Source organism: Vitis vinifera, chromosome 12, assembly GCF_030704535.1.
Source record: "Vitis vinifera cultivar Pinot Noir 40024 chromosome 12, ASM3070453v1".
Classification (NCBI taxonomy): domain Eukaryota; kingdom Viridiplantae; phylum Streptophyta; class Magnoliopsida; order Vitales; family Vitaceae; genus Vitis; species Vitis vinifera.
Window position 1 is genome coordinate 10,329,649 of NC_081816.1, and position 144,179 is coordinate 10,473,827.

The 144,179-nt window shown below is 39.3% G+C and overlaps 1 non-coding gene and 2 pseudogenes across 1 annotated transcript; 2 read left to right on the plus strand and 1 right to left on the minus strand.

Annotated features, from left to right (window-relative positions):
* The first annotated feature begins 1,115 nt into the window (after positions 1 to 1,115).
* LOC132254722 (uncharacterized) lies at positions 1,116 to 95,338 on the plus strand (annotated as a pseudogene).
* On the minus strand, positions 87,663 to 87,769 carry LOC132254832 (small nucleolar RNA R71). The gene has a single exon (XR_009467213.1). It is a non-coding gene; the product is annotated as a small nucleolar RNA R71 (small nucleolar RNA).
* Positions 95,339 to 116,968: 21,630 nt separating the features above from the next.
* Positions 116,969 to 120,961, plus strand: LOC132254819 (uncharacterized; annotated as a pseudogene).
* Positions 120,962 to 144,179: the final 23,218 nt, after the last annotated feature.

A 144,179-nucleotide genomic window follows, 5' to 3' on the forward strand; every position in this document is an offset into this window, starting at 1 on the left:
CACATATTGTTCCATTTCTACCAACTTTCCATAGGATGGAAAGTGAGAATCCCTATGCACATATCAAGGATTTTGAAGATGTTTGTAATACATTCCAAGAAGGAGGAGCTTCAATTGACTTGATGAGGCTTAAGCTATTTCCTTTTACTTTAAAGGATAAGGCCAAAATTTGGCTTAATTCTTTAAGGCCAAGGAATATCTCTGTACTTGGACTGATTTACAAACTGAATTCCTCAAGAAGTTTTTTCCTACTCACAGAACAAATGGCTTGAAAAGGCAAATTTCAAACTTCTCAACTAAAAAGAATGAGAAATTCTGAGTGTTGGGAAAGATACATGGAAGTCATCAATGCTTGTCCTCACCATGGTTTTGATACATGGCTATTGGTGAGTTATTTCTATGATGGGATGTCTTCCTCAATGAAGCAACTCCTTCAGACAATGTGTGGAGGAGATTTTATGAGTAAGAATCTGGAGGAAGCAATGGTTTTCTTGAGTTATGTGGCTAAAGTTTCAAGGGAATGGGATGAGCCGAACAAAGGAAAAGGGGGGAAGATGAAGTCTCAATCGAATGCTTTCAATGCTAAGGCTGGGATGTATACCTTGAATGAAGATGTTGATATGAAAGCAAAGTTTGCAGCTATGACAAGAAGATTGGAGGAGCTAGAACTGAAGAAGATGCATGAAGTGCAAGCTGTTGCTGAAACACCAGTGCAAGTAAAGCCATATCCTATTTGTCAATCTTATGAACTCTTGGTGGAGGAGTGCCCTACAATTCAACCTGCTAGAGAAATGTTTGGAGATCAAGCAAATGTCACTGGACAATTCAAGCCCAACAACAATGCTTCGTATGGAAATACTTACAACTCAAGTTGGAAAAATCATCCAAATTTTTCTTGGAAGCCAAGAGCACCTCAGTACCAACAGCCGACTCAACAATCTCAACAAGCTTCAAGTCTTGAACAAGCAATAGTGAATCTCAGCAAGGTTGTGAGAGATTTTGTTGGAGACCAAAAATCCATCAATGCTCGACTCAATCAAAGAATTGACAGTGTAGAGAATACATTGAATAAAATGATGGATGGAATGCAAAATGACTTATCTCAGAAGATAGATAATCTCCAATACTCAATCTCAAGGCTCACTAACTTGAACACAGTGCGAGAGAAAGGTAGATTTCCTTCTCAACCTCACCAAAACCCCAAGGGTATCCATGAGAGATGTTAAGGCCTTGGTCACTCTAAGCAGTGGTAAAAAGGTTGAGTTGCCAACACCCAAGCCACATGTTGAAGAGGAAGAAGAAGAAGAGGAAGGAAATCAAAGGAAATAAGAAAGATAACAGTGAAGGGAAAGAGGACCATGATTCAACAGTGAAGGCAAATCCGGCGAAAGAGATTATTAAGGAAGAAATGCTGAAGAAACACACTTCTCCACCTTTTCCTCAAGCTTTGCATGGGAAAAAGGGGATCAGAAATGCATCTGAAATTCTTGAAGTATTGAGACAAGTGAAAGTCAATATTCCATTGCTATATATGATTAAACAAGTTCCAACATATGCAAAATTCCTAAAAGACTTGTGTACTATCAAAAGAGGGTTGAATGTGAACAAGAAAGCCTTCTTGACTGAGCAAGTAAGTACTATCATACAATGCAAGTCTCCTTTGAAGTACAAAGACCCGGGATGTCCTACCATTTCAGTCATGATTGGAGGAAAGGTAGTGGAGAAAGCTTTGTTAGACTTGGGAGCTAATGTGAATTTGCTACCATACTATGTCTACAAGCAATTGGGACTTGGTGAATTGAAGCCAACAGCAATCACTCTATCTCTAGCTGATAGATCGGTGAAAATTCCAAGGGGGATAATTGAAGATGTCCTAGTTCAAGTTGACAACTTCTACTATCCAGTAGATTTTGTTGTTCTTGATACGGACCCCCTCAAAGAGGCTAATTATGTTCCTATCATCCTTGGAAGGCCATTTCTTGCTACCTCAAATGCAATTATAAATTGTAGGAATGGATTTATGCAACTCACTTTTGGCAACATGACACTTGAGCTCAATATCTTTTATATGTCCAAAAAGCTAATCACTCCGGACGAAGAAGAAGGTCCAGAAGAGGTATGCATTATTGACACTCTAGTGGAGGAGCACTGTAATTAGAATATGCAAGACAAGTTGAATGAAAGTCTTGGGGATCTTTAAGAAGGGTTGCCTAAACCCTCTTATGTGCTTGCTACTCTACAAGGTTGGAGGAGGAGAGAAGATATTCTACCTTTGTTCAATAAAGAGGAGGCACAAGAAGCTGCTAAAGAAGAGACCCCAAAGCTCAATTTGAAGCCTCTGCCCATGGAGTTGAAATACACATACTTGGAAGAGAATAAACAATGCTCTGTTGTTATATCTTCATCTCTTACTACTTCTCGAGAGATTTCTCTACTTGAAGTTCTCAAGAGGTGTAAGAAAGCAATAGGATGGCAAATATCTAACTTGAAAGGCATTAGTCCTTTGGTTTGTACACATCATATATACATGGAGGAAGAAGCTGAACCAATTCGTCAACCTCAAAGAATATTGAATCCTCATTTGCAAGAGGTGGTGCGAGCTGAGGTGCTGAAGCTACTTCAAGCAGGTATTATTTACCCCATATCTGACAGCCCTTGGGTGAGCCCTACTCAAGTGGTACCAAAGAAGTCAAGGATTACTGTGGTTCAAAATGAAAAAGGAGAAGAAATCACTACACGCCTCACTTCAGGTTGGAGAGTGTGTATTGATTATAGAAAATTGAATGTTGTGACAAGGAAAGATCATTTTCCATTGCCATTTATTGATCAAGTGTTGGAGAGAGTCTCTGGCCATCCTTTTTATTGTTTCTTGGACGGGCACTCCGAGTATTTTCAAATTGAAATTGATGTTGATGATCAGGAGAAGACCACTTTCACATGTCCATTTGGAACATTTGCCTACAGAAGAATGCCTTTTGGTTTATGCAATGCACCTGCAACATTCCAAAGATGCATGCTAAGTATCTTCAGTGATATGGTGGAGTGAATTATGGAGGTTTTCTTGGACGACATCACCATATATGGAGGTACATTTGAAGAATGCCTAATCAACTTGGAAGCGGTTCTTAACAGATGCATTGAAAAGGACTTGGTGCTCAATTGGGAGAAATGCCATTTTATGGTACATCAAGGAATTGTCCTTGGCCATATCATCTCTGAGAAATGCATTGAAGTTGATAAAGCAAAGGTGGAACTTATTGTCAAATTGCCATTCCCAACAACTGTGAAAGGAGTAAGGCAATTTCTTGGCCATGCAGGGTTCTATAGGAGGTTTATAAAAGATTTCTCTAAGCTTTCAAAGCCTCTTTGTGAAATTTTGGCTAAGGATGCTAAGTTTATATGGGATGAAAGATGTCAAAAGAGTTTTGATCAATTGAAGCAATTTTTGACAACTGCTCCAATAGTGAGGGCTCCTAACTGGCAACTACCCTTTGAAGTGATGTGTGATGCCAGTGACTTTGCTATAGGAGTTGTGCTTGGCCAAAAAGAAAATGGAAAGCCCTATGTGATCTACTATGCAAGCAAGACATTGAACGAAGCTCAAAGGAACTACACAACTACAAAGAAAGAATTATTAGCTGTGGTGTTTGCCTTAGACAAGTTTCGTGCTTATCTAGTAGGGTCTTTCATCATTGTTTTCACTGACCATTCAGCCTTGAAGTATTTATTGACAAATCAAGATGCAAAAGCAAGGTTGATTAGATGGATTCTTTTACTACAAGAGTTTGATCTCCAAATTAGAGACAAGAAAGGAGTGGAGAATGTGGTAGCTGACCACCTTTCAAGGTTGGTTATAGCACACAATTCCCATGTCTTACCTATTAATGACGACTTTCTTGAGGAATCACTTATGTTGCTAGAGAAAACTCCTTGGTATGCTCATATTCTAACTATTTGGTTACTGGTGAAGTTCCAAGTGAGTGGAAAGCACAAGATAGGAAGCACTTATTTGCAAAGATTCATGCTTATTATTGGGAAGAGCCTTTTCTTTTCAATTTTTGTGCAGATCAAATAATAAGGAAGTGTGTTCCTGAAGAAGAGCAACAAGGAATCCTCAGCCACTGCCATGAGAATGCATGTGGAGGCCACTTTGCCTCTCAAAAAACAGCCATGAAGGTGTTGCAATCAGGGTTTTGTTGGCCATCACTTTTGAAAGATGCCCACATCATGTGTAGGAGCTATGATAGATGCCAGAGGCTCGGGAAGCTAACAAAAAGAAATCAAATGCCCATGAACCCCATTCTAATAGTTGATCTCTTTGATGTTTGGGGCATTGACTTCATGGGACCTTTCCCAATGTCTTTTGGTAACTCTTATATCTTGGTGGGGGTGGATTATGTTTCTAAATAGGTTGAGACAATCCCCTGTAAACACAATGATCATAGGGTGGTTCTCAAGTTTCTCAAAGAGAACATTTTCTCAAGATTTGGGGTGCCCAAGGCCATCATCTGTGATGGAGGTACTCATTTTTGCAACAGACCTTTTGAAACCCTATTAGTCAAGTATGGAGTGAAGCATAAGGTAGCCACACCTTATCACCCTCAGACTTTCGGGCAAGTTGAGCTAGCAAACAAGGAAATCAAGAACATATTGATGAAGGTGGTGATCACGAGTAGAAGAGATTGGTCTATTAAGCTTCATGATTCACTATGGGCATATAGAACAGCTTATAAGACTATTCTTGGCATGTCTCCCTATCGCCTAGTCTATGGCAAAGCATGCCATCTCCCTGTGGAAGTTGAATATAAGGCTTGGTGGGAAATCAAAAAGTTAAACATGGATTTGATCAGAGTCGGGGCAAAGATGTGCTTAGACCTTAATGAGATGGAGGAATTAAGAAATGATGCTTACATCAATTCCAAAGTTGCAAAACAGAGGATGAAGAGATGGCATGATCAATTAATCTCCAACAAGGAATTCCGGAAAAGACAAAGAGTCTTACTCTATCATTCAAGGCTCCATATCTTTCTTGGGAAGCTCAAGTCAAGGTGGATAGGTCCTTTCATTATTCACCAAGTGCATCCCAATGGAGTGGTGGAATTATTGAATTCCAATAGCACAAACACTTTTAAAGTCAATGGCCATCGTCTCAAGCCATTCATTGAGTCATTCAAGCAAGAAAATGAAGAAATCAACCTTCTTGAGCCACAGAGAGCCTAATCAGAAAAGGGTTAGATGGACTTGGTTTCACCAAAGTCCATATTTTTGTTTAATTTTGTTAATTTAAAAGCTTTTATGATTATTTTGATTTTAATTTTGGTCTTAAATTATGTTATTTATTTGTAACTCAATCTTTTTGAATGATCTAATTTAGGAGGAATTGCAAAGAAATTGAAGGAAGGTCTCTAGGAATCAAAAGGAGCTCAAAAGCAAGGAAACATTCATGGTCTACTAGATTTCGCAGCCCAAAAAGGGCCCCTGCGAAAATGGCCCTTGGCTGTGAAATAATTTCGCAACCCCAAGAAGTAATTGCGAAACACCCTCTTCCCCCCCCCCCCTGCGTTAATTTCGCAGTTGCGAAATCCTCAAAGCGTAAAAACTCCCATTTTCGTAGCCACACCCTCATTTCGCAGGTGGTTTCACAGCTGCGAAACCACCCCTTGGCACACGAGTGTTATTTCGCAGCCCTCCAACCTCATTTCACAGCTACGAAATGGGCTGGAAAATGGGCTGCGAAAATGCCCCTCTACTGCGAAATCAACCCCTTGCTGTGAAATCGACCATCTACTGCGAAAATAAAAACCATCCCTTGGCATCCTATTTAAATGTTATAAATTCCATATATTTTTTTTAACCGGTCATTTGAACTTCAAATAGGTGACAAAGAGGAGCCAAACCAGAGCAACCTTCCGTCTGACTCCTCCACCTGATCCAAGCCGCGCGCACCTCCGGCTACCTTCTCTGAGATAGCCATGGCCAAAACCCGAGGAGCTAAGTCCTCGTTCCCATCAACTCACCTGAGAATCCCAAGAGAGAGCCCTGTCCAAGCTGCCATACCCGAGCCTCCACGGCCACTAGTCGTCCCACCTCCGGTTGAGGACGCACCCATGAGTCCTCCTTCGAGGCGCTATCAGACAAGGTCACTCACCATAGCCGGGGCGAGCTCTTCGAAAGCCAAAAAGACAAGTAGCGCTCCCCCAAAGAAGAAAGCCAAGGTATCAGAGCCAATTGATTTAACAGAGCCATATTCAGAGCCTGAATAAGAGCCTCATCCATCTCAACCACCTGTCAAAAAGCCTTAGCCATATCAGCCACCAGCTAAAGAGTCTCAGATTCCCTCAGGCATGACTCCTGAGGTAGTTATCAAACGTCCAATGGTCACTCAACCACCCATTGAGGGTAATTTGGATTGCAGGGCAAGGCCATTCCACTCTAAGCTCTACTTTGACATAGCTACGTTCAGACTTCAACCTAAGCTCAGAGATTCCTTCCATATTCTACAAAGGTACCATATGGAGCACCTCCTGACTCCCAGGGATTTTTTCTATCCCCGTATAGCATTGGACTTTTATTAGTCCATGACCACACACCAGGTTCGGGATCCTACTGTCATCCATTTTACCATAGATGGACGCCATGGTATTTTGGGAGCCAGGCACATAGAAGAGGCACTCCGCATTCCCTATAAGCCAGCACGTCCAGAGGATTATCGATTCTGGACTCATCCTGCACAGAGCGACATAGTTCATATTCTGTTCAGAGGGGCATCCTCGCACTAGTATCTGTTGAGGAAGGAGCTCCCTCCTAGCATGTTCTTTATTGATACACTCCTACGCCATAACATCTTTCCACTTCAGCATTGGGTGCAGAGGAGAGGAGTTTTGCTGGAGGCATTGTTCAGGATATCTAAGGGATTCTTCTTTGGCCCTCATCATCTCATTATGGCCGCTCTTCTATACTTTGAAGAGAAGGTCCATAGGAAGGAGCTGCTGAGAGCGGATGCTATTCCACTACTCTTCCCGAGATTGCTATGCCAGATTTTGGAGCATTTGGGATACCCATCAGACCCTCAGCTGGACCAAAGCATCTAGAGATTCCACATCCATAACAGCTAGAGGAGCCACAACCGATTGAGATACCAACTGACATAAGAGCACCTGCCCTTGCAGTGCCCTCTACAGAGCCTATACCTGAGGTTGCACCCTCTGCTCCTCATGCCACACCATGGACTCCCCTTGTTATTCCACCCATATTAGAGCCATCTCCTTCATCTGAGCCCAGGATTACCATATCCATTTCCGACTATAGAGGCCTATGTCACACTTTGCAGGCATTGGCCACTTCTTAGAGCATCCTCACTCAGTAGATGACAGCTATTTGTGCTCATCAAGAGTAGATTATCGCCACTCAGACCCAGCATACTGCCATCTTGAGGCAGATTCAGCACCATCTGGGTATTCCACCGACTCATGAGCACCCCATTCCTATCATGTCAGAGCCATCACAGGCCCCTCCTCTAGTAGAGCAAACTATGCCTCCTGAGGAGCCGACTATAGGAGAGACAAAGGCATCCACCCCCAGCATTCAAACCTCTACAGCTGAGCCATCATCCTCACATCATCCTCTCGCCACTATTTGATCATTTGCATAGTTTCCTTTATCGATTTCCTTTATGTATTTCCTTGCTATAATAGAACTTGTAATCCCATGCTTTTGATATTTTATATATTGGGATTGGTTGTATTACTTTTTTTCCTTTATATTGTACTTTCATGAAGTAATACAAATCTATCACTTTTTGATCACTTTTAACATTATTTTTATTTCAATTCCTCTACTCATTTCTTTTATTGTTTTTGAAACATGTGGTTTCTCCTATTCTACTCGAACTTCATATCATTCAGGAGGCACCACTTCCTCCCTATAATTTCAATTGCTCATGCCACATTGAGGACAATGTTCAACTTGGTTGGGGGGAGAGTTGAGGAAGGAAGTTTTTGTTGTTAATGCTAAGTTATTTTGGTAATTTAGTTGATTTTTGTTTAATTTTAAACTTTTTTAAACTTTTTATTTTACTCTCCATGGTTATTAAGGAAAAATTCTCAAAATGAAGTAAGAGAAATCGAATTTTTGTTTTTCACTTGACTTAGAGTTTGTATTATGCTTACTAAAGTTGATGAATTGTTGAAACTTCTATTGAATTCAAGCTTAGTTCTTCCACTTTAAGCTATTCACACACTATGCACAATAGGTTCCGATTATAAGATGAAAAACTATTTCCCTCCTGACTTAGGAAAATTTAGACTTGGTACCTTTGACCTCATTTAATAGTGTTGGGACACCTTATAAAAGGCCAATGAGCCTTTGAAAAAAAAAAAAAAAAATTGTTTGCTTGCCTTAAAATCTGAGCAAGGACTGAGGGTATATGGTGAAAATCTTTAAAGCCTGGTGCCCTAAGCCTTCATTGGTTGGGAGTCACCAACCTCAATGCTCGTTACAAGGGTGAATAGGTGGAGTTTAACATACTGTAGGTGCTTGGATATTAAAATTCATTCTCAAAAGTCTGGGGTAAAATCCGAGGAGTTAGTGGTTGAAAGATTCTTAAAGCCTGATGCCCTAAACCTTGAGTGGTTGGGAGTCATTGATGGACCCCCATTACATGGACAATTTAGAAAAGAATACCTTTAAGCCTTGTACTCCTACAAGAAAAAAAATTGTGAAATAAAAGGGTGTGTTCTTAGCCTATTAAATTTTGTCAAGTTTGCTAAGTGTTGAAAAAGAACTAGGTTGGGGGGAGAGATTAGTTCATCATACTATATTCGGAAACTATCAAGTAAAACTTAGATTTTAGTGGAAGAGTAAGGTTTGGTCTTTTGGAAGTAGAAATGATTTTAAAGCTTCAATTTGCATAATGCCTTCTCTTTATGAATTGTGATTAGGTAAAGTATTTGATAACTCTTACTGAAATTTGAGTTTTATATCTTTAATATCCCATGTGAAAGCTTGACCATCATGCCACTTAAAATTTTTTGAAGTGATCAGCATGATTTTGTAAAGTATATTACTATTTATTTCACTTTTTTCTCTCCTTTATTGCTAAGGGACTAGCAATATGTCGGTTGGGGGGAGTGATTGCTACTCAAAAAGTGTTATTTTGTAGCTTGTAATTAACTCTTTTAAACACTTTTGAGTAGTAGTTATGACCTTTTAACTCAATTAGCCTATTAACCACCTTTGCAATCATTTCTAATCAAATTGTGTAAGTTTTGGTATTTTTGATAGTATTTTGATCACCGAAGCAATCCAAGATTGAGGAGAGTTCTATGGAATCCATGGCAAAGAAATTGGAAGCTCATTAATATGAAGAACCAAAGCTTTGAAGCTTTATAATCCTTTGCCATAAGCAAATCATGAATGCAAGGAGGGAAAGCAAAGAGAGAAATCTAACATGAAGAATTCAAGAGGACATCAATTGTTGAACACTTTTGGAGCACTTTCTGGAGCTCATTTCATGCATACTATATGTCATTTCAAAGCTTGGGAAGTCAGAAATCCAATGCTTTAAACGGTCCATGAATCGGAGTTGAAATGAAGAAGTTAGAGCCATTGAAAGCCGATCACACCAAGCTGAAGGCAAATTTCGCAGGTTGCGAAGTCAGCCTTTGGCTGCCAAATGGTGTCCTTCAGCTTGTGAAATTTCGCAGCCATCTTGCATGCTTGTGAAATCCTCCTGAGTGCTTCCAGATATTTGTGATCGACATTTTTAGATCTTTTTCTTCAGATATTTGATGTCTAAATCCCGATTTTCTCCTTGTAACCCACCAATCATAGGATTCCTTAGTTATTAAGCAAGAACAAAGGGTGAATAACCTTATATATATTGTTTTGTAATTTTCATTACACATATCATCTCGGGAGCTTGTTCTCAGAGACATCTTTTGTATAGTTTTCAAGGAAGTAAAATACAGAGCTTTGCTCTGCCTTACCTACTCAATTTGATTGTATTTTTCTTACTAGCCAAACAAGCTCTGAGGATGTTTCCTCATAGAATGGTTGGCTAGACTTTTTGTTTCTTGGAGCTAAGGTAGCCGGGTAAGGTCCCGAGTGCAAGAATAAGTAGTTTTGTTGTTTCAGCTGTTAATGAAGACAAAGTGTGACCAGTTTATGGTTTCTATGTTTTTAGTTAACTTAAAATGCCTTCAATTCACCTGGGCCAACACTTGGTAAGGCAAGTGATCTTCGTCCATGGAGATGCACTAGTTTATCTCTTACGAGCCTTTGGGAGGTGACTTGAAGGTAGGATTTTCTAGAATTGCCAACACTTGGTAAGCTTTTAGACTCTTAGGAGACATCCATTAGTTATCTCTTACGAGCTTGAGAAAGGAAGTCCAAGGTTAATGATCACCTTGAATGGCAAATGCTAGGTGAGAGGCACGAGCCATTGCAAGATGCATCAGTGAGAAGGAATTACTGCTGAAATCCATAAAAGGGAAGCATCTGTACAACACCGGTTAGAGAATTAACTATATGTTAATTCTCTAATGTGAGGAAAAGATTCAAGTAACCGGAGCTCTGTTTTTGTATGAGGAGCCTGACCTCAGTGATCCTAAAACTCCGAGAAACGTTTTTCTTCATAAGTAATTTCCATTACTTTATTTTTAGTTAGCTTAAAACAAATCCTTTTTCAACCAAAGTTTATGTTTTCTTTTGAAGCTAACCTTGAAATGAAAAAACACCAATTCGACTTTGAATTGGTATCAGTTGTAAGTTGAAAACCCTTCCCAGTGAACAATCCTAGAGCCACTATGCTGCATTAGCTAAGGCTATCCTAGTGCATGGTGATATAGGTTATAAATTTTGTTGGTTACTCCTGTCTGAGGACCAAACTCAAGGTACACCAGCTAGGCATGCAATCATTAAGATATCTAAATGAGGGGTTAAAAATATATCTCTCTATGTCTTAAAATATCTCTTTTGTAATATCTCGAAAAAAAATTCTAGATCACACTTGTAAAAAATCATCTCAGAAGAAATTCCTGAGAAGACTTGTTAACTCTTTTAGTAAGAAATACACAGGGCCTTGCTCTGCCTTACCTACTCATTTTGTTTTTATTTTCTTTCTAGCCAAACAACCTCAGAGGATGTTTTCTCATAGGATGAGTGGCTAGGTTTTTCGTTTCTTGGATTAAAGGAAGCTAGGTAAGGGATCCAAATACAAAAGTGGGAGTTTTCCTTGATTTAAATGAGGAGAGTTGTTACCCGTTAATGGTTTTTATTTTTAAGGTTTAACTTAAAATCCCTTAAAATCACCTGGGCCAATACTTGCTAAGCTTTTTGGACTCCCTGAAGATCCATTAGTTATCTCTTACGAGCCTTTGAAGGGTAATCCAAGGTTAGGATCACCTTGAATGGTCAATACTTGGTTAGCTTTTCGGGCTCCATGGATGCCTGTTAGTTATCTCTTACGAGCCATTAGAAGATGATTCACAGAGTTCTTTAGTGTTTGAAACCATTAATGGGAAGCAACTCAAGTTTTTAATGGACCAATGGGATCAAATCTTGGTTGCTAAATACACACCGATTCGAGAGATAACCATTCTTTATGTTATTATCCCCAACGTGAGGAAAAGATCCGGAATCTCCCCCTTTTGTCTAAGGAACCTGAACCTAGTGACTTAAAAACTCCAAGAAACCTTTTCTTTGTAATTAATCTCAGTTACTATTTTTGGTTAACTTAAAACCAACACTTTTCAACCAAAAATTATGTTTTCTTTTAAAGCTAACTTATAAAATAAAAAGCACCATTTCAGTACTTTAACTAATATCATGTGTGATATGAAAACCCATCCCTGTGGACAATCATAGAACCACTATACTATGGTAGCTATGCTACCTTAGTGTATGGTGAATTAGGCTTATAAATTTTGTTGATAACTCCCGTCTGAGGACTAAATCAAGTAAATCACTAATTGGGGATGAATCAAATGGTGTCGTTGCCGGGGATGGTGCCACTTCATAGTGATATAACTTTTACAGAACACTTGTGATCTTCATCACAACTTTGGTGATTTTTCTTTTCTTTTACTAATTTTTTATTTTTTGTTTTTATTTTAGTTTATCTTTTATTTAGTTTTTAGTTACCTTTTTTTTTTTCCTAGAATTGTTTTTTTTTTTTTATTTGTTTTTGTTTTAAGTTATTGCTAGTTGTGCATGCCCTATTGGATACAAGACAATGAGGGAAGACTTGTGAAAATCAAAACTCCTCACGAAATAGAGTTGGAATTGTGCATGAACGTCGTGGAAGCTACTGCTGAAGATCAGCATAGTCAACATGCTCAGGAGGAGAATTTCAATGCATACCGATCCATGAGGGACCGCATGCATCCACCTCGTATGAGTGCACCATCATGTATAGTGCCACCTATAGAGCAACTAGTGATCCGACCACATATTGTGCCACTTCTACCTACTTTCCATGGGATGGAAAGTGAGAATCCCTACACGCATATCAAGGAATTTGAGGAGGTTTGTAATACTTTCCAAGAAGGAGGAGCTTCAATCAACTTGATGAGACTCAAGCTATTTCCTTTCACCTTGAAGGATAAGGCCAAGGTTTGGCTTAATTCTTTAAGGCCAAGGAGTATCCGAACTTGGACTAATTTGCAAGCTGAATTTCTCAAGAAAATTTTCCCGACTCATAGGACCAATGGCTTGAAAAGGCAAATTTCAAACTTCTCAACTAAAGAAAATGAGAAATTCTATGAGTGTTATGAGGGATACATGGAAGCTATTAATGCTTGTCCTCACCATGGCTTTGATACATGGCTATTGGTGAGCTATTTTAATGACGGTATGTCTTCCTCAATGAAGCAACTCTTAGAAACGATGTGTGGAGGAGACTTCATGAATAAGAATCCGGAGGAAGCCATGGATTTCTTGAGTTATGTGGTTGAAGTTTCAAGAGGATGGGATGAGTCGAATGCTAGAGAAGTGGGAAGAATGAAGTCTCAACCTAATGCTCCTAATGCTAAGGCTGGGATGTATACTTTGAAGGAAGACATCGATATGAAAGCAAAAGTTGCAGCTATGGCAAGAAGATTGGAAGAGCTAGAAATGAAGAAGATACGAGAAGTGCAGGCCATTTCTGAAACACCAGTGCAAGCTATACCGTGTTCCATTTGTCAATATTTTAAACACTTGGTGGAGGAGTGTTCTACGATTCCAACTGTGAGAGAAATGTTTGGGGATCAAGCAAATGCTATTGGATAATTTAAGCCCAATAACAATGCTTCATATGGCAATACCTATAATGCAAATTGGAGGAATCATCCGAATTTCTCTTGGAAGCCAAGGACACCTCAGTACACGCAACTTGGCCAAGTACCTCTGCGATCCTCGAATCTTGAACAAGCCATTGTAAATCTTAGCAAGGTCGTGGGAGACTTTGTTGGAGGCCAGAAATCCATCAATGCTCAGCTTAGTCAAATAATTGATAGTATAGAGAGTACATTAAACAAAAGGATGGATGGGATGCAAAATGATCTATCTCAAAAGATAGATAATCTCCAGTACTCAATCTCAAGGCTCACCTACCTTAACACAATGCAAGAGAAAGGAAAGTTTCATTCTCAACCTCATCAGAATCCCAAGGATATCCATGAAGTGGAGGCTCAGGAGGAAGAATCTTCATAGGTGAGGGAAGTCAAAGAAGTGATTACTCTAAGGAGTGGTAAAGAGGTTGATTTGCCTACATCCAAGCCAGAGCATGAACCAGTGAATGAAGCAGAGAAAGAGAAGAGAGAGGGAATCAAAGGAAAGAGAAAATGGAACAGTGGAAAGAATGAGGACCTTGAATCTACTGTGAATGAAGAACCAGAGAGGACCATCAACCAAGAAGACATGATGAAGAAACACACGCCTCCACCTTTCCCCCAAGCTTTGCATGGAAAAAAGGGAATCTATAATGCATCAGAAATTCTTGAAGTGTTGAGGCACGTGAAAGTTAACATCTCTTTGCTAGACATGATCAAACAAGTTCCAACTTATGCAAAATTCCTAAAGGACTTATGCACTATAAAAAGAGGGTTGAATGTAAATAAGAAAGCCTTCTTGACTGAGCAAGTAAGTGCCATTATACAGTGCAAGTCTCTAGTAAAATAAAAAAATTCGGTTTGTCCTACCATCTCAGTGATGATTGGAGAGACGTGTGTGGAGAAAGCTTTGTTAGACTTGGGGGCAAGTGTGAATTCACTACCCTACTCTGTCTACAAGCAATTGGGACTAAGAGAGTTGAAGCCAACATCAATCACTCTATCTCTATTAGATAGATCTGTGAAGATTCCAAGAGGCATGATTGAAGATGTACTAGTTCAAGTTGACAAATTCTACTATCCAGTGGATTTTGTTGTTCTTGATACGGACCCAGTTGCCAAAGGAACTAACTGTGTTCCTATCATACTTGGAAGACAATTACTAGCTACACCAAATGCTATCATCAATTGTAGGAATGGAGTCATACAACTTACATTTGGCAACATGACGTTAGAGCTCAACATCTTCTATTTGTGCAAGAAACAATTCCATCCGGAAGAAGAAGAAGGACCAGAAGAGGTGTGCATGATTGAAAACTTAGTGGAGGAGCATTGTGATCAGAAAATGCTCGAAGATTTGAATGAGAGTCTTGGGGATCTTAATGAAGGGTTACTTGAACCCTCAAATTTTCTTGCTACTATGCCCCCTTGGAAGAGGAGGGAAGAAATTCTGCCTTTATTCAATGGGGAAGAGACACAAGAAGCTGTTGAGGAGCCCCCAAAGCTTATTTTGAAGCCATTACCCACGGAGTTGAAGTATGCATACCTGGAAGAAAACAAGCAAAGCCCTATTGTTATTTAATCTCTTACCACTCCTCAGGAGGATTGTCTACTTGAAGTCCTCAGGAGATGTAAGAAGGCGATAAGGTGGCAAATGTTTTATCTGAAAGGGATCAACCCTTTAGTCTATACCCATCATATATACATGGAAGAAGAAGCTAAGCCAGTTCATCAACCTTAGAGAAGGTTGAACCCTCACATGCAAGAGGTGGTGCGAGCTAAAGTGCTTAAGCTACTTCAAGCCTTTATTATATACCTCATATCAGATAGCCCATGGGTGAGTCCTACGCAAGTCGTGCAAAAGAAATCAGGGATCACGGTGGTGTAAAATGATAAGAGAGAAGAAGTTTCTACATGCCTCACTTCAGGTTGGAAGGAGTGCATTAATTATAAAAAGTTGAATGTTGTAACAAGGAAGGACCACTTCCCGTTGCCGTTTATTGATCAAGTGCTTGAGAGGGTCTCTGGCCATCCATTCTACTGTTTCTTGGATGGCTACTCCGGGTATTTTCAAATAGAAATTGATGTTGAAGACCAAGAGAAGACCACTTTCACATGTCTATTCAGAACCTACGCATACAAAAGAATGTCTCTCGGCTTATGCAATGCACCCGTAACGTTCCAAAGATGCATGTTATGCATTTTTAGTGATATGGTGGAGTGTATTATGGAAGTTTTTATGGACGATATCACCATATATGGAAGTACATTTGACGAATGCTTAGTCAACTTGGAAGCTGTTCTGAACCAATGCATTGAGAAAGACTTGGTGCTTAACTGAGAGAAATGCCATTTCATAGTACACCAAGGGATTGTACTTGGGCATATTATCTCAAAGCAAGGCATTGAAGTGGACAAAGCAAAGGTTGAACTTATTTTCAAGTTGCCATCGCCAACAACTGTCAAAGGAGTAAGGCAATTCCTTGGTCATGTTGGGTTCTATAGGAGGTTTATCAAAGATTTCTCTAAACTTGCAAGACCTCTTTGTGAACTATTGGTAAAGGATGCTAAATTCATATGGGATGATTGATGTCAATGGAGTTTTGAAGAACTAAAGTTATTTCTGATGGCCGCTCCAATAGTGAGAGCTCCCAATTGGCAATTGCCCTTTGAAGTGATGTGCGATGCCAATGACTTTGCTATAGGAGTTGTTCTTGGGCAAAGAGAAGATGGAAAGCCCTATGTGATCTACTTTGCAAGCAAAATGTTGAATGAAGTGCAAAGGAACTACACAACCACAGAGAAAGAATTGTTGGTTGTAGTTTTTGCCTTAGACAATTGGTGGGGTCTTTCATTGTGGTTTTCGCTTATCACTTTGCCTTGAAATATTTGCTGACTAAGTAGGATGCAAAAGTGAGGCTGATTAGATGGATTCTCTTGCTTCAAGAGTTCAATCTTCATATCAAAGACAAGAAAGGAATAGAGAATGTGGTAGCCGACCATTTGTCAAGGCTAGCCATCACACATAATTCCCATAGTTTGCCCATTAATGATGATTTTCTAGAGGAGTCACTCATGTTGATGGAAGTCGCTCCTTGGTATGCTCATATTGCTAACTATCTAGTTATCAGAGAAGTTCCAAGGGAGTGCAAAGCACAAGATAAGAAGCACTTCTTTGCAAAAATTCATGCCTACTACTAGGAAGAGCCATTTCTATTCAAATATTGTGCGGATCAAATAATATGGAAGTGCATCCCTGAACAAGAGCAACAGGGGATCCTCAGTCATTGCCACAAAAGTGCATGTGGAGGCCATTATGCTTCTCAGAAGACATCTATGAAGGTATTGCAATCGGGTTTCTGCTAGCCATCACTTTTTAAAGATGCCCACACCATGTGCAAGAGCTGTGATAGATGCCAGAGGCTTAGGAAGTTAACACATAGGAACCTGATGCCTTTGAACCCTATTTTAATAGTTGATCTATTTGATGTCTGGGGCATTGACTTCATGGGACCTTTTCGTATGTCCTTTGGCTACTCCTACGTCTTGGTGGGAGTAGATTATGTTTCAAAATGGGTTGAAGTGATCCCGTGTAAACGCAATGATCACAGAGTTGTTCTCAAATTTCTCAAAGAGAACGTCTTCTCTAGATTTGGAGTACCCAAGGCCATAATAAGTGACGGGGGTACTCATTTTTGTAACAATCCATTTGAAACTCTCTTAGCCAAGTACGGAGTGAAGCATAAGTTAGCTACACCTTACCACCCTTAGACTTCTGGGCAAGTTGAGTTAGCAAATCGGGAGATAAAAAACAGACTGATGAAGGTGGTGAATACGAGTAGAAGAGATTGGTCTGTTAAGCTTCATGATTCACAGTGGGCGTCCAGAACAGCTTACAAAACCATTCTTGCAATGTCTCCTTATCGCCTAGTCTATGACAAAGCGTGCCATCTCCTCGTGGAAGTGGAATACAAAGCTTGGTGGGCAATCAAGAAGCTCAACATGGATTTGAGTTGAGCCGGCATGAAGAGGTTCTTAGACCTTAATGAGATGGAGGAACTGAGAAATGATGCTTACAATAATTCAAACATTGCAAAACAAAGATTGAAGAGGTGGCATGATTAGTTAGTCTCCGGTAAAGAATTTCAGAAAGGACAAAAAGTCTGGCTGTGTGACTCTAAGCTCCACATCTTCCCGGGAAAGCTGAAATCAAGGTGGATAGGTCCATTTACTATCCATCAAGTGCATTCAAATGGAGTAGTGGAGCTACTCAATTCTAACAACACCGAGAGTTTCAAAGTCAATGGCCATCGACCCAAGCCATTCGTGGAGCCATTTTCTCGAGACAATGAGGAAATCATCCTCCTTGAGCCACATCAAGCTTAACAAGACAAATGGTTAGATGGATTTAGTTTGTCGGAAGACATTAAGTCTATATTTTTTGTTTTAATATTGATTTAAAGTTTTATTGATTTAGTTCTTGTTTTAATTGTAATTTCTTGCTTTAATTTTATTTTTTGTGATTTTATTTAATTTTTGATGATCAAATTGCAGGTGGATTTCAAAATAGATGGGGAAAAGCCTTAAAAATTTTCTAGATGATGGAAAGGTCAGAAAATAGAGCATTTCGCAGAGCTTGCGAAAAATCCAAAATCCCATTTCGCAAGGGATGCGAAAAAATTCGCACACCCTACGAAAAATTCGCAAACCCAACTTTGATTTGCAAAACTCTATGCGAAATTAAAAAGGGTGTGCGAACCCATTTCGCAACCCTGTGCAAAGTCCAACAACCCTTGCGAATTCTAATAGTCACTTAAAAGTCTATTTAAAGCCCTTCAGGCCCTGAATCCATTTCGCACACCCCATCTGCTCCTTGCGAAAGCCTTCATTCCCTTGCGATGTCTAAGCTTCCATCGGTTTTCTCTCCATTGGATGCCCCGCGACCACCCATTTGAAGACGGGACCCACACCACCCAAGCCTCTCACTCCATTTCTCACATGGCGTGCATTAGAGGAGGCCATACTGACCCTTCATTGTCTCGCAAGCCGAGGCCAAGAGCCTTCTCTCCATGGGATTCGACATCTCAAGCCCTCGAGGCCCCGACCATTCCAACTTCTGAGGGTGGAGTGCCCTCTAATCCTCCTCAGCGCTGATACCTAACACAAAGACCACCAGCTTCTCCACCCCCTGAACCATCAGTACATCGCACTCCAACTAAGAAGGTCAGGACTTCAGGCCCTAGAGAGTCGTCTAGACATTCACAGCCTGATCCTCGGGCCCCTTTTGATTCTCACTATCCTTCTGGAATGCCACAAGAAGCCATCATCAAACGACCTATGGTCACCGTGCCGCCCATTGAGAGCAATTCACATTGTAGAGCTAGACCATTCCATTTCAAGCTATATTTTGACCTCGAGGTCATGCGACAGCAGCCGAAGCTTCGAGATTCATTTAGACTACTCTAGAGGTACCATCTCGAGCACCTTATGACTCCCAGGAGTTCTTTTACCCCCGAGTGGCATCGGATTTCTATCAATCCATGACTACTCAAGGCGCTCGGAGTCCTACCGCCATTCACTTTAGCATTGATAGGCGCTAGGGTATCCTTGAGGCTAGACATGTGGCAAAGGCTTTACATATTCCATACGAGCCAATGGATCCAGTAGATTTCCGGGAGTGGTCCCCTACGAAGTGTGTACCACCTACCCTTGCAACACCTATGCCTGAGGCCACTTATACTGCTCCTCCTACCACTCCTGTTGTTCCACCAGATGCACCGTCTACATCTAATGCCTCCACCACCATTTCTGCCACAGAGTTTTGTGCCATGGTACATTTATTCCAAACACTGACTACTACACACAATGCTTTATTCCGACATATAGCCGACATACGTGCTCAGCAGGACCAATATACTACTATCATTCATCAGATTCAACAGCATCTGGGACTTCTGCCACCACCTCAGCCCGACATTCTTGAACCATCAGAGCTCATACCTCCAACTGAGGAGACTATTCTAGCCGAGGGGACCACCAAAGTCGATGTCTCGATCCAGCCCACTTACGAGGCCACCACAGATCCATCATCTTCATATGATCCTTGATCATCTCTTTATCTTATTATATTTACTTATTATATTAGTAGACATAATTACTTATTTTGATGTTTTATATTATGGGATTGGATGTATTACATGATCATATCTCACATTGTACTTTCTCAGAGTAATATATAAACATCAATTTTTTGTTTATACTTGCCATTTTTTCTATTTCTTTTACTCATTAATCTTTTTTTTTTTTTAATCATATGGCTTCTCCTATACGACTCAGACTCCATGTCACTAAGGAGGTACCACTTCCTCTCTTTATTTGCAATCGCTCTTGCCACATTGAAGGCAATGTTGATCTTGGTTGGGGGGAGAGTTAAGGAAGGAAGTTTTGTTAATAATGCTAGGTTATTTTGTTAATTTATTTGTTTTTGCTTAAATTTTAAAAAGTTTCTCAAAATGAAAAATTCTCAAAATGAAATAGGAGAAATTCTCAAAATGAAATAGGAGAAATTGAATTCTTACCTTTTTACTTGAATCTTAGAGTTTGTATTATGCATATTGAGGTTAATGAATTGTTGAAACTCTTACTGAATTAAACTTTATTTCTTCCACTTTAATCTTACCACACACTGTGCACATTAAGTTCCATTTATAAGATGAAAAACTATCTCACCCCCTTAACTTAGGAAAATTTCAACTTGGTACTTTGACCTCATTTTAATAGTGTTTGGACACCTTATAAAAGGCCAATGAGCCTTTGAAAAAAATAAGAAAGAACAAAGTGTTGCACTTGCTTTGAAACCCGAGCAAGTTTCGAGGGGTATATGGCAAAAGTCTTTGTAACCCTATGCCCTAAGCTTTTATTGGTTAGGAGTCACCGATCTCACTGCTCATTACAAGGGTGAATAGGTGGAGTTTAACATATTGTAGTTGCTTGGGTATTAAATTTCATTCTCAAAAATCTAGGAAAAAATCCAAGGAGTTAGTGGTTGAAAGATCCTTAAATCTTGATGCCCTAAACCTTGATTGGTTGGGAGTCATTGATGGATCCCCGTTACATGGACACTTTAGAAAACAATACCTTTAGCATTGCATACCTACAATGAAAAAAAATTGTTGAAATAAAAGAGGTGCGTTCTTAGCCTATTAGAGGTTGGTCAGTTTGCTAAGGTTTGAGAAAGAACTAGGTTGGGGGCAGAGACTAGTTCAACATACTATAATCGAAAACTAATAAGCTTAACACATAGATTTTTGTGGAAGAGTATTGATTGAGCCTATGAGAGTGGAAATCCTTTTAATACTTAAATATGCATAATGCCTACTCTTTATGAATTGTGATCAGGCAAAATATTTGATAAACTCTTGTTGAAGGTTGAGTTTTGCTTCTTTAATGTCCCATGAGAGAGTATGCTCTACATCATGCCACTTATAATTTTTTGGAGTGATCAACATGATTTTGTAAATTATTTTACTGTCTATTTTCTTTTTCTCTCGCCTTCATTGCTAAAAGACAAGAAATATGTCGTTTGGGGGAGTGATTACTACTCAAAAAGTGCTCTTTTATAGCTTGTTATAAACTCTTTTAAACACTTTTGAGTAGTATTTATTACTTTTAACTCAATTGGGACATTAAAGACCCTTGTAAATGTTTCTAATAAGTTTTTGGCAAGTTTTGGTGTATTTGATAGCTTTTTGACCATTAAATCGAGGCAAGAATTAGGGAGAATTTTGTGTAGTCCATGGCAAAGCAAGTTGAAGCTGAAACACATGAAGAATCCAAGTTTTGGAGAGCTTCGTAGCCTTTACCAAATCAATCAAGTATGCAAGGAAGAGATTCAGAGAAGAAATCTAACATCAAGCAATTTCGCATGGCTATGCAAAATTTTCGCATAGTATGTGAAAATGCCAAAAGGAGTACAAGCTGCATAACAGAGAGCAAGATTGTGAAGAATGAATTTTGCACCCTGTGCGAAATTTTGCAAGCCTTGCGAAATGGAGGAAAATGAATTTCACACCCTTTGCGAAATTTCGCAAGCCTTGCGAAAATCCTCCTGTGTAATTTTCAGATATTTTTGCACCGACTCCGTTAGATTTTTATCTCAAGATATTTTATGTAATTACATATTTTCTTCTTGTAATCAGCTAAAAATATTTTTAGATATTTAGGATATCTAAATGGGGGGTTAAATATATATCTCTCTATATGTCTTAAAATATCTCTTTTGTAATATCTCGAAAAAAAATTCTAGATCACACTTGTAAAAAATCATCTCAGAAGAAATTCCTGAGAAGACTTGTAAATTCTTTTAGTAAGAAATACACAGTGCCTTGCTCTGCCTTACCTACTCATTTTGTTTTTATTTTATTTCTAGCTAAACAACCTCAGAGGATGTTTTCTCACAGGATGAGTGGCTAGGTTTTTCGTTTCTTGGATTGAAGGAAGCTAGGTAAGGGATCCAAATACAAAAGTGGGAGTTTTCCTTGATTTAAATGAGGAGAGTTGTTACCCGTTAATGGTTTTTATTTTTAAGGTTTAACTTAAAATCCCTTAAAATCACCTGGGCCAATACTTGGTAAGTTTTTCGGACTCCCTGGAGATCCATTAGTTATCTCTTACGAGCCTTTGAAGGGTAATCCAAGGTTAGGATCACCTTGAATGGCCAATACTTGGTTAGCTTTTCGAGCTCCATGGATTCCATGGATGCCTATTAGTTATCTCTTACAAGCCATTGGAAGATGATTCACAGTGAGAGTTCTTTAGTGTTTGAAACCATTAATGGGAAGCAACTTAAGTTTTTAATGGACCAGTGGGATCAAATCTTGGTTGCTAAATACACACTGGTTTGGGAGATAACCATTCTTTATGTTATTATCCTCAACGCGAGAAAAAGATCTGGAATCTCCCCCTTTTTGTCTAAGGAACCTGAACCTAGTGACTTAAAAACTCTAAGAAACCTTTTCTTTGTAATTAATCTCAGTTACTATTTTTGGTTAACTTAAAACCAACACTTTTCAACCAAAAATTATGTTTTCTTTTAAAGCTAACTCATAAAAGAAAAAGCACCATTTCAGTACTTTAACTAATATCATGTGTGATATGAAAACCCATCCCTGTGGAAGATCCTAGAACCACTATACTATGGTAGCTATGCTACCCTAGTGTATGGTGAATTAGGTTTATAAATTTTGTTGATAATTCCCGTTTGAGGACTAAATCAAGTAGATCACTAATTGGGGACGAGTCAACGACTAGGAATTGTTCATGTCAATCACACCCCAAAACTGTTCATAGCATCTAGAGCCTTGAGCTCATGACCTAGAGGTGCTCATGTCATCCATAGCCTTGAGCTGCTCATAGCATTTAGAGCCCTGAGATCACCACCTAGAGTAGCTCATGTCATCCACGACCTTCAGCTATTCAAAGCATTAAGAGCCCTGAGCTCACGACTCAAAGTCTTTCATGTCATCGACAACCCTGAGTTGTTTATAGCATCAACAACCTTGAGCTCATGACTTAGAGTTGTTCATGTCTACCAACACCCAAAGTTATTCATAACATCTAGTGCCCTGAGTTCATGAAATAAAGTAGCGCATGACCTAGAGTAGTTCATATCAACCACAGACTTGAGTTGTTCATATAATCTAGAGCCTTGATCTCACGACCATGAGTCGTTCTTGTCATCCATAGCCTTGAGGTGTTCATAACGTTTAGAGCCTGGTGCTCATGACTAAGAATCGTTCATATCTTCCAAAGCCCTGAGCCGTTCATAGCATCTAGAGGCCTGAGCTCACGGGATCATGAGTTATTCATATCATCCATCACTTTGAGTTGTTCATAGCATCTAGAGTGTTGAGCTCATGACATAGAGTCGTTCATGTCATCCACATCCCTAAACTATTCATATCATCTAGAGCTCTTAGCTCATGACCCAAAGTAGTTCATGTCAACCATAATCCTGAGTTGTTCATAGCATCTAAAGCCTTGAGCTCACGACTCGGAGTTGTTCATGTCATCCACAACCCTGAACTATTCCTAACATCTATAACTCTAAGCTTACAACCTTGATTCATTCATGTCCTCCACAGCCTAGAGCGGTTCATAGCATCTGGAGCCCTGACCTCATGACTTAGAGTCATTCATGTCATCCACAATCCTTAGCTATTTGATTACTACTCAAAAAGGGCTATTTGATAGCTTGTAATTAACTCTTTTAAACACTTTTGAGTAGTAGTTATTGCCTTTTAGCCCAATTAACATATTGAGGACCTTTGCAATCACTTATAATCATTTTGTGTAAGTTTTGGTGTTTTTGTTAGTAATTTGATCACCAAAGCAATCCAAGGTGGAGGAGAGTTATTTGGAATCCATGGTAAAGCAATGGAAAGCTCAGGAACATGAAGAATCAGAGCTTTGAAGCCTTAAAGTCCTTTGCCATAACCAATCCGGAATGCAAGGAGGAGAAGTAAAGAGAGAATCTACCTTGAAGCATTCTTGATAACAGTCATTTCAGCCACTTTTGGAGTATTTCCTGAAGTCTAATTTATGCATGCTTTATGTTGTTTCGAAGATCGGGAAGTTAAAAATCCAATGCTTCAAACGGTTAGCAAATCAGAGTTGAAATGAATAAGTTAGAGCCAATGGAAGCAGATCACTCCAAGCTGAAGGCCAATTTCGCAGGGCTGCGAAATCAGCCTTCGGCTGCGAAATGATTTCGCAGCCATCTTGTTCGTCTGCGAAATTTCGCAGCCATTTTGTGCGCCTGCGAAATTCTCCTGAGTGCTTCCAGATATTTGCGACCAACGTTTTTTGATATTTTGCTTCAGATATTTGTTGTCTAAATCCCAATTCTCTCCTTGTAATCCACCAATTAGATGATTCCTTAGTTGTTAAGCAAGAATATAGGGGTAAACAACCTGTTATATATTGTTTTGTAATTTTCATTTTTGGGGCTGTCGGGGAACTTTCTCCAGGGGACCAACTTATGTAAATTTTACACTTAGTGAAATACAGAGTATCTTTTGCTTTCTTTTTCTCTCTACTATTTTCTATTTTCTTAGTAGCCAAACATCCTTGGAGGATGAAATCCCCAAGGATGAGAGGCTAAAACCTTTTAGTTTCTTGAAATAATGGATGCCATGTGAAGCTCCCGTGTCAGGATGGAGATTTCCAAGCCATGAATGTAAGTAGTTGAGCGTCATAAATGTTTTCATTCAAAGTAAAGCTTTTAATCCCTTTGACTTGATTTGAATGGCCAATACTTGATAACCTTTTGGTCTCAGTGGATTCTTATTGTTAGATCCACTGACGTTCATTAGTTATCTCCTACGAGCCATTGTATTGCAAGTCGAGGAGATGACCTATATCATTAAAAGAGCATTTATGAGGTTCAGCTACCCTTTTTGTAAGTTTTGAAGGACTAAAACTCAGTTGTTAAACACATACCGGTTCGGGAAGTAAGCATCACCTTAGTTGCTTCCCCAACTCGAGGTGAAAAGTTCCAAAATCTCCATTTTTACACAGTGAGTTAAGCATGGCTACCCAAAGCTTTGAGAAACTTCTTTTTCCATATTTTAACCTATTTTCATGTTAGTTTAGTTTACAACACCTTCATCTTTTTATGTTTTCATCTTAACCTAATTTTTATTAAGAAAAGTTCACTCCATCCTCCGAACTTCACCAGTTAAAGTAAAAACCCTTCCTAGTGTTCGATCCTAGAGCCACTATGCTATAGTAGCTTTGCTACTTTAGTGTAAGGACCTTAGGTATAAATTTTGTTGATACCCTTACATGCCAAGCTATCAAGAGTCGGGTTATCACTATTCATAGCAGCTAGAGGCCTAAGCTCATGGGATCCCAAGTTGTTCATATCATCCACAACTTTGAGTTGTTCATAGAATCTAGAGCCCTGAGCTCACAACCATTAATCATTCATGTCATCCAAAGCCCTGAGTTACTCATAACCAAGAATTGTTCATATCATTCATAGCCTTAAGCGGTTGATAGCACCTAAAGGTTTGAACTCATAGGATCCCGATTCATTCTTATCATTCACAACCTTAAGCAGTTCATAGCATCCAAAGCTATGAGCTCACAATGTGGAGCAACTCATGTCATCCATAGGCCTACGTTGCTCATAGCATCTAGGGCTCTAAGCACACAACTCGGAGTCATTCATGTCAACCATATACCTGATCTGTTTATATCATCTAGAGCCCTAAGATCACAAGATTGAGTAGTTCATGCCTCTACAACCTTGAGTTGTTCATAACATTTATTGTCTTGTGTTCAAAACCAAGAATTGTTCATATCATCTAAAGCGTTGAGTTGTTCATCGCATCTAGAGGCTTGAGCTCACAACCTTGAGTAGTTCATGTCCTCTACAGCCCTGAGTTGTTCATGACATTTACTGCGAATTTCGTGCCCAACTGGTGTATGTCCTGTTGATTAGTGTTCAATCAACTGGTGTGCCTTGATTTTGGTCCTCGGACTAGTATGCCTTGAGATGGTTGAGCTGGCTGTGCATACTGAGGTGCTCTTGGCTTCCAGGAGAAATTTGGATGGTTCCTCCAATTTGAGTTGTAAGTATTTCCATATGAAGCATTGTTGTTGGCCTTGAATTGTCCAATAGCATTTGCTTGATCACCAAACATTTCCCTGACAGCTGGAATTGTAGGGCACTCCTCCACCAAGTGCTCATAAGATTGACAAATAGGACATGGCTTGACTTGCAATGGTGCTTCAGCAACAGCTTGCACTTCATGTATCTTTTTCAGTTCTAGCTCCTCCAATCTTCTTGTCATAGCTGCAATCTTTGCTTTCATATCAATATCTTCATTCAAAGTGTACATCCCAGCCTTAGCATTAAAGACATTTGGTTGAGACTTCGTCTTCCCCATTTCTCCTTTGTTCGGTTCATCCCATCCCCTTGAAACTTCAGCCACATAACTCAAGAAATCCATGACTTTCTCCCGATTCTTACTCATGAAATCTCCTCCACACATTGTCTCGAGGAGTTGCTTCATTGAGGAAGACATCCCATCATGAAAGTAACTCACCAATAGCCATGCATCAAAACCATGGTGAGGACAAGCATTGATGTCTTCCATGTATTTTTCCTAACACTCATAGAATTTATCATTCTCTTTAGCTGAGAAGTTTGAAATTTGCCTTTTCAAGAATCTATAAGTAGGGAAAAAATTCTTGAGGAATTCAACTTGTAAATCAGTCCAAGTTCGAATACTCCTTGCCCTTAAAGAATTAAGCTAAATCTTAGTCTTATCTTTCAAAGTAAAAGGAAATAGTTTTAGCCTCATCAAGTCGATTGAAGCTCCTCCTTCTTGAAATGTATTACAAACATCTTCAAATTCTTTGATATGTGCATAGGGATTCTCACTTTCCATCCCATGGAAAGTAGGTAGAAGTGGAACAATATGCGGTCTAATTACTAGCTGCTCTGTAGGGGGCACTATACATGATGTTGCACTCATACGAGGTGCATGCTTGCGGTCCCTCATTGATCTGAATGCATTGGGATTGTGCTGGTGACCATGGTGACTATGATGATCTTCAGGTGTAGCTTCCATGATGTTCAAGTTCAATTCCAATTCCTTGTTATGAGGTGTTTCGAGTTTCACAAACCTTCTTCCACTATCTCGTATCCAATTTGGCATACACAACTAGTATCAACTGTAACAAAAATGAAAACAAAAGAAAACAAGACTACAAAAAGACTAAGATTAACTAAAACTACATTAAAAGATATGCTAAAATATGAACAAGTGGAAGAAACAATTAAAAGAGTTAGTAAAATGAAAGAAAAATCACCAAAATTGTGATGAAAATCATAAGTACTCTGATAATATCACTCTGTAGTTGACACCTTCCCCGACAATGGCGCCATTTGATTTCGTGCCCAACTGGTGTATGTCCTGTTGATTGGTGTTCAATCAACTGGTGTACCTTGATTTTGGTCCTCAGACGGGAGTAATAAACAAAATTTATAACCTATATCACCATGTACTAGGATAGCCTCAGTGATTCGTGCCCAGTTGGTGTACCTTGATTTCGGTCCTCATACAGGAATAATCAACAAAATTTATAACCTATATCACCATGTACTAGGATAGCCACAACTAGCATAGCATAGTGGCTTTAGGATCGTGCACTAGGAAGGGTTTTCAACTTGAAACTGATAATAATTCAAAGTTGAATTGATGTTTTTTTTTTTTTTTCAAGGTTAGCTTCAAAAGAAAACATAAACTTTGGTTTAAAAAGCATTGGTTTTAAGCTAACTAAAAATAAAGTAACAAAAATTACTTATAAAGAAAAGTGTTTCTTGGAGTTTTAGGATCACTGGGTCAGGCTCCTAAGACAAAAACAAAGTTCTGGTCACTTGAATCTTTTCCTCGCATTAGGGAATTAACATATAGTTATTTCTCTAACCGGTGTGGTATAGATGCTTCCCTTTTATGGATTCAAACACTAAATCTCTCTCACTGATTCATCTTGCAATGGCTCGTGCCTCTCACCTAGCATTTACCTTTCAAGGTGATCCTTAACCTTGGATTTCCCTTCACAAGCTCACAAGAGATAACCAATGGATGTTTCCTTGGAGTCCAAAAGCTTACCAAGTGTTGGCTATTCTAGAAAATCCTACCTTCCAACCACCTCCCAAAGACTCACAAGAGATAAACTAGTGCATCTCAATGGATGGAGATCACTTGCCTTACCAAGTGTTGGCCCAGGTGATTTAAAGGCATTTTAAGTTAACTAAAAACATAGAAACCATTAACGGGTCACACTTTCTCTTCATTAAAAGTTGAAACAACAAAACTTTCAATTCTTGCATTCGGCACCTTACCCAGCTTCCTTAACTCCAAGAGGCAAAAAGTCTAGCCACTCATTCTCTGAGGAAACATCCTCAAAGCTTGTTTGGCTAGTAAGAAAAATACAATCAAAGTGAGTAGGTAAGGCAGAGCAACGCTCTGTGTATTACTTCCTTCAAAACTATACAAAAAGTTGTCTTTGAGAACAAGCTCCCGAGATGTCTCTGTAAAGAAAATTACAAACTATATATATATGAGGTTATTCACCCTTTGTTCTTACTTATTGACTAAGGAATCCTATGATTGGTGGATTACAAAGAGAGAATGGGGATTTAAACAACAAATATCTGGAAGCACTCAGGTGGATTTAGCAAGCATGCAAGATGGGCTATGAAATTTCGCAAGCTGAAAGTCTCCATTTTTGCAGCCAAAGGCTAATTTCGCAACTAGCACCTTGTAATTTTGCAGCTGCGAAATTGGCCTTTAGCTTGGTGTGATTGGCTTCCAATGGCTATAACTTCTACATTTCAACTCCGATTCACGCACCGTTTGAAGCGTTTGATTCACGCACCATTTGGCTTCCAGGAAGTGCTCTAAATGTGTCCAACATTTGTTGTCCTCTTGAATTCTTCATGTTAGATTTCTCTCTTTGATTTCCCTCCTTGCATTCATGATTTGCTTTTGGCAAAGGACTACAGAGCTTCAAAGCTTGGGTTCTTCATATGAATGAGCTTCCAATTGCTTTACCATGGATTCTATAGAACTCTCCTCAATTTTGGATTACTTTGGTGATCAAAAAGCTATCAAAAACACCAAAACTTAACACAATTTGATTAGAAACGATTGCAAAGGTCCTTAACATGCCAATTGAGTTAAAAGGTAATAACTACTACTCAAAAGTGTTTAAAAGAGTTAATTACAAGCTACAAAATAACACTTTTTGAGTAGTAATCACTCCCCCCAACTGACATATTGCTAGTCCCTTAGCAATGAATGAAAGAAAAAGAAAAATAAACAGTAATATAATTTACAAAATCATGCTGATCACTTCAAAAAAATTTAAGTGGCATGATGATCTTACTCTCACATGGAACATTAAAGATATAAAACTCAAACTTCAACAAGAGTTATCAAATACCTTTCCTAATCACAATTCATAAAGAGAAGGCATTATGCAAATTGAAGCTTTAAAATCGTTTCCACTTCCAAAGGGCCAAACCTTACTCTTCCACAAAAATCTAAGTGTTACTTGATAGTTTTCGAATATAGTATGTCGAACTAATCTCTCCCCCAACCTAGTTATTTTTTAACACTTAGCAAACTGAAAAAATTTAATAGGCTAAGAACGCACCCTTTTGTTTCACAATTTTATCATTGTAGGAGTACAAGGCTTAAAGGTATTCTTTTCTAGATTGTCCATGTAACGGGGGTCCATCGATGACTCCCAACCAATTAAGGTTTAGGGCATAAAGCTTTAAGGATCTTTCAACCACTAACTCCTCGGATTTTACCCCAGACTTTTGAGAATGAATTTTAATACCCAAGCACCTACAGTATGTTAAAGTTCACCTATTGATTACTACCCAAAAAGTGCTATTTTACACCTTTAATGCATTATGTTTTAAGCACTTTTGTGTAGTAGTTCTCCATCTTTAGTCCAATTGGCATGTTAAGGACCTAGCAATGTCTTCTAATCATATTTGTGGCTAGTTTTAATGTTTTGACAGCTTTTTGGATCATTAAGACAAGTCAAGCAAAGGAGAGAAGCAAAGAGAAGCAAAGTGAAAAAATCAGAGGACAGAAGCTGCAGTCTTCTTTCACACTTTCGGAGCACTTCCCGAAGTCCATTTTTTACATACTATATACCATTTCAAAGCTCTGGAAGTCAAGAATCCAACGCTTCAAACCGTCTATGATTTGGAGCTGAAATGAGGAAGATATAGCATTCGGAAGCCAACTGCTCCAGGTTATGCGAAAATTTCGCATTCCACAAGGTGTTATGCGAAATTCGCATAACCCATGCGTGTTGCGAATTTTCCTCTGCCTTTGCCGACTCCACTTTAGATATTTTCCTTTGTATTTTGTGATGTAATTTCCTTTCTTATCCTTGTAACTAACCAATCACAAGCTTTTGCTTTTGTAAAGACTTTATAAGGGGTGGAAATCACCTCTTGGAAAATATAGAACATATATTACGTTTGACACTTAAAATATACAGAGCTCTCCCGTTTCTATTTTCTTAGTAGCCAAACAGCCTCTAAGGGCTTTTCCTCAGAGGATGATTGGCTAAAACTTTTAGTTTCTCAAAGTATGGATGTTATGTGATGGCTTGGATGCAATCCCATGGAAATTTCTCGCACCCGGAAGGTAAGGTAGATGTTTTTCATTAATGGTTCATTAATGCAAAGTTTGGTTTTTATTTCCTTTGGACAACTTCCAACGGCCAATACTTGATAAGCTTTTGGATTCCTATCCATTAGTTATCTCCTACGAGCTATTGGAAGGTGAGGTTTTCAATTCCAAGTTTTGGATTAATCCGTTAGAACCAATTTCAATGGCCATTGAAAGGTGAGTTTATCACCTGGAATGACTTTGAGTTGCCAATATTTGGTAAGCTTTTGGCTTTAGACCATTAGTTATCTCTTACGAGCCATTCAAAGGAAGTCTAAGGTGAATAACCATTGATGAAATTCACTACCATCTGTTTTGTCATTTTAAAGGATTAAAACTTGATTTGCTAAATCCATACCGGTTCGGGAAGCAAACATCACCATAGTTGCAACCCCAACGCGAGGAGCCTATCCTAAGATTTCCAATTTGCATAAGAGCCAGAGCATAGCTATCCTATCTTTGAGAAACTTCTTTTTACACCCTTTCATTTTAGTCTTTAATGTTAGCTTAGATTAGTTTAAATCTTTCTAAAAAATTTATATCTTCTTTTAAAGTTAACATCCATAAGAAAATCACCTATTTTCCTAATTTGAATATCACTAGTGTTTGCGAAAACCCTTCCGAGTGAACGATCCTAGAACCACTATGCTATAGTAGCTTGGCTACTTTAGTAATAGTATTTAAGGTATAAATTTTGTTGATACGCCTTTAAAGCTAAGCTACCATGAGTCGCATCACCTATTCACCCTTGTAACGAGCATTGAGGTCGGTAACTCCCAACCAATGAAGGCTTAGGGCACCGGGTTTTAAAGATTTTCACCATATACCCCTCAGACCTTGCTCGGGTTTCAAGGCAAGTAAAACATTTTTTTTTCAAAGGCTCATTGGCCTTTTATAAGGTGTCCCAACACTATTAAATGAGGTCAAAGGTACCAAGTCTAAAATTTTCCTAAGTCAAGAGGGAAATAGTTTTTCATCTTATAATCGGAACCTAGTGTGGATAGTGTGTGGATAGCTTAAAGCGGAAGAACTAAGGTTGAATTCAATAGAAGTTTCAACAATTCATCAACTTTAATAAGCATAATACAAACTCTAAGTCAATTAAAAAGACAAAAATTCAATTTATCCCATTTCATTTTGAGAATTTTTCCTTAATAACCATGGAGAGTAGAATAAAAACTTTAAAAAAAATTTTAAAATATTAAGCAAAAAGCAACTAAATTACCAAAATAACTTAGCATTTAAACTAAAAACTTCCTTCCTCAATGATTGCGTGCCTAGCTCGTGTACCTTGAGTTTGGTCCTCAGATAGGAGTAATCAACAAAATTTATAACCTATATCACCATGCACTAGGATAGCCTTAGCTAATATAGCATAGTGGCTCTAGGATCGTTCACTATGAAGGGTTTTAAACTTGCTATTGACATTAATTCAAAGTTGAATGGGTGCTTTTTCATTTCAAGGTTAGCTTCAAAAGAAAACATAAGCTTTGGTTTAAAAAGGATTTGTTTTAAGCTAACTAAAAAGAAAGTAATGGGAATTCTTATGAAGAAAAACGTTCCTTGGAGTTTTAGGATCACTAGGATCAGGTTCCTCATGCAAAAATAGAGCTCTGGTCACTTGAATCTTTTCCTCACATTAGAGAATTAACATATAATTAATTCTCTAACCGGTGTTGTACAGATGCTTCCCTTTTATGGATTTCAACACTAATTCCCTCTGACTGATGCATCTTGCAATGGCTCGTGCCTTTCACCTAGCATTTGCCATTCAAGGTGATCATTAACCTTGGACTTCCCTTCTCAAGCTCGCAAGAGATAACTAATGGATGTCTCCTTAGAGTCCAAAAGCTTACCAAGTATTGGCAATTCTAGAAAATCCTACCTTCAAGTCACCTCCCAAAGGGTCGCAAGAGGTAAACTAGTGCATCTCCATGGACGTAGATCACTTGCCTTACCAAGTGTTGACCTAGGTGAATTGAAGGCATTTTAAGTTAACTAAAAACATAGAAACCATAAACGGGTTGCACTTTCTCTTCATTAACAGCTTAAACAACAAAACTACCAATTCTTGCACTCGGGACCTTACCCAGCTACCTTAGCTCCAAGAAACAAAAAGTCTAGCCACTCATTCTCTAAGGAAACATCCTTATAGCTTGTTTGTCTAGTAAGAAAAATACAATCAAATTGAGTAGGTAAGGCAAAGCAAAACTCTGTATTTTACTTCCTTCAAAATTATACAAAAAGTTATCTTTGAGAACAAGCTCCCGAGATCCTTGTGTAATGAAAATTAAAAACAATATATATGAGGTTATTCACCCTTTGTTCTTGCTTAATAACTAAGGAATCCTATGATTGGTGGATTACAAGGAGAGAATGGGGATTTAGACATCAAATATCTGAAGCAAAAAATCTAAAAATGTCGGTCGCAAATATCTGAAAGCACTAAGGAGGATTTCTAAGGCATGCAAGATGGCTACGAGATTTCGCAAGCTGAAGGCCACCATTTCGCAGCCAAAGGCTGATTTCGCAGCCATCACCTTGTGATTGCGCAGCCAAAGGTTGATTTCGTAGCTTGCGAAATTGGCCTTTAGCTTGGTGTGATCGGTTTCCAATGACTAACCTCTTGATTTCAACTCTGATTCGCGCACCATTTAAAGTGTTGGATTTCTGACTTCCCGAACTTTGAAACGACATATAGTATGCATGGAGTAAACTCCAGGAAGTGCTTCAAAGGTTGATGTCCTTTTGAATTCTTCATGTTAGATTTCTCTCTTTACTTTCCCTCCTTGCATTCATGAATTGCTTATGGAAAAGGACTATAAAGCTTCAAATCTTAGGTTCTTCATGTTAATGAGCTTCCAATTGCTTTGCCATGGATTCCATAGAACTCTCCTCAATCTTGGATTGCTTTGGTGATCAAAATACTATCAAAAGCACCAAAACTTACATAATTTTGATTAGAAACGATTGCAAAGGTACTTAATATGCTAATTGAGTTAAAAGGTAATAGCTACTACTCAAAAGTGTTTAAAAGAGTTAATTACAAGGAACAAAATAACACTTTTTGAGTAGTAATCACTCAACTCTCTTCCCCTCAACCAAGTTAAACATTGTCCTCAATGTGGCAAGAGCGATTGAAATTACAGGGAGGAAGTGGTACCTCTTGAGTGACATGAAGTTTGAGTAGAATAGGAGAAATCACATGTTTCAAAAACAACAAAAGATATGAGTAGAGGAATTAAAATAAAATTATGCCAAGAATACTCAAAAAATGATAGATATGTATTACTTTAAGAAAGTACACTATGGAGCAAAACAAGTAATACATCCTATCCCAATATATAAAACATAAAAAACATAGGATTATGAGGTCTACTACAATAAAGAAATACAAAAAAGAAACTAGGTAAATGATCATATGGTGGTGGGAGGATCATGTGGAAATGATGGCTCGACTGTAGAGGTCTGAATGCTCATAACGGATGTCTCTATCTCTCCTGTAGTCGTCTCCTCAGGGGGCATAGTTTGCTCTGCTAGAGGAGGGCCCTGTGATGGTTCTGTAAGCTTTGATGGGATAGGAATAGCGTGCTTAGGAGGTGATGGAATACCCAGATGCTGCTATATCTGCCTAAGAATGGTAATATGCTGGGTCTGGGTGGCGATAAGCTGGTCCTGATGGGCACGTATGGCTGCTATCTGCTGGGTTAGGATGCTCTAAACAGTGGTCAATGTCTGCAAAGTGTAACATATGCCTCTAAAGTCTGAAATGGATATGGCAATCCTAGACTCAGATGGAAGAGAAGGCTCGGATGTAGCTGGTACAACTGACGGAGTCCCTGGTGTGGCAGGAGGAGCAGAAGGTGCAACCTTAGGCATAGGTCCTATAGAGGGCACTGTAGGGGCAGGTAACTTAACCGGCTGTGGCTCCTTTGGATGCTTTGGCTGTGGAATCTCTGGATGCTCTGGTCCAGCTGGGGCTCCTAGCTCTGCATCATAAGCTGTCATACTCGTCCATTTGTCGAGAGTGAATATCTCTAGGCAAATGCGTCTGCGCTCAAGCTGAGGCTCAGATGGATATCCCAAGTGCTCCAAGATCTGACATAGCAACTTGGGGAATAGAAGTAGAATGGCATCCGCTCTCAGCAGCTTCTTCCTGTGGACCTTCTCTTCAAAGTAAAGAAGAGCGACCATGATGATATGATGAGGGCCAAAGAAGAATCCCTCTGATATCCTGAACAATGCCTCTATCAAAGCTCCCCTCCTCTGCACCATATGCTGAAGTGGATAGATGTTGTGGCGCAGAAGTGCATCTATAAAGAACATGCTAGGTGGAAGCTCCTTCCTCAACAGATATGGGCATGTGGATGTCCCTCTATATAGTATATGAACCATATCACTCTGAGAAGGATAAGCCCATACTCTATAATCCTTTGGACATGTTGGCTCATAGGGAATGCACAGGACCTCTACTATATGTCTGGCTCCCAGGATACCATGGCGTCCGTCAATGGTGAAGTGGATGACAGTAGGATCCCAGACGCGATGTGTAGTGATTACTACTCAAAAAATGCTATTTGATAGCTTGTAATTAACTCTTTTAAACACTTTTGAGTAGTAGTTATTACCTTTTAACTCAATTGGCATGTTAAGGACCCTTGTAATCAATTCTAATCAATTTGTGTTAAGTTTTGGTGTTTTGATAGCTTTTTGATCACCAAAGCAATCTGAGATTGAGGAGAGTTATTTGGAATCCATGGTAAAGCAATGGAAAGCTCAGAAACATAAAGAACCAAAGCTTTGAAGTCCTTTGCCATAAGCAAATCCAGAATGCAAGGAGGGGAAGCAAAGAGAAATCTGCCATGAAGCATTCTTGATAACATTCATTTCAGCCACTTTTAGAGCACTTCCTGAAGTCCAATTTATGCATGCTATATGTCGTTTCTAAGCACAGGAAGTCAACAATCCAATGCTTCAAACGGTGTGCGATTCGGAGTTGAAATGAAGGAGTTAGAGCCATTGCAAGAAGATCACTCCAAGCTGAAGGCAGAATGTTGCACGGCTGCGAAATCACCCTTTTGCTGCGAAATGATTTCGCAGCCATTTTGCACAGTGTTCTGGAATTTCTCCTGAAGTTTCCCGATATTTGCAACCGACACTTTTGGATATTTTTCTTCAGATATTTTTGTATAAATTTCCATTCTTCTCCTTGTAATCCACCAACCATAAGATTTCTTAGTTAGGAAGGTTGGAAAAACGTCTCTATATATATTCCCTTGCATCCACTGTGATATAGATAGAAAAATATATAGAATATACAGAGCCTTGCTCTGTTTTTTCCTTCTCTTTCATTTTCATTTTCTTGCTAGCCAAACAAACTCTGAGGATTTTTCCTCAGAGGATGAGAGGCTAGGCTCTTTACCTCTTGGAGTGAGGAAAGCCGGGTAAGTTTCCACATGCATAATTTGGAAGTTTTGTTGTTTTAGTTTTTAATGAAGAGAAAGTGTGACCCGTTAATGGTTTTTATCTTTTTAGTTAACTTAAAACACCTTTAAATCACCTGGGCCAACACTTGGTAAGGCAAGTGATCTCCGTCCATGGAGATGCACTAGTTTACCTCTTGCGAGCTTTTGGACTCCAATGAGACATCCATTAGTTATCTCTTGCGAGCTTTTGATGGGTAATCCAAGGTTAAAGATCACCTTGAATGGCAAGTGCTAGGTGAGAGGTAGGAGTCATTGCAAGGTGCATCAGTGAGAGGAATTTAGTGTTTGAACCCATTAATGGGAAGCATCTGTACTGCACCGGTTAGAGAATTAACTATATGTTAATTCTCTAATGTGAGGAAAAGAAACAAGTGACCGGAACTCCCTTTTTGTATAAGGAATCTGAGCCTAGTGATCTGAAACTCCAAGAAACACTTTTTTTTGTAAGTAAAATCAGTTACTATTTTTGGTTAGTTTAAAACCAAACCTTTTTCATTCAAACATCTTTATGTTTTCTTTTAAAGCTAGCCTTGAAATGAAAAGACACCAATTCAGTTTTGAATTAATATCATTTGCAAAGTGAAAACCCATCCCAGTGAACGATCCTAGAGCCACTATGCTATAGTAGCTTTGTCTTTTCTACCCTAGTATATGGTGTAATAGGTTATAAATTTTGTTGATTACTCTCTCAATCAAGGAGCACCAGCTGGACATGAATCAACTGAGACACCAATTGGGCACGAATCATGTAGTCATAGATTGATAAAAGTCTAATGCTACACAGGGATAGAAGAAATCCTTGGAAGTCATCAGGTGCTCCAAATGGTATCTCTACAGCAGATGGAATGAATCTTTGAGATCTGGCTGAAGCCTAAAGGTCTCTCTATCAAAGCAGAGCTCGGAGTGGAATGGCCTAGCTCGGCAATCCAAGTTACCCTCTATGGGTGGCTGAGTGACCATGGGTCGCCTGATAATCACCTCAGGAGTCATCTTAGAAAGAATCTGAGACTCTGTGGTAGGCAACTGAGGCTCGGATGAAGGCTCTGATGGCTCAACTAGAGGAGCTTGCCCTGGGTGTGGTGGGTGGTCTCCTCGTCTCATATCGTCTCAAAGGAGAACTCAAAGGTGCGCCCTCTACTGAAGGTGGGACGACAAGTGGCTGTGAAGGCTCAGTCATGGAGTGTTGCACAAGGACCACTCTCGGTGCTCTATGGCGACCTGAGGGAGATGGGGTCTTGGCTCCTCGGGTTTTGGCCATGGCTGACTCAAAGAAGCTTGAGAAAGGGTGGCCGGAGGTGCACATGGGACTTCTCTTTAGATGGAGGTCCCCTGGAAATGGTGCTCTGGCTTGGCTCATTTTTTGCACCAAAGGAAGGATTTCGTAGGGCAAATGATGGGTGTGAAGTGGAAAATAGGAATTTAAAGAGTTAAATTGAAATTTAAGTGATGGTTGGAATTTTTCGCAAGAGAGAGGTCATTTCGCAGCCAAGGGCCACTTTCGCAGCCCATTTTGCAGCTGCGAAATGAAGCTTTCGGGGGCCTTGGATAGTTTTGCAGCTGCAAAATTTTTTGCAGGGGGTAGGGCTTGGGTTGCGAAATAATTTCGCAGAGGATGGCCTTTTTCACAGCGAAACCTCAATTTCCCAGAAGGGGGTCTTGGGCTGCGAAATGATTTTGTAGAGGATGCCTCATTTCGTAGGGGGGCTATTTTGGCTGCGAAATTTTCGCAGACCACTGAAATTCCTTGTTTTTGAGCTCCTGTGATTCCCTGAGACTTCTCTTCACCTTTTTTGCAATTCCTCCTAAATTTGATCATTCAAAAAGTCTAAGTTACATCAAAATAACATAAATTAAGACTAAGATTAAAATCAAAATAATTAATAAAGCTCTTAAATTAGCAAAATTAAACAAAAATATGGACTTTGGAAAGACCAAGTCCATCTAACCCCTTTCTGATTAGGATTTCTATGGCTCAAGGAGGTTGATTTCCTCCTTATCTTGCTTGAATGGCTCGATGAATGGTTTGAGACGATGGCCATTGACTTTTAAAGGTGTCTGTGCTTTCGAATTCAATAATTACACCACTCCATTGAGATGCACTCGGTGAATAATGAAAGGGCCTATCCACCTTGACTTCAGCTTCCTAGGAAAGATATGGAGCCTAGAGTCATAGAGTAAGACTCTTGGTCCTTTCCGGAATTCTTTGTTGGAGATTAATTGATCATGCCACCTCTTCATCCTCTATTTTGCAACTTTGGAATTGATGTAGGCATCATTTCTTAATTCCTCCATCTCATTAAGGTCTAAGCACCTTTTTGCCCCAGCTCTGATCAAGTCCATGTTTACCTTCTTGATTGTCCACCAAGCCTTATATTCAACTTCCACAGGGAGATGACATGTTTTTCCATAGACTAGGCGATAAGGAGACATGCCAAGAATAGTCTTGTAAGCCGTTCTATATGCCCATAGTGAATCATGGAGCTTAATAGACTAATATCTTCTGCTCGTGTTCACCACCTTCATCAATATATTCTTGATTTCCCTGTTTGCTAGCTCAAATTGCCCGAAAGTCTGAGGGTGATAAGGTGTAGCTACCTTATGCTTCACCCCATACTTGGCTAATAGGGTTTCAAAAGGTTTGTTGCAAAAATGAGTACCTCCATCACTGATTATGGCCTTTGGCACCCAAAATCTTGAGAAGATGTTCTCTTTGAGAAACTTGAGGACTACCCTGTGATCATTGTATTTACAGGGGATTGCCTCAACCCATTTAGAAACATAGTCTACCCCTACCAAAATATAAGAGTTACCAAAAGACATTGGGAAAGGTCCCATGAAGTCAATGGCCCAAACATCAAAGAGATCAACTATTAGAATGAGGTTCATAGGCATTTTATTTCTTCGTGTAAGCTTCCCGAGACTTTGGCATCTATCACAACTTCTACACATTGTGTGGGCATCTTTGAAGAGTGATAGCCAACTAAACCCTGATTGCAACACCTTCATGGCTGTTTTCTAGGAGGCAAAGTGGCCTCCACATGCACTCTCATGGGAATGACTGAGGATTCCTTGTTGCTCTTCTTCAGGGACACACTTCCTTATTATTTGATCTGCACAACACTTGAAAAGGACAGGTTCTTCCCAATAATAAGCATGAATCTTTGCAAAGAAGTGCTTCCTATCTTGTGCTTTCCACTCACTTGGAACTTCACCAGTAACTAGATAGTTAGCAATATGAGCATACCAAGGAGTTTTCTCTAGCAACATAAGTGATTCCTCTGGAAAGTCATCATTAATAGGTAAGGCATGGGAATTGTGTGTTATAGCCAACCTTGAAAGGTGGTCAGCTACCACATTCTCTACTCCTTTCTTATCTCTGATTTGGAGATCGAACTCTTGTAGTAAGAGAATCCATCTAATCAACCTTGCTTTTGCATCTTGCTTTGTCAATAAATACTTCATGGCTAAATGGTCAGTGAAAACAATGATGAAAGACCCTACTAGATAAGCACGAAACTTGTCTAAGGCAAACACTACAACTAATAATTCTTTCTTTGTAGTTGTGTAGTTTCTTTGAGTTTTGTTCAATGTCTTGCTTGCATAGTAGATCACATAGGCCTTTCCATCTTATCTTTGGCTAAGCACAGCTCCTATAACAAAGTCACTGGCATCACACATCACTTCAAAAGGTAGTTACCAGTTAGGAGCCCTCACTATTGGAGCGGTTGTCAAGAATTTCTTCACTTGATCAAAACTCTTTTGACATCTCTCATCCCATACAGACTTAGCATCCTTAGCTAAAAGTTCACAAAGAGGCTTTGAAAGCTTAGAGAAATCTTTTATAAACCTCCTATAGAACCCTACATGGCCAAGGAATTGCCTTACTCCCTTTACAGTTGTTGGGGATGGCAATTTGACAATAAGTTCCACCTTTGCTTTATCAACTTCAATGCCTTTCTCAAAGATGATATGGCCAAGGACAATTCCTTGCTATACCATAAAATGGCATTTCTCCCAGTTGAGCACCAAGTCCTTTTCAATACATCTGTTCAAAACCGCTTCCAAGTTGACTAAGCATTCTTCAAATGTACCTCCATATATGGTGATGTCATCCATGAAAACCTCCATAATTTGCTCCACCATATCTCTGAAGATACTTAGCATACATATTTGGAATGTTGTAGGTGCATTACATAAACCAAAAGGCATTCTTCTGTAGGTATATGTTCCAAATGGACATGTGAAAGTGGTCTTCTCCTGATCTTCAACATCGATTTCAATTTGAAAATACTCGGAGTAGTCGTCCAAGAAACAATAGAAAGGATGGCCAGACTCTCTCCAACACTTGATCAATAAATGGCAATGGAAAATGATCCTTTCTTGTCACAACATTCAATTTTCTATAATTAATACACACCCTCCAACCTGAAGTGAGGTGTGTAGCAACTTCTTCTCCCTTTTCATTTTAGGCCACTGTGATTCCTGACTTCTTTGGTACCACTTGAGTAGGACTCACCCAAGGGCTATCTGATATGGGGTAGATAATACCTGCTTGAAGTAGCTTCAAAACCTGAGCTCACACCACCTCTTGCATATGAGGATTCAATCTTCTTTGAGGTTGACGAATTGGTTTAGCTTCTTCTTTCATATATATATGATGTGTACAGGCCAAAGGACTGATGCCTTTCAAGTCAGATATTTGCAATCCTATTGCTTTCTTACACCTCTTGAGAACTTCAAGTATACACATCTCCTGAGGAGTAGTAAGAGATGAAGATATAACAATAGGGCATTGTTTGTTCTCTTCAAGGTATGTATATTTCAACTCCATGGGCAGAGGCTTCAGATTGAGCTTTGGGGTCTATTCTTTAGCAGCTTCCTATGCCTCCTCTTTATTGAACAAAGGTAGAATCTCTTCTCTCCTCCTCCAACATTGTAGAGTAGCAAGCACATCTGAGGGTTTAGGCAACCCTTCTTCAAGATCCCCAAGACTTTCATTCAACTTGTCTTGCATCTTCTGATTACAGTGCTCCTCCACTAGAGTGTCACTGATGCACACCTTTTTTGGACCTTCTTCTTCTTCTGGAGTGATTGGCTTTTTGGACATATAGAAGATATTGAGCTCCAATGTCATGTTGCCAAACGTGAGTTGCATGAGTCCATTCCTAGAATTTATGATTGCATTTGATGTAGCAAGGAATGACCTTCCAAGGATGATAGGGACATAATTAATTTCCTTGACAATTGGGTCTGTGTCAAGAACAACAAAGTCTACTGGATAGTAGAAATTATCGACTTGAACTAAGACATCTTCAATTATCCCCCTTGGAATTTTCACTGATCTATCTGCTAGAGATAGAGTGATTGATGTTGGCGTCAATTCACTAAGTCCCAATTGCTTGTAGACAGAGTATGGTAGCAAATTCACACTTGCTCCCAAGTCTAACAAAGCTTTCTCCACTATTGTTCCTCCAATCATGACTGAAATGGTAGGACAACCCAGATCTTTATACTTTAAAGGAGACTTGCATTGTATGATAGCACTTACTTGCTCAGTCAAGAAGGTTTTCTTATTCACATTCAACCCTCTTTTGATAGTACACAAGTCCTTTAGGAATTTTACATAAGTTGGAACTTGTTTAATCATATCTAGCAATGGGATATTGACTTTCACTTGTCTCAATACTTCAAGAATTTTTTATGCATTTCTGATTCCCTTTTTCCCATGCAAATCTTGAGGAAAAGGTGGAGGTGTGTGTTTCTTCATCACATCTCCCTTGATAAGCACTTTCTCCGGATTTGCATTTATTGTTGAATCATGGTCCTTTTTCGCTTCACTGCTATCTTTCTTCTTTCCTTTGATTTCCTCCCTCTTCACTGTCTCTTCTTCTTCTTCAACATCTGGCTTGGGCGTTGGCAGCTCAACCTTTTTACCACTCCTTAGAGTGATCAGGGCTTTAACATCTCTCATGTGTGAAGACTCTCCTTCATGAGTTTCCACTTCATGGATACCCTTGGGGTTTTTGTGAGATTGAGAAGGAAATCTCCTATTCTCTTGCACTGTGTTCAGGTTAGTGAGCCTTGAGATTGAGTATTGGAGATTATCTATCTTTTGAGAGAAGTCGTTTTGCATCCCATCCATCGTTTTATTCAATGTATTCTCTACACTGTCAATTCTTTGACTAAGTTGAGCATTGATGGATTTTTGATCTCCAACAAAATCTCCCACAACCTTGATTAGATTTACTATTGCTTCTTCATGATTTGAAGCTTGTTGAGATGGTTGAGCTAGTTGTGTATACTGAGGTGCTCTTGGCTTCCAGGAGAAATTTGGATGGTTCCTTCAATTTGAGTTGTAAGTATTTCCATACAAAGCATTGTTGTTGGGCTTGAATTGTCCAATGACATTTGCTTGATCTCCAAACATTTCCCTAGCAGCTGGAATTGTAGGGCACTCCTCCACCAAGTACTCATAAGATTGACAAATAGGACATGGCTTGACTTGCACTGGTGTTTCAGCAACAACTTGCACTTCATGTATATTTTTTAGTTCTAGCTCCTCCAATCTTCTTGTCATAGCTACAACCTTTGCTTTCATATCAACATCTTCATTCAAGGTGTACATCCCAGCCTTAGCATTAAAGGCATTTGGTTGAGACTTCGTCTTCCCCACTTCTCCTTTGTTCGGTTCATCCCATCCTCTTGAAACTTCAGCCACATAACTCAACAAATCCATGGCTTCCTCCGGATTCTTACTCATGTAATCTCCTTCACACATTGTCTCGAGGAGTTGTTTCATTGAGGAAGACATCCCATCATAAAAGTAACTCACAAATAACCATGTATCAAAACCATGGTGAGGACAAGCATTGATGGCTTCCATGTATCTTTCCCAACACTCATAGAATTTCTCATTTTCTTTCGCTGAAAAGTTTCAAATTTGCCTTTTCAAGCCATTTGTTCTATGAGTAGGAAAAAATTTCTTAAGGAATTCAACTTGCAAATCAGTCCAAGTCCGGATACTCCTTGGCCTTAAAGAATTAAGGCAAATCTTGACCTTAAAGAATTAAGCCAAATCTTGGCCTTAAAGAATTAAGCCAAATCTTGGCCTTATCCTTTAAAGTAAAAGGAAATAGCTTAAGCCTCATCAAGTCAATTGAAGCCCCTCCTTCTTGAAATGTATTACAAACATCTTCAAATTCCTTGATATGGGCATAGGGATTCTCACTTTCCATCCCATGGAAAGTAGGTAGAAGTGGAACAATATGCGGTCTAATAACTAGTTGCTTTGTAGGGGGCACTATACATGATGGTGCACTCATACGAGGTGGATGCATGCGGTCCCTCATTGATCTGAATGCATTTGGATTGTCCTGATGACCATGGTGACTATGCTGATCTTCAAGTGTAGCTTCCATGATATTCAAGCTCAATTCCAATTCCTTGTTATGAGGTGTTTCGAGTTTCACAAGCCTTCCTCCACTATCTCGTATCCAATTTGGCATACACATGATTACTACCAAAAAGTGCTATTTTGTAGACCTAATTATAATGGTTTTAAGCACCTTTGAGTAGTAATCATATTCATTTAACCCAATTAATTCATTAAGGTCCTTAGTAATTGGTTTTAACCATTTTGTGGCAAGTTTACATGTTTATATCAGCTTATGAATCAATTCAAGCATGCCAAATGATGGAGGAGCTACTTGGACAAGTTAAAGCAAGCTTTTAGCTACACCAAAGCAAGCCAACAAAAGGAGAAAAGCAAAGAGAAGCAAAGAGAAGCAAAAAGAAGCAAAGAGGAAAACAGAGGACAGCAGCTGCATTCTTATTTGGCACTTTTGGAGCACTTCCCGAAGTCCATTTTCTACATACTATATACCATTTCAAAGCTCAGGAAGTCGAGAATCTAACGCTTCAAACCGTGTATGATTTGGAGCTGAAATGAGGAAGATATGGCCTTCGGAAGACAACTGATCCAGGTGTGCGAAAGGTGTGCGAATGGTGTGCGAATGGTGTGCGAAACTCGCACACCCCCCTCAGGTGTGCGAAAATTTCGCACACCCCATGCGTGGTGCGAATTTTGCTCTGTTTTGCCGACTCCACTTTAGATATTTTCTTTTGTATTTTTTGATGTAATTTCCTTTCTTCTCCTTGTAACAAGCCAATCACAAGCTTTTGCTTTTGTAAAGACTATATAAGGGGTGGAAATCACCTCTTGGAATATATAATACATATTACGTTTTACACTCTCTCGTTTTCTCTTTTCTCTTCACTATTTTATTTTCTTGGTAGCCAAACAGCCTCTAAGGGCTTTTCCTCAGAGGATGATTGGCTAAAACTTTTAGTTTCTCAAAATATGGATGTTATGTGATGACTTGGATGCAATCCCATGGAAATTTCTCACACCCGGAAGGTAAGGTAGTTGTTTTTCATTAAAGGTTCATTAATGCAAAGTTTGGTTTTTATTTCCTTTGGACAACTTCCAACGGCCAATACTTGATAAGCTTTTGGATTTCTATCCATTAGTTATCTCCTACGAGCTATTGGAAGGTGAGGTTTTCAATTCCAAGTTTTGTATTAATCCATTAGAACCAATTTCAATGGCCATTGAAAGGTGAGTTTATCACCTGGAATGACTTTGAGTTGCCAATATTTGGTAAGCTTTTGGCTTTAGACCATTAGTTATCTCTTACGAACCATTCAAAGGAAGTCTAAGGTGAATAACCATTGATGAAATTCACTACCATCTGTTTTGCCATTTTAAAGGATTAAAACGTGATTTGCTAAATCCATACCGGTTCGGGAAGCAAGCATCACCATAGTTGCAACCCCAACGCGAGGAGCCTATCCTGAGATTTCCAATTGGCATAAGAGCCAGAGCATAGCTATCCTATCTTTGAGAAACTTGTTTTTACACCCTTTCATTTTAGTCTTTAATGTTAGCTTAGATTAGTTTAAATCTTTCTAAAACATTTACATCTTCTTTTAAAGCTAACATCCATAAGAAAATCACCTATTTTCCTAACTTGAATATCACTTGTGTTTGCGAAAACCCTTCCCAGTGAACGATCCTAGAACCACTATGCTATAGTAGCTTGGCTACTTTAGTAATAGTATTCAAGGTATAAATTTTGTTGATACGCCTTTAAAGCTAAGCTACCATGAGTCGCATCAAATGGCGCCGTTGCCGGGGAAGGTGCCACAAGCACAGTGAAGCAACCATTAAGGGTAACTTGTGATCTTCATCACAAGTTTGGTGAGTTTTCTTAAATTTTTTTTTTAGTTTAGTTTTTATTTAGTTAAAATATTTTTTTTTATTCTTTTTTCTTTTATTTTTGTCTTAATTTCAATTTGTGCATTCCTTGTTGGATTCAAGACCAAGAGGGAATCCTGGTACAAGTTGAAGAACAGAGCCTTAGTTGAATATCATTTTTTTTAGAAATGGAAATTCCATATGAAGATCAAAGCTCTCATTATGATCATGAGAAGGACAAATTTGCATACTTATCCATGAGGGATCGGATTAAATTAGGGAAAAGGCAAGTTCAACAAAGCCAATGGGGTAGTAAGGATGCTTTGAATGAAGACATGAGCATGAAGGCAAAGCTAGCATCTATGGCTAGAAGGATAGAAGAGTTTGAATTGAGGAATGTGCATACTGAAGCACAACCACAAGCCATGCCAACTTCATTTGAGTATATAAACCATCCCAACCTTACAAGCCAACCTCAACATCAACCGAAGGACAAATTCGCATACCTATCCATGAGGGATCGGATTGAATTAGGGAAAAGGCAAGTTCAACAAAGCCAATGGGGTAGTAAGTATGATTTAAATGGAGATGATTCATATGAGCATACGGTAGGGGAGTGCCCTACCATTCCAACTGTGAGAGACATGTGCGGTTACCAAAGCTCCTACACCTCAAGTTGGAATAACCATCCCAACCTTACAACCCAACCTCAACCTCAACCATCAATGAGTACATCTTCATTGGAGCAAGCCATTTTGAAGATAAGCAAAGTCATGGAGGACTTTGTAGGTGAGCAACAAAAGATCAACTCTCATCTTAATGAAAAGATTGATAATATGGAGAGTTCAATAAATCTAAGAATGGAGGGGGTTTATAATGATCTATCACTAAGGATAGAAAAAGTTCAAGACTCCATTGCGAAGCTCACCAATCTCGTCATAGCAAGGGGGAAAAGGAAGCTTCCTCCTCAACCCCACCATAACCTTCAAGGAACCAATGCAAAAAGATCAAGGAAAGTGTTGAAGATCGACACTTTGGTGGGGGATTGCTATGACAACTTTATGGACCAATCTTCCATTGAAAATCATAAGGTTCAAGATGATAAAGGGTTACTTGAACCCTTTAAAGCATCCACTTCTCCAGGGAAGAGAAGAGAAACGAATTCCCTTGGACCAAATGGGAAGGATGCCAATTTTGTTTGGGATCCAGGGGGAATTCAGCATGAAGTGGGTGTGTGAGTGAGGATGAGCTAAATAGTTCATCTTCTTTTTGGGGTACATGCTATCAGCTTCATTTAAATTCTATGCTTTCTTTAAATTTATGCATGTTTTAGTTTGAATTCTTAGGTTTAATTTAGTTTTAATATGTTTTTAAGATGAGTTTTGAAGTGTTCATGCAGGTACGATGCTTGCAAAAATCGAAATGGAGGTAAAACAGAGGAAACAAGGGAGCCAAAATGCATAAGCAAAGCTCTCAGTGGAATTTCGCACCATGAACACACTCAGTGCGAATTTTTCGCACAGTGACAGTACATGGTGCGAAAAGAAGCATTCTTGATGACAGTCATGACAGCCACTTTTGGAGCACTTCCCGAAGTCCATTTCGTGCATACCATATGTCGTTTCAAATCTTGGGAAGTCAGGAGTCCATAGCTTCAAACGGTGCTCAATTTGGATTTGAAACGAAGAAGTTATGGTCATTTGAAAGAATCCAATTTCGCATTTGCACGGGTGAATAGTGCCCTGTGCGAAAATTTCGCACACCACCTTGTGGTGTGCGAAACTCGCACACCCCCCTCCCTTGTGCGAAAAATTCGCACACCACCCCCCTTGTGCGAAAATTTCAGTTTCTCCATACCTACCCTCCCCAATCCCAAGCCTCTGAGCCTCATTTCTTTGCTCCATTATGCCTAAGACCCTTTGAGCCTTGTCCTCAACTGCCCAAAGTGGGGCCCACTCATCATTTTTGTAAATATTTAGTATAAATTCCTCTCTCATTCAATTTTTGAATTTTGAAACAGGTGGTTTACCTTCTCAACTCCAAGTCCACATCACATGAGGTACCACTTCCTTCCTCCTTATTTTCGATTCAAACATTGAGGACAATGTTCATCTCGGTTGGGGGGAGAGTTGAGGAAGTAAGTATTAGTTTAAATTTTTATCATACTTAGTTAAATTAGCTACTTTTTGTTTAAATTTTAAAATTTTTTGCTTTAAACTCCATGGATATTAAGGATTAACTCTCAAAATTAAATGAGAGAAGTCAAGTTTCAACTTGATTACATGAGTCTTAGAGTTTGTATTATGCTCTTCTAAAAGTTGATGAATTGTTGAAACTCCCATTGCATGTAAACTTATCTCTTCCACCTTAAGCTATTCGCACACACATACATTAGATTCCGATTATAAGATGTGAAACTATCTCACCCTCTAAGCTTGAGAAACCATAATTTGACACCTTTAACCTCTCTTTAATAGTGTTGGGACACCTCATAAAGACCAATGAGTCTTTGAAAAAATAAAAATAAAAAAAGAAGAAAAAGAAAAAGAAAAAGAAAAAAAAAATATAGAATAAACTTCTTTGCTTGCCTTAAAACCTGAGCATGGTCCGAAGGGGTGGCGAAAGTCTTTTAAGCCTGGTGCCCTAAGCCTTTATTGGTTGGGAGTCACCGATCCTCTGCTTGTTACATGGGTGAATTGGTTAAGTTTAGTAAGTGAAAAGATTTGTGAATAAAAGGTGCGTTCCTAGCCTATCAAGAGATGGTTAATTTTGCTAAACTTAAAGAAAGACTTAGGTTGGGGGGAGATGATAGTTATCCATACTATACTCGGAAGCTAATCACATTAACACTTAGCTTTTAGTGGAAGAATTTGATTTGGATCTTTTGAGAGTGGAAATTCTTTTTATGCTTAAACTTGCATAATATCCATTCTTTGTACTCTATGATCAAGTGAATGCTTTGACAACTCTTATTATAGGTTGAGTTTCACATCTTTATTGATCCATGGATGTCCATCATGCCACTCATATCATTTTTTGGAGTGATTTGCATGATCCCTTTTATGTATATTATTATAGTTTACTTAGTTTTTATCTCCTCCATTGCTAAGGGACTAGCAATAAGTCAGTTGGGGGGTGTGATTACTACCAAAAAGTGCTATTTTGTAGACCTAATTATAATGGTTTTAAGCACCTTTGAGTAGTAATCATATTCATTTAACCCAATTAATTCATTAAGGTCCTTAGTAATTGGTTTTAACCATTTTGTGGCAAGTTTACATGTTTATATCAGCTTATGAATCAATTCAAGCATGCCAAATGATGGAGGAGCTACTTGGACAAGTTAAAGCAAGCTTTTAGCTACACCAAAGCAAGCCAACAAAAGGAGAAAAGCAAAGAGAAGCAAAGAGAAGCAAAAAGAAGCAAAGAGGAAAACAGAGGACAGCACTGCAGTCTTCTTTGGCACTTTTGGAGCACTTCTCGAAGTCCATTTTCTACATACTATATACCATTTCAAAGCTCAGGAAGTCAAGAATCTAACGCTTCAAACCGTGTACGATTTGGAGCTGAAATGAGGAAGATATGGCCTTCGGAAGACAACTGCTCCAGGTGTGCGAAACTCGCACACCCCCCTCAGGTGTGCGAAAATTTCGCACACCCCATGCGTGGTGCGAATTTTGCTCTGTTTTTGCCGACTCCACTTTAGATATTTTCTTTTGTATTTTTTGATGTAATTTCCTTTCTTCTCCTTGTAACAAGCCAATCACAAGCTTTTGCTTTTGTAAAGACTATATAAGGGGTGGAAATCACCTCTTGGAATATATAATACATATTACGTTTTACACTCTCGTTTTCTCTTTTCTCTTCACTATTTTATTTTCTTGGTAGCCAAACAGCCTCTAAGGGCTTTTCCTCAGAGGATGATTGGCTAAAACTTTTAGTTTCTCAAAGTATGGATGTTATGTGATGACTTGGATGCAATCCCATGGAAATTTCTCACACCCGGAAGGTAAGGTAGTCGTTTTTCATTAAAGGTTCATTAATGCAAAGTTTGGTTTTTATTTCCTTTGGACAACTTCCAACGGCCAATACTTGATAAGCTTTTGGATTTCTATCCATTAGTTATCTCCTACGAGCTATTGGAAGGTGAGGTTTTCAATTCCAAGTTTTGTATTAATCCGTTAGAACCAATTTCAATGGCCATTGAAAGGTGAGTTTATCACCTGGAATGACTTTGAGTTGCCAATATTTGGTAAGCTTTTGGCTTTAGACCATTAGTTATCTCTTACGAGCCATTCAAAGGAAGTCTAAGGTGAATAACCATTGATGAAATTCACTACCATCTGTTTTGCCATTTTAAAGGATTAAAACGTGATTTGCTAAATCCATACCGGTTCGAGAAGCAAGCATCACCATAGTTGCAACCCCAACGCGAGGAGCCTATCCTGAGATTTCCAATTTGCATAAGAGCTAGAGCATAGCTATCCTATCTTTGAGAAACTTGTTTTTACACCTTTTCATTTTAGTCTTTAATGTTAGCTTAGATTAGTTTAAATCTTTCTAAAACATTTACATCTTCTTTTAAAGCTAAGATCCATAAGAAAATCACCTATTTTCCTAACTTGAATATCACTTGTGTTTGCGAAAACCCTTCCCAGTGAACGATCCTAGAACCACTATGCTATAGTAGCTTGGCTACTTTAGTAATAGTATTCAAGGTATAAATTTTGTTGATACGCCTTTAAAGCTAAGCTACCATGAGTCGCATCAACACAACTAGTATCAACTGTAACAAAAACAAAGAAACAAAAGAAAACAAGACTACCAAAAGACTAAGATTAACTAAAACTAAATTAAAAGATATGTTAGAATATGAACAAGTAAAAGAAACGATTAAAAGAGTTAGTTAAATGAAAAAAAAATCACCAAACTTGTGATGAAAATCACAAGTACTCTGAAAAGATAATATCACTTTAAAGTTGGCACCTTCCCCGACAACGACGCCATTTGATTTGTGCCCAGCTGGTGTACCTTGATTTCGGTCCTCAGAAAGGAATAATCAACAAAATTTATAACCTATATCACCATGTACTAGGATAGCCTCATCTAGCATAGCATAGTGGCTCTAGGATCGTTCACTGGGAAGGGTTTTCAACTTACAACTGATAATAATTCAAAGTTGAATTAATGGTTTTTCATTTCAAGGTTAGCTTTAAAAGAAAACATAATCTTTGGTTGGAAAAGGATTGGTTTTAAGCTAACTAAGATAAAGTAATGGGAATTACTTATAAAGAAGAGCGTTACTTGGAGTTTTAGGATCACTGGGTCCGCCTCCTAAGATAAAAACAAAGTTCTCGTCACTTGAATCTTTTCCTCGCATTAGAGAATTAACATATAGTTATTTCTAACCGATGTGGTACAAATGCTTCCCTTTCATGGATTCAAACACTAAATCCCTCTTACTGATTAATCTTGCAATGGCTCGTGCCTCTCACCTAGCATTTTCCATTTAAGGTGATCCTTAACCTTGGATTTCCCTTTCATAAGCTCGCAAGAGATAACTAATGGATGTCTCCTTGGAGTCCAAAAGCTTACCAAGTGTTGGCTATTCTAGAAAATACTACCTTCCAACCACCTCCCAAAGGCTCGCAAGAGATAAGCTAGTGCATCTCAATGGACGGAGATCACTTGCCTTACCAAGTGTTGGCCCAAGTGATTTAAAGGCGTTTTAAGTGAACTAAAAACATAGAAACCATTAACCGGTCACACTTTCTCTTCATTAAAAGCTGAAACAACAAAACTTCCAATTGTTGCATTCGGTACCTTACCCAGCTTCCTTAACTCCAAGAAACAAAAAGTCTAGCCACTCATTCTCCGAGGAAACATCCTTAGAGCTTGTTTGGCTAGTAAGAAAAATACAATCAAAGTGAGTGAGTAAGGTAAAGCAACGCTCTGTATATTACTTCCTTAAAAAATATACAAAAAGTTGTCTCTGAGAACAAGCTTTCGAGATGTCTTTGTAAAGAAAATTACAAACTATATATATGAGGTTATTCACCCTTTGTTCTTACTTATTAACTAAGGAATCCTATGATTAGTGGATTATAAGGAGAGAATGGGGATTTAAACAACAAATATCTGAAGAAAAAAATCTAAAAGAGTCAATCGCAAATATCTGGAAGCACTCAGGTGGATTTCGTAGGCATGCAAGATGGGCTGCGAAATTTCGCAAGCTGAAAGTCTCCATCTCATAGCCAAAGGCTGATTTCGCAGCTAACACCTTGTAATTTCATAGTTGCGAAATTGGCCTTCAGCTTGGTGTGATTGGCTTCCAATGTCTATAACTTCTTCATTTTGAACTCCGATTTGCGGACCATTTGAAGTGTTGGATTCTTGACTTCTGAAGCTTCGAAAAAACATATAGTATGCATGAAATGGACTCCAGAAAGTGCTCTAAATGTGTCCAACAGTTGCTGTCCTCTTGAATTCTTCATGTTAGATTTCTCTCTTTGCTTTCCCTCCTTGCATTCATGATTTGCTTTTGGAAAAGGACTATAGAGCTTCAAAGCTTGGTTTCTTCATATGAATGAGCTTCCAACTGCTTTACCATGGATTTTATAGAACTCTCCTCAATCTTGGATTGCTTTGGTGATCAAAAAGCTATAAAAAACACCAAAACTTAACACAATTTGATTAGAAATGATTGCGAAGGTCCTTAACATGCCAATTGAGTTAAAAGGTAATAACTACTACTCAAAAGTGTTTAAAATAGTTAATTAAAAGCTATAAAATAACACGTTTTGAGTAGTAATCACTCAGCTAGCATAGCATAGTGGCTTTAGGATCATTCACTGGGAAGGGTTTTCAACTTACTATTGATATTAATTCAAAGTTAAATTGGTGCTTTTTCATTTCAAGGTTAGCTTTGAAAGAAAACATAATCTTTGGTTGAAAAAGGACTGGTTTTAATCTAACCAAAAATAATAGTAACTGAAATTACTAATAGAGAAAAGTGTTTCTTGGAGTTTTTGGATCACTAGGGTCAGGCTCCTAATATAAAAATGGAGTTTCGATCACTTGAATCTTTTCCTTGCATTGGAGAATTAACATATAGTTATTTCTCTAACCGGTGTGGTACAAATGCTTCCCTTTAATGGGTTTAAACACTAAATCCCTCTCACTTATTCATCTTGCAATGGCTCGTGTCTGTCACCTAGCATTTACCATTCAAGGCGATCCTTAGCCTTGGATTTCCCTTCTCAAGCTTGCAAGAGATAACTAATGGATGTCTCCTTAGAGTCCAAAAGCTTCCCAAGTGTTGCTATTTTAGAAAATCCTACCTTTGAACCACATCTCAAAGGCTCGCAAGAGATAAACTAGTGTATCTCAATGGACGGAGATCACTTTCCTTATAAAGTGTTGGCCCAGGTGATTTAAAGGCGTTTTAAGTTAACTAAAAACGTAGAAACCATTAACGGGTCACACTTTCTCTTCATTAAAAGCTAAAACAACAAAACTTCCAATTGTTGCATTCGGTACCTTACCCAGCTTCCTTAACTCCAAGAGACAAATAGTTTAGCCACTCATTCTCTGAGAAAACATCCTCAGAGCTTGTTTGGCTAGTAAGAAAGATACAATCAAAGTGAGTGGGTAAGGCAGAGCAAAGCTCTGTGTATTACTTCCTTCACAAGTATACAAAAAGTGGTCTCTGAGAACAAGCTCCCTGAGATGTCTGTGTAAAGAAAATTACAAATTATATATATGAGGTTATTCACCCTTTGTTGTTACTTACTAACTAAGGAATCCTATGATTGGTGGATTACAAGGAGAAAATGGAGATTTAAACAACAAATATCTGAAGAAAAAATCTAAAAGAGTCGGTCACAAATATCTGGAAGCACTTAGGTGGATTTCATAGCATGCAACATGGGCTGCAAAATTTCGCAAGCTGAAAGTCTCTTTTTCGCAGCCAAAGGTTGATTTTGCAACTAGCACTTTGTGATTTCGCAGGTGTGAAATCAACTTTCAGCTTGGTGCGATTGGCTTCTAATGGCTATAACTTCTTCATTTCAGCTCTGATTCATACACAGTTTAAAGCGTTGGATTCTTGAATTCACTAGTTTCGAAATGACATATAGTTTGCATGAAATGAACTCCATAAAGTGCTCTAAATGTTTCCAATAGTTTCTATCCTCTTGAATTCTTCATGTTAGATTTCTCTCTATGTTTTCCCTCCTTACACTGAGGACTTGCTTTTGGAAAAGGACTATAAAGCTCCAAAGGTTGGGTTCTTCATGTAAATGAGCTTCTAATTGCTTTGCCATGGATTCTAAAGAACTTTCGTCAATCTTGGATTGCTTTGGTGATAAAAAAACTATAAAAAACACCAAAACTTAACACAATTTGATTAGAAACGATTGTAAGGGTCCTTAACATGCCAATTAAGTTAAAAGGTAATAACTACTACTCAAAAGTGTTTAAAAGAGTTAATTACAAGCTATAAAATAGCACTTTCTGAGTAGTAATCACTCCCCCCAATCGACATATTGCTAGTCCCTTAGCAATTAAGGAGAGAAAAAGAAAAATAAACAGTACTATAATTTACAAAATCATGCTGATCACTTCAAAAAATTTTAAGTGACATGAAGATCAAACTGTCATATGGAACATTAAAGATATAAGACTCAAATTTCAACAAGAGTTATCAAATACCTTGCCTAATCATAATTCATTAAGAGAAGGCATTATGCAAATTGAAGCTTCAAAATGATTTCCACTTCCAAAGGGTCAAACCTTACTCTTCCACAAAAGTCAAAGTGTTACTTAATAGTTTCTGAATATAGTATGTTGAACTAATCTCTCCCCCCAACCTAGTTTTTTTTCCAACACTTAGCAAACTGACAAAATTCAATAGGCTAAGAATGCACCCTTTTGTTTCACAAATTTTTTTCATTATAGGAGTACAAGGCTTAAAGGTATTCTTTTCTAAATTGTCCATGTAATGGGGGTCCATTGATGGCTTCTAACCAATTAAGGTTTAGGGCATCAAGCTTTATGGATCTTTCAACCACTAACTCCTCGGATTTTATCCCGGACTTTTGAGAATGAATTTTAATACCCAAGCACCTATAGTATGTTATACTCCACCTATTCACCCTTGTAATGAGCATTGAGGTCAGTGACTCCCAACCAATGAAGGCTTAGGGCACCAGGTTTTAAATATTTTCACCATATACCCATCAGACCTTGCTCGGGTTTTAAGGCAAGCAAACATTTTTCTTCTCTTTTTTTCAAAGGCTCATTGGCCTTTTATAAGGTGTCCCAACACTATTAAATAAGGTCAAAGGTACCAAGTCTAAAATTTTCTTAAGTCAAGAGGGAAATAGTTTTTCATCTTATAATCGGAACCTATTGTGCATAGTGTGTGAATAGCTTAAAGTGGAAGATATAAGGTTGAATTCAATAGAGGTTTCAACAATTCATCAACTCTAATAAGCATAATACAAACTCTAAGTCAAGTAAAAAGACAAAAATTCAATTTCTCCCATTTCATTTTGAGAATTTTTCCTTAATAACCATGGAGAGTAGAATAAAAAATTAAAAAAAAAAAATAATTAAATATTAACAACTAAATTACCAAAATAACTTAGCATTTAAACTAAAAACTTCTTTCCTCAACTCTCTTCCCCCCAACCAAGTTGAACATTGTCCTCAATGTGGCAAGAGCGATTGAAAATACAGGGGGGAAATGGTACCTGCTGAATGATATGAAGTTTGAGTAGAATAAGAGAAACCACATGTTTAAAAAAAAACAACAAAAGATATGAGTCGAAGAATTAAAATAAGATTAAGCCAAGTATACTAAAAAAATGATAGATATGTATTACTTTAAGAAAGTACACTATGGAGCAATAACATGTAATACATCCAATCCCAATATATAAAGCATAAACAACATGGGATTATGAGTTCTACCAAAGTAAAGAAATATAGAAAAGAAAATAGATAAATGATTAGATCGTGGTGGGAGGATCATGTGGAGATGATGGCTCGGCCGTTGAAGTCTGAATACTCAGGATGGATACCTCTATCTCTCCTATAGTTGTCTTCTCAATGGGCATAGTCTGCTCGGCTAAAGGAGGGCCCTAGGATGGATCTATAGGCTCTAATGGGATAGGAATATCGTGCTCAGAGTGCGATAGAATACCCAAATGCTGTTGTATCTGCCTAAGGATGGTAGTATGCTGGGTCTGGGTAGCGATCAACTGATCCTGATGTGCACGTATGGCCGCCATCTATTGGGTCAGGATGCTCTGAGTAGTGGTCAATGTCTGCAAAGTATGACATAGGCCTCTGAACTCTGAAATAGGTATGGCAACACTAGAATCAGATGGATGAGGCTTGGATGTGGCTGGTACAATTGGCGGAGTCTCGGGAGTGGCATGAAGAGCAGAAGATGCAACCTCAGGCATAGGTCCTATAGAGGGCACTACAGGGGAAGGTGTTCTCATGTCCGTAGGTATCTCAACCGGCTATGGCTCCTTTGGATGCTCTGGCTGTGGTCTCTCTAGATGCTCTAGTCCAGTTGGGGCTCTTGGCTCTGCATCATAGGCTGTCATACTTGTCCATTTGTTGAGAGTGAATATCTCTCGGAAAATGCGTATGCACTCAAGCTAAGGCTCAGATGGATATCCCAAGTACCCTAATATCTGATAGAGCAATCTCGGGAATAGAAGTGGAATGGCATCCGCTCTCAGCAGCTTCTTTCTGTGGACCTTGTCTTCAACGTAAAGAAGAGCAGCCATGATGAGATGATGAGGGCCAAATAAAAATCCCTCTAATATCCGGACCAAGGCCTCTAGCAAAGCTCCTCTTATCTGCACCATATACTGAAGTGGATAGATGTTATGGCGCATAAGTACATCGAGGAAGAACATGCTGGGTGGGAGCTCCATCCTCAACAGATATGGGTGTGTGGATGTCCTACTAGACAATATATGAACCATATCACTCTGAGAAGGATGAGCCCACACTCTATAATCCTCTGGACGTGCTAGCTCATAGGGAATGCACAAGGCCTCTACTATGTGTCTGGCTCCCAGGATACCATGGCGTCCGTCAATGGTGAAGTGGATGATAGTAGGATCCCCGACGCGATGTGTAGTCATAGACTGATAAAAGTCTAATGCTACATGGGGATAGAAGAAATCCCTAGGAGTCATTAGGTGCTCCAAATGGTACCTTTGTAGCAGATGGAATGAATCTCTGAGCTCTAACTGAAGCCTGAAGGTCTCTCTATCAAAGCAAAGCTCAGAGTGGAATGACCTAGCTCAACATTCTATGGGTGGCTAAGTGACCATGGGCTACCTAATAATCACCTCAGGAGTCATCCCAGAAGGAATCTGAGACTTTGTAGTAGGTGGCTGAGGCTCTGATGGCTCAACTGGAGCTGATATCCTTGCTTTCTTCTTAAGAGGGCGGATAGCTGACTTATTAGGTCGAGAGGAGTTTGCCCCTAGTGTAGTAGGTGGTCTCCTCATCTCATATCGTCTCAAAAAAGGACTCGGGGGCGTGCCCTCTATTGAAGGTGGGACGACAAGTGGCTGTGAAGGTTCAGTCATGGAGTCTTGCACAATAACCACTCTCGGTGCTCTATTGCGGGTTGAGGGAGATGGGGTCTTGGCTCCTCGTGTTTTGGCCATGGCTGACTTAGAGAAGGTTGAGAGAGGGTGGTCGAAGGTGCGCGTGGGGCTTTGCATCAGATGGAGGTCCCTTGGAATCCTCTTGAAGATGGTGATGTGATTTGGCTCAATTTCGCACCTAAAAGGGGTTTTCTAGAGCAAATGACCAGTGCGAAATGAAATTCAACAATTTAAAGGCTCAAGTTAAGATTTAAGTGACGATTGAGATTTTTGCAGGAGAAGGCTCATTTCGCAACCAAGGGGCAATTTTGTAGACCATTTCGCAACTGCGAAATGGGAGTGTTGGGCTGCGAAATGGCACTCGTGTGCTAAGGGGAGGGGGGTTTCGCAGAGGTGTTTGGGCTGTGAAATGAAGCTTTGGAGGATTTCGCAGCCGTGAAAATTTTCGCAGGGGGTAGGGCTTGGGCTGTGAAATGATTTCACAGAGGAATGCCTGTTTCGCAGCGATACCTCGATTTCGTAGAAGGGGGCTTTTGGCTGTAAAATAATTTCGCAGAGGGAGGCTTTTTTCATAGGGGGGTTATTTTGGCTGCGAAACTTTCACAGGCCAATGAATTTGCATGCTTTTAACTCCTTTGGTTCCCTGAGACCTTCCTTCACCTATTTTGCAATTCCTCCTAAATTTGATCATTCAAAAAGTATAAGTTACAACAAAATAACATAAATTAAGACTAAGATTAAAATCAAAACAATTAATAAAACTCATAAATTGGAAAAATTAAGAAAAAAATATAGACTTTGGCAAGACCAAGTCTATCTAACCCCTTTCTGATTAGGATTTCTATGGCTCAAGGAGGTTGACTTCCACACTATCTTGATTGAATGGCTCTATGAATGGTTTGAGACGATGGCCATTGACTTTAAACGTGTCTGTGCTATTGGAATTCAGTAGTTCCACCACTCCATTGAGATGCACTTGGTGAATAATGAAAGGGCCTATCCACCATGACTTCAGCTTCCCAAGAAAGATATGGAGCCTTGAGTCATAATGTAAGACTCTTTGTCCCTTCCAGAATTCTTTGTTGGAGATTAACTAATCATGCCACCTCTTCATCCTCTGTTTTGCAACTTTGGAATTGATGTAGGCATCATTTCTTAATTCCTCCATCTCATTAAGGTCTAAGCACCACTTTGCCCCATCTCTGATCAAGTCCATGTTTACCTTCTTGATTGCCTACCAAGCCTTATATTCAACTTTCACAGGGAGATGGCATGCTTTGCCATAGACTAGGCGATAAGGAGACATGCCAAGAATAGTCTTATAAGCTGTTCTATATGCCTATAGTAAATCATGGAGCTTAACAGACCAATCTTTTTTGCTCGTGCTCACCACCTTCATCAATATATTCTTGATTTCCCTATTTGCTAGCTCAACTTGCCCGGAAGTCTGAGGGTGATAAGGTGTAGCTACCTTATGCTACACCCCATACTTGGCTAAAAGGGTTTCAAAAGGCTTGTTGCAAAAATGAGTACCCCCATCACTGATTATGGCCTTGGGCACCCCAAATCTTGAGAAGATGTTCTCTTTGAGAAACTTAAGAACCACCCTGTAATCATTGTGTTTACAGGGGATTGCCTCAACCCATTTAGAAACATAGTCTACCCCCACCAATATATAAGAGTTACCAAAAGACATTGGGAAAGGTCCCATGAAGTCAATGCCCCAAACATCAAAGAGATGAACTATTGGAATGGGGTTCATAGGCATTTGATTCATTCGTGTAAGCTTCCCGAGCCTTTGGCATCTATCACAGCTCTTACACATGGTGTGGGCATCTTTGAAGAGTGATGGCCAACTAAATCCTGATTGCAACACCTTTATGGCTGTTTTTTGGGAGGCAAAGTGGCCTCCACATGCACTCTCATGGCAATGACTGAGGATTCCTTGTTGCTCTTCTTCAGGGACACACTTTCTTATTATTTGATCTGCACAATACTTGAAAAGGAAAGGTTCTTCCCAATAATAGGCATGGATCTCTACAAAGAAGTGCTTCTGATCTTGTGCTTTCCACTCTCTTAGGACTTCACCAGTAACCAAATAGTTAGCAATATGAGCATACCAAGGAGTGTTTCCTAGCAACATAAGTGATTCCTCTGGAAAGTCATCATTAATAGGTGAAACATGGGAATTATGTTCTATAACCAACCTTGAAAGGTGGTCAACCACATTCTCCACTCCTTTCTTATCTCTGATTTGGAGATTGAACTCTTATAGTAAGAGAATCCATCTAATCAACCTTGCTTTTGCATCTTGCTTTGTCAATAAATACTTCAAGGCTGAATGGTCAGTGAAAACAATGATGAAAGACCCTACTAGATAAGTACGAAACTTGTCTAAGGGAAACACTACAGCTAATAGTTCTTTCTTTGTAGTTGTGTAGTTTCTTTGAGCTTCCTTCAATGTCTTGCTTGCATAGTAGATCACATAGGGCTTTCCATATTATCTTTGGCCAAGCACAACTCCTATAACAAAGTCACTGGCATCACACTCACTTCAAAAGGTAGTTGCCAGTTAGGAGCCCTCACTATTGGAGCGGTTGTCAAGAATTGTTTCAGTTGATCAAAACTTCTTTGACATCTCTCATCCCATACAAACTTAGTATCCTTAGCCAATAATTCACAAAGAGGCTTTGAAAGCTTAGAAAAATCTTTTATCAACCTCTTATAAAACCCTGCATGGCCAAGGAATTGCCTTACTCCTTTTACAGTTGTTGGGGATGGCAATTTGACAATAAGTTCCACCTTTGCTTTATCAACTTCAATGCCTTTCTCGGAAATGATATGGCCAAGGAAAATTCCTTGCTGTACCATAAAATGGCATTTCTCCCAGTTGAGCACCAAGTCCTTTTCAATGCATCTGTTCAAAACCGCTTCCAAGTTGACTAAGCATTCTTCAAATGTACTTCCATATATGGTGATGTCATCCATGAAAACCTTCATAATTCGCTCCACCATATCACTTAAGATACTTAGCATACATCGTTGGAATGTTGCAAGTGTATTACATAAACCAAAAGGCATTCTTCTGTAGGCATATGTTCCAAATGGACATATGAAAGTGGTCTTCTCCTGACCTTCAACATCAATTTCTATTTGAAAATACCCGGAGTAGCCGTCTAAAAAACAATAGAAAGGATGGCCTGAGACTCTCTCCAACACTTGATCAATAAATGGCAATGGAAAATGATCATTCCTTGTCATTGCATTCAATTTTCTATAATCAATACACACCCTCCAACCTGAAGTGAGGCGTGTAGCAACTTCTTCTCCGCTTTCGTTTTGGACCACTGTGATCCCTGAGTTCTTTGGTACCACTTGAGTAGGACTCGCCCATGGGCTATTCATCACATCCATTCTTTTATTCAATGTATTCTCTACACTATCAATTCTTTGACTGAGTTGAGTATTGATGGATTTTTTATCTCCCACAACCTTGGTTAGATTCACTATTGTTTGTTCAATATTTGAAGCTTGCTGAGATGGTTGATTTGGATGTGCATACTAAGATGCTCTTGGCTTGCAGGAGAAATTTGGATGGTTCCTCCAATTTGAGTTGTAAGTATTTCCATATGAAGCATTGTTGTTGGCCTTGAATTGTCCAATAGCATTTGCTCTATCACCAAACATTTCCCTGGCAGCTGGAATTGTAGGGCACTCCTCCACCAAGTGCTCATAAGATTGACAAATAGGACATGGCTTGACTTGCAATGGTGTTTTAGCAACAGCTTGCACTTCATGTATCTTTTTCAGTTCTAGCTCCTCCAATCTTCTTGTCATAGTTGCAACCTTTGCTTTCATATCAATGTCTTCATTCAAGGTGTACATCTCAGCCTTAGCATTAAAGGCATTTGGTTGAGACTTCGTCTTCCCCACTTCTCCTTTGTTCGGTTCATCCCATCCCCTTGAAACTTCAGCCACATAACTCAAGAAATCCATGGCTTCCTCCGGATTCTTACTCATGAAATCTCCTCCACACATTGTCTTGAGGAGTTGCTTCATTGAGGAAGACATCCCATCATAAATATAACTCACCAATAGCCATGTATCAAAACCATGGTGAGGACAAGCATTGATGTCTTCCATGTATCTTTCCCAACACTCATAGAATTTCTCATTCTCTTTAGCTGAGAAGTTTGAAATTTGCCTTTTCAAGCCATTTGTTCTATGAGTATGGAAAAATTTCTTGAGGAATTCTGCTTGTAAATCAGTCCAAGTTTGGATACTCCTTGGCCTTAAAGAATTAAGCCAAATCTTGGCCTTATACTTCAAAGTAAAAGGAAATAGTTTTAGCCTCATCAAATCAATTGAAGCTCCTCCTTCTTGAAATGTATTACAAACATCTTCAAATTCCTTGATATGTGCATAGGGATTCTCACTTTCCATCCCATGGAATGTAGGTAGAAGTGGAACAATATGCGGTCTAATTACTAGCTTCTCTGTAAGGAGCATTATACATGATGGTGCACTCATACGAGGTGGATGCATGCGGTCCCTCATTGATCTGAATGCATTGGGATTGTCCTGATGACCATGGTGACTATGCTGATCTTCAGGTGTAGCTTCCATGATGTTCAAGCTCAATTTCAATTCCTTGTTATGAGGTGTTTCAAGTTTCACAAGCCTTCCTCCACTATCTCGTATCCAATTTGGCATACACAACTAGTATCAACAGTAACGAAAACGAAAACAAAAGAAAACAAAAGAAAATAAGACTACAAAAAGACTAAGATTACCTAAAACTACATTAAAAGATATGCTAAAATATGAACAAGTGGAAGAAATAATTAAAAGAGTTACTAAAATGAAAGAAAAATCACGAAACTTGTGATGAAAATCACAAGTACTCTGATAATATCACTCTGTAGTTGGCACCTTCCCCGGCAACGACACCATTTGATTTCATGTCCAACTGGTGTATGTCTTGTTGATTGGTGTTCAATCAACTGGTGTGCCTTGATTTTGGTCCTTAGACGGAAGTAATCAACAAAATTTATAACCTATATCACCATGTACTAGGATAGCCTTAGCTAGCATAGCATAGTGGCTCTATGATCGTTAACTAGGAAGGGTTTTCAACTTACTATTGATATTAATTCAAAGTTAAATTGGTGCTTTTTCATTTCAAGGTTAGCTTTGAAAGAAAACATAATCTTTGGTTGAAAAAGGATTGGTTTTAAGCTAACAAAAAATAATAGTAACTGAAATTACTAATAAAGAAAAGTGTTTCTTGGAGTTTTTAGATGACTGGGGTCAGGCTCCTAATACAAAAATAGAGTTCCGGTCACTTAAATCTTTTCCTCGCATTGGAGAATTAACATGTAGTTATTTCTCTAACCGGTATGGTACAGATGCTTCCCTTTAATGGGTTCAAACACTAAATTCTTCTCACTAATTCATCTTGTAATGGCTCATGCCTCTCACCTAGCATTTACCATTCAAGGCGATCCTTAACCTTGGATTTCCCTTCTCAAGCTCACAAGAGATAACTAATGAATGTCTCCTTAGAGTCCAAAAGCTTACCAAGTGTTGGCTATTTTAGAAAATCCTACCTTTGAATCACCTCCCAAAGGCTCGCAAGAGATAAACTAGTGTATCTCAATGGACGGAGATCACTTGCCTTATCAAGTGTTGGCCCAGGTCATTTAAAGGCGTTTTAAGTTAACTAAAAACATAGAAACCATTAACGGGTCACACTTTCTCTTCATTAAAAGTTGAAACAACAAAACTTCCAATTGTTGCATTCCGCACCTTACCCATCTTCCTTAACTCCAACAGACAAAAAGTCTAGCCACTCATTCTCTGAGTAAACATCCTTAGAGCTTGTTTGGCTAGTAAGAAAAACACAATCAAAGTGAGTAGGTAAGGCAGCGCAAAGCTCTGTGTATTACTTCCTTCAAAACTATACAAAAAGTGGTCTCTAAGAACAAGCTCCTTGAGATGTCTGTGTAAAGAAAATTACAAACTATATATATGAGGTTATTCACCCTTTGTTGTTACTTACTAACTAAGGAATCCTATTATTGGTGGATTACAAGAAGAAAATGAGGATTTAAACAACAAATATCTGAAGAAAAAATCTAAAAGAGTCGGTCGCAAATATCTGGAAGCACTCAGGTGGATTTCGCAGCATGCAACATGGGCTACAAAATTTAGCAAGCTGAAAGTCTCCAGTTCGTAGCCAAAGGTTGATTTTGCAGCTAGCACTTTGTGATTTCACGGCTGTGAAATCAGCTTTCAGTGTGGTGTGATTGGCTTCCAATGGCTATAACTTCTTCATTTCAGCTCTGATTCACACACCATTTAAAGAGTTGGATTCCTGACTTACTGAGCTTCGAAACGACATATAGTATGCATGAAGTGGACTCCAGGAATTGCTCTAAATGTGTCCAACAGTTGCTATCCTCTTGAATTCTTTATGTTAGATTTATCTCTTTGTTTTCCCTCCTTGCACTCATGATTTACTTTTGGCAAAGGACTATAAAGCTCCAAAGCTTGGGTTTTTCATGTAAATGAGCTTCGAATTGCTTTGCCATGGATTCTAAAGAACTCTCGTCAATCTTGGATTGCTTTGGTGATAAAAAACTATCAAGAACACCAAAACTTAACACAATTTGATTAGAAACGATTGCAAGGGTCCTTAACATGCCAACTGAGTTAAAAGGTAATAATTACTACTCAAAAGTGTTTAAAAGAGTTAATTATAAGCTATAAAATAGCACTTTCTGAGTAGTAATCAACTGCCTTATGTTTAAAACCAAAAATTGTTCATATCATCTAAAGTATTGAGTTGTTTATAGCATCTAGAGGCCTGAGTTCATAGGATCCCGAGCCATTCATATCATCCACAACTTTGACTATTGCATAGCATCTAAAGCCCTGAGCTCAAAAGACGACATCGTTTATGTCATCCACATCCCTGAACTGTTCATAACATCTAGAGCCTTGAACTCATGACTTGGAGTCATTCAGGTTATCTATAGCCTTGAGTTGTTCATAACATCTAAAGCCTTGAGGTCATGACCTTGAGACGTTCATGTCATCCATAATTGATAGTTGGTCATAACATCTAAAGCCTAAAGCTCATGACCTTGAGTCGTTCATGTCATCCACAATCCTGAGTTGTTCATATCATTTGGAGCCTTCGCCTCATGACCAAGAGTTGTTCATATCACCTAAAACACTAAGTTGTTTATTGCATGTAAAGGCCTGAGCTCATGGGATCATGAGTCATTCATATCATCCACAACTCTAAGTTGTTCATAGCATCTAGAGCCCTGAGCTCACCATAAGGAGTCGTTCATGTTATCCACATCCTTAAATTGTTCATAGCATCTAGAGCCCATAACTCACTACTCAGAGTCGTTCATGCCAACCATAGCCTTGAGTTATTCATAACATCTAGAGCATTGAGATCACTACCCAAAGTTGCTCATCTTATCTGGAGCCTTGAGTTGTTCTTAACATCCAGAGCCCAGAGCTCACGACATAGAGTCATTTATGTTTCCACAACCTCGAGCTATTCATAGCATCTACAAGCCTAAGCTTATGGGATCCCGAGTCGTTCATATCATCCACAACTGTAAGTTATTCATCATATAAGCCCTAAGCTATTCATAACATCTAAAGCTTTAAGCTCACATCCTTCAATCATTCATGTCATCCACAACCCTTAGTTGTTCATAATATTTAGAGCCTTTGGATCATGACCATGAATTATTCATATAATCCACAACCATGAGCTATTCATAACATCTAGAGGCTTGAGCTTACAAGATCTTAAGTCGTTCATATCATCCATAACCCCGAGCAGTTCCTAGCATCCACAACCATGAGCTCACGACGTGCATATTAAAAACAGCCTTGAGTTGTTCATAGCATCAAGAGCCCTAAGGTCATGACCTAGAGTAGTTTCTATCATCCACAAGCTTGATTTGTTCATAATATCTAGAGCCTTGAGCTCACGTCCTTGAGTCACTCATGTCATCCACAACCCCGGTTTGTTCATAACATTTAGTGTCATAGGCTCACGACCAAAAATTGTTCATATCATCCTCAGCCTTATGGTGTTCAAAGCATCTAGAGACCATAGCTCACATGATCCCAAGTCGTTCATATCATCCACAACTCTAAGTTGTTCATAACATCTAGAGCTCTGAGCTGACAACATAGAGTCATTCAAGTCAATCACAACCCTAAGTTGTTCATAGCATGAAGAGCCCTGAGTTGATGACCTTGAGTCATTTGCAACCCTAACCAGTTTATAACATATAGAGCCTTGGGCTCATGACTAAGAATCGTTCATATCATCCTCAACCTTGAGCTTTTCAAAGCATCTAGAGACCATAGCTCACAGCATCCCAAGTTATTCATATCATCAACAACTCTAAGCTATTCATAGCATCTAGAGCCCTGAGGTGACAATATAGTCATTCATGTCAATCACAACCCTAAGTTGTTCTTAGCATCAAGAGCCTTAAGCTGATGACCTTGAGTCATTCATAACCCTAACCAGTTCATAACATATAGAGCCTTGGGCTTATAACCAAGAATTGTTCATATATCCTCAGCCTTGAGCTTTTCAAACCATCTATAGACAGTAGCTCATAGGATCCCAAGTTATTCATATCATCCACAACTCTAAGCTATTCATAGCATCTAGAGCCCTAAGCTGACAATATAGAGTCATTCATGTCAATCATAACCTTAAGTTGTTCATAGCATGAAGAGCCTTGAGCTGATGACCTTGAGTCATTCATGACCCTAACCAGTTCATAACATATAGAGCCTTGGGCTCATGACCAAGAATCATTCATATCATCCACAACCCTAAGATATTCATAGCTCCTAGAGGCTTGAGCTCACAGGATTCTGAGTCATTCATATTGTCCACAACCTTAAGCTATTCATAGACTTTAGATCCATGAGCTCAAGACACAAAGCAACTCATACCATCCATAGGTTTGACATGTTGATAGCATCTAGAGCCTAGAGCTCAAGATTCGAAAGTCGTTCATATTGACCATAAACATGAGTTGTTCATAGCATTTAATACCCTGAGCTCACAACCTTGAGTCGTTCATGTCATCCATAGTCTTGAGCTATTAATAAGATTTAGAGCCTTGGGCTCATGACCAAAAGTCATTCATATCATCCACAACCTTGACTTGTTCATAACATCAAAAGCCCTTAGCTCATGACTTGGAGTAACTCATGTCATCCACAAGGTTGAGCTATTCATAACATCTAGAGTTGTGAGCTCACACCCTAAAGTTGTTCCTGTCATTCACAACCATGAGTTATTCATAACATTTAAAGCACTAAGTTCATAACTTGGAGTCACTCATGTAAACCACTGCCCTGAGCTATTCATAGCATTTAAAGCCTTAAGCTCATGATCCGAAGTTGTTCATGTCATCCACAACCCTAAGATATTCATAACATCTATAGCATTCGGCTCACAACCAAGAATCGTTCATATCATCCACAACCTTGAGTTGTTCATATAACCTAGAGCCTAGAACTCAAGACTCAAAGTCGTTAATGTTAACCATAACCCTTAGGTGTTCATAGCATCTAGTGCCCTCAGCTTACAAGATCTCAACTCGTTCATATCATACACAAAGCTAAGTTGTTCATAACATGAAATGCCTTAAGCTCACGACTTGAAGTAGCTCATGTAGTTTAGTGCCTTGATTTATTCATAGCATGTTGAGCCCTTAGACCATAACCGATGTCATTCATATCAACCATAACTCTGAGTTGTTCATAGTATCTAAAACGTTGAGCTCATGAACATGAGTCATTGATGTCATCCATAACTCCGAGCTCATGATTCAGAATTGTTCATATCATTTACAACCTTAAGCCTTTCATAACATGTACAGGCTTGAGCTCAGGACCCAGAGTTGTTTATGTCAACCACAACCTTGAGCTATTCATTGTTTGTAGAGCCTAGAGCTCATGACCCAGAGTTGTCCATGCTATCCACAACCTTAAGTTGTAAATAGTATCTAGAACCCTAAGCTTACGACCTAGATTTGTTCATGCCATCCATAGTCCTGAAGTGTTCTTAACATTTAGAGGTTTGAGCTCATGGGATCTCGAGTCGGTCATATCATCAACAACACTGAGTTGTTTGTAGCATCCATAACCCTAAGCTCATAATCTAGAGTACCTCATGTCATCCACACTCCTAAGCTATTCATAGCATCTAGAGCCTTGAGCTCACGACCTGAAGTCATTCATGTCAACCACAACCTTGAGTTGCTCTTAGTATCTAAAGACCTAAGCTCATGACCTAGAGTCATTCATGTCATCCACAACCCTGAGTTGTCCATAGCATCTAAAACCCTAAGCTCATGACCTGGAGTTGTTCACATCAATAATAGCCTTGAGTTGTTCACATCAACAATAGCCCTGAGCTATTAACAGCATTCAGAGCCCTAAGCTCATGAACCAAAGTCATTCATGTCATCCATAACCCTGAGTTGTTCACAACATTTAAAGTTGTGCGCACATGACCAAAAATTGTTCATATCATCCACACCCCTGATCTTTTCATAGCACTGAGAGGCCTAAACTCACGAGATTCAAAGTCATTTATATCATCCACAACCCTGAGTTATTCATAGCATCCAGAGTCCTAAGCTAATGACTAGGAGTCATTTATTTCATGCACAATCCTAAGCTATTCATAGCATTTAGAGTCATTGGCTCATACCAAGAATCGTTCATGTCATCCTCAGACTTGAGTTGTTCATAGCATCTAAAGGCCTTAGATTAAGGGATCTTGAGTTGTTTATATCATCTAGAACTCTGAGTTGTTCATAACATCTAGAGCCTTGAGCACATGACTCGGAGTCTTTCACATCAACCATAACCTTGAGTTTTTCATAGCATCTAGAGCCTTAAGCTCACAACCCATAGTCATTCATGTCATCCATAACCTTAAGTTGTTCATCACATTTAGGATAGGCTCATGATGAAGAATCATTCATATCATCCTGAGCCCTATTTTTTTCATAGCATCTAGAGTCCTCAACTCCTATGATTCCAAGTTATTCATATCATCCATAACTCTGAGTTGTTCATAGCATCTAGAGCATTGAGCTCATGACCCGAAGTCATTCATGTTAACCATAGCCTTGAGTTATTCATAGTATCTAGAGCCCTGAGCTCATGACCTGGAGTCACTCATGTCAACCACTCCCTTAAGATGTTCATAGCATATAGAGCCTTAAGCTCACGACCCGAAGTTATTCATGTCATCCACAACCATGAGTTTTTCATGACGTTTAGAGCCATGGGCACATGACTAAGAATCGCTCATATAATAATCACCCTTAAGATTTTCATAGCATCTAAAAGCCTAAGCTCATGGGATCCGTAGTTGTTCATATCATCCACAACCTTGGGTTGTTCATAGCATTCAGATTCCTAAGCTCATGACTAAGATTCGTTCATGCCATGCACAATCCTAAGCTATTCTTAGCATTTAGAGTCATAGGATGACAACCAAGAATCATTCATATCATCCTCAACCTTGAGTTGTTCATAGCATCATGAGGTCTTAGATCACGGGATCCTGAGTCATTCATATCATCCACAACTCTGAGTTATTCATAACATTTATAACCCGGAGCATATAACTCGAAGTCCTTCATGTCAACTACAACCCTGAGCTATTTATAGCATCTAGAGCCCTAAACTCATGACCTAGAGTCATTCATATCATCCACAACCCTAAGTTGTTCATAACATTTAAACTCATAGGCTCACGACCAAGAATCATTCATATCAATCTCAATCCTTAGTTGTTCATAGCATCTAGAGGCCTTAGCTCACAAGATCCCGAGTTGTTCATATCATCCACAACTCTGAGCTGTTCATAACATCTAAAGCCTTGAGCTCACGACCCGAAGTCATTTAAGTCAACCACAACTTGATCTATTCATTGCATATAGAGTCCTGAGCTCACAACTCGAAGTCATTCATGTCAACCATAGGTCTGAGGTGCTCATAGTATCTAAAGCCATGAGCTCATGACCTGCAGTTGTTCATGTCATCCATAGCCCTAAGTTGTTCATAGCATTTAGAGCCCTAAGCTCATAACAGGGAGTCATTCATGTAAACCACAACCTTGAGTTGTTCATAGCATCTAGAGCCCTAAGCTCATGACCCGGAATCATTCATGTCATCCACAACCTTGAGCTATTCATTGCATCTAGAGTCATGAGCTCACAAATTAGAGTAGTTCACGTCAACCACAACCCTAAGTTGTTCATAGTGTCTAGAGCCTTATGCTCAGGACCTAGAGTTGTTCATGTCATCTACAACCCTGAGTTGTTCATAATATTTAGACTCATAGGCTCACGACCAAGAATCGTTTATATTATCCTTAACCCAAAGTTGTTCATAACATCTAGAGGCCTTGGCTCATAAGATCCTGAGTTGTGTATATCATCCACAACTCTGAGTTGTTCATAGCATTTAGATCTCTAAGCTCATGACCCGGAGTCATTCAATTAAACCTTAATCCTGAGTTGTTCATAGCATCTAAAGCCCTAAACTCAAGACCTAGAGTCGCTCACGTAAACCATTAGCCTGAGCTGTTCATAGCATCTGGATCCTTGAGCTTACGACCAAGACTCATTCATGTCCACTACAACTTGGAGCTTTTCATAGTATCTAGAGCCATGTGGTCATGACCTGAAGTCATTGATGTCAACCACAACCATGAGTTTTTCATAGCACTTAGTGCCCTTAGATCACAACCCAGAGTCATTCATGTCATCCACAAGTCTGACCTTTTCATGGCATCTAGAGCCTTAAGCTAATGATATGGAGTAATTCATGTCAACTAAAGTCCTGAGTTGTTCATAACATTTAAACTCATAGGCTCACGACCAAGAATCATTCATATCAATCTCAATCCTTAGTTGTTCATAGCATCTAGAGGCGTAAGCTCATAAGATCTCAAGTCTTTAATATCATCCACAACTCTCAGTTGTTCATAGCATCTAGAGCCTTGAGCTTACGACCTAGAGTCCTACATGTCAACCACTACTATAAGCTTTTCATAGTATCCGGAGCCCTAAGATCATGAATTAGAGTTATTCATGTCAATCACAACCTTGAGTTGTTCATAGCTGTTAAACTCCACCTATCCACCCTTGTAATGAGCATTGAGGTCGGTGACTCCCAACCAATTAAGGCTTAGGGCACCAGGTTTTAATGATTTTCACCATATACCCCTTAGACCTTGCTCGGGTTTCAAGGCAAGTAAAACATTTTTATTTCTTTCTTTATTTTCTTCAAAGACTCATTGGCCTTTTACAAGGTGTCTCAACACTATTAAATGAGGTCAAAGGTACCAAGTTTAAAATTTTCCTAAGTCAAGAGGGAAATAGTTTTTCATCTTATAATCGGAACCTATTGTATGTGTGTGCGAATAGCTTAAAGTGGAAGAGATAAGTTTGCATGCAATGGGAGTTTCAACAATTCATCAACTTTTAGAAGAGCATAATACAAACTCTAAGACTTATGTAATCAAGTTGAAACTCGACTTCTCTCATTTAATTTTGAGAGTTAATCCTTAATATCCATGGAGTTTAAAGCAAAAATTTTAAAATTTAAACAAAAAGTAGCTAATTTAACTAAGTATGATAAAAATTTAAACTAATACTTACTTCCTCATCTCTCCCCCCAACCGAGATGAACATTGTCCTCAATGTTTGAATCGAAAATAAGGAGGAAGGAAGTGGTACCTCATGTGATGTGGACTTGGAGTTGAGAAGGTTGAACCACCTGTTTCAAAATTCAAAAATTGAATGAGAGAGGAATTTATACTAAATATTTATAAAAATGATGAGTGGGCCCCACTTTGAGCAGCTGAGGACAGGGCTCAAAGGCTTGGGATTGGGAAGGGTAGGGATGAAGAAGCTAAAAAATTCACACAAGGGAAGAGTGGTGCGAAAATTTCGCACAAGGGGATGTGTTATGTGAAAATTTCGCACAAGGGAGGGTGTTGTGCGAGTGTTGTGCGTGTTTTGCACAACACAATATGTTGTGCAAGTGTTGTGCGAAAATTTCGCACAAGGCACTATTCACCCGCCCAAATGCAAAATTGGATTCTTTCAAATGGCCATAACTTCTTTGTTTCAAATCCAAATCGCACACTGTTTGAAGCACTGGACTCCTGACTTCCTAAGCTTCAAAAAAGAGATATGGTATGCATGATTTGAGCTCCAGAAAGTGCTCCAAAAATGTGTCCAACAGTAGCAAAATGGGGTGCGGCTGCAACATTTCCGTTCAACTTTGCACAGTCATCTTCAAATGGCCATAACTTCTTCGTTTCAACTCCAAATCGAGCACCGTTTGAACCTATGGACTCTTGACTTCCCAAGATTTGAAACGAGATATAGTAAGCATGAAATGAACTTCGAAAAATGATCAAAATGTTCCCAACAGTTTTCGAAATGGGGTGGTGCGAATTGCTCTGTTTTGGCTTTTCTCCCCTATTTTCCCCTGTTTTTGGCTTCCCCTGTGTTGATCATCATAACTTCAATTTTTGCAAGCATCATACCTGCATGAACACTTCAAAAATCATCTTAAAAACATATTAAAACTAAATTAAAGCTAAGAATTCAAACTAAAACATGCATAAATTTTAAAGAAAGCATAGAATTTAAATGAAGCTGATAGCATGTACCCCAAAAAGAAGATGAACTAGTTAGCTCATCCTCACTCACACACCTACTTCATGATGAATTCCCCCTGGATCCCAAACAAAATTGGCATCCTTCCCATTTGGTCCAAGGGAATTCGTTTCTCTTCTCTTCCCTAGAGAAATGGATGCTTTAAAGGGTTCAGGTAACCCTTTGTCATCTTAAACCTTTTGATTTTCAATGGAAGGTTGGTCCATAGAGTTGTCATAGCAATCCCCCATCAAAGTGTCGATCTTCAACACTTTCCTTGATCTTTTTGCATTGGTTTCTTGAAGGTTATGGTGGGGTTGAGGAGGAAGCTTCCTTTTCCTCCTTGCTATGTCGAGATTGGTGAGCTTCTCAATGGAGTCTTGAACTTTTTCTATCCTTAGTGATAGATCATTATAAACCCCCTCCTTTCTTACATTCATTGAACTCTCCAAATTATGAATCTTTTCATTAAGATGAGAGTTGATCTTTTGTTGCTCACCTACAAAGTCCTCCATGCTTTGCTTATCTTCAAAATGGCTTGCTCCAATGAAGATGTACTCATTGATGGTTGAGGTTAAGGTTGGGTTGTAAGGTTGGGATGGTTTATATACTCAAATGAAGTCGGCATGGCTTGTGGTTGTGCTTCAGTATGCACATTCCTCAATTCAAACTCTTCTATCCTTCTAGCCATAGATGCTAGCTTTGCCTTCATGCTCATGTCTTCATTCAAAGCATACTTACTACCCCATTGGCTTTGTTGAACTTGCCTTTTCCCTAATTCAATCCGATCCCTCATGGATAGGTATGTGAATTTGTCCTTCTCATGATCATAATGAGAGCTTTGATCTTCATGTGGAATTTCCATTTCTAAAAAAAAAATGATATTCAACTAAGGCTCTTTTCTTCAACTTGTACCAGGGTTCCCTCTTGGTCTCGAATCCAACAAGGAATGTACAAATTGAAATTAAAACAAAAATAAAAGAAAAGAGAATAAAAAAAAATTTAACTAAATAAAAACTAAACTAAAAAAAAAATTATAAGAAAACTCACCAAACTTGTGATGAAGATCACAAGTTACCCTTAATGGTTGCTTCATTGTGCTTGTGGCACCTTCCCCGGCAACGGCGCCATTTGATTCGATCCCCGGCAATGACGCCATTTGATGCGACTCATGGTAGCTTAGCTTTAAAGGCGTATCAACAAAATTTATACCTTAAATACTATTACTAAAGTAGCCAAGCTACTATAGCATAGTGGTTATAGGATCATTCACTGGGAAGGGTTTTCGTAAATATAAGTGATATTCAAATTAGGAAAATAGGTGATTTTCTTATGGATGCTAGCTTTAAAAGAAGATGTAAATGTTTTAGAAAGATTTAAACTAATCTAAGCTAACATTAAAGACTAAAATGAAAGGGTGTAAAAACAAGTTTCTCAAAGATAGGATAGCTATGCTCTGGCTCTTATGCAAATTGGAAATCTTAGGATAAGCTCCTCGCGTTGGGGTTGCAACTATGGTGATGCTTGCTTCCCGAACCGGTATGGATTTAGCAAATCAAGTTTTAATCCTTTAAAATGGCAAAACAGATGGCAGTGAATTTCATCAATGGTTATTCACCTTAGACTTCCTTTGAATGGCTCGTAAGAGATAACTAATGGTCTAAAGCCAAAAGCGTACCAAATATTGGCAACTCAAAGTCATTCCAGGTGATAAACTCACCTTTCAATGGCCATTGAAATTGGTTCTAATGGATTAATACAAAACTTGGAATTGAAAACCTCACCTTCCAATAACTCGTAGGGAGATAACTAATGGATAGAAATCCAAAAGCTTATCGAGTATTGGCCGTTGGAAGTTGTCCAAAGGAAATAAAAACCAAACTTTGCATTAATGAACCTTTAATGAAAAACGACTACCTTACCTTCCAGGTGCGAGAAATTTCCATGGGATTGCATCCAAGCCATCACATAACATCCATACTTTGAGAAACTAAAATTTTTAGCCAATCATCCTCTGAGGAAAAGCCCTCAGAGGCTGTTTGGCTACTAAGAAAATAGAAATGGGGAAGAACATGAGAAGAGAGAAAAACAAAGCAAGGCTCCGTCTATGTATATCCGTCTATATCTGTTGGAGGCGTTGTGCACCTCTATATATAGCAAAATTACAAGTTAAAGCCTTATGTCGGCTGAATACAAGGTTACAAAAGGAATTTACACGAGAAAATATCAAGCTAAAAATATCTGGGAAGTCGGTGGTGCGTGTGTGGAGAAACAGAGGAAAATTCGCACCACGCATGGGCTGTGCGAATGTTGTGTGAGTGTTGTGCGAGTTTCTCACAAGGTTCGCACAACCAAGGTGTTGTGCGAGTGTTGTGCGAGTTTCGCACAAGGTTCGCACAACCAAGGTGTTGTGCGAAAATTTCGCACAAGCCTGGAGCAGTTGTCTTCTGAAGGCCATATCTTCCTCATTTCAGCTCCAAATTGTACACGGTTTGAAGCGTTGGATTCTTGACTTCTTGATCTTTGAAATGATAAATAGCATGTAGAAAATGGACTTCAGGAAGTGCTCCAAAAGTACGAAAGAAGACTATAGCTGCTGTCCTCTTTGCTTCTCTTCACTTTGCTTATTTTTCCTCTTTGCTTTTCTTTGCTTCTCTCCTTTGCTTGGCTTGTCTTAATGATCCAAAAAGCTGTCAAAACACTAAAACTAGCCACAAATATGATTAGAAGTCATTGCTAGGTCCTTAACATGCCAATTGGGATAAAGATGGAGAACTAGTACACAAAAGTGCTTAAAACATAATGAATTAAAGGTGTAAAATAACACTTTTTGGGTAGTAATCAATAGCATCTAGAGCCTTGAGCTCATGACCCAGAGTTGTTCATGTCCTCCACACCCAGGAGCTTTTCACAGTATCTACAGTCCTAAGCTCATGACTCAAAATTGTTCATGTCAACGACATCCCTAAGCTATGCAAACCATATAGTGGCCTAAGCTAACGAGCTGGAGTTATTCATGTTATCCATAGCCCTGAGTTGTTCATAGCATTTAGACTCATAGGCTCATGATCATGAATCGTTCTTATCATCGTCAGCCTTGAGTTGCTCATAGCATCTAAAGGCCTGAGCTCACGGGGTCCCTAGTTGTTCATATCATCAATAACTTTGAGTTGTTCATAGAATCTTAAGCCTTAAGCTCACAACCCAGATTCGTTCTTGTTAACCATAGCCCTGAGTTGTGCCTAGTATCTGGAGTCCTAACCTTATTACCTAGATTCATTCATGTTCACTTATTACTACTCAAAAAGTGCTCTTTTATAGCTTATTATAAACTCTTTTAAACATTTTTTAGTAGTATTTATTACCTTTTAACTCCAATGGCACATTAAAGACCCTTGCAAATGTTTTTAATCAGTTTTTGGCAAGTTTTGGTGTTTTTGATAGCTTTTTGATCATTAAAACAAACCAAGAATGAGGGAGAATTTTGCATAGTCCATGGCAAGGCAAGTTAAAGCTCAAACACATGAAGAATCCAAGTTTTGGAGAGCCTCATAGCCTTTTCCAAATCAATCAAGTATGCAAAAAAGAGAATCAGAGAAGAAATCTAACATCTAATAATTTCGCATGGCTATGCGAAATTTTTGCAAAGCATGCAAAATGCCCAAAAGGAGTACAAGCTGCAGGACAGAAAGTAAGGCTGTGAAGAATGAATTTTGCACCCTGTGCAAAATTTCGCAAGCCTTGCGAATTTTCTCCTGTGTAATTTTCAAATATTTTTGCACCAACTCCGTTAAATTTTTGTCTCAAGATATTTTGTGTAATTACCTATTTTCTCCTTGTAATCAACTAAAGATATATTTAGATATTTAGGATATCTAAATGAGGGGTTAAAAATATCTCTCTATATATGTCTTAAAATATCTCTTTTATAATCATCTCGGAATCTCGGAAAAAATTCCTGAGAGCACTTGTACATTCTTTTAGTAAGAAATACACAGAGTTTTTGCTCTGCCTTACCTATTCATTTTGTTTTTATTTTTGTTCTAGCCAAACAACCTCCGAGGATGTTTTCTCAGAGGATGAGTGGCTAGGTTTTCGTTTCTTGGACTAAAGGAAGCTAGGTAAAGGATCCAGATACGAAAGTGGGAGTTTTCCTTGTTTTAAATGAGGAAAGTTGTGACCTGTTAATGGTTTTTAATTTTTTAGTTTAACTTAAAATCCCTTAAAATCACTTGGGCTAACACTTGGTAAGCTTTTCGGACTCCCTGGAGATCCTTTAGTTATCTCTTGCGAGCCTCTGGGTGGTTGTTTAAAGGTAGGATTACCTAGAATGGCCAACACTTGGTAAGCTTTTCAGACTCCCTAGAGATCCATTAGTTATCTCTTGCGAGCCTTTGAAGGGTAATCCAAGGTTAAGACTACCTTGAATGACCAGTACTTGGTAAGCTTTTCACAATGAGAGGTGATTAATTATCTCTTACGAGCCATTGAAAGATGATTCACAGTGACAGGTCTTTAGTGTTTTAAACCAATAATGGGAAGCAACTACAGTCTTTCATGGACCAGTGGGATCAAAACTTGATTGCTCAATACACACCGGTTCGGGAGATAACCATTCTTTATGTTATTATCCCCAACACAAGGAAAAGATTCGGAATCTCCTTTTTTTGTCTAAGGAACCTGAACCTAGTGACCTAAAACTCCAAGAAACCTTTTCTTTGTAATTAAATTCAGTTACTATTTTTGGTTAACTTAAAACCAACCTTTTTCAACCAAAATTATGTTTTCTTTTAAATCTAACTTATAAAAGAAAAAACATCATTTCAGTACTTTAACTAATATCACGTGTGATATGAAAACCCATCCCTGTGGACAATCCTAGAACCACTATACTATGCTAGCTATGCTACCCTAATATATGGTGAATTAGGTTTATAAATTTTTTTGATAACTCCCATCTAAGGACTGAATTAAATATTACACTAATTGGGGACGAATCAAATGGTGCCTTTGTCGGGGATGGTGCCACTTCATAGTGATATAACCCTTTTAGAACACTTGTGATCTTCATCACAAGTTTGGTGATTTTTCTTTTCTTTTACTTACTCTTTTTATTTTCTTTTATTTTAGTTATATTTAATCTAGTTTTAGTTAACCTTAATTTTTTTTCTTTCTTTCTAATATTGTTTTTCTTGTGTTTTTTTTCTTTGTTTTTGTTAAGTTATTGCTAGTTGTGTATGCCCTATTGGATACGAGACAGTGAGAGAAGACTCGTGAAAATCGAAACTCCTCACAAAACAGAGTTGGAGTTGTGTGTGGACGTCATGGAAGCTACACATGAAGATCCGCATAGTCAACATGCTCATGAGGAGAATTTCAACGCATACCGATCCATGAGGGACCGTATGCATCCACCTCGTATGAGTGCACCGTCATGTATAGTGCCACCTATAGAGTAGCTAGTGATCCGACCACATATTGTGCCACTTCTACCTACTTTCCATGGGATGGAAAGTGAGAATCCCTACGCGCATATCAAGGAATTTGAGGAGGTTTGTAATACTTTCTGAGAAGGAGGAGCTTCAATCGACTTGATGAGGCTCAAGCTATTTCCTTTCACTTTAAAGGATAAGGCCAAAGTCTAGCTTAATTCTTTAAAGCCAAGGAGTATTCGAACTTGGCCTGACTTGTAAGCTGAATTTCTCAAGAACTTTTTCTCGACTCATAAGACCAATGGCTTGAAAAGGAAAATTTCAAACTTCTCAGCTAAAGAGAATGAGAAATTCTACGAGTGTTGGGAGAGATACATGGAAGCTATCAATGCTTGTCCTCACCATGGCTTTGATACATGGCTATTGGTGAACTATTTTTACGACGGTATGTCTTCCTCAATGAAGCAACTCTTAGAAACTATGTGTGGAGGAGACTTCATGAGTAAGAATTCGGAGGAAGCCATGGATTTCTTGAGTTATGTGGCTGACATTTCAATAGGATGGGATGAGCCGAATGCTAGAGAAGTGGGAATAATGAAGTCTCAACCTAATGCTTCTAATGCTAAGGTTGGGATGTATACTTTGAATGAGACACTTGGGTCAAAAGTGGCTAGGTTTTTCCTTTCTTAGACTAAAGGAAGCTAGGTAAGGGATCGGGATACAAAAGTGGGAGTTTTCCTTGTTTTAAATGAGGAAAGTTGTGACCCGTTAATGGTTTTTAATTTTTTTAGTTTAACTTAAAATCCCTTAAAATCACATGGGCTAACACTTGGTAAGCTTTTTGGACTCCCTAGAGATCTATTAGTTATCTCTTGCGAGCCTCTAGAAGGTGGTTTAAAGGTAGGATTACCTAGAATGGCTAACACTTGGTAAGCTTTTCGGACTCCCTAGAGATCCATTAGTTATCTCTTACGAGCCTTTGAAGGGTAATCCAAGGTTAGGACAACAATAAATGGCTAATACTTAGTAAGCTTTTCACAGAGAGAGGTGATTAGTTATCTTTTACTAGCCATTGAACGATGATTCACAGTGATAGGTCTTTAGTGTTTGAAACCATTAATGGGAAGCAACTTCAGTCTTTCATGGACAAGTGGGATCAAAACTTGATTTTTAAATACACATCGGTTTGAGAGATAACCATTCTTTATGTTATTATCCCTAACACGAGGAAAAGATCCGGAATCTCCCCCTTTTGTCTAAGGAACCTGAACCTAGTGACTTAAAACTCCAAGAAACCTTTTCTTTGTAATTAATTTCAGTTACTGTTTTTGGTTAACTTAAAACCAACCTTTTTCAACCAAAATTATGTTTTATTTTAAAGCTAACTTATAAAAGAAAAAGCACCATTTCAGTACTTTAACTAATATCACGTGTGATATGAAAACCCATCCCTGTGGACGATCCTAGAACCACTATATTATGCTAGCTATGCTACCCTAGTATATGGTGAATTTGGTTTACAAATTTTGTTGATAACTCCTGTCTGAGGACTGAATTAAATATTACACCAATTGGGGACGAATCATTAACCATAGGATTAAGCTATTCATAGTATCTAGAGTCTTAAGCTCATGACCCGAAGTCAATTATGTCCTTCATATCCTAGACCTTTTCATTACATTTGGAGCCTTGACCTCACGACTTAGAGTAATTCATGTCAACCACAACCTTGTGTTATTTATAGCATCTAGAGCCTTGAGTCCATGACCTAGAGTCATTCATGTCATCCATGTCCCTTAGCTCATGATGCAGAATCATTAATCGAATCCACAACCTTGAGCTATGAATAACATCTAGAGGCTTGAGCTCAAGTTGTTCATGTCATCCATAATATTGAGTTGTTGATAAAATCCATAGCCTTGAACTCATGAGTTGGAGTAGCACATATCTACCATAACCCGATGCTATTCATAGGATCGAGAGCCTTGAGCTCATGAATCAAAGTCATTCATGTAAACCACAACTCTGAGTTGTTCATAGAAACTAAAGCCCTAAGCCCGCAACCTGGAGTCGTTTATGTCATCTACAACTCCGAGCTTTTAATAGCATCCAAAGCTCTAACCTCATGACTCAAAGTCTTTAATTTCATCCACAACCCTAAGTTGTTCATAGCATTTGGAGGCCTGAGATCATGGGATACTGATTCGTTCATATCATCCACAACTATGACTTGTTCATAGCATCTAAAGCCTTAAGCTCACGACCCAGAGTCCTTCATGTCATATATTACCATGAGCTTTTCATAGCATCTAGTGTCTAGAGCTCACAACATGGAGTTTTTTATGTCCATCATAGCCTTATGTTGTTCATAGGATCTAGAGCCCTCAACGCATGACTCCGAGTCGTTTATGTCATCCATGACCCTTAACTATTCATAGCATTTAAAGCCCTAAGCTCACGAGCCAAAGTCGTTCATGTCATCAATAACCCTATGTTGTTCATAGCTTCTAGACCCTTGAGCTCAGTACCCGGAGTCCGTCATGTCAACCACTACCCTATGTTGTTCATAGCTTCTAGACCCTTGAGCTCAGTACCCGGAGTCCGTCATGTCAACCACTACCCTAAGTTGTTCATAGCATCTAAAGCCCTAAGCTCATGACCTAGAGTTATTCATGTCATCCACAACCTGGAGTCGTTCATGTCATCCACAACCCTAAAATGTTCATAGCATTTACAGTCACAGGCTAACGACCACAAATCGTTCTTATCATCCAAATTCCTAGTTGTTCATAGCATTTAAATGACTAAGCCAACGAGATCCCAAGTCATTATAATCATCCAAAACTTCATAGCATCTAGAGCTTTATGCTAACGATGAGAGTAGCTCATGTCATCCAGTGGGCTATTCATAACATATAGAGCCCTAAGCTCACGACCCGGAAAAGTTCCTCTCAACCACAGCCTTGAGCTATTCATAACATCTAGAGTCCTGAGATCATGACCCCAAGTCTTTCATGTCAACGATAACCTTGAGTTGTTCATAGCATCTAGAGCCCTAAGCTCATGAGCCCAAGTTGATGATATCATACACAACCTTGAGTTGTTCATAGTATCTTGAACCTTAATCTCACGACCCGGTATCGTTCATGTCAACCATAACCATGAACTATTTGTAGCTTCGAGAGTCCTCAACTCATGACCTGGAGTCTTTCATATCATCCACAATCCTGAGTTGTTCCTAACATCTAGAGCCTTGAGTTCACGACCCAGAGTCATCGATGTAAAGTAGAACCCTGAATTGTTCATCACATCTTCATTCATGTTATCCACAACCCTGAGCTGTTCATACCGTCTCGAGCCCTGAGCTCATGATATAAAGTTGTTCATTTCATCCACAACCCTGAACTATTCATAGCATCTAGAGCCTTGAGTTCACAGCCTAGAATCATTCGTATCATCCTTAGCCTTGAGATGTTCATAGAATCTAAAGGCTTCTACTCATAGGATCTCAAGTTGTTCTTATCATCCACAACCCTATGTTTTTCAAAGCATCTAGAGCCTTGAACGGACAACCCAAAGTTATTCATGTCATCCACAACCCTAAGCTATTAAGAAAATCTAGAGCCTTGAGCTCATGACTCGGATTCATTCATGTCAACCATAACCCTAAGCTATTCATAGCAACTAGAGTTTTGAGCTCACAACCCAAAGTCATTCATATCATCCACAGTCCCGAGATATTCATAGCATTTAGGGTCATGGGCTCACGACCACATCATTCATATCATCCACAATCCTGAGCTAGCCATAGCATCTAAAGGCCTGAGCTCAATGGATCCTGAGTTGTTCATATCACTGAAAACGCTAAGTTGATCATAGAATCTAGAGCCTTAAGCTCATGACACAAAGTATCTCATAGGATCTATAGCTCTAAGCTTAGGACTTGGAGTTGTTCATGTTATCCATAACCCTTAGTTATTCATACCATCTCAAGCCCTTAGCTCACTACCTATAGTCGTTCATTTCATCCACAACCCTAAACTTTTCATAACATTTAGAGCCTTGAGTTCATGACCTAAAATTGTTCATATTATCCACAACCCTGAGTTGTTCATATCATCTACATCCTTAAGCTCATAACCTAGACTTGTGCATATGATCCACCATCGTGAGTTGTACATAGTATCTAGGGACCTGAGTTCATCACCTAGCAAAGTTCATGTCATCGATAGCCCAAAGTTGTTCATAGCATCTATAGCCCTGAGCTCATGACCCAGAGATGTTCACGTGAACCATAACCCAAAGCTATTCATAGTATTTAGAGCCCTATGCTCATGACCCGAAGTCATTCATATCATCCACATCTCTTAGTTATTTATAACATCTAGAGCCCTAAATCCATGACCCGTAATCGTTAATGTCAACCACAACCTTGAGTTGTTCATAGCATCTAGAACCCTAAGCTAATGACATTAAGTTGTTCATGTCTGCTACAACCCTGAGTTGCTCATAACATTTCGAGCTTTGGGCTCAGGACCAAGAATCGCTCATACGATTCATGTCCTTGAGTTGGTCATATGATCTAAAGGCCTAAACTCATAGGATCCTTATTCCTTCATATCATCCATAACCCTGAGTTGTTCATAACATTTAAAGCCATGAGCTAACGACCCGAAGTAGCTCATGTCATCCAATGGCCTGAGCTGTTCATAGCATCTAGAACCCTGAGCTTACAACCCATAGTCGTTCATGTCAACCACAAACCTAAGCTCATCAGAGCATCTAGAGCCCTTTACTCACGACCCAAAGTCATTCATGTTATCCATAAACCTGAGCTACCCATAGAATCTAGAGGCATGAGCACATGATGTAGAATTGTTCATATCATCCAATGCCTTAAGCCATTTATAGCATCTAGAGGTTTGAGCTCACCACTTGAAATCGTTTATGGCATCCAAAACCATGAGCTACTCATAGCATCTAAAGCCTTGAGTTCACAACCTAGAGTAACTTATATAATCCACTGCCTTGAGTTGTTCATATCATCTAAAGTCATGAGTTCAAGACCTAGATTCATTCATGTCAACCACAACCCTAAGTTGTTCATAATATCTAGATCCCTAAGCTCATGACTTAAAGTCATTCATGTCATCTACACCCTTGGGATATTCATAGCATCTAGAATGTAGAGCTCACGACCTGGAGTTATTCTTGGCAACCACAACCTTGAGTTATTCGTAGCATCTAGAGCCCTAATCTCATTACTTAGAGTCGTTCATGTCATCCATAACCCTATGTTGTTCATAGAATTTAGAGTCATCGCTCACGACCAAGAATCGTTCATATCATCTATAGCCTTGAGTTATTCATAGCATATAAAGGCCTAAGCTCATGGGATCTCGATTCGTTCATAAATTCCAATACCCTGAGTTCTTCATAGAATTCAGGGTTGTAAACTCAAGATTCAGAGTAGCTAATGTCACCTATAACCTTGAGTTGTTCATAGCATCTAAAGCCTTGAGCTCATGACTAGGACTCGTTCTTGTCAACCACAACCCTAAGTTGTTCATGGCATATGGAGTCCTGAGCTCACGAGTAGGAGTCTTCCACGTCATCCACCGTCCCAAGCTTTTCCTATAATTTAAAGCCATAGACTCACAACCAAGAATCATTCATATCATCCTCAACCATAAGTTATTCGTACTGTCTACAGGCCTAAGGTCATGGGATCCCTAGTCGTTCATATCATCCACAATAATGAGGTGTCCATAACATCTAGGGTCTCGAGATCATGTCCCGAAGTCGCTAATTCATCCATAACCCTGAGTTGTTCTTTGTTTCTAAAGCCTTCAGTTCATGACCCAAAATAGTTCATATTATCCACAACCTTGAGTTGTTCATAACATTTAGATCCTTAAGTTCATGACCCAGAATCGTGTGTATCATCCATAACATGGAGTTGTTCATAGCATCAAGAGACCTGAGCTCATGACCCAGAGTAGTTCATATCCTTAATAGGCATAAGTTGTTCATAGCATCTAGAGCCCTGAGCTCACGACCTGGAGTTGTTCATGTTAACCACATGCCCACGCTCTTCATAATATGTAGAGCCTTAACCTCATGACCTAGAGTTGTTCATGTCATCCACAACCCTAAGTTGTTCATATTATCTAGAGCCCTCAACTCACAACATGGAGTCATTCATGTCAACTATAACCTTGAGTTCTTCAAAGCATCTAAAGCACTCAGCTCACGACCTAGAGTTGTTGATTTCAAACATAGTTTGGAGCTGTTCATAGCATCTAGAACCTTGAGCTCACTACTCGGAGTCATTCATGTCATCTATAACCCTCAACTGCTCATAGCTTTTAGAGCCATGAGCTCATGACCAAGAACTATTCATATGATCTGCAACCTTAAGCTGCTCATAGCATTTAGAGGATTGAGGTTATAGGATCATGAGTCGTTGATATCATCCACAACCTTGAGTTGTTCATAGCATCTAAAGTCGTGAGCTCATGACCTAGAGTAGCTCACGTCATTAACCACAGTGAGTTGTTTATAGCATCTAGAGCCCTGAGCTCATGACCCAAACTCATTCTTGTAAATCACAACCTTGAGCTTTTCATAACATATAGAGCCCTAAGCTCATGACTCAGAGTCTTTCACGTGATGCACAACCTTGAGTTGTTCATAGCATTTAAAGCCATTGGCTCATGACCAAGAATCGTTCATGGTATCCTCAACCCGAAGCTATTCATAGCATTTAGAAGCTTGGGCTCACGGGATCCTAAGTATTTCATATAATCCATAACTCTGAACTCATGACCCAAATTCATTCATGTCATCCACAACCTTGAGCCCGTGAAGCAGATAAACTCATATCATGCACAACTTTGAGATGTACTTAGCATCTATAGGCTTGACCTCACAGGATCTTGAGTCGTTCATATCATCCATAATGCTTAGTTGTTCATAGCATTCATAGCCCTCAGCTCAAGACTTGGAGTAGTACATATCATTCACAACCTTGAGCTGTTCATAGCATTTAGAGTCATGAGCTCATAACCGAGAGTCATTCGTGTTAACCACAACCCTAAGTTGTTCATAGTATCTAGAGCACTGAGCTCATGACTTGGAGTCATTTATGTCATTCATAGACTTGGGCTATTCATAGCATTTAGAGCATTGAGCTCATGACTTGGATTTGTTCTTGTCAACCATAACCCTAAGTTGTTCATAGCATCTAAAGCCCTGAGCTCACTACCTAAGGCCATTCATGTTATCCATAGTCTTAAGCTATTCATATCATTTAGAGCCATGGGCTCATGACCAGGAATTGTTCATATCATCCTCAGCCCTGAGCTATTCATAGCATCTAGAGGATGAATCTCGTGAAATCTTAAGTTGTTCATATCATCCAATACCCTGAGTTCTTCATAGCATCCAATGATGTAAGCTCATGAACTAAAGTAGCTCGTGTCATCCATAATCCTTAGTTGTTCATAGAATCTAGAGCCCTGAGCTCCCGACCCAAACTTCTTCTTATCAACCATAACCATGAGTAGTTCGTAGCATCTAAAGCCTTGAGCTCATGACCTAGGGTTGTTCATAGCATCTATAGACTTGAGTTTTCCATAGCATATAGAGGCTTGAGCGTATGATGTAGAATCATTATTAACATCCACAACCCTGAGTGGTTCATAGCATCTAGAGGCCTCGGGTCACAGGAGATTGAGTCATTCATATCAGCCATAGCTATGAGTTGTTCATAGCATCTAGACCTCTAAGCTCACAACCCAAAGTTGTTTAAGTTAACCATAACCTTGAGTTGTTAATAGCATCTTGAGCCCTAAGCTCACGACCCGAAGTCATTCATGTCATCCACGTCATTAAGCAGTTCATAGCATCTAAAGGCTTGAGCTTGTTACACAAAATCATTCGTATTTTTCCAAGCCATGATCAGTTCATAAAATCTAGAGGATTGAGCTCATGGGATCCCAAGTCGTTCATATCATCCACAAATTTGATTTGTTCATAACTTCTAAAATCCTAAGCTCAAGACCCAGAGCCTTTCTTTTCAACCATAACCCTGAGTTGTTAAAAGCATCTAGAGCCATAGTCTCATGACCTAGAGTTGTTCATATCAACCATAACCCTAAGTTGTTCATAGCATCTAGAGGCCTAAGATCATGACTCGGAGTGGTTCTTGTCCACCACGACCTTCAGCTATTCATAGCATCTAGAGCCCTGAGCTCACGATCCAGAGTAGTTCATGTAATCAACAACCTTAGACAGATCATAGAACATAGACCCTTGAGCTCACGATGCGGAATCGTTTATGTCAACCACAACCTTGAGATATTCATAGTATCTAGAGAATTGAGGTCAAGACCTAAAGTCGTTCATGCCATCCATAGCTCTGAGTTATTCATAACAAGCCATGAGCTCATAGCCCAAATTCATTCATGTCAACCACAACCTAGAGGTGTATGGTGCATCTAAAGCCTTGAGCTGACGACCTAGAGTCGCTCATGTTAACTAGCACCATAAGTAGTTTATAACATCTATAGCCCTGTGATCACAACCTAAAGTCGTTCATGTCATCCACAACCTTGACCATTTCATAACTTTGAGTTGCTCAAAGCATTTAGAGTCTTGAGTTCACAACCCAAAGTCCTTCATGTCAACCACAACCCTGAGTTGTTTATAGTATATAGAGCCTAAAGCTCATGACCTAGAGTCTTTCATGTCATCCACAACCCTGAGTTGCTCATAGCATCTAGAGCCCTCAGCTCATGACCCAGAGTCTTTCAAGTGATCGACAGCCCAGACCTGTGTATGGCATCTACAATCCTTAGCTCATGACCTAGACTCTTTAATGTTAATCATGGCCCTGAGTTGTTCATAGAATCTCGGGCTCTCAGCTCATGACCCGGATGATTTCTCAGGGGATGAGTGGCTAAGTTTTACATTTCTTGGAGTGATGGAAACTAGGAGAAGGACCCGGATGCAAAGGTGGGATTTTTCCTTGCTTTAGATGAAGGTAGTTGTTAACCATTAATGGTTTTTATTTCAAGGTTTAGCTATAAATCCCATATAATCACCTTGAATGGCCAATACTTGGTAAGCTTTCTGGATTCTATGGATGCTTATTGCTAGATCCATGGATGTCCATTAGTTATCAAGTACGAGCCATTGGAAGGTCTCACCTTGAATGACCAATACTTGGTAAGCTTTCTGGATTCTATGGATGTTCATTAGTTATCAAGTATGAGCCATTGGAAAGTGGTTCAAGGTGAGGGTCTTTAGTGTTTGAACCCATTAATGGGAAGCAACTACCATTTTTCATGAACCATTTGGATCAAAGCCTAATTGCTAAATACAAAACCGGTTCGAGAGATAACCATCCTTTATATTATTGTCCCCAATACAAGGAGAACATCCGGAATCTCCCCCTTTGCCTAAGGAACCCGATCCTAGTGACCTAAAGCTCCAAGAGACATTCTCTTTGTAGTTAACTTCAATTGCTATTTTTGATTAACTTAAAATCAACTTTTTCAACAACAATTCTATTTTCTTTAAAAGTTAATTTTCTTAAGGAAAAGCACCATGTCATTATCTTCACTAAAGTCACTTATACGAAGAAAACCCATCCCTGTGGACGATCCTAGAGCCACTATACTATAGTAGCCATGCTACCCTAGTGTAAGGTGATTTAGGTTTTATAAATTTTGTTGATAACACCCGTCTGGCGCAAGAATCAAATGGCGCCATTGCTGGGGACGAATCAAATGGCACCGTTACCGGGGATAGTGCCAAAATACATTGACATTACTTTTGGTGAACACTTGTGATCTTCATCACAAGTTTGATGATTTTTCTTTTACTATTTCTTTGTCTTTATTTTAGCTTATCTTTTATTTAGTTTTTAGCTAACCTTAACCTCTTCTTAGAATTGTATTTCTTTTGTTTTCTTTGTTTTTGTTTCTTTGATCTATAGTTGTGCATGCCCTATTGGATAAGAGATATTGAGGGAAGACTTGTGAAGATTGAAACTCCTCAAGAAATTGAGTTTGAAGTGTGCTTGAACATCATGGATGTTCCACCTGAAGACCAGAATAGCCAACATGGTCAAGAGGATAATTTCAATGCATACTGATCCATGAGGGACCGCATGCATCCACCTCGTATGAGTGCACCTTCATGCATAGTGCCTCCCACTGAGTAGCTAGTAATCCGACCTCACATTGTGCCACTCCTACCTACTTTCCATGGGATGGAAAGTGAGAATCCCTACTCGCATATTAAGGAATTCGGGGAGGTTTGTAATACATTCCAAGAAAGAGGAGCTTCAATTGACTTGATGAGGCTCAATCTATTTCCTTTCACCTTGAAGGATAAGGCTAAGATTTGGCTCAATTCTCTAAGGTCAAGGAGTATCCAAACTTGGACTGATTTACAAGCCGAGTTTCTCAAGAAGTTCTTCCTTACTCATAGGACCAATGGTTTGAAAAAGAAAATTTCGAACTTCTCAGCTAAAGAGAATGAGAAATTTTATGAGTGTTGGGAGAGGTACATGGAAGCTATTAATGCTTGTCCTCACCATGACTTTGACACATGGCTCTTAGTGAGCTATTTTTACGATAGTATGTCTTCTTCAATGAAGCAACTCTTAGAAACTATGTGTGGAGACTTCATGAGTAAGAATCCGGAGGAAGCCATGGACTTTTTGAGATATGTGGCTGAAGAGGATGGGATGAACCCAACGTTAGAGAGGTGGGAAGAATGAAGTCTCAACCTAATGCTAAGGGTAGGATGTATGTTTTGAATGAAGACATTGACATGAAGGCAAAGGTTGCAGCTATGCCAAGGAGATTGGAAGAGCTAGAAATGAAGAAGATACAAGAAGTGCCAGCCATTTCTGAGACATCAGTACAAGCTATGCCTTGTTCCATTTGTCAATCTTATGAGCACTTGGTGGAGGAGTGTCCTACCATTCCAGCAGTGAGAGAGATGTTTGGTGATCAAACAAATGTTATTGGTCAATTCAAGCCCAATAACAATGCTTCATATGGAAACACTTATAATTCAAATTGGAGGAACCATCCAAATTTCTCTTGGATACCAAAGCCACCTCAGTACACATAACCTGCTCAAGCACCTCAGCAAGCCTCGAATCTTTAACAAGCTATTGTGAACCTTAGCAAGGTTGTGGGAGACTTTGTGGGAGATCAGAAGTCCATCAATGTTAAACTAAATTAGAGAATTGACAGTGTGGAGAGTACATTGAATAAAAGGATGGATGTGATGCAAAATGATTTGTCTTAGAACATAGACAATGTCCAATATGCAATCTCAAGGCTTACCAACCTCAACAAAGTGCAAGAGAAAAGAAAGTTTCCTTCTTAACCTAATCAAAATCCCAAGGGTATCCATGAAGTGGCGGCTCAAGAGGGAGAATCTTCAAAGGTGAGGGAAGTCAAAGCAGTTGTCACCTTGAGGAGTGGTAAAGAGGTTGATCAGCCCACATCCAAGCCAAAGCATGATGAAGATAGTGTAGCAGAAAAAGAAAAGAGTGAGGAAATTAAAGGAAAGAGAAAAGGGAAAAATACAAAGAAATATGACCATGATTCTAGTGTGGATGAAGAACCCGAGAGGATAGTCATCAAGGAAGATATGATGAAGAAACACATGCCTCCACCTTTCCCCCAAGCTTTGCATGGCAAAAAGGGAACCTATATAGCATCAGAAATTTTTGAAGTGTTGAGGCAAGTGAAGGCCAATATCCCTTTGCTAGACATGATCAAACAAGTGCCAACATATGCAAAATTCTTGAAGGACTTGTGCACTGTAAAGAGAGGGTTGAATGTGAACAAGAAAGCCTTCTTGACTGAGCAAGTGAGTGTCATCATACAGTGCAAGTCTCCAGTGAAGTAATAAGATCCGAGTTGTCCTACCATCTCAGTGAGTATTGGAGGGACTTATGTGGAGAAAGCTTTGTTGGACTTGGGAGCAAGTGTAAATTTGCTACCCTACTATGTCTACAAGCAGTTGGAACTTGGAGAGTTAAAGCCAACATCCATCACTCTATCTCTGGCAGATAGATCACTGAAGATTCCAAGATGGATGATAGAAGATGTCTTGGTTCAAGTTAACAAATTCTACTATCCAATGGATTTTGTTGTTCTTGATACGGATCCGGTTATAAAAGGAACTAATTATGTTCCTATCATACTTGGAAGACCATTCCTAGCTACATCAAATTCAATCATCAATTGTAGGAATGGAGTCATGCAACTCACGTTTGGCAACATGACATTAGAGCTCAACATCTTCCATTTGTGCAAGAAGCATATCCATCCGGAAAAAGAAGAAGGTTCAAAGGAAGTGTGCATGATTGACACTTTAGTGGAAGAGCATTGTGATTAGAGAATGTAAGACGATTTGATTGAGAGTCTTGGGGATCTTGATGAAGGGTTACTTGAACCCTCAGATTTGCTTGCTACCCTGTTTCCTTGGAAGAGGAGAGAAGAAATTCTACCCTTATTCAATGAGGAGGAGACACAAAGAGTTGCTAAGGAGGAGCCCCCAACGCTTATTCTTAAGCCCCTACCCACAGAGTTGAAGTATGCATACTGATTCGTGCCCATTCGGGTCTTTTAATAAAAAATATTTATAAATCCTATGACCTTATACTAGTGTAGCAAAGCTAATATAGTATAGCAGCTCTAGGGTTAAACTCTGGGATGGGTTTTCACTCTACCAGTGATAGACTCAATATTAGAACTTGAATCTGATGATTTCCTTTGTCAAAAACTTAAAGTTTAAAAGAAAATAAAATCTGTTTTGAAAGTGGTGTTTGAAACTAAACTAACATATAACTAGGTAAAAATGGAAGAAAGAAAGTCTCCCGGAGCTAAAGCTTGCTAGGATTAAGTTCAGAATACAAAGTGGGAAATTCCAGATTTTTCTCCTCGTATTGGGGACAACAACATAAAGGATGGTTGTTTCCCGAACCGATATAGGTTTAACAGTGAAGATTTAATCCATAAAAAGTCAATAGAAATGGTAGTCAAGTTCCATTAATGGCTTTCGACACTATGGGTCTTCACCTTGACCCACTTTCCAATGGCTCGTACATGATAACTAATGGTCTAATGTGGATCTAGCAATAAGTATCCACAGAGACCTAAAAGCTTACCATGAATTGGCCATTCAAAGTGATTCTAAGGGATTTAAAGCAAAACTTTAGATTTAAAAGCCATTTATGAACTCTAACTACCTGTATTTAAAGCACGAGAGTTTTCCACTTTTGCATATGGACTTTTCTCCTAGCTTCCTTCACTCTAAGAAACCAAAGGTTTAGCCTCTCATCCTCTGGGAAAACATCCTCAGAGCTTGTTTGGCTAGTAAGAAAATACAATTAAAATGAGAAGGTAAAGCAGAGCAAAGGCTCTGTATTTTACTTCCTTACAAAACTGTACAAAAGATTGATGATCGTCGTCTTTTCCTCTCTCGAGAACATGCTCCCAAGAGATATATATATATAAGGAAAAATAACAATAATAATATAAAAAAAGGTTATTTATCCTTTTTCCAAACTTAATAGCTAAGGAGTCCTATAATTGGCGGGTTACAAGGAGATTTTGAGGATTTAGATAACAAATATCTAAAGCAAAATATCTCAAAATATCCCAAAATATCGGTGGTAAAAATTAGGAAGCTTTAAGAGAACACAGCAGCACTGTGCAGAATGTCTGCTCTCCCATCCGGCATCAGAATTCTAGATGTGAACATCCGGGTGGAAAGTGAGTGGTAGCCGGGTGCAAATGGCGGCAACTGGGTATAAAATGGCGGCGCGCATCTGGGTGTAAATGGCAGCAACCGGGTATAAAATAAAGGCAGCCGGGTGCAAATCCTACCCAGATATGTTTTCCGGATGCCCTCCGATGGTGTATCCGGATGCCCTGTCCGGGTATACTCCTTGCATGGATTCCAAAGAACTCTCCTCAATCTCATATTGCTTTGGTGATCAAAAAGCTATCAAAACACTAAAACTTAACACATTTTTTTCTAAGAATTGATTGCAAGGGTCCTTAACATGCCAATTGGGTTAAAAGGTGATAACTACTACTCAAAAGTGTTTAAAAGAGTTAATTACAAGCTATGAAATAACACTTTTTGAGTAGTAATCACATACTTGGAAGAAGACAAACAGTGCCCTGTTGTTATATCTTTAGCTCTTAGCATTCATCAGGAGGATTGTTTAATAGAAGTCCTTAGAAGATGTAAGAAGGCAATAGGGTGGCAAATTTTTTATTTGAAAGGGATCAACCCTTTAGTCTTCACTCATCATATTTACATAGAGGATGAAGCTAAGCCAGTTCATCAACCGCAAAGAAGGTTGAACCCTCACATACAAGAGATGGTACGAGCTAAACTTCTTAAGCTGCTTTAGGCCGGTATTATCTGCCCCATATCAAATCGCCCATGGGTGAGTCCTACTCAAGTTGTGCCAAAGAAGTCTAGGATCACGGTGGTGCAAAATGATAAGGGAGAAGATGTCTCTACATGCCTCACTACAAGTTGGAGGGTGTGTATCAATTACAGGAGATTGAATGCAGTAACAAGGAAAGACCATTTCTTGTTGCCCTTTATTGATCAGGTGCTTGAGAGGGTCTCTAGGCATCATTTTTATTGTTTCTTGGATGGCTACTCCGGGTACTTTCAAATAGAAATTGATGTTGAAGACTAGGATAAGACCACTTTCACATACCCATTTGGCACCTATGCATATATGAGAATGCCTTTTAGCTTATGCAATGCACCCACAACTTTCCAAAGATGCATGTTAAGCATTTTCAGTGATATGGTGGAGCGTATTATGGAAGTCTTTATGGATGATATCACCATATATGGAAGTGCATTTGATGAATGCTTGGTCAACTTAGAAGTTGTTCTGAACCGATGCATTGAGAAAGACTTAGTGCTTAATTGGGAGAAGTGTCATTTCATTGTACAACAAGGGATTGTCCTTGGGCACATCATCTCCAAGTAAGGCATTGAAGTTGACAAAGCAAAGGTTGAACTCATTGTCAAGTTGCCATCCCCAAAAAATGTCAAAGGAGTAAGGCAATTCCTTGGCCATGCCAGGTTCTATAGGAGGTTTATCAAGGATTTCTCTAAGCTTGCAAGGCCTCTTTGTGAACTATTGGTGAAGGATGCTAAATTCATATGGGATGATAAATGCCAAAGGAGTTTTGAAGAATTGAAGCTATTTCTAACAACCGCACCAATAGTGAGGGCTCCCAACTGGCAACTGCCCTTTGAGGTAATGTGTGATGCCAGTGACTTTGCCATAAGAGCTGTTCTTAGGCAAAGAGAAGATGGAAAACCCTATGTGATCTACTACGCGATCAAGACATTGAATGAGGCGCAAAGAAACTACACAACCATCGAGAAAGAATTGTTAGCTATAGTTTTTGCCTTGGATAAGTTTCGTGCTTACTTGGTGGGGTCCTTCCTTGTGGTTTTCATTGATCACTCTGCTTTGAAGTATTTGTTGACTAAGCAAGATGTTAAAGCAAGGCTGATTAGATGGATCCTATTGCTTCAAGAGTTCAATATCCAGATCAAAGACAAGAAAGGAGTGAAGAATGTGGTAGCAGACCACCTTTCAAGGCTAGCTATCGCACATAATTCCCATGGTTTGCCCATCAATGATGATTTTCCAGAGGAGTCTCTCATGTTGGTGGAAGTTGCTCCTTGGTATGCTCACATTGCTAACTACCTAGTCATAGGAGAAGTTCCAAGTGAGTAGAAAGCACAATATAAGAAGTAATTATTTGCAAAAATTCATGCCTACTATTGGGAAGAGCCATTTCTATTCAAGTATTGTGCGGATCAGATAATAAGGAAGTGTGTTCCTGAAGAAGAGCAACAGAGGATCCTCAATCATTGCCATGAAAATGCATGTGGAGGCCACTTTGCTTCTCAGAAGACAACCATGAGGGTGTTGCAATCGGGTTTCTATTGGCCATCACTTTTCAAAGATGGCCACACCATATGCAAGAGTGGTGATCGATGCCAGAGGGTTGGGAAGTTGACACATAGGAACATGATGCCTTTGAACCCCATTTTGATAGTTGATCTTTTTTATGTTAGGGGCATTGACTTCATGGGACCATTCCCTATGTCTTTTGGTTGTTCTTACATCTTGGTGGGAGTAGATTATGTTTCTAAGTGGGTTGAGGCAGTCCCATGCAAGCACAATGACCATAGAGTGGATCTCAAGTTTCTCAAGGAGAGCATCTTCTCAAGATTTGGGGTGCCCAAATCCATAATTAGTGATGGGGGTACTCATTTTTGCAACAAGCCTTTTGAAACTCTCCTAGCCAAGTATGGGGTAAAGTATAAGGTAGCTACACCTTACCACCCTCAAACTAGTGGGCAAGTTGAGTTAGCAAACCGGGAGATTAAAAACATATTAATGAAGGTGGTGAACACGAACAAAAAAGATTGGTCTGCCAAGCTCCTTGATTCACTATGAGCATATAGAATAGCTTACAAGACCATTCTTGGGATGTCTTCTTATCGCCTAGTCTATGGCAAAGCATGCCATCTCCTTGTGGAATTAGAATACAAAGCTTGGTGGGCAATCAAGAAGCTCAACATGGATTTGAGTAGAGCTGGGTTAAAGAAGTCCTTAAACCTCAATGAGTTGGAGGAACTGAGGAATGATGCCTACATTAATTCAAAAATTGCAAAAGAGAGATTGAAGAGGTGGCATGATCAGTTAGTTTCCCGCAAAGATTATCAAAAGGGACAAAAAGTCTTGCTCTATGACTCTAAGCTCCACATATTTTCGGGCAAGCTGAAATCAAGGTGGATAGGTCCTTTTACCATTCACCAAGTGCATTCAAATGGAGTAGTGGAACTACTCAACTCCAACAACACCAGTAGCTTCAAAGTGAATGGCCATCATCTCAAGCCCTTTGTGGAGCCTTTTTCTCATGACAAAGAGGAATTCATCCTCCTTGATCTACATCAAGCTTGACAAGACCAATTTTTGAATGGACTTAGTCTTTCTAAAGACTATCAAGTCCATATCTTTTTGTTTTATTTTTTATTTGAGAGTTTTCTTGAATTGTAACTTGTTTTTATTTTGATTTCCCACTTTAATTTCATTTTGGTTTGATTTAACTTAGGTTTTTGATGATCAATTTTAGGGGGGATTTCAAAGTAGTTGGGCATGTCCTTAAAGATTCTTGGCAGAGGAAAAACCCTGAAGAAAAAAATTCACCAAGGCATTTCACACACCCTTGCGAAAATTTCGCAAGGTATGCGAAACCCTTCTCAAATAGTAAGGTCAGCTATTGCCAGTTTTAAGCCCTTTAAATTCCATTTCGCAAACCCAACACCAGTTTGCACATTGTGCGAAAATCTAAGGGGTCTGCGAACCCATTTTGCACACCCAACACTATGCAAAACACCCTTGCAAATTATTTTTAAATACCTCCCAAGCCCTAACCCCCCATTTTTTCCCCCATTTCGCAAGAACCCTCCCATTGTGAAGCTCTATGCCACCTTACGACCTCTTCACAGTGTCACCCTGTGCCTCTATTATGGTTTGACCCTTTGTTTACACCCCCTCCCCCCTCGCATCTCACTCCTTCGTCCCTCTCCCATTCGACACCCCCCCTTCGAGCACAGACCCGAGGGGCCCTTGCTGCCCTTTCACAGAGTCGCACTCTGAGGCAGAGAGCCTCCTTTGCTCAGGTGCCTCATGATTCGCCACCTTAGGAGCCCACCACAGAGGCCCCATAGATTTCCCCTTCTGAGGGTGGAGCGCCCACTAGTCCCTCATCTTTTGCTCCTTAGCGCAAGTATGAGACTAGGAGACCAGCTACTACACAAGAGGCAACTGCTTCACACCCTCAGAGTTCAGTGCAGAACCCTCTTGCCAAGAGGGCCAGGACTTCAGGCCCAGGCGAGTCATCTAAAGTTTCACAGTATGAGCCTCTTGTTGCTACACATGCTCGAGCTTCTGCAGATTCTGAGCTTCCTTCCGACATGTCACCGGGGTCTATTATCAGATGCCCAATGCTCACAACACCGCCCATTAAGGGCAACTCAGATTACAAATCAAGACCTTTCCACTCAGAGTTCTATTTTGATTAGGAGGTCTTCCAACAGAAGCCTGAGCTTCGAGACTCTTATGGCCTACTACAAAGTTACTATCTTGAGCACCTTATGACTCCTCGTGAGTTCTTTTGTCCTAAAGTAGCACTAGACTTTTACCAGTCCATGACTACTCGTGGCGTCTTGAGTCCTACCTCGATTCACTTCACCATTGATGGACATCATGGTATTCTCAAGGCTAGAGATATTGTAGAGGCTCTACAAATTCCTTTCAAGCCAGTTGATCCATCTACTTTCTACCAGTGGTCCTCAGTATCTCAGAGGGACATGGTCCACATTTTATCCAGGGGGACCTCTATAGATTCGATCCTTCTTCGAAAGGAGCTTCCACTTGGGATGCTCCTTATAAATGTGGTGCTACGCTCCAACCTCTTTCCCTTACAGCATTCGGTACAGAGGTGATGAGTTATCTTGGATGCTTTGTTTCGCATATCAAAGGGCTTCTACTTTGGCCCATACCACTTGATCATGGCCTCCCTCGTCCACTTTAAGGAGATGGTCCATAGGAAGAAGCTTCAGAGGGCGAAGACCATTCCATTTCTATTCCCGAGGTTGCTTTGCCAGATCTTGAAGCATATGGGTTTTCCTACTAAGCCTCAGCACGAGCATCGTCGCATTTGTCGAGAGTAATTCACTTTTAACAAATGGAATCAGTTGGCAGACTATTTTGCACCTCCAGGAGCCCATCCCATGGTAGCACCTCTAGAGCCCCCACAAACGGAGCAGGCACAGTCTACTCCAGTACCTATAGAGTAGGGCGAGCTTCTGACAAAGACTATACCACCTACCCCTGAATCACCTACTTTAGCACCACCAGTGCCCATGCCTAAGGCTGTTTCTATTGCTCTCCTTATGACTCCTGTTGTTTCACCTGTTGCTCCTACTACATCCGAGCCTTCCATCACCATCTCTGCTTTAGAGTTTCGCGGCCTTGTAGCTACCTTGCAGACACTGTCCACCACACACGCCGTTCTCTTCCAGAAGATGGCTGAGATGTGTTCCCAACACAACCAGTAGACTGCTATACTTTGTCAGATCCAACAGCACCTAGGTCTTCTACCTCCACCTCAGCCTGACCTTCTTGCATCATCAGAGCCTTTAGTTCCAATTGAGGAACTATTCCAGCTAAGGACACTACCACAGCAAAGGTTCAGATCCTGCCACCTCAGGAGGCCACAACAGATGCCATTGCTTCTATTGATCCTCAGGATGAGCCTCAGACAGTTGACACAATCACAACTACACCTGAGGATGCATCATCTCCACCTAAGGCTCCCACTACTTGATCATAGGACATCTCTTTATCTTATTGTATTTACATATTATATTAGTGGAGTTTGTTCCTTGTTTTGATGCTTTATATTCTAGGATTGGTTTTATTACTTGATGATATCTCATATTGTACTTTCTCATATTAATATACAGACACCATTTTTTATTATACTTGGCATTTTTCTATTTCCTCTATTCATCACTTTTTTATTTTTTTGACTCATGTGGTTTCTCCTATACAACTCAGAATCCATTTCACTCAGGAGGTACCACTTTCTCCCTTTATTTTCAATTGCTATTGATACATTGAGGGCAATGTTGATCTTGGTTGGGGGAGAGTTGAGGAAGGAAGTATTGTTAATAATGCTACGTTAACTTGTTAATTTAGTTACTTTTTTCTTAATTTTAAAAGTTTTTACGCTACTCTCCATGGTTATTAAGGAAAAATTCTCAAAATGAAATAGGAGAAATTGAGTTCTTTCCTTTTTACTTGAATCTTAGAGTTTGTATTATGCTTATTGAGGTTGATGAATTATTGAAACTGCTATTTAATTCAACCTTATTGCTTCCACTTTAATCTTACCACACACTCTGCACATTAGGTTCCGGTTATAAGATGAAAAAATATCTCACCCTCTGAACGTAGGAAAATTTCGACTTGGTACCTTTGACCTCGTTTTAATAGTGTTGAGACACCTTATAAAAGGCTAATGAGCCTTCAAAAGAGAGAGAGAGAGAACAAAGTATTTCACTTGCCTTGAAACTCGAGCAAGGTCTGAGGGTTATATGGCGAAAGTCTTTAAAACCCGGTGCCCTAAGCCTTTATTGGTTGGGAGTCACCAACCTCAATGCTCGTTACAAGGGTGAATAGGTGGTGTTTAACATATTGTAGGTGCTTGGGTATTGAATTTCAATCTCAAAAATTCTGGGTGAAATCTAAGGAGTTAGTGATTGAAAGATCCTTAAAGCTTGATGCCCTAGACCTTGATTGGTTGGGAGTCATCGATGGATCCCCGTTACATGGAAACTTTAGAAAAAAATACCTTTAGCATTGCACTCCTACATTGAAAAAAAATTATGAAATAAAAAAGGTGTGTTCTTAGCCTATTGGAGGTTGGTCAGTTTGCTAAGGTTTGAGAAAGAACTAGGTTGGGGGAGAGAGAATAGTTTGACATACTATAATTGGAAACTAATAAGCTTAACACTTAGATTTTGTAGAAGAGTAAGGATTGGACCTTTAGGAGTGGAAATTCTTTTGATGCTTAAATTTGCATAATGCCTACTCTTTATAAATTATAATTAAGCAAGACATTTGATGACTCTTGTTGAAGGTTGGGTTTTGCCTCTTTGATGTTCCATGAGAGAGTATGATCTGCATCATGCCACTTGAATTTTTTTTTTAGAGTGATTAGCATGATTTTGTAAATTATTTTACTGTCTATTTTTCTTTATCTCTCCTTCATTGCTAAGGGGCTAGCAATGTGTCGGTTGGGGGGAGTGATTACTACTCAAAAAGTGCTCTTTTATAGCTTGAAATTAACTATTTTAAACACTTTTGAGTAGTAGTTAATACTTTTTAACTCAATTGGCACATTAAGGAACCTAGCAAGGGTTACTAATCAGTTTTTGGCTAATTTTGGTGTTTTTGGTAGTTTTTTTATCATTGAAACAAGCAAAGAATGAGGGAGAATTTTGTGCAATCCATGGCAATGCAAGTTGAAGCTCAAATACATGAAGAATCCGAGTTTTGGAGCACTTCATAGCCCTTTTCCAAGCTTGGCAATAGGTTACCAAGCCAATTAGAGATGCAAAGAAGAAAACCAGAGGAAGAAATCCAACATCTAGCAATTTCGCATAGCATGTGAAATCAAGAGGAACAGCAGCTACAAGACTGAGTAAAGGACAATTTCGCACACTGTGCAAAATTTCTCACACCCTGGGAAACCGTACCATGCGAAATTTTGCATGGTCTGCGAAATCTTCCTTTGCACCGACTCCGTTAGATTTTTATTTCTAGATTTTTATGTAAATTACTATTTTCTCCTTGTAATCGACCAATGATAGGATTTCTTGGTTATGAACAATAAAGGGGGGTTGAAAAAGACCTCTCTAAAGAAGATTTTTTTATATAATCTTTGAAGGGGGGTGACACTTGTAATTTCGGTAGGAAGAAATTTACAGAGAACTTGCTCTGCCTTTCCTTCTCATTTTTTGTTTTCATTTTTCTTTCTAGCCAAACAACCTCTAAGGATGATTTCTTAAGGGATGAGTGGCTAAGTTTTACGTTTCTTGGAGTGATGGAAACTAGGAGAAGGACTCGAATGCAAAGGTGGGAGTTTTCCTTGCTTTAAATGAAGGTAGTTGTTAACCATTACTGGTTTTTATTTCAAGGTTTAACTATAAATCCCTTAGAATCACCTTGAATGGCCAATACTTGGTAAGCTTTCCGGATTCTATGGATGCTTATTGCTAGATCCATGGATGTCCATTAGTTATCAAGTACAAGACATTGGAAGGTGGTTCAAGGTGAGAATCACCTTGAATGGCCAATACTTGGTAAGCTTTCTGGATTCTATGGATGCTTATTGCTAGATCCATGGATGTTCATTAGTTATCAAGTACGAGCCATTGGAAGGTGGTTCAAGGTGAGGGTCTTTAGTGTTTGAAGCCATTAATGGGAAGCAACTACCATTTTTCATGAACCCTTTGGATCAAAGTCTAATTGCTAAATAAAAAACCGGTTCAAGAGACAACCATCCTTTATGTTATTGTCCCTAATGCGAGGAGGAGATCCGAAATCTCCCCCTTTGCCTAAGGAACCCGATCCTAGTGACCTAGAGCTCCAAGAGACATTCTCTTTGTAGTTAACTTCAATTTCTATTTTTGCTTAACTTAAAATCAACTTTTTCAACCACGATTCCATTTTCTTTAAAAGCTAATTTTCTTAAAGAATAGCACCATTTCATTATCTTCACTAAAGTCAATTGTACGAAGAAAACCCATCCCTGTGGATGATCCTAGAGCCACTATACTATAGTAGCCATGCTACCCTAGTGTAAGGTGATTTAGGTTTTATAAATTTTGTTGATAACACCCGTCTGGCGCAATAATCAAATGAAGTCGTTGCTGGGAATGAATCAAATGGTGCCACTACCGGGGACGAATCAGGGGTGCCGCCCATACCGCAGTGGCAAAGGGAGTTGGCCATCGATGGAGCTGCAGCTCCGGCTGGCACCAGAAAAAAATTAACTGCAATAGCTTCCAAGTGCGGCTGAAGCAGGTTACTAGATGATGAGAGCCCTCCCCTCATTTGGCTCTCCACACCAAGGCCAAGCACCTCACCACTGTCTCCGACTGCATGGAAGAGAGAAGCATTGATTGGGGCGGAGAAGCATCGCCTATGCCATGGCGGCAAGGGGGAGTCACCGTTGCCACCGATGGAGTAGTAGTCTAGGCCGGCAACAAAGGAGTGAACTGCAGCGGCTAGCATACGGTTGAGCCAGATTGCTAGATGCTAGAGTGACTGAACCCAATTTTATTTTTTTTTTATAAATAATGACCCAAACCAGCACATAGCTATAGGTCTCTAATCATACAGGGATATAGTGGTCTACCGAACTCTAGAAATGAAAGGTCTCAGCTAAACCACAAAGGAATCACATACTCAACAGAGGCAAATAGGAAAATATCCCACAACAGAGCATGACAACAAGAACAAGCGAATAAACAGCCCTTTCTCAATATAAGAGTGGATCCTATTCAAATCAATTCTCAAATGAGATTCCAAGAGCATGATATAAAAGAAAACAATTCCTAATTCAGTAGTAGTCCGTAATCAACAGAATTCATAAAAGGAAATGAACGTAAGAGTTACAGTAGCCATACATGAGAACACCTCTTTCATTCTTCAAAGATCAGTAAGTTCTCTTTTTCTCGAGGTCAAAGAATTGACTAAAATCCTCCTATCTTCCCTGTTATCTTCTTTCTTTCCTTGCCTTGTACAACCTACTCCAAATCTTAGAAATTCTCCAATTTTTTTTCCAAAACATCCTCTATCGACCTCCCTTCTCTTTGTTCTTTGTTTTCTTTTTTTTCTTTTTCTTCTGGAATCCCTCACTTTCTGAAATGTTCTCTCATCTCTTTTCTCTCTGTTTTTTTTTTTTTAAGACTCTTTTTCCTCTCTCAACCTATCTGACCTTTCATTTCTTTCTTCTCTCTTAAGACTCTCTTTTATATCCTCTCTTGAATACCCCTTCATTCCATCTTGAAAATGGCTCCTGATTACTACCAAAAAGTGCTATTTTGTAGACCTAATAATAATGGTTTTAAGCACCTTTGAGTAGTAATCCTATTCATTTAACCCAATTAATTCATTAAGGTCCTTAGTAATTGGTTTTAACCATTTTGTGGCAAGTTTACATGTTTTTATCAGCTTATGAACCAATTCAAGCATGCCAATTGATGGAGGAGGTATTTGGGCGAGTTAAGCAAGGATTTTGGATGATTACAGGCTTGAATTTCAAGTGGAAACACGAGCACAAGCAATGGAGAAGAGGAAAACAGAGTGAAGAAAACATCTGCAGTCTTCTTTTGCACTTCCCGAAGTCCATTTTTTGCATTCTATATACTATTTGAAAGCTTAGGAAGTCAAGAATCCAACGCTTCAAACCGTGTATGATTTGGAGCTGAAATGAGGAAGATATGGCCTTCGAAAGGAAACTGCATCATGTCAAATGACCAATTTCGCAAGGTGAATTTCACATTGCGAAAATTTCGCAAGGAGATTTTCTTCATGGTGCGAAATTTTGCCACTTCGCACCATGAAGAAACACCTTGCGAAAATTTTGCAAGATGGATTTAGGCACATTGCGAAATTCCTTTGAATCCCCTGTTTTGAGACGTTGTTGATGTTATTCCACTACCGGTTCTCCAAGATATTTTGCTTGATTTTTAGCTTTGTAAATACCTATTTTACCCTTGTAATCAACCAATGAATAGGTTGCTTTTGTAATAGCTCTTGTAATTTAGCTTGTTAGTATCTTTAAATAGAGGTGAAGAGCCTCAGATCATCTAATCTTGTAACCTGTAACTTTATAAGTTATAAGAGCACTTTTGTTCATACTTTTCTTTTCTCTTTTCTTTCTCATTTTCTTAGTAGCCAAACATCCTTGGAGGATGAAATCCCCAAGGATGAGAGGCTAAAACCTTTTAGTTTCTTGAAGTAATGGATGCCATGTGAAGCTCCCGTGTCAGGATGGAGATTTCCAAGCCATGAATGTAAGTAGCTGAGCGTCATAAATGTTTTCATTCAAAATAAAGCTTTTAATCCCTCTGACTTGCTTTGAATGACCAATACTTGATAACCTTTTGGTCTCAGTGGATTCTTATTGTTAGATCCACTGACGTTCATTAGTTATCTCCTACGAGCCATTGTATTGCAAGTCGAGGAGATGACCTATATCATTAAAAGAGCATTTATGAGGTTCAACTACCCTTTTTGTAAGTTTTCAAGGATTAAAACTCAGTTGTTAAACACATACCGGTTCGGGAAGTAAGCATCACCTTAGTTGCTTCCCCAACTCGAGGTGAAAAGTTCCAAAAATTTCCATTTTTACACAGTGAGTTAAGCATGGCTATCCAAAGCTTTGAGAAACTTCTTTTTCCATCTTTTAACCTATTTTCATGTTAGTTTAGTTTACACACCTTCATCTTTTTATGTTTTCATCTTAACCTAATTTTTATTAAGAAAAGTTCACTCCATCCTCCGAACTTCACCAGTTAAAGTAAAAACCCTTCCCAGTGTTCGATCCTAGAGCCACTATGCTATAGTAGCTTTGCTACTTTAGAGTAAGGACCTTAGGTATAAATTTTGTTGATACCCTTACATGCCAAGCTACCAAGAGTCGGGTTATCAGCTCCCATCTTTTTCCCATGCAGCTCCACGGAAAGCTTCCCTCCCAGATTTATTTTTTAATGCCTTTTCATTTCTTTTCTTCACTATTTAGACTACTCACCCAACTCCCATTTTCCATCTCTTGAAATTTGTCCATCTCTTTTCTTTCTAGTGTCCCTTCTCTGGCCATCAAAGCCTTTTAATTTTCAACTCAAACAAATCAGCCTCTCTCTCTCTCTCTTCCCATGTAGCCCACCGGTTCCTTTTTTTTTTTCCTTTCTTTTTTTATAAACTAAAAGAAATAAAAATAAAAATAAAAATAAAGGTAAACAAACCTATATAAAAAAATAAAAAATAAAATAAGAAGAGTGTAATAATAAAAAAGCAAACATACAGTAAGCACATACTAATAATGATACTAATAATACTAATAGTAATACTAATAATAATGATACTAATAATTAATAATAATAATAATAATACTAATACTAATAATTATAATAATAACTAATAATACTAGTAATAATAATGATAATAATACAAGATCCCCAATCACCTACCATTTTCTAAAAATAAATACATAGATGAATAAATAAATAAAGTAGGAAAAATAAATAAATGTCGCATGTATGTAACAATAGTCTAAATGTTAAACTAAAATACGAATAAAAATAAAAAATAAAAACAAAATACCAAATCAACACAATTAAACATCGAAAATTCATCTCAAGCAATCCAAATAAAAAAAAATCAAACTAAATAATCACGTAATCTCAAAACTCAATCAATCAAGAAATTAACCTTAGGGAATTGATTCGTTCCCAATTGGTGTATAACCTGAATCATGTCCTCTCAATGGTCCCTGATAATGGTGTCATTTGATTCGTGTCCAGCTTGTGTTCCTTGATTGCGATCCTCATAAGAGAGTAATCAACAAAATTTATAACCTATTACACCATGTACAAGGATAGCCTCAGCTAGCATAGCATAGTGGCTCTAGGATTGTTCACTGGGATGGGTTTTCACTTCACAATTGATATTAATTCAAAGATGAATTGGTGCTTTTTCATTTCAAGGTTAGCTTTAAAAGAAAACATAATCTTTGGTTGAAAAAGGATTGGTTTTAAGCTAACCAAAAATAATAGTAACTGAAATTACTAATAAAGAAAAGTGTTTCTTAGAGTTTCAAATTACTAGGCTCAGGTTCCTAATACAAAAAGAGAGTTTCGGTCACTTTGTTTCTTTTCCTCGCATTGGGGATTTAACATATAGTTATTTCCCAAACCGATGTGGTACAGATGCTTCCCCTTAATGGGTTCAAACACTAATTCCCTCTCACTAATGCATCTTGTAATGGCTCGTGCCTCTCACCTAGCATTTGCCATTCAAGGTGATCTTTAACCTTGGATTACCCTTCAAAAGCTCGTAAGAGATAACTAATGGATGTCTCCTTGGAGTCCAAAATCTCGCAAGAGATAAACTAGTGCATCTCCATGGACGGAGATCACTTGCCTTACCAAATGTTGGCTCAGGTGAATTGAAGGTGTTTTAAGTTAACTAAAAACATAGAAATCATTAATGGGTCACACTTTCTCTTCATTAATGACTAAAACAACAAAACTTTCAATTTTGCATGTGGCAACTTACCCGACTTTCTTCACTCCAAGAGACAAAGAGCCTAGCCACTCATCCTCTGAGGAAACATCCTTAGAGTTTGTTTGGCTAGAAATAAAAATAACGAGAAAACAGAAATATGAAGGAAAAATAGAGCAAGTGCTCTATAAAATATATTTCTTCCTCTCGTTGGATTACATATGTTACAAGATTCCTCTCTTTACATTGGTTCAAAGATATATATAGAGAAGATATTTTCTAAGAAATATCCCAATAATATCTTTGACTGATTACAAGGAGAAAATAGAAATTTACACAAAATATCTTGAGAAAAAATCTAACTTAGTTGGTAGCAAATATCTGAGATTGCACAGGTGGATTTCACACGTTGAATTGTCCATTTTCCAAGTTTGAACTTTGATTTTGCAAGTTGAATTTGTGATTTCGCAACTTGGAGGTGATTCCGCAACTTGGAGATGATTTGCAACTTGATTCACAGCTTGGAGGCCATTTTGCAGCCAAGGGCAAATTTCGCGGCCATTTTGCAGCCAAGGAATATTTTTGCAGGCCATTTCATAGCTGCGAAATGAGGGGGTGGAGCTGTGAAATGGCACTCGTGTGCCAAGGGGTGGTATCGCAGCTGCGAAACACCCTGCGAAATTTTCGCAGCTCATTTCGCTCAACTTTGCGCGGTTGTCTTCAAACGGCCATAACTTCTTCCTTTCAGTTCCAATTCACACACCGTTTGAAGAGTTAGACTCCTGAATTCACGAGCTTCGAAACGAAATATAGTATGCATGAAATGGACCCCAGGAAGTTCTTGAAATATGTCCAACAGTTGCTGTCCTCTTGAATTCTTCATGTTAGATTTCTCTATTTTTCCTCCTTGCATTCTTGATTTGGCTTTGGCAAAAGACTATGAAGCTCCAAATCTTGAATTATTCATGTAAATGAGCTTCCATTTGCTTTGCCATGGATTATTGATTCGACTCATGGTAGCTTAGCTTTAAAGGCGTATCAACAAAATTTATACCTTAAATACTATTACTAAAGTAGCCAAGCTACTATAGCATAGTGGTTCTAGGATCGTTCACTGGGAAGGGTTTTTGCAAACACTAGTGATATTCAAATTAGGAAAATAGGTGATTTTCTTATGGATGTTAGCTTTAAAAGAATATGTAAATGTTTTAGAAAGATTTAAACTAATCTAAGCTAACATTAAAGACTAAAATGAAAGGGTGTAAAAACAAGTTTCTCAAAGATAGAATAGCTATGCTCTAGCTCTTATGCAAATTGGAAATCTCAGGATAGGCTCCTCGCGTTGGGGTTGCAACTATGGTGATGCTTGCTTCCCGAACTGGTATGGATTTAGCAAATCAAGTTTTAATCCTTTAAAATGGCAAAACAGATGGTAGTGAATTTCATCAATGGTTATTCACCTTAGACTTCCTTTGAATGGCTCGTAAGAGATAACTAATGGTCTAAAGCCAAAAGCTTACCAAATATTGGCAACTCAAAGTCATTCCAAGTGATAAACTCACCTTTCAATGGCCATTGAAATTGGTTCTAATGGATTAATACAAAACTTGGAATTGAAAACCTCACCTTCCAATAGCTCGTAGGAGATAACTAATGGATAGAAATCCAAAAGCTTATCAAGTATTGGCCGTTGGAAGTTGTCCAAAGGAAATAAAAACCAAACTTTGCATTAATGAACCTTTAATGAAAAACAGCTACCTTACCTTCCGGGTGCGAGAGATTTCCATGGGATTGCATCCAAGTCATCACATAACATCCATACTTTGAGAAACTAAAAGTTTTAGTCAATCATCCTTTGAGGAAAAGCCCTCAGAGTCTATTTGGCTACTAAGAAAATAAAATAGTAAAGAGAAAAGAGAAACAAGAGAGCTCTGTATATATTCTAAGTGTTAAACGTAATCTCTATTCTATTATTCCAAGAGGTGATTTCCACCCCTTATATAGTCTTTACAAAAGCAAAAGTTTGTGATTGGTTAGTTACAAGGATAAGAAAGGAAATTACATCACAAAATACAAAGGAAAATATCTAAAGTGGAGTCGGCAAAAACAGAGCAAAATTCGCAACACGCATGGGTTATGCGAATTTTGAAGGTGTTATGCGAAATTTTCGCATAACCTGGAGCAGTTGGCTTCCGAAGGCCATATCTTCCTCATTTCAACTCCAAATCATGCACGGTTTAAAGCGTTGGATTCTTGACTTCCAGAGCTTTGAAATGGTATATAGTATGTAAAAAATGGACTTCGGGAAGTGCTCCAAAAGTGCGAAAGAAGACTGCAGCTGCTGTCCTCTTTGCTTCTCTTCACTTTGCTTGCTTTTCCTCTTTTCCATTGTTCTTTCCTTGCATACTTTGAACGACTTTGGCAAAGGGATATGGAGCTCCAAAGCTTGGTTCTTCATGAATTTGAGCTTCCAAAAGCTTTGCCATAACTTGTCCAAGTAGCTCCTCCATCATTTGGCATGCTTGAATTGATTCATAAGCTGATAAAAACATGTAAACTTGCCACAAAATGGTTAAAACCAATTACTAAGGACCTTAATGAATTAATTGGGTTAAATGAATATGATTACTACTCAAAGGTGCTTAAAACCATTATAATTAGGTCTATTTTGTGGTGATAAAAAAGCTATCAAAAACACCAAAACTTAACACAATTTGATTATAATTGATTGAAAGGGTCCTTAACATGCCAATTGAGTTAAAAGGTAATAACTACTACTCAAAAGTGTTTAAAAGTGTTAATTACAAGCTATAAAATAGCACTTTTTGAGTAGTAATCAGGAACTAAGCCCACAAAAATATCTAAGAGACCTAGGTGACCTAAGTGGAAAGTGCCAAGGTGAATTAGGTGGAAACTAAACCCAGGAGGTGTCCAAGTGGTCAAAAAATGTGCTAAGTGACTTAGGAGTGTACCTAATGGGCCAAGTGCATCTAAATGGGCCTAGGGTGCCAACAACGCCAAAAACAAACTAGTCGATACGGTTGATAAAAATTCTAGGATTTTCACATAACATCCCTCGAAAAATAAGGAATGCAACAAAAAACAGTGCATAATTCTGAGCTTGGATGAGGGAAAAATGACTAAAACAAGCCAGAGTGCTTCTGATTTGGATGGGCTTCAACGAGCTCCAACTGAACTAAAGTTTTTGTGGAAACCCTAACTCCTGACTAGTAGCATGATATGAACCAGGGAATTGGCCGTGATGGCATTTCATAATGGACCCATACTCGCACTAAATCAAGTCATAGGTGAACTCTTGTGAGGTTCGAAAACCAATTCAGCTTAACAAGGGCTCTATGGCCGTGATCTACAAAAATTAAGTGCAGGCGACACCCCCGAGATACAAGCAAGTGTCAAGGGACAAAATTGAGGGTCTACATATTCATAGCATCCAGAGCCCTGAGCTCATGACTCAGAGTCGTTCATGTGAACCACAACCTAGAGCTCTTTATAACATCTAAAACCTTAAGCTCACAACCGACAGTCGTTCATATCATCCACAACCTTGAGCTATTCAAAGCATCTATAACCTTGAGCTTACAACTTGCAGACTTTCATGTCATGGACAACCTTGAAATGTTCATAGCATCTAGAGTCTTTAGCTCACGACCCAGAGTCGTTGATGTTAACTACAACTCAGAGCTATTCATAGCATATAGAGCCTTGAGTTCACGACCCAAAGGAGCTCATGTAATCCACAACCCTAAGTTGTTCATAGAATTTAGAGTTATGAGCTCACGTCCCAATGTAGCTTATGTTATCCACAACCTTGAGCCATTCATAGCATCAAGAACCTTGAGCTTACGACCTGTACTCTTTTATGTCATCGACAACCCTGAGCTATTCATAGCATTAAAAACCCTAAGCTCACAACCTAAAGTCGTTCATGTAAAACACAAACCAAAGTTGTTCATAGTAACTAGTGCTGTAAGATAAAGAACCAAAGTAACTCATGTCATCAAAAGCCCCGAGCTGTTAATAGCATTGAGAGCCTTGAGCTCACGACCTGGAATTGTTCATGTCAACCACGTCCTAGAGCTATTCATAACATCTATAGCCTTGAGCTTATGGCCCGGAGTTATTCACGTCAACCACAACCCAAAGCTATTCATAACATCTAGAGCGCTGAGCTCATGACCCGCAGTCTTTGATGTGAACCACATCCTAGAGTTGTTCATTGCATCTAGGGCCTTGAGCTCATGACCTAGAGTTATCCATGTCATCCACAACCTTGAGCTGCTCATAGAATATAAAGCCCTAAGCTCACAACTTGAAGTCTTTTATGTCATCGATAACTCTAAGTTGTTCATAGCACCTAAATCCAAGAGTTCATGCCTTAGAGTCATTCATGTCAACTACAACCTAGAGTTTTTCATGGCATTTAAAACCCTAAGCTCACAAGCCAGAGTGGCACATGTCATTGACAAGCCTAAGTTGTTTGTAGCATCTAAAGCCTTGAGGTCATGACCTAGAGTCATTCATGTTAACCATAGCCTTGAGATGTTTATAGTATTTATAGCCCTTAGCTCACAACCTCAAGTCATTCATGTCATCCAAAACCCTGACCTATTCATAGCACTTAGAGCCTTGAGCTCACGACCCAGAGGAGCTCATATCATCCACAACCTTAAGTTGTTCATAACATCTAAAGCCCTAAGCTCACGACCAAGAGTAGTTCATGTCATTCACAACTCTAAGCTGTTCATAGCATCAAGAGTCCTGAGCTCAGGACCTATAGTATTTTATGCCATCGACTACTCTGAACTATTCATAACATCAAGAGCCCTCGGCTCACGACCCGAAGTCATTCATGTCAATCACGACTAAGAACTATTGATAGCATCTAGTGCCTTGAACTCATGAACAAGAGTAGTTCATGTCATCCATAGCCTTGAGTTATTAATAGCATCTAAAGTCGCGAGCTCATGACCTGGATTTGTTTATATCAATTGCAACCTAGCATCTAGAGCCATGAGATTAAGACCAAGAGTGGCTCATGTCATTGACAACCTTGAGTTGTTCATAGAATCTAAAGCCCTAAGTACACATCCTAAAGTCATTCATGTCAACCACAACCCTGAGATGTTCATAGTATCATTCATGTCAAAACCTCGAGCAATTCATGTCATCCATAACCCTATGCTCATGACCCATAGTCTTTCATGTCATCAACAACTCTGAGTTGTTCATAGCATATAAAGTTCAGAGCTCACGACTCGGAGTTGTTCATGTCAACCACAGCCTATAGTTGTTCATAACATCTAGAGCCTTGACCTAAAGACCTAGAGTCATTCATATCAACCACAACCTAGAGTTGTTCATAGCATCCAAGGCCTTTAGCTCACAATATAGACTCATTCATGTCAACCATAACCTAAAGCTATTCATAGCATCTAGAGCCTTTAGCTCATGACCTAGACTAGCGCACGTTATTCGTAGCCTTGAGCTATTCATAGTATCTAAAGCCCTAAGCTCACAACCCATAATCGTTTATGTGAACCACAATCTAGCACTATTGATAGCATTTAAAGTCTTAAGTTCATGACCGAGAGTAACCCATGTTATCCACATCCTTAAGCCATTCTTTGCATCTAGAGTCCTCAACTCATGACCTAGAGTTATTCATGCCAACCACAACCTAGATCTAATCATAGCATCTAGAGTCCTCACCTCACAATCTAGAGTCTTTCATGTCATCCTTATCCTTAAGCTATTCATAGCATCTAGAGCCTGGAGCTAATGACATAGAGACATTCATCTCAACCACAACCCAACACTATCCATAGCATCTAGAGCTCTAAGCTCACAAACCAAAGTAGCCCATGTTATCCACAGTCCTTAACTATTCATTGCAACTAGTGCCCTAATCACACGACCTAGGGTAGTTCATGTCAACCACAACTCCAAGTTGTTCATAGTATCTAGAGCCTTGAGTTCATGCCCATAGTCTTTCATGTCATTGACAACCCTGATTTGTTCCTAGCATTAGGATCCCTAAGCCCACGTCTCAAAGTTGTTCATGTCAACCACCACCTAGAGCTATTCATAGCATATAGAGCCCTACGCTCACGACCTAGAGTAGCTCATGTTAGCGACAACCCTAAGCCGTTAATAGCATATAGAGTCCTAAGATCATGACTCGGAGTCGTTCATGTCAACCACAACCTAGAGTTATTCATAGCATCTAAAGCTTTGAGCTCAAGACCTAGAGTGGCTGATGTCATCCACAAACCTGACTTGTTCATAGGATCAAGATCTTTAAGCTCCCAACCTAGAGTCTTTCATGTCAACCACAACTAGAGTTGTTCATTGCATCTAAGGCTCTTAGCTCATGACCCAGTGTCGTACATGTTCTCAATATCCCTGAGCTATTTGTAGAATCTAGAGCTTGAGCTCACAACCTGGAGTCTTTTATGTCATCGACATCCCTGAGCTATTCATATTTTCTAGAGCTTTAAGCTCACAACCAAGAGTCATTCATGTCAACCATAACCCAACGTTTTTCATAGCATTTAGTGTCCTGAGCTCACGATCCAGAGTAGCCCATGTTATCCACAACCTTGAGCCATTCTTAACATATAGAGCCCTGAGCTCACGACTTAGAGTCATTCCTCTCAACCACAGCTTAGAGCTATTGATTGAATCTAGAGGCCTTACCTCATGACCCAAATTCATTCATGTCATCCATAACCCTAACTTGTCCATAGCATCAAGAGCCTTGAGTTCACGACATGAACTCATTCATGTCAACCACAACCCAATATTTTTCGTAGCACCTACAGCCCTGAGCTGATGACTCAAAGTAGACCATGTCATCCACAACCCTTAGTTGTTTATAGCAATTAGAGCCATAATCTCATGACATATAGTAGTTCATGTCAACCACAACCTTAAGTAGTTCATAGTATCTACAATCTTGAGCTGATGACCCGTAGTCTTTCATGTCATCGACAACTCCGAGTTGTTCATATCATCAAGAGCCCTAAGGACACAACCTAGAGTCGTTCTTATCAACCATAGCCCAAAGATGTTCATAACATCTAAAGCCTTGAGCTCACGACCTAGAGTATCTCATGTCATCCAATACCCTAAGCTATTAATAGCATCTAAAGCCCTGACCTTACAACTCGGAGTCATTCATGTCAACCATAGCCTAGAGTTATTCATAGCATTTAGAGCCATGAGCTCACGACTCAAAGTCTTTCATGTCAACCATAACCCTAAGCTGTTCATTGCACCTAGAGCCTTGAGCTCACGACTGAGAGTTGTTCATGTCATCTACAACCTTGACCTGTTCATAGAGTCTAGAGCCCTGTGCTCATAACCCCAAGTATTTCATGTCATAAAAACCTTAAGTTGTTCATAGCATCTAATGACTAGGAGACGTTCATGTCAACCACAACCTAGAGCTTTTCATAGCATCTAAAGCCTTAAGCTCACAACCTAGAGTGGCTCATGTCATTGATAACCCTGAGTTGTTCATAGCATCTAGAGCTATGAGCTCACAACTCAAAGTCTTTCATGTCAACCACAACCTAGAGTTGTTCACTGCATCTAGGGCTTAGAGCTCACAACTGAAAGTCATTCATGTCATCCACAACCCTAACTTGTTCATAGAATCTAGAGCTCTAAGCTCACAACCCGGAGTCTTTCATGTCATCGACATCCTTGAGCTATTCATAGCATCTAGAGCCTTGAGCTCACGACCCGGAGTCATTCATGTCAACCACAACTGAAAGCTTTTCATAGCATCTAAAGCCTTTAGCTCATGACCCAAAGTGGTTTATGTCATTGATAGGGTTGAGCTATTCCTAGCATTTAAGCCCTCAGCTCAATACCTGGAGTCATTAATGTCAACCACAACCTAGATCTGTTCATTGCATCTATGGCCCTAAGCTCCCAACCTAGAGTCATTCATGTCATCTATAACCCTATGTTACTAATAGAATCTAAAGCCTTGAGCTCACGACTTGGAATCTTTCATCTCATCAGGAACCTTGAGTTGTTCATATCACCTAAAACCCTGAGCTCACTCCCTAGAGTCATTCATGTCAACCACATCCCAAAGCAGTTCATAGCAACTAAAGTCCTGAGCTCACGACCCAAAGTGGCACATGTCATCAACAATCATGAGTTGTTCATAGCATCTAAAGTCCTAAGCTCATGACCTGAAGTCATTCATGTCAACCATAACCCTGAGATGTTTAGAGTATATATTACCTTTAGTTCATGACCCCAAGTCATTCATGTCATCCACAATCCTGACCTGCTCATAACATTTAGAGACCTCAACTCATGATCAAGAGAAGATCATGTCATCCACAAGCTTGAGTTGTTGATAACATTTAGACCCTTGAGTTCACAACCTAGAGTAGCTCATGTCATCTATAGCCTTAAGTTGTTCATAACACCAAGAGCCTTGAGCTCACGATCTATAGTCTTTTATGTTATTAACAACCCTGAGTTGTTCATAGCATCAAGAGCTCTTAGCTCATGACCCAGAGTCGTTCATGTCAACCATAACCAAGAGCTTACGAACAAGAGTAGCTAATGTTATCCATAGCCTTGAGTTTTTAATAACATCCAGAGTTATGAGCTCACAACCCGGATTCGTTTATATTAACCACAACCTAGTGTTACTCATATGATCTAGAGCCTTAAGCTCAAGACCTAGAGTGGCTCATATCATTGACAACCTTGAGTTGTTCATAGCATCTAAAGCCCTAAATGCATGACCTAAAATCGTTCATGTCAACCACAACCTTAAGATGTTATTATATATGTAGCCCTTTGCTCAAAACCCCAAGTCATTCATGTCATCCACAACCTTAAGCTCATGATTCAGAGTCTTTTATGTCATTAACAGCCCTGAGCTGCTCATAACATCTAAAGTACAGAGCTCATGACCCATACTCATTCATGATAACCATTGCCCAGACCTGTTTATAGCATAAAGACCCCTAATCTGACGGCTTAGAGTCATTCATGTGGACCACTGCCTAGAGTTGTTCATAGCATATAGGACTCTAAGCTCACGAAGCAAAGTTGTTCATGTCAACCATAACCCAATGTTATTCGTAGCATCTAGAGCCACGAGCTCACGACCTAGAGTAGCCCATGTTGTGCATAACCCTGAGCTATTCATAGCATCTAGAGCCTTAAGCTCACGACCTAGAGTCATTCATGTCAAACATGACCCTGATCTGTTCATAGTATCTAAAGCCTTGAGCTCATAACATGTAGTCTTTTATATTCTTGATAGCCCTGAGTTGTTAATAGAACTTAGAGCACTAAGCTCACAACCCGTAGTCGTTTATGTCAACCACAACCCAACATTGTTCACAACATTTTGAGTCTTGAGCTTACAACCTAGAGTAGTTGATGTTATCCACATTCTTGGGCTATTCATGGCATCTAGAGTCCTCATCTCATGACATGGAGTCATCCATGTCAACTACAGCCCAAAGCTATTCATAGCATCTAGAGCCCTGACCTCATGAATTAAATTCTTTCATGTCATCAATAGCCTTGACTTGTTCATAACATTTAGAGCCCTGAGCTCATGACATAAAGTTGTTCGTATCAACCACAACCCAACATGTTCATTGCATCTAGAGCCCTAAGCTCATGACCCAGAGTTGTTCATGTAAATCAGAATGTAAAGTTGTTCATAACATCTAAAGCCTTGAGCTTACGAGCCATAGTTGTTCATGTCAACTGATTACTACCCAAAAAGTACTATTTTACACCTTTAATGCATTATGTTTTAAGCACTTTTGTGTAGTAGTTCTCCATCTTTAGTCCAATTGGCATGTTAAGGACCTAGCAATGTCTTTTATTCATATTTGTAGCTAGTTTTAATGTTTTGACAGCTTTTTGGATCGTTAAAACAAGTCAAGCAAAGGAGAAAACCAAAGAGAAGCAAAGTGAAGAAAAATCAAAATGTAGCATCTGCAGTCTTCTTTCGCACTTTTGGAGCACTTCCCGAAGTCCAATTTTTACATGTTATATACCATTTTAAAGCTTTTGAAGTCAAGAATCCAACGCTTCAAACCGTACATGATTTGGAGCTGAAACGAGGAAGATATGGCCTTCGTAAGACAACTGCTCCAGGTGTGCGAGAATTTCGCACACCCCCCTTTAGCTGTGCGAATGGTGTGCGAAGTTCGCACACCTCCTTCAGGTGTGCGAAAATTTCGCACACCCCATGCGTGCTCTGTTTTTGCCGACTCCACTTTAGATATTTTCCTATGTAATTTTTGATGTAATTTCCTTTCCTATCCTTGTAACTAACCAATCACAAGCTTTTGCTTTTGTAAAGACTATATAAGGGGTGGAAATTACCTCTGATGAAATATACGTATTACGTTTGACACTTAGAATATTTTTTACAGAGCTCTCTCGTTTTCCATTTTCTCTTTACTATTTTCTTTTTCTTGGAAGCCAAACAACCTCTGAGGATGTTTTCTCAGAGGATGAGAGGCTAAACTTTCGGTTTCTTGGAGTAAAGGAAGCCAGGTGAAAAGTCCAGATGAAAAGGTGGAAAGCTCCCGTGCATTAAATTCAGGTAGTTGGAATTCATAAATGGCTTCTAAATCCAAAGTTTTGCTTTAAACCCCTTAGAATCACTTTGAATGACCAATACATGGTAAGCTTCAGGTCTTTATGGATGCTTATTGCTAGATTCATATTAGTCCATTAGTTATCATGTACGAGTCATTGGAAAGTGATTCAAGGTTGAGACCCATAGTGTCTTAAGCCATTAATGGACCTTGAATACCATTTCTATTGACCTATTATGGATTAAATCTTCATTGTTAAACCCATACCGGTTCGGGAAATAACTATAGGTTAAATCCCCAATGCGAGGAGAAAAATCCGGAACTTTCCACTTTCTATTCTGAACTTGATCCTAGCAACCCTTAGCTCCGAGAGACTTTCTTTCTTCCATTTTTAATTAGTTTATGTTAGTTTAGTTTCAAACACTTTCAAAACAAATTTTATTTTCTTTTAAACTTTAAGTTTTTGATTAAGGAAATCATTAAATACAATTTCTAATTTTGAATACATCACTGGTAGAATGAAAACCCATCCCAGAGTTCGACCCTAGAGCCACTATACTATAGTAGCTTTACTACATTAGTATGAGGTCATAGGTTTTATAAATGTTTTTTATTAAATGACCCATTTGGAGTTACACATGCGAATCAAAATGGCGCCGTTGCCGGGGATGGTGCCACAATACAGTGATGCAACCTTTTAGAGGCTACTTGTGATTTCCATCACAAGTTTGGTGAATTCCTTTTTCACTAATGGCATTTCCTTTCATTTTATTTTTGTTAGGTTTATTTTCATTTTCTTTCTAACCTTAACTTTTTTCTAGGTTTCTTTTGTTTTTGGTTGTTTTTGTTTTATTTCAGGTAAGTTGTAACTTTTGCATGCCCTATTGGATTCGGGACCAAGAGGGAAGATTAGTAAGGATTGAGAATCCTCAAGACACAGAGTTGGATATTAGTGTTAACATCATGGACCCTCCACCAGAGGATCAGAATTCTCAACAAGGTCAAGGGGGTAATCCCAATGCATATTTATCCATGAGGGATAGAATGCATCCACCAAGGATGAGTGCACCCTCATGCATCCTGCCTCCTCTTGAGCAGTTGGTTATAAGGCCCCATATTGTGCCCCTTCTACCAACTTTCCATGGAATGGAGAGTGAGAATCCATATGCCCACATCAAGGAGTTTGAGGAGGTGTGCAATACCTTTAGAGAGGGAGGAGCTTCAATAGACTTGATGAGACTCAAGCTATTCCCTTTCACTTTGAAGGATAAGGCAAAAATATGGCTTAATTCTTTAAGGCCAAGGAGCATAAGGAATTGGGTTGATCTTCAGGCCGAATTTTTGAAGAAATTTTTCCCCACCCATAGGACCAATGGGTTGAAGAGACAAATCTCAAACTTTTCTGCAAAAGAAAATGAGAAGTTCCATGAATGTTGGGAAAGGTATATGGAGGCCATCAATGCTTGTCCTCATCATGGCTTTGATACATGGCTCTTGGTGAGCTATTTCTATGATGGGATGTCTTCCTCCATGAAGCAAATTCTTGAAACCATGTGTGGAGGAGATTTTATGAGCAAGAATCCGGAAGAAGCCATGGACTTTTTAAGTTATGTGTCTGAAGTGTCAAGAGGATGGGATGAGCCCAACTCAAGAGAGAAAGGGAAGTTTCCCTCTCAACCAACCCAAAATCCAAAAGGTGGAATGTATGTATTAAGTGAAGACATAGACATGAAAGCTAAAGTGGCAACAATAGCAAGGAGGTTGGAAGAACTTGAGTTGAAAAAGATACATGAAGTCCAAGCCATTTCCGAGACCCAAGCCCATGTCATGCCATGCACCATTTGCCAATCATGTGATCATGTGGTAGATGAGTTCCCAACCATGCCAGCTGTGAGAGAGATGTTAGGTGATCAAGCCAATGTTGTGGGGCAATTTAGGCCTAACAACAATGCACCTTATGGAAACACCTATAATTCAAGCTGGAGAAACCACCCAAATTTTTCTTGGAAACCAAGACCACCTCCATACCAACCACAAGCCCAAACCCAATCACCTCAACAAACCTCTTCAGTAGAGCAAGCCATTGTGAACCTAAGTAAAGTCATGGGTGACTTTGTGGGTGAACAAAAGGCAATCAACTCCCAATTGCATCAAAAGATTGAAAATGTTGAGAGTTCTCAAATTAAGAGAATGGAGGGGATGCAAAATGATCTATCTCAGAAGATAGATAATATTCAATACTCCATCTCTAGGCTTACCAACCTCAACACTGTGAATGAGAAGGGAAAGTTTCCCTCTCAACCAAGCCAAAATCCCAAGGGTGTTCATAAAGTTGAAACCCAAGAGGGGGAGTTTTCAAAGTTGAGGGAGGTTAAAGCTGTGATCACTTTAAGGAGTGGAAAAGAGGTTGATCAACCCCTGCCTAAGTTGAGGCAAGATGAAGAACTCATGTCAAAGAAAACCTTGGTTAAAGAGAGCAATAACCAAGAAGAGAAGAGTGGGAAGAAAAGTGCATCCAAATCAAGCATTGAAGAAGAGCCAAGGATAGTGATTAAAGAGGATATGATGAAGAAACATATGCCTCCCCCTTTTCCTCAAGCTTTACATGGAAAGAAGGAAATCAAGAATTCATCAGAAATTCTTGAAGTCTTGAGACAAGTGAAGGTGAATATACCCTTACTTGATATGATCAAGCAAGTCCCCACATATGCAAAGTTTCTAAAGGACTTGTGCACGGTCAAGAGAGGGTTACATGTGACAAAGAATGCATTCCTCACTGAGCAAGTAAGTGCTATCATTCAGAGTAAGTCTCCAGTTAAGTACAAAAATCCGGGATGCCCCACCATTTCAGTCAACATTGGAGGGACACATGTGGAGAAAGCTTTACTAGACTTGGGGGCAAGTGTGAATTTGCTCCCATACTCTGTGTACAAGCAACTGGGACTTGGAGGATTGAAGCCCACAACCATCACTCTCTCCCTAGCTGATAGGTCAGTCAAAATCCCAAGAGGGGTGATAGAGGATGTTCTAGTTCAAGTGGACAAATTCTACTATCCTGTGGATTTTGTTGTGCTTGATACTGATCCCATTGTGAAGGAAGCAAACTATGTACCAATCATCCTTGGGAGACCTTTCCTAGCTACCTCCAATGCCATTACCAATTGTAGAAATGGGGTGATGCAGCTCACATTTGGGAATATGACCTTGGAATTAAACATATTCCACCTATGCAAGAGGCATCTTCACCCAGAAGAAGAGGAAGGATTGGAGGAGGTGTGCTTGATCAACACCTTGGTTGAAGAGCATTGTGACAAGAATTTACAAGAGAGCTTGAGTGAAAACCTTGAAATGTTTGAAGAAGGGTTACCTCAACCCTCTGATGTTCTAGCCATCATGTCTCCTTGGAGGAGACGGGAAGAGATCTTACCACTGTTCAACCAGGAAGACTCACAAGAAGCAACTGTGGAGGACCCTCCAAAACTTGTTTTGAAGCCACTTCCTGTTGATTTGAAATATGCATATTTGGAGGAAAATGAGAAATGTCCAGTGGTGATTTCTTCAACTCTTACTATTGATCAAGAGGATAATCTTTTGGGAGTCCTCAGGAAATGCAAGAAAGCCATTGGATGGCAAATTTCTGATCTGAAAGGGATTAGCCCTTTGGTGTGCACCCACCATATCTATATGGAGGATGATGCAAAACCAGTGACGCAGCCCCAGAGGAGGTTGAATCCTCACATGCAAGAGGTGGTGAGGGGTGAAGTTCTGAAGCTACTCCAAGCTGGGATCATATATCCCATTTCAGACAGTTTGTGGGTGAGCCCCACCCAAGTAGTCCCAAAGAAATCTGGAATCACTGTGGTCTAGAATGAGAAAGGGGAGGAAGTCTCTACACGTCCTACCTCAGGATGGAGGGTGTGTATAGACTATAGGAGGTTGAATTCAGTGACTAGGAAGGACCATTTCCCTTTGCCTTTCATGGACCAAGTCCTTGAGAGAGTCTCAGGACATCCTTTCTACTGTTTTCTGGATGGGTACTCGGGGTACTTCCAAATAGAGATTGATTTGGAAGATCAAGAAAAGACAACCTTTACTTGCCCCTTTGGTACTTTTGCGTATAGGAGAATGCCCTTTGGGTTATGTAATGCTCCTGCAACTTTCCAAAGATGTATGCTAAGCATCTTCAGTGATATGGTGGAACGCATCATGGAAGTCTTCATGGATGACATCACTGTTTATGGAAGTTCTTATGAGGAGTGTTTGTTGCATTTAGAAGCTGTTCTCCAAAGATGTATTGAGAAAGACCTAGTGCTAAATTGGGAGAAGTGCCATTTTATGGTACAACAGGGAATTGTCTTAGGACATATCATCTCCAAGAAGGGCATTGAGGTAGATAAGGCAAAGGTGGAGCTAATTGTTAAGTTGCCACCTCCCACAAATGTTAAAGGAATTAGGCAATTCTTAGGACATGCCGGGTTCTATAGGAGGTTCATTAAGGATTTCTCCAAAATCTCAAAGCCTCTTTGTGAACTCTTGGTAAAAGATGCCAAGTTTGTGTGGGATGAGAAGTGTCAGAAGAGTTTTGAGGAACTGAAGCAATTCCTCACAACAGCACCAATAGTGAGAGCCCCAAATTGGAAATTACCTTTTGAGGTAATGTGTGATGCAAGTGACCTTGCTATGGGGGCTGTCTTAGGGCAAAGAGAAGATGGAAAGCCCTATGTGATTTATTATGCGAGCAAAACTTTGAACGAGGCTCAAAGGAACTACACAACTACTGAGAAGGAGTTGTTAGCAGTAGTTTTTGCCTTGGATAACTTTCGTGCTTATTTGGTAGGGTCCTCTATAGTGGTGTTCACTGACCATTCCGCCTTGAAGTACTTGCTAACCAAGCAAGATTCCAAGGCAAGATTGATAAGATGGATCCTTTTGCTCCAAGAATTTAATCTCCAAATAAGGGATAAAAAGGGAGTAGAAAATGTGGTAGCTGACCACTTGTCAAGACTTGTGATATCACATGACTCACATGGTTTGCCTATCAATGATGACTTCCCTGAGGAGTCTCTCATGTCAATAGAGGTAGCTCCATGGTATTCTCACATTGCAAATTTCTTGGTTACTGGAGAAGTACCAAGTGAGTGGAGTGCCCAAGACAAGAGGCATTTCTTTGCTAAGATCCATGCCTATTATTGGGAGGAGCCCTTTCTCTTCAAATATTGTGCGGATCAAATCATAAGGAAATGTGTTCCTGAACAAGAGCAGTTAGGAATTCTTTCCCATTGCCATGATAATGCATGTGGGGGTCACTTTGCCTCCCAGAAAACAGCAATGAAAGTGATCCAATCAGGTTTTTGGTGGCCCTCTCTTTTCAAGGATGCCCACTCTATGTGCAAGGGATGTGATCGGTGTCAAAGGCTTGGTAAGCTAACACGCCGAAATATGATGCCCTTGAATCCCATCTTGATAGTGGATGTCTTTGATGTTTGGGGGATAGACTTCATGGGACCATTTCCAATGTCATTTGGACATTCCTACATTTTGGTGGGAGTGGATTATGTCTCTAAGTGGGTAGAAGCAATCCCATGTAGGAGCAATGATCATAAGGTGGTTCTTAAATTCCTCAAGGACAACATCTTTGCAAGATTTGGAGTGCCTAAGGCCATTATCAGTGATGGAGGAACCCACTTTTGCAATAAACCTTTTGAGACTCTTCTAGCCAAATATGGGGTTAAGCACAAGGTAGCTACACCCTATCACCCTCAAACAAGTGGCCAAGTTGAGTTAGCCAACCGAGAGATCAAGAATATATTAATGAAGGTGGTGAATGTGAATAGGAAGGATTGGTCTATTAAGCTCCTAGATTCCTTATGGGCGTATAGGACCGCTTACAAGACCATTCTTGGAATGTCCCCTTATCGCCTTGTTTATGGCAAAGCGTGCCATCTTCCAGTGGAGATTGAATACAAAGCATGGTGGGCAATCAAAAAACTCAACATGGATTTGACAAGAGCCGGGTTGAAAAGATGTTTGGATTTGAATGAATTGGAGGAAATGAGGAATGATGCTTACCTCAATTCAAAAATTGCAAAGGAGAGGTTGAAGAAATGGCATGATCAATTGGTAAATCAAAAGAATTTTACCAAGGGACAAAGAGTCTTGCTTTATGACTCTAAGCTTCATCTTTTTCCGGGAAAATTGAAATCAAGATGGACGGGTCCTTTCATAATTCATGAAGTTCAACCAAATGGAGTAGTGGAACTACTCAACTTCAATAGCACTCGAACTTTCAAAGTTAATGGGCATCGTCTCAAACCCTATATTGAATCTTTTTCCCGAGACAAGGAGGAATTCATCCTCCTTGATCCACCTCCAACATGAAAACACTTGGTTCATGGTTGAACTTAGTCTCTCCAAAGACTAAAAAGTTCATCCTCTTTTTGTTTTCTTTTAAGTTGATTTTAGTTTAATCTAGTGTTTTCTTGTGTTTATGCATGTTTTGATTTCTATTTTTGACTTTAATTTCATTCTAATGTGGTTTGAATTGTGTTTTTTTGTGCTAACATGTAGGAAGGAAGGCTTGAAGAATGAAGTCTTGGTGAAAACAAGGAAAAACAGGGGAGATAAGACAAGGCTCAGCAAAATTCGCACACCCCCTTGAGGTGTGCGAAAATTTCGCACACCATTTACCCTGTGCGAATTCCATTTTTGCACCACTTTTCAAAAATTACATGCTCTCGGTCCCCTGTGCGAATTTCACAGGTATGCGAACCTTGTGCGAATTCGTTTTTTGTGCCAAATTTCAAAAACCATGCTCTCTGTCTTGGAGAATCACAGGTATGCGAAAATTTCGCACACCATTTTCCCCTGTGCGAAATTCATTTTTCTCTTTAAAAAGCTTTGTTCTCCACTTCAAAGACTTAGCTTCTTCTTCAATTCTCTCAAAACCTCTCTTCCGATCACCCATTGCCATCCACAAAGCTCCTTTCCTTCATCATCCGTCATCATCAACACCACCATGGCAGCCATTATCCATAGCTCCACTCCATAGCCGCGCCATCCACTATTCACCACTTCCCATTTTCGGCAATTTCATCTCCTTCCACCATCAAAATCCTTTCAAATCTTCACCCAACCCTCTAAATCCATCCATAATTCAATCCAAACCTTGTTCTTATCAAGCCAAAGCCTAAACCATAAGCATTCAAGCCATGGTTTCTTCATAAGAAACCCATTGCCGCCGGCCATGGGAGCTCCCAATTCTCAATTTTCCTTTTGAAAAGCTCCCAATTTTCAAGCCTAATCATCATGAAAAATCTTTTTCATACCTAAGCCAGCTTTTCCCGCCCTCAAAGGCCACAAATTTTTACCATCTCCATCAAGCCCAAATTCTTCAAACGCACGGGTGAATAGTACCCTGTGCAAAAATTTCGCACACCCCCCCTACCCTGTGCGAAAATTTCGCACACCACCCCCCCCGTGCAAAAATCTCAGCTTCTCCATCCGTACCTTCCCTAATCCTAAGCCTCTGTGCCTCATTTCATCGATCTATCATGCCGAAGACCCGAGGAGGATCTACCACAGCTTTCCAGAGTAGTCAGAGAGCTGCCCCTGTGCGGGCCCCACTAGCTGCACCCTCACATTTACCTGATTCTGCCCCTCAGAGCAGATACCATACGAGGAGAGCATCTGCCACGTCTGTGGCCCCTTCACAAGTTCCGCCTCGGAGTCCTCCTACAAAGAGAGCCAAGACTTCAGACCCAGGAGACTCCTCCAGGGCACCTCGGGATTCACAGTCTCAGCCTTCTTCCGCCAGGCGCCGTAGACCCAGCTTGCCCATTGAGGGCAATTCAGATTGCCGATCGAGAGACTTTCATGTCGAGGCATATTTCGATCACTCTCTTATGCGACAGCAGCCTGAGTTGCGGGATTCATACCACCTACTTGAGAGGTACCATCTTATACCATTTATGACTCTGCCCCAGTTCTTTTATCCTCGAGTAGTTTTAGACTTTTACCAGTCTATGACTACTCGTGGCGTCCCGGTACCTGCCTCGATCCTTTTTACCATTGATGGACGCCAGAGTATTTTGGGGGCTAGACAGATTGCCGATGCCTTCCATATCCCTTTTGCACCAGTAGATCCCGCTACATTTAGACGTTGGGTCCCATTTTCTGAGTGGGACATGGTTCGTATCCTATCTTGAGGGACATCTTCCCAGAGGACCATTTTGAGGAGAGAGCTTCCCCCAGAAATGCTCCTAGTTGATGTGGTGCTTCGCGCCAATCTTTTTCCTCTTCAGCATAAAGTACAGAGACGAGGGGCCATTTTGGAGGCATTATTCCGTATCTCTGAGGGCTACTATTTTGGCCCCCATCATTTGATTATGGCCGCTCTCCTCCATTTTGAGGAGAAGGTGCATACGCGGCATCTTGCGAGGGCAGACTCCATTCCTTTACTTTTCCCTCGGCTGCTATGCCATGTTTTGGCGCATATGGGTTTTCCTACAGACCCTCGTTCAGAGCCCCGCCGCCATTGTCGAGAGAGCTTCTCTCTTGACCAATGGACTCAGATATGGCTCCATCGCCAGTCCCCAGAACTTCCCGAGCCAAGGGAAGTCCCTTCTGCTCCGTCCACTACAGACCCTCCACAGCCAGTACCGGAGGCAGCATCATCTGATGCCCCACCTATTGTTCCTCCTACATCAGAGCCGCCCATTACTATCCCTGGTCCAGAGTATCGTGCCTTGCTCACTTCTTTCCAGACTTTGACCACTACTCAGACGGCCATTATGGAGCGCATGGACCACTTCCAGACTCAGCAGGACCAGCAGACTCTCATTCTCCGTGAGATTCAACAGCACCTCGGTCTTGTGCCACCAGCTCCACCTGTAGCGGTGCCTTCCACAGTTGCAGCGGAGGACCCCTCCTATCCACCAGAGGAGCCTACTACTTGATCATACGATCACTCCTCTCCTTTTTTGTATCTATATGCTACGTTTTGGGATGTCTTATATATTTTGGACCACTTTTATACTGGGATTGGATGTATTCCATGTTTATTTTGTATATTGTACTTTCTCAGTTTATATAGACATCTTCTCTTTTAGTGTATTTTAGCTATTCCATTTTATTTCCTCTTTTTATCACTCTTATGATTTTCCTTTTCTTATGCAACATGTGGTTTCTCCTGTTCATTCAGAGTCCCTTACTATCAGGAGGTATCACTTCCTCCCTTATATTATCGCTTGCTTTTGAAACATTGGGGACAATGTTCATCTTAGTTGGGGGGAGAGTTGAGGAAATAATTTGTTGAATTTGTTAAGTTATTTTGCTAACAAATTTTTTGCAAACTCTCTTTGTTTTCTCAAAGATAAATTCTCAAAAGTAAATGGGAGAAATTAAATTCTTATCTTATTGCCATAGTCTCAGAGTTTGTATTATGCTTATTAAAATTGATAAATTGTTGAAGCTTCTTTTGTTTTCAAGCTTAAGTCTTCCACTCTAATCTTTTCACACACTGAACACATTAGATTCCAGTTATAAGATGGAAGACTTTCTCACCCCCCTAAACTTTGGAAATTATCGACTTGGTGCCATTGACCTCATTCTATTAGTGTTGGGACACCTTATTAAAGGCCAATGTGTCTTATGAAAATAATTTTTGCTTCACTTGCTTTGAAACCCGAGCAAGGTCCGAGGGGTATATGGTGAAAATCTTTAAAGCCTGGTGCCCTAAGCCTTTACTGGTTGGGAGTTCACCGACCTCACTGCTCGTTACATGGGTGGATGGGTGGAGTGACATTTAAAAAAAAAAAAAAAAAAAAAAAAAAAGAGAAGGAAGGGTGCGTTCTTAGCCTTTTATATATGAGTTAGTGTTGCTAAAGTTGGAGAAAAACCTTAGTTTGGGGGAGAATGTAGTTTGACATACTATAACTGGAAACTAAGCACCTTAACACTTAGATTTTTGTGGAAGATTAAGAATTGATCCTTTGGAAGTGGAAATTATTTTGATACTCAAATTTGCATAATGGCCGCTCTTTGAATGTTGTGATAAGTAAGTTATTTGATGACTCGTGTTGATGATTGAGTTTTATATCCTTGACTTGCCACGAGAGTGTTTGATTCAATCATGCCACTTGGTTATTTTTTGGAGTGATCAGCATGATTTTGTAAATTACTATATTATCTATTTTTCTTTCTTTTTTCTCTCCTTCATTGCTCAGGGACTAGCAATGTGTCAGTTGGGGGGAGTGATTACTACCCAAAAAGTGTTATTTTACACCTTTAATGCATTATGTTTTAAGCACTTTTGTGTAGTAGTTCTCCATCTTTAGTCCAATTGGCATGTTAAGGACCTAGCAATGTCTTTTATTCATATTTGTGGCTAGTTTTAATGTTTTGACAGCTTTTTGGATCGTTAAAACAAGTCAAGCAAAGGAGAAAACCAAAGAGAAGCAAAGTGAAGAAAAATCAAAATGTAGCAGCTGCAGTCTTATTTCGCACTTTTGGAGCACTTCTCGAAGTCCAATTTTTACATGCTATATACCATTTTAAAGATTTTGAAGTCAAGAATCCAACGCTTCAAACCGTACATGATTTGGAGCTGAAACGAGGAAGATATGGCCTTCAGAAGAAAACTGCTCCAGGTGTGCGAGAATTTCGCACACCCCCCTTTAGCTGTGCGAATGGTGTGCGAAGTTCGCACACCTCCTTCAGGTGTGCTAAAATTTCGCACACCCCATGCGTGCTCTATTTTTCCCGACTCCACTTTAGATATTTTCTTATGTAATTTTTGATGTAATTTCCTTTCCTATCCTTGTAACTAACCAATCACAAGCTTTTGCTTTTATAAAGACTATATAAGGGGTGGAAATTACCTCTGATGAAATATACGTATTACGTTTGACACTTAGAATATTTTTTACAGAGCTCTCTCGTTTTCCATTTTCTCTTTACTATTTTCTTTTTCTTGGAAGCCAAACAACCTCTGAGGATGTTTTCTCAGAGGATGAGAGGCTAAACTTTCGGTTTCTTGGAGTAAAGGAAGCCAGGTGAAAAGTCCAGATGAAAAGGTGGAAAGCTCCCGTGCATTAAATTCAGGTAGTTGGAATTCATAAATGGCTTCTAAATTCAAAGTTTTGCTTTAAACCCCTTAGAATCACTTTGAATGACCAATACATGGTAAGCTTCAGGTCTTTATGGATGCTTATTGCTAGATTCATATTAGTCCATTAGTTATCATGTACGAGTCATTGGAAAGTGATTCAAGGTTGAGACCCATAGTGTCTTAAGCCATTAATGGACCTTGACTACCATTTCTATTGACCTATTATGGATTAAATCTTCATTGTTAAACCCATACCGGTTCGGGAAATAACTATAGGTTAAATCCCCAATGCGAGGAGAAAAATCCGGAACTTTCCACTTTCTATTCTGAACTTGATCCTAGCAACCCTTAGCTCCGAGAGACTTTCTTTCTTCCATTTTTAATTAGTTTATGTTAGTTTAGTTTCAAACACTTTCAAAACAAATTTTATTTTCTTTTAAACTTTAAGTTTTTGATTAAGGAAATCATTAAATACAATTTCTAATTTTGAATACATCACTGGTAGAATGAAAACCCATCCCAGAGTTCGACCCTAGAGCCACTATACTATAGTAGCTTTACTACATTAGTATGAGGTCATGGGTTTTATAAATGTTTTTGATTAAATGACCCATTTGGAGTTACACATGCGAATCATCAACCACTGCCTAATGTTATTCATATCATTTAAAGCCTTGAGCTCATGACCCAGAGTAGCCTATGTTTTCCATAGCCCTCAACTATTTTTAATAACTAGTGCCCTAAGCTTACGACCAAGAGTCGTTCATGTCAACCACAACTCTGAGTTATCATAGTATCAAGAGCCCTTAGATTATGCCCCATTGTCTTTCATGTCATAAAAAATCCTAAGTTGTTCATAGAATTAAGAGCCCTAAGCCCATGATCTGGAGTTGTTGATATCAACCACAACCTAGAGTTGTTCATTGCATCTAAAGCCTTGATCTCATAACCTAGAGTAGCTCATGTCATCCACAACCCTAAGCTATTGATAGCATCTAAACCCTGAGCTCCCAAACCAGAGTCGTTCATGTCAACCATAGGCTACGGTAGTTCATAGCATCTAGAGCCTTGGGCTCAAGACCTAAAGTGGTTGATGTCATCTACAACCCTAAGTTGTTCATAGCATCTAGAGTCATGAGCTCATGACTCGAAGTCTTTCGTGTCAACTCCAACCTAGAGTTGTTCATTCCATCTAGGGCCCTAAGCTCATGACTCAAAGTCATTCATTTTATCCACAACCCTGAGCAATTCATAGAATCTATAGTCTTGAGCTCATGACCTATAGCCTTTCTTGTCATCGATAACCCTGAGCACTTCATAACATCTAGAACCCTGAGCTAACGACTCGAATTTGTTCATGTCAACCATAACCTAGAGTTGCGTATAACATCTAAAGCCTTGAACTCACGATCGAGAGTGGCTCATGTCATTGATTCGTGCCCAATTGGTGTCTCAACTGATTCGTGTTCAGCTGGTGTTCATTGATTGAGGGAGTAATCAACAAAATTTATAACCTATTACACCATATACTAGGGTAGCAAAGAAAAAGCTACTATAGCATAGTGGCTCTAGGATCGTTCACTGGGATGGGTTTTCACTTCACAAATGATATTAATTCAAAGTTGAATTGGTGCCTTTTCATTTCAAGGTTAGCTTTAAAAGAAAACATAAACTTGAGTTGGAAAAGGTTTGGTTTTCAACTAACCACAAATAGTAACTGATTTTACTTACAAAGAAAAGTGTTTCTTGGAGTTTCAAATCACTAGGCTCAGATTCATCATACAAAAAGGGAGTTCCAGTCACTTGTTTCTTTTCTTCGCATTAGAGAATTAACATATAGTTAATTCTCTAACCGGTGTTGTACAGATGCTTCCCATTAATGGGTTCAAACACTAAATCCCTCTCACTGATGCATCTTGCAATGGCTCGTGCCTCTCACCTAGCATTTTCCATTCAAGGTGATCTTTAACCTTGGATTACCCATCAAAAGCTCGCAAGAGATAACTAATGGATGTCTCATTGGAGTCCAAAAGCTTACCAAGTGTTGGCTATTCTAGAAAATCCTACCTTCAAACCACCTCCCAAAAGCTCGCAAGAGATAAACTAGTGCATCTCCATGGACAGAGATCACTTGCCTTATCAAGTGTTGGCTTAGGTGAATTGAAGACGTTTTAAGTTAACTACAAAGATAAAAACCATTAACGGGTCACACTTTCTCTTCATTAAAAACTAAAACAACAAAACTTCCAATTTATGCATGTGGAAACATGCCCGGCTTTCTTCACTCCAAGAGACAAAAAGCCTAGCCTCTCATCCTCTGAGGAAAAATCCTCAGAGTTTGGTTGGCTAGAAATAAAAAGAACGAGAAAACAAAAATATATATGAAAAGCAGAGCAAGTGCTCTGTAGATATATTTCTTACTTATACAAAAGGGGTCTCGTCCTCCTCCTCGAGAACAGGCTCCCGAGAGCTATATATAAAGAAAAATTACAAAACAAAATATCTAAGGTTATTCACCCCTTTTCCAAACTTAATAACTAAGGAATCCTATAATTGGTGGGTTACAAGGAGAGAATTGGGATTTAGACATCAAAAATCTGAAGCAAAATATAAAAAAATGTCGATCGCAAATATCTGGAAGCACTGAGGAGAATTTCGCAGGCGCACAAAATGGCTGCGAAATTTCGCAGACGAACAAGATGGCTGCGAAATCATTTCGCAGCCAAAGGCTGATTTCGCAGCCCTGCGAAATTGGCCTACAACTTGGAGTGATCTACTTCCAATGGCTCTAACTTCTTCATTTCAACTCCGATTCACAAACTGTTTAAAGCATTGGATTTTTTACTTCCTGATCTTCGAAACAACATATAGCATGCATAAATTAGACTTCAGGAAGTGCTCCAAAAGTGGCTGAAATGACTATCATTAAGAATGCTTCATGGCAGATTTCTCTTTGCTTCCCCTCCTTGCATTCCGGATTTGCTTATGGCAAAAGACTTTAAAGCTTTGGTTCTTCATGTTTCTGAGCTTTCCATTGCTTTGCCATGGATTCCAAAGAACTCTCCTCAATCTTGGATTGCTTTGGTGATCAAAAAGCTATCAAAACACCAAAACTTAACACAATTTGATTAGAATTGATTGCAAGGGTCCTTAACATGCCAATTGAGTTAAAAGGTAATAACTACTACTAAAAAGTATTTAAAAGAGTTAATTACAAGCTATCAAATAGCACTTTTTGAGTAGTAATCACTCCCCCCAACCGACATATTGCTAGTCCCTTAGCAATGAAGGAGAGAAAAATAAAAATAAACATTACTATATTTTACAACATCATGCTGATCAAAAAACAATTTTCAAGTGGCATGATGATCTAACTCTCATATGGAACATTAAAGAAATAAAACTCAAAATTCAACAAGAGTTATCAAATAACTTGTCTAATCACAATTCATAAAGAGAAGGCATTATGCAAATTTAAGCTTTTAAAAGAGTTTCCACTCCCAAAGGGTCAAACCTTACTCTTCCACAAAAATCTAAGTGTTATTTATTAGTTTCTGAATATAGTATGTTGAACTAATCTCTCCCCCCAACCTAGTTCTTTTTCAAAGCTTAGCAAACTGATCAACCTCCAATAGGCTAAGAACGCACCTCTTGTTTCACATTTTTTTTTTCATTGTAGGGGTACAAGGCTAAAATGTATTCTTTTCTAAATTGTCCATGTAACGGGGGTCCATCTATGACTCCCAACCAATTAAGGTTTAGGGCATCAAGCTTTAAGGATCTTTCAACCACTGACTCCTCGGATTTTACCTTGGACTTTTGAGAATGAATTTTAATACCCAAGAACCTACAGTATGTTAAACTCCACTTATTCACCCTTGTAACGAGCATTGAGGTCGGTGACTCCCAACCAATGAAGGTTTAGGGCACCAGGTTTTAAAGATTTTCACCATATACCCCTCAGACCTTGCTCGGGTTTCAAGGTAAGTAAAACATTTTTTCTTGCTTTCTTCTTTTTTTTTTTTCAAAGGCTCATTGGCCTTTTACAAGGTGCCCCAACACTATTAAATGAGGTCAAAGGTACCAAGTCTAAAATTTTCCTAAGTCAAGAGGGAAATAGTTTTTCATTTTATAATCAGAACCTATTGTGCACAATGTGTGAATAGCTTAAAGTGGAAGAACTAAGGTTGAATTTAATAGAAGTTTCAACAATTCATCAACTTTAGTAAGCATAATACAAAATCTAAGTCAAGTAAAAAGACAAAAATTCAATTTCTCCAATTTTAGTTTGATAATTTTTCCTTAATAACCATGGAGAGTAGAATAAAAAAAACTTAAAAAAATTTAAATTAAGCAAAAAGCAACTAAATTACCAAAATAACTTAGCATTATTAACAATACTTACTTCCTCAACTCTCCTCCCAACCAAGCTGAACATTGTCCTCAATGTGACAAAAGCAATTGAAAAATAGGGAGGAAGTGGTACCTCCTGAGTGACATGGAGTCTGAGTCATATAGGAGAAACCACATGTTTAAAAAAAAAACAAAAGAGTTAGTGAGTAGAGGAAATAGAAAAATGCCAAGTTTAAACAAAAAATGATGTCTATGTATGATGTATCATCAGTAATACATCTAATCCTAGAATATAAGACATCAAAACATGGAATTATCTATATTAATATAATAAGTAAATACAAAAAAATAAAGAGATGATCAAGTAATGGTAGGGTCATATGAAGCTTATGCATTTGTGGTGGCCTCTTGAATGGGTTGGATCAGGACTTTGACCTCTATTCTGGTAGTCTCCTTGGGTAGCATAGTCTCCTCAACTAGAGCTCTCAGCTGGTAGCTATGGGATTTGATGGTTTAAGGAGGTCAGAAATGGAGTGAGAGGCTTTGTGTGTGATCTCAGTGAAAGGGCTCTCCTCTTTAGATGCATGGTTGCGGGGCTCTCTTCGCATTTTCACAACTTCCCTTGGCTTTGCAAAGTGTTTTCGCAAACCTCTCTTCATTTTGCAAGTCATTTTTATAGCCTGGAGGTCATTTCGTAGCTTGGAGATCATTTTGCAGCCAAAGGGAAAAAAGAAAAACATTTTCGCAGCCCATGGAAAAAATAGAAACATTTTCGCAGCCCATTTTGAAGCTTGAAAATCATTTCGCAGCCATTTCGAAGCTTGGAGATCATTTCATAGCCATTTGGAAGTTTGAAAATCATTTGGCAACAAACAGCCATTTTCGCAGCAAATGGAGGATTTGGCAGGGGGTAGCTATGGGGCTGTGAAAACATTTCACAGCCAAATGGGATTTTCGCAGCTGGGTGCCATTTTCGCAGCCCATTTCGCAGCTGCGAAATGGGGTTGGGCGGCTGCGAAATGGGGGTGCGGCTGCGAAATTTTCGCTTAGCTTTGCGTGTTCGTCTTCAAACAACCATAACTTCTTCGTTTCAACTCCAATTTGCACACCATTTAAAGCTTTAGACTCCTGACTTCCCAAGATTTGAAACAAGATATATTATGCATAATTTGAGCTCCATGAAGTGCTTCAAAAATGTGTCCAATAGTAGCAAAATGCAACATTTCCGTTCATGGTGTGCACAATCATCTTCAAATGACCATAACTTCTTCGTTTCAACTCCAAATTGAGCACTGTTTGAAGCTCTGGACTCCTGAATTCCCAAGCTTTGAAACAACATATGGTATTCTGAAATGGACTTCAGGAAGTACTTCGAAATGTGTCCAACAGGGGTGTAGTTGCAACATTTCCTTCATGGTGTGTGCGCTGAAGGATTTTAAGGTGTGGAGATTTCGCAACCATTTCGCAGCTATGAAATGAGTGTACGGGGCTGCGAAATGGCACTCGTGTGCCAAGAGGTAGTTTTGCAGCTGCGAAAATTTTTGCAGAGGGGGGCATGGGGCTGCAAAATCATTTCGCAGCGAAGTGGCGTTTTCGCAGCGACTTCTTGGGGTTGCTAAATAATTTCGCAACGAAGTGGCGATTTCGTAGGGGGCTATTTTTGGCTGGGAAATTTCGTAGACTACTGAATTTTCATGCTTTTGAGCTCCTCTTGATTCCCAACTTCCTTCTTTCACTTCTTTTGACATTCCTCTTGATTTTGATCATCCAAAAACCTATATTACATCAGAAAAAATTAGAATTAAAGCATTGAAATCAAAATTAAAGTATTGAAATCAAAATTAAAACAAGTAATAAATAAAACAAAAAGATATGGACTAGCTAGTCTTTAAAAAGACTAAGTCGATCAAAAAATTTTATCCTGATTTAGCTTGCCCGGATCCCATATGAAGTTTGCATCCCTCACTTGAGACTTTCTCTATATGATTTTGCCATACAAAGCTTGGAGGAAAGGTGGAGGCATGTGTTTCTTCATCATTTCTTCCTTGATGACTATCCTCTGTGGATCTTCATCTATATTAAGATCATAGTCATCTTTTTCTATGCTTTTCCCCTTTTTCTTTCCTTTGATTTCCTCCCTATTTTCTTTCTCTGCTTCACTCTCTACCTTATGCTCTAGCTTGGATGTGGGCAAATCAACCTCTTTACCACTCCTCAAAGTGATAACTGTTTTAACTTCCTTCACCATTGAAGATTCTCCCTTTTGAGCCTCCACTTGATGGATACCCTTGGAATTTTGATAAGGTTGAGAAGGAGAGTTTCCTTTTTCTTGCACTTTGTTGAGGTTGGCAAACCTTGTGATTAAATATTGGAGATTATCTATCTTCTAAGATAGATCATTTTGCACTTCGTCCATCCTTTTATTCAATGAAATCTCTACGCTATCAATTCTTTGACTGAGATGAGCATTGATGGATTTTTGAGCTCCAACAAAGTCTCCCACGACCTTGCTAAGATTCATCATAGCTTGTTCAAGGTTTGAGGCTTGCTGTGGTGCTTGAGCATGTTGCTTGTACTGAGGTGGTTGTGGTTCCCAAGAGAAATTTGGATGGTCCCTCCAATTGGAATTGTAGGTGTTGCAATCACCAAACATTTCCCTCATGGCTGGAATGGTAGGACACTCATCCACCAAGTGCTCATAAGATAGACAAATGGCACAAGGCATAGCTTGCAATGGTGTCTGAGAGATGGCTTGCACTTCTTGCATCTTCTTCATTTCTAGCTCTTCGAATCTCCTTGCCATAGCTACAATCTTTACCTTCATGTCTATGCCGTCATTCAAAATATACATCTCACCCTTAGCATTAAATTGAGACTTCATTCTCCCCATATTTCTAGCATTTGGTTCATCCCATCCTCTTGAAACTTCAGCCACATAACTCATGAAGTTCATGGCTTCCTCTGCTATCTCGTATTCAATATGGCATGCACAACTAGCAATTTGTGAATTAAAAACAGAGAAAACAAAAGAAAAACAATTCAAAGAAAAAAAATTAAGGTAAACTAAAAACTAAATAAAAGCTATACTAAAACATGAACAAAGGAAATTAAAAAAAAATAAAAAGAGTTACTAAAAGGAAAAGAAAATTCACCAAACTTATGATGAAGATCACAAGTACTCTGAAAAGGTGATATCATTGTAAAGTGGCACCATCCCCGGCAACGACGCCATTTGATTCGTGCCCAATTGGTGTCTCAGCTGATTCGTGTCCAGTTGGTGCTCCTTGATTGAGGGAGTAATCAACAAAATTTATAACCTATTACAGCATATACTAGGGTAGCAAAGAAAAAGCTACTATAGCATAGTGGCGCTAGGATCGTTCACTGGGATGGGTTTTCACTTCACAAATGATATTAATTCAAAGTTGAATTGGTGCCTTTTCATTTCAAGGTTAGTTTTAAAAGAAAACATAAACTTGAGTTGGAAAAGGTTTGGTTTTAAACTAACCACAAATAGTAACTGATTTTACTTACAAAGAAAAGTGTTTCTTGGAGTTTCAAATCACTAGGCTCAGATTCCTCATACAAAAAGGGAGTTCCGGTCACTTGTTTCTTTTCCTCGCATTAGAGAATTAACATATAGTTAATTCTCTAACCGGTGTTGTACAGATGCTTCCCATTAATGGGTTCAAACACTAAATCCCTCTCACTGATGCATCTTGCAATGGCTCGTGCCTCTCACCTAACATTTTCCATTCAAGGTGATCTTTAACCTTGGATTACCCGTCAAAAGCTCGCAAGAGATAACTAATGAATGTCTCATTGGAGTCCAAAAGCTTACCAAGTGTTGGCTATTCTAGAAAATCCTACCTTCAAACCACCTCCCAAAAGCTCGCAAGAGATAAACTAGTGCATCTCCATGGACGGAGATCACTTGCCTTACTAAGTGTTGGATCAGGTGAATTGAAGGTGTTTTAAGTTAACTACAAAGATAAAAACCATTAACGGGTCACACTTTCTCTTCATTAAAAACTAAAACAACAAAACTTTCAATTTATGCATGTGGAAACTTACCCGGCTTTCTTCACTCCAAGAGACAAAAAGCCTAGCCTCTCATCCTCTGAGGAAAAATCCTCAGAGTTTGGTTGGCTAGAAATAAAAAGAACGAGAAAACAAAAATATATATGAAAAGCAGAGCAAGTGCTCTGTAGATATATTTCTTACTTATACAAAAGGGTCTCATCCTCCTCCTCGAGAACAGGCTCCCGAGAGCTATATATAAAGAAAAATTACAAAACAAAATATCTAAGGTTATTCACCCCTTTTCCAAACTTAATAACTAGGGAATCCTATAATTGGTGGGTTACAAGGAGAGAATTGGGATTTAGACATAAAAAATCTGAAGCAAAATATCAAAAAATGTCGATCGCAAATATCTGGAAGCACTGAGGAGAATTTCGCAGGCGCACAAAGTGGCTGCGAAATTTCGCAGACGAACAAGATGGCTGTGAAATCATTTCGCAACCAAAGGCTGATTTCGCAGCCCTGCGAAATTGGCCTACAACTTGGAGTGATCTGCTTCCAATGGCTCTAACTTCTTCATTTCAACTCTGATTTGTGAACCGTTCAAAGCATTTGATTGTTAACTTCCTGATCTTCGAAATGACATATAGCATGCATAAATTGGACTTCAGGAAGTGCTCCAAAAGTGGCTGAAATGACTTTCATCAAGAATGCTTCATGGCAGATTTCTCTTTGCTTCCCCTCCTTGCATTCCGGATTTTCTTATGGCAAAAGACTTTAAATCTTTGGTTCTTCATGTTTCTGAGCTTTCCATTGCTTTGACATGGATTCCAAAGAACTCTCCTCAATCTTGGATTGCTTTGGTGATCAAAAAGCTATCAAAACACCAAAACTTAACACAATTTGATTAGAATTGATTGCAAGGGTCCTTAACATGCCAATTGAGTTAAAAGGTAATAACTACTACTCAAAAGTGTTTAAAAGAGTTAATTACAAGCTATCAAATAACACTTTTTGAGTAGTAATCAGTCATCAATGGCCTTGAGTTGTTCATAGCATCTAAAGGCCTAAGCTAGTGACTTAGAGTTGTTCTTGTCAACCACAACCTAGAGTTGTTAATAGAATCAAGAGCCCTTAGCTGAAGACCTAGAGTGGCTCATGTCATCCACAATCCTAAGTTGTTCATAGCATCTAGAACTCTTAGCTCATGACCTAGAGTCTTTCATGTCAAGCACAAACCAGAGCTACTCATTGCATATAGGGCCTTGAGATCACGACCAAGAGTCATTCGTATCATCCACAACCCTAAGTTGTTCATATAATCCAAATCCTTAAGCTCATGAACCAGAGTCTTTCATGTCATCGACAACCTTGAGTTGTTCATAGAATCTTAAGTCCTAAGCTCACAACCTAAAATCTTTCATGTTATTGACAACCTTGAGCTATTCATAGCATCTTGAGGCCCGAGCTCACAACCCGGAGTCATTCATGTCAACCACAGCCCAAAGCTATTCATAGTGATTACTACTCAGAAAGTGCTATTTTATAGCTTGTAATTAACTCTTTTAAACACTTTTGAGTAGTAGTTATTACCTTTTAACTCAATTGGCATGTTAAGGACCCTTGCAATCATTTCTAATCAAATTGTGTTAAGTTTTGGTGTTTTTGATAGCTTGTTGATCACCAAAGCAATCCAAGGTTGAGGAGAGTTCTTTAGAATCCATGGAAAAGTAGTTAGAAGCTCATTTAAAATAATAACCCAAGATTTGGAGCTTGATAGTCATTTTCCAAAAGCAAATCATGAGTGCAAGGAGGGAAAACAAAGAGAGAAATCTAACATGAAGAATTCAAGAGGATAGAAACTGTTAGACACATTTCAAGAAATTACTAGAGTCCATTTCATGCATACTATATTTTTTTTCGAAGCTCGAAAAGTCAGGAATCCAACGCTTCAAATGGTACATGAATCGAAGTTGAAATGAAGAAGTTAGAGCCATTGAAAGCCAATCGCACCAAGTTGAAAGCTGATTTCGCAGCTGCGAAATCACAAAGTGCTAGTTGCAAAATCAACCTTTGGCTGCGAAATGGAGACTTTCAGCTTACGAAATTTCGCAGCCCATGTTGCATGCTGTGAAATCCACCTGAGTGCTTCCAGATATTTGCGACCGAATCTTTTAGATTTTTTCTTTAGATATTTGTTGTTTAAATCCCCATTTTCTCCTTGTAATCCACCAATCATAGGATTGCTTAGTTAGTAAGTAACAACAAAGGGTGAATAACCTCATATATATAGTTTGTAATTTTCTTTACACAGACATCTCGGGGAGCTTGTTTTGAGAGACCACTTTTTGTATAGTTTTGAAGGAAGTAATACACAGAGCTTTGTTCTGCCTTACCTACTCACTTTGATTGTATTTTTCTTGCTAGCCAAACAAGCTCTGAGAATGTTTCATCAGAGAATGAGTGGCTAGACTTTTTGTCTCTTGGAGTTAAGGAAGTTGGGTAAGGTGCCGAATGTAACACTTGGAAGTTTTGTTGTTTTAGCTTTTAATGAAGAGAAAGTGTGACCCATTAATGGTTTCTATGTTTTTAGTTAACTTAAAACACCTTTAAATCACCTGGGCCAACACTTGGTAAGGCAAGTAATCTCTGTCCATTGAGATGCACTAGTTTATCTCTTGCCAGCCTTTAGGAGGTGGTTCAAAGGTAGGATTTTCTAGAATAGCCAACACTTGGCAAGCTTTTGGACTCTAAGGAGACATCCATTAGTTATCTCTTGCGAGCTTGAGAAGGGAAATCCAAGGTTAAGGATCGCCTTGAATGGTAAATGCTAGGTGAGAGGCACGAGCCATTGCAAGATGAATCAGTGAAAGGGATTTAGTGTTTGAACCCATTAAAGGGAATCATTTGTACCACGCCGGTTAGAGAAATAACTATATGTTAATTCTCCAATGCGAGGAAAAGATTCAAGTGATCGGAACTCTATTTTTGTATTAGGAGCCTGATCCTAGTGATCTAAAAACTCTAGGAAACACTTTTCTTTATTAGTAATTTCAGTTACTATTATTTTTGGTTAGATTAAAACCAATCCTTTTTCAACCAAAGATTATGTTTTCTTTCAAAGCTAACCTTGGAATGAAAAAACACCAATTTAACTTTGAATTAATATCAATAGTAAGTTGAAAACCATTCCTAGTGAACGATCCTAAAGCCACCATGCTATGCTAGTTGAGGCTATCCTAGTACATGGTGATATAGGTTATAAATTTTGTTGATTACTCCCGTCTGAGGACCAAAATCAAGGCACACTAGTTGATTGAACACCAATCAGTAGGACATACACCAGTTGGGCACAAAATCAAATGGCATCGTTGTCGGGGAAGGTGCCAACTACAAAGTGATATTATCAGAGTACTTGTGATTTTCATCACAAGTTTGGTGATTTTTCTTTCATTTTACTAACCCTTTTAATTGTTTCTTCCACTTGTTCATATTTTAGCATATCTTTTAATGTAGTTTTAGTTAATCTTAGTCTTTTTGTAGTCTTATTTTCTTTTGTTTTCGTTTTTGTTACAGATGATACTAGTTGTGTATGCCAAATTGGATACGAGATAGTGGATGAAGGCTTGTGAAACTCGAAACACCTCATAACAAGGAATTGGAATTGAGCTTGAACATCATGGAAGCTACACCTGAAGATCAGCATAGTCACCATGATCACCAGGACAATCCCAATGCATTCAGATCAATGAGAGACCGCATGCATCCACCTCGTATGAGTGCACCATCATGTATAGTGCCCCTACAAAGCAGCTAGTAATTAAACCACATATTGTTCCACTTCTACCTACTTTCCATGGGATGGAAAGTGAGAATCCCTATGCACATATCAAGGAATTTGAAGATTTTTGTAATGCATTTCAAGAAGGAGAAGCTTCAATCGACTTGATGAGGCTAAAACTATTTCCTTTTACTTTGAAGGATAAGGCCAAGATTTGGCTAAATTCTTTAAGGCCAAGGAGTATCCGAACTTGGACTGATTTACAAGCTGAATTCCTTAAGAAATTTTTCCCTACCCATAGAACAAATGGCTTGAAAAGGCAAATTTCAAACTTCTCAACTAAAGAGAATGAGAAATTCTATAAGTGTTGGGAAAGATACATGGAAGACATCAATGCTTGTCCTCACCATGGTTTTGATACATGGCTATTGGTGAGTTACTTTTATGATGGGATGTCTTTCTCAATGAAGCAACTCCTCGAGACAATGTGTTGAGGAGATTTCATGAGTAAGAATCCGAAGGAAGCCATGGATTTCTTGAGTTATGTGGCTAAAGTTTCAAGGGGATGGGATGATCTGAACAAAGGAGAAGTGGGGAAGACAAAGTCTCAACCAAATGCTTTTAATGCTAAGGCTGGGATGTACACCTTGAATGAAGATATTGATATGAAAGTAAAGATTGCAGCTATGACAAGAAGATTGGAGGAGCTAGAACTGAAAAAGATACATGCAGTGCAAGTTGTTGCTGAAACACCATTGCAAGTCAAGCCATGTCCTATTTGTCAATCTTATGAGCACTTGGTGGAGGAGTGCCCTACAATTCCAGCTACCAGGGAAATGTTTGGTGATCAAGCAAATGCTATTGGACAATTCAAGCCCAACAACAATGCTTCATATGGAAATACTTATAACTCAAATTGGAGGAACCATCCAAATTTCTCTTGGAAGTCAAGAGCACCTCAGTATGCACAACCAGCTCAACCATCTCAATAAGCTTCAAATCTTGAACAAGCAATAGTGAATCTAAGCAAGGTTGTGGGAGATTTTGTTGGAGATAAAAAATCCATCAATGCTCAACTCAGTCAAAGAATTGACAGTGTAGAGAATACATTGAATAAAATGATGGATGAGATGCAAAATGAATTATCTTAGAAGATAGATAATCTCCAATACTTAATCTCTAGGCTCGCTAACTTGAACATAGTGCAAGAGAAGGGGGGATTTCCTTCTCAACCTCACCAAAACCCCAAGGGTATCCATGAAGTGGAAACTCATGAGGGAGAATCTTCTCAGGTGAGAGATGTCAAAGTCTTGATCACTCTAAGGAGTGGTAAAAAGGTTGAGCTGCCAACACCCAAGCCACATGTTGAAGAGGAGGAAGAAGAAGAGACAACGAAGAGGGAGGAAATCAAAGGAAAGAAGACAGATAGCAGTGAAGGGAAAGAGGACCATGATTCAACAGTGAATGAAAATCCAGAGAAAGTACTTATCAAGGGAGATGTGATGAAGAAACACACACCTCCACCTTTTCCTCAAGCTTTGGATGGGAAAAAGGGAATCAGAAATCCATAAGAAATTCTTGAAGTATTGAGACAAGTGAAAGTCAACATCCCATTGCTAGATATGATTAAACAAGTTCCAACTTATGCAAAATTCCTAAAGGACTTGTGTATTATCAAAAGAGGGTTGAATGTGAATAAGAAAGCCTTCTTGACTGAGCAAGTAAGTGATATCATACAATGCAAGTCTCCTTTGAAGTACAAAGATCCGGGTTGCCCTACCATCTCAGTCATGATTGGAGGAACTGTAGTAGAGAAAGCTTTGTTAGACTTGGGAGCAAGTGTGAATTTGCTACCATACTCTGTCTACAAGGAATTGGGACTTGGTGAATTGAAGCCAACATCAATCACTCTATCTCTAGTAGATAGATTAGTGAAAATTCCAAGGGGGATAATTGAAGATGTCTTAGTTCAAGTTGATAATTTCTACCATCCAATAGACTTTGTTGTTCTTTGCACAAATCCAATTGTCAAGGAAACTAATTATGTTCCTATCATCATTGGAAGGCCATTCCTTGCTACATCAAATGCAATCATAAATTCTAAGAATGGACTCATGCAACTCACGTTTGGCAACATGACATTGGAGCTCAATATCTTCTATATGTCCAAAAAGCCAATCACTCAGGAAGAAGAAGAAGGTCTAGAAGAGGTGTGCATTATTGACACTCTAGTGGAGGAGCATTGTAATCAGAAGATGCAAGACAAGTTGAATGAAAGTCTTGGGGATCTTGAAGAAGGGTTGCTTGAACCCTCAGATGTGCTTGCTGCTCTACAAGGTTGGAGGAAGAGAGAAGAAATTCTACCTTTGTTCAATAAAGAGGAGGCACAAGAAGCGGCTAAGGAGGAGACCCCAAAGCTCAATCTGAAGCCTCTGCCCACGGAGTTGAATATACATACCTAGAAGAGAATAAACAATGCCCTATTGTTATATTTTCATCTCTTACTACTTCTCAGGAGGTGTGTCTACTTGAAGTTCTCAAGAGGCGTAAGAAATAAATAGGATGGCAAATATCTGACTTGAAATACATCAGTCCTTTGGTCTGTACACATCATATATACATGGAAGAAGAAGCTAAACCAATTCATCAACCTTAAAGAAGATTGAATCCTCATATGCAAGAGGTGGTGTGAGCTAAGGTTTTGAAGCTACTTCAAGCAGGTATTATTTACCCCATATCAGATAGCCCATGGGTGAGTCCTACTCAAGTGGTACCAAAGAAGTCAAGGATCACGGTGGTCCAAAATGAAAGCAGAGAAGAAGTTGCTACACGCCTCACTTCAGGTTGGAGGGTGTGTATTGATTATAGAAAATTGAATGATGTGACAAGGAAGGATCATTTTCCATTGCCATTTATTAATCAAGTGTTGAGAGAGTCTCAGGCCATCATTTCTATTGTTTCTTGGACAGCTACTCCGGGTATTTTCAAATAGAAATTGATGTTGAAGATCAAGAGAAGACCACTTTCACATGTCCATTTGGAACATATGCCTACAAAAGAATGCCTTTTGGTTTATGTAATGCACTTGCAACATTCCAACGATGTATGCTAAGTATCTTCAGTGATATGCTGGAGCGAATTATGGAGGTTTTCATTGATGACATCACCATATATGGAAGTACATTTGAAGAATGCTTAGTCAACTTGGAAGTGGTTTTGAATAGATGCATTGAAAAGGACTTGGTGCTCAACTGGGAGAAATGTCATTTTATGGTATAAGAAGGAATTGTCCTTAGTCATATCATCTCCGAGAAAGGCATTGAAGTTGATAAAGCAAAGGTGGAACTTATTGTCAAATTGCCATCCCTAACAACTGTAAAAGGAGTAAGGCAATTCCTTGGCCATGCAGGGTTCTGTATGAGGTTTATAAAAGATTTTTTCTAAGCTTTCAAAGCCTCTTTGTGAATTATTGGCTAAGGATGCTAAGTTTGTATGGGATGAGAGATGTCAAAGGAGTTTTGATCAACTGAAGCAATTCTTGACAACCGTTCCAATAGCGAGGGCTCCTAACTGGAAACTACCCTTTGAAGTGATGTGTGATGCTAGTGACTTTGCTATAGGAGCTGTGCTTACCCAAAGAGAATATGGAAAGCCCTATGTGATCTACTATGCAAGCAAGACATTGAACGAAGCTCAAAGGAACTACACAACCACAGAGAAAGAATTGTTAGTTGTAGTGTTTGCCTTAAACAAGTTTTGTGCTTATCTAGTAGGGTCTTTCATCATTGTTTTCACTGATCATTTAGCCTTGAAGTATTTATTGACAAATCAAGATGCAAAAGCAAGGTTGATTAGATGGATTCTCTTACTAAAAGAGTTCAATCTCCAAATCAAAGATAAGAAAGGAGTGGAGAATGTGGTAGCTGGCCACCTTTCAAGGTCGGCTATAGAACATAATTCCCATTTTTCACCTATTAATGATGACTTTCCAGAGAAATCACTTATGTTTCTAGGAAACACTCCTTGGTAAGCTCATATTGCTAACTACTTGGTTACTGGTGAAGTCTTAAGAGAGTGGAAAGCACATGATCGAAAGCACTTCTTTGCAAAGATTCATGCCTATTATTGGGAAGAATCTTTCCTTTTCAAGTATTATACAGATCAAATAATAAGGAAGTGTGTCCCTGAAGAAGAGCAACAAGGAATCCTCAGTCATTGCCATGAGAGTGCATGTGGAGGCCACTTTGCCTCCCAGAAAACAGCCATGAAGGTGTTGCAATCAGGTTTTAGTTGGCCATCACTTTTCAAAGATGCCCACACCATGTGTAGGAGTTGTGATAGATGCCAAAGGCTCGGGAAGCTTTCATGAATGAATCAAATGCCTATGAACCCCATTATAATAGTTGACCTCTTTGATGTTTGGGTCATTGACTTCATGAGACCTTTCCCAATGTCTTTTGGTAACTCTTACATTTTGGTGAGGGTAGACTATGTTTCTAAATGGGTTGAGGCAATCCCCTGTAAACACAATGATCATAGGGTGGTTCTCAAGTTTCTCAAAGAGAACATCTTCTCAAGATTTGGGGTGCCCAATGCCATAATCAGTGATGAGGATACTCATTTTTGCAACAAGCCTTTTGAAACCCTTTTAGCCAAGTATGGGGTGAAGCATAAGGTAGCTACACCTTATCACCCTCAGACTTCAGGGCAAGTTGAGCTAGCAAATAGGGAAATCAAGAATATATTGATGAAAGTGGTGAACACAAGCAGAAGAGATTGGTCTATTAAGCTCCATGATTCACTATGGGCATATAGAACAACTTATAAGACTATTCTTAACATGTCTCCTTATCGCCTAGTCTATGGCAAAGCATGTCATCTCCCTATGGAAGTTGAATATAAGGCTTGGTGGGCAATCAAGAAGGTAAACATGGACTTGATCAGAGCCGGGGCAAAGAGGTGCTTAGAGCTTAATGAGATGGAGGAATTAAGAAATGATGCCTACATCAATTCCAAAGTTGCAAAACAGAGGATGAAGAGGTGACATGATAAGTTAATCTCCAACAAAGAATTCCGGAAGGGACAAAGAGTCTTACTCTATGACTCAAGGCTCCATATCTTTCCTGGGAAGCTAAAGTCAAGGTAGATAGGCCCTTTCATTATTCACCAAGTGCATCTCAATGGAGTGGTGGAACTACTAAATTCCAATAGCACAAACACCTTTAAAGTCAATGGCCATCGTCTCAAACCATTCATGGAGCCATTCAATCAAGATAAGGAGGAAGTCAACCTCCTTGAGCCACATAAATCCTAATCAGAAAGGGTTAGATGGACTTGGTCTTACCAAAGTCCATATATTTTTGCTTAATTTTGCCAATTTATGAGCTTTATTAATTGTTTTTATTTTAATCTTAGTCTTAATTTATGTTATTTTGATGTAACTTAGACTTTTTGAATTATCAAATTTAGGAGGAATTGCAAAATAGGTGAAGGAAGGTCTCAGGGAACCAAAAGAGCTCAAAAGCATGCAAATTCATTGGTCTGCGAAATTTTCGCAGCCAAAATAGCCCCCCTGCGGAAAAAACCTCCTTCTGAAATTATTTCGCTGCCAAAAGCCCCCCTCTCCCCTTCTGCGAACTCGAGGTCTTGTTGTGAAACAAGCCTTCCTCTGTGAAATCATTTTGCAGCCCAAGCCCCATCCCCTACGAAACCCTCCCTTGGCACACGAGTGCCATTTCGCAGCCCCACACTCCCATTTCGCAGTTGCGAAATGATCTACGAAATTGCTCCTTGGTTGCGAAATCACCCCTTGGTTGTGAAATGAGCCTTCTCTTGCGAAAATCTCAACTGTCACTTAAATCTTAACTTAAGCCTTTAAATTGCTAAATTTCATTTTGCACCGTTCATTTGCTCTACGAAAACCCCCCTCAGGTGTGAAATTGAGCCAAACCACATCACCATCTTCAAGGGGATTCCAAGGGACCTCCGTCTGAAGCAAAGCCCCACGCGCACCTCCAGCCACTCTCTCTCAACCTTCTCTAAGTCTGCTGATTACTACTCAAAAAGTGCTATTTTATAGCTTGTTATTAACTCTTTTAAACACTTTTGAGTAGTAGTTATTACCTTTTAACTCAATTGGCATGTTAAGGACCCTTGCAATCGTTTCTAATCAAAAT